This window comes from Zea mays, chromosome 7 (genome assembly GCF_902167145.1).
Source record: "Zea mays cultivar B73 chromosome 7, Zm-B73-REFERENCE-NAM-5.0, whole genome shotgun sequence".
NCBI lineage: Eukaryota > Viridiplantae > Streptophyta > Magnoliopsida > Poales > Poaceae > Zea > Zea mays.
The window spans coordinates 17,729,560-17,873,738 of NC_050102.1; the positions used below are offsets into that span (position 1 = coordinate 17,729,560).

General features: G+C 49.6%; 2 protein-coding genes across 3 annotated transcripts; one reads left to right on the plus strand and one right to left on the minus strand.

Annotated features, from left to right (window-relative positions):
- Positions 1-28,215: 28,215 nt before the first annotated feature.
- On the plus strand, positions 28,216-29,000 carry LOC100277810 (uncharacterized). The gene is made up of 2 exons (NM_001328087.1): positions 28,216-28,408; positions 28,550-29,000. The coding sequence occupies exons 1-2, from the start codon at positions 28,327-28,329 to the stop codon at positions 28,681-28,683; spliced, it is 216 nt and encodes a 71-aa protein (NP_001315016.1). The 5' UTR covers positions 28,216-28,326; the 3' UTR covers positions 28,684-29,000.
- A 36,073-nt stretch (positions 29,001-65,073) lies between these two features.
- On the minus strand, positions 65,074-76,835 carry LOC103632103 (5'-nucleotidase SurE). Of its 2 annotated transcripts, XM_020540889.2 has the most exons (12): positions 76,466-76,789; positions 71,345-71,439; positions 71,157-71,224; positions 70,968-71,011; positions 69,310-69,339; positions 69,144-69,165; positions 68,713-68,796; positions 67,902-67,979; positions 66,408-66,561; positions 65,970-66,137; positions 65,488-65,556; positions 65,074-65,407 (listed from the first exon to the last, which is right to left on the minus strand). In XM_020540889.2, the coding sequence occupies exons 3-12, from the start codon at positions 71,174-71,176 to the stop codon at positions 65,276-65,278; spliced, it is 801 nt and encodes a 266-aa protein (XP_020396478.1). In that variant the 5' UTR covers positions 71,177-71,224; positions 71,345-71,439; positions 76,466-76,789; the 3' UTR covers positions 65,074-65,275. The 2 variants fall into 2 exon arrangements, with proteins under 2 accessions (XP_020396478.1, XP_020396477.1); XM_020540888.2 differs by lacking the exons at positions 68,713-68,796; positions 69,144-69,165; positions 69,310-69,339 and having other exon boundaries at positions 76,466-76,835.
- Between the last annotated feature and the right edge of the window lie 67,344 nt (positions 76,836-144,179).

A 144,179-nucleotide genomic window follows, 5' to 3' on the forward strand; every position in this document is an offset into this window, starting at 1 on the left:
GCGAAATATATTTGTGTACAATTATTAGTAATATGCGAAAGATATTTATGTGCTACATTTTTATAGATTAATGAGCCGAAGAACGTCTTATACGTTGCAGAGTGAAAACATATTCCGTTGATATATAAAAATCATTTTCCATACTGCATCCCATAATTTTTTTCTCGAATACGCAGGAGGGCTAGGTATCATTATATTAAAGGAGATGGAAAAAGGCCCGAGGCCTGGAACAAACAGAACACAACACATAAAAACACGCACCAGACTCACACAAACAAACACACACCAAACACACACACACAAACACATACATACCAGCCACACGACACACCACCACTCCAGCCTACAAAGAGGCTATAAGACTTTCCTTTCTCTAACCAGGGTCAAAAAAAGGGAGCGCATGTTCTTGGCTCCTGCAGAGAACCACAACCGCATCTCATCTTTGAAACCATCCTCTAAGGTAGAAAGACAGGGCCGAGCTCCATAAAAAACACACCTATTTCTCTGTTTCCAAAGACTCCAAGCCCCAAGGATGACCACAATATTAAAGCCCTTTCTTTTGCTTTTAGGGATCCTAGCTGAAGCCTTCCTACACCATTAAACAAAACCGGATTCTCTTCTCTTAAGAGCCACAGAAGAGAGACCAATTGGAGTTAATATATTATGCCAAAACTATCTTGTGAAGACGCAATTGGATAGAATATGCTGTACAGTTTCATCTTCTTGATCGCGTAGCACACAGTTTTCAGGATAATCAAGCCCCTTTTTTGAGTCTACCATCTGTCCAACATTTATTGTTTATAACAAGTCAAACAAAGACCATGCACTTAGGGGCAGCCCAGCTCTTCCAAATTCTTTTGTAGGGCTCAAAGGATTCCGCCCCAATGATGATAGGCTTATTTGAGATAGACTTATATCTGAACTTTATAAAGTGGTGAAATGTTAAATTCCAAGCCAAATATACTATTTTATTAACTGAATTCCAATTTCTCCAGAATGAATAGATCGAAACGGCCGGTTAGTCTATTTCATGTGTCTCATCAGATTTTCATTTATTTAATTAGACATCCTAGAATCCAGTTAGTTAATTACATTTAAAAGTTATGGCCAAGCTCATGTTCAGGCCAATGAAGGAACTCTATTACTTTCTTAGATTCTGACATTTAAAATGAACATGTTTATGATAACCGTGAATCATCTTTATGATGTTTGCACGTGAACAGAGGACTTGTTTTAGTATTAGACGCAGTGAAACAAAACATATATCTATTAAAGCTCAAATCTGGCCGCTTTCCTTGCAGAATTTGCACTTCTTCACAGGGGATGATGATACTACATCTGTTAATCTCAGATCTCTTCAGTTATTGACTTACTGTTGATGTAGATTTTTGCATGCTATATCGCTATTATTGCAAGGGTCTTGGACTATGCTGTAATTTTGGCAACAGCCAAAGCTGAGGTTGAAAGGTATATCGGTTTAACCAAATAACGTATGAGTGCAAACCAACCCACCTTGCAAACAAACCACAAGGATGGGAGACCTTTTTTTTAAAAAAAATATTCAGGGAGGCACCTCCATCCTTGTTTGCACGGTTTGTACTAATAGATTGCTTTGCACCTGATATATTCCCGTTTAACCACGCATCTACCTTAACCAAAGTGCCAGATTTTCATCTCTCTTACTATGATTCGGCATACCTAGTTCTTATCTAGCTTTATTTGTTGTATTGATTTACAAAACTGAGACCTGTGTAGTAAGAAACGATGGTGCTACATGTGTATCCATTTTTATGTATAATTTAACCACAATCAATGTTGAGTTTGCGATCCAAATTCTGAAGAAGGCGGCCAAGTTGGCGAGCGAAGCGGAGGCCCGGCCTTCCTGCGGCCAGGGACGCCTGGGGTGCGGGGGGGGGGGGGGGGGGGGGGGGGGGCGGAGCCCCCGTGGTACGGATCGTTTTAGGGTTTCACCTCTATAAATATCTTTGTAAGCCGCAGGAGATAATTATCTCAATTGTAAATCTCCTGCGATCTGTAACCACTCGAAAATAGTGAGAAGTTGCTGGTCGGCGCCCGTGGTTTTTTTTCCTTCGCTTTATAGGGGTTTTCCACGTTAAATCCGTGTCTTCTCTGTGATTGATCCTCTTTGTGTCGTATTTATTTATAACAATCAATTACTCACTCATCCTCCAAAAGAGACATGGAACAGAACTATGTGCTACGGATTGTTTGTGCATAGTCGTCCCATTCATCCTATTATAAATAAATTGTTTTCTAAGACTGTCTCCAGTAATGTCCTCTATATTCATCCTCTATATCCGTCCTTTATAGTCTCCTCTAAAAGATTCTATCCTCTATATCTCCTTCATCTCCAACAACGTCCTCTAAATTACCTTCTCTATACTCAAATACCTATATTAGAGACATTTTTTATTTTTATTTTTTGTACACACGTATTTGTTATACTCTAAAATGTATTGTACATATTTTAGTTTTGTTAAACCGATTATTTAAAGTATTCAAATGGATAGAGGACCGTTTAGAGAAACTCTATATATAGAGAATCCAGCAGGGTTCTCTAAATTTAGAGAACCGTTTAGAGGACGCTGCTGTAGAGTGTAGAGGATCATTTGATCCTCTATATTTAGAGTAGAGGACTCTTTTTAGGGTTCCTTGCTTGAGCCAGCCTAAACTGACATGGTTTGCTCCGAGCACAAGGACTTCTTCAACAGTATTTTTTGAACGGAAAGCTTATTACATCCTAAAATTGCTAACCTTTTGTTTTTGAAAGAAAAGCTTATCCTGTTCGTTGCATCTTGCCACATGTTGAGAAAAATAACTAGTATTCAAAATAACAAATGGGATTTCTCGACCTTGCTCCATGCACGCCCCCCCCCAACTTGTTTGATTTTCAACAATTACAATGGCCTTTTCTTTCCCTTGTTTCGCTGTCGCTAGTTATGATGTCGCATCACTTCACTTCTGCGAGCCACACACAAACTGGTGTTGGTGAAGTTGTTTCGTGTGCCGGGACAGTGATGGATCACAGAAAACTTTGAACTTTCTTACACTAGTCTGGACCAGACCGATGGTGAACTGATGGTGCTGCTAGCTAGGGGCCTGTCAATGCTAAGCATCATCACCAGCATTTAATTACCTGACCAGTGATTATAGTGAGTGAATCATGTGTGGATTGCATTTTTTTTTTTTGCTTGCATGCTAAGCCGAGTAGTTTGTGTTTCCTTGCTATTACACGGCGTTCTAGAATCATATCAAAGAATAAAGACCTTCGCTGGTTCACATCTGGACCTTTCACTTTTTTTTATGGATGAATCTGTTTGAACCTTTTTACTCTTCTCTGTTTTTGTTCTGTCGCTGCCCTGTTGAAAGAATATAAAAAATCTCACAACCTTAGTCCTTACACGTAAATGGTAACTTAGAAGTAACTATATTTTCTCTATTCCTTGATAGATCAACTCCTAGAGTTTCCTCAAGTCGAACTTCTTTGTATCTGACAAAAATCTATAAAAAAAGAGCACAGATATATAAAAAAACTTATTCCAAAAATATATTTTATTCTGAGTCTAATAGTACTGGTTTGATGTCATAAATCTTTGCTTTTTTCTATCAATTTAATCAAACTTATTGTTTTTTTAAAAGAAAAATAATTTATTCAGATAGAGAGAGTATGTACAACAAGGGACGGCTATTCACTTGTCTGCATCTCATCAGCAGGACAACATTTACGTTTTCTTTGCTATTACACAACATCCTTCTTTTCTGAACGAACTATCACACAATATTCTAGAAGAACAATCCAAGAAAGGACAGAGACCCTAGCTAGCTTGCTGGTCGAGAAGAATCGATCAACGTGATCGAACCTTTTCGATTGCCCCCCTCGGTTTCTGTTTGGTAGCCGTATGTTTTTTGATTTTTTCTGATCAGCTTTTTTAAGAATTTGGTTGTGGAGTGAATATAGATGTAGAAATAATCTGAGTATACATGCGAAAAAAGATAAAGTGATCCAAATGATTCAAGATCTAGAAAACGATGGATTCCTACTGTCTAGAAATATACTATTGCAGCTTATTAGAAGTTAGAACTTAGAAGTGCTTAGAAGCACATTGAACTTTATTACCAGCCCAAGACCTCGTGTGTTCCTGCGATAATATAACTCATCTTATCGACGACAGATTATTTTATACAAGCCGGGACGGCCGTTCAGTTGTTTGTACTTGTACCTCTTGAAGAAGCATCAAGAGCACCACGTCACGCATTCTTTTCTGCCTCTCGAAGAAGAAGCCGATGCGTCTTGGTCAAGGGCTGTACGCATGTGTGTACACAACACACCGACAACAAAACAAGAGCAGCAGCTAGCATACCGACAGCACAAGTAGGCAACATCGAAAAGGTATGGGCTAGCTACTAGCCTGAGTGCAATATCTATTCAAAAAGGTTAATGATTACTAGAAGCAAATTAGCGACTATTGGTATGTCTGTCCTTGTTTGGAAGAGTATCACTTACAAGAATTATGTCTTCGGTTTGCTTCACCATAAAACAACTTCAACAAATTGTTGAGGTGAGTTCAAGAAATGTTTGTCTTGCACACGGATTCTAGCTTCTATAATACAATTGATTTATGTGAACTTCCTTGATTACATTTGATAATTAGTGGGCTGTCACAGGAGAACCGAAGTATGTTGTGTAACCGGTGCATGGTGGGTAATTTTCGCGAGGTATGAAAACAGTGTTTGTGAAACTCCCCTTAAGGAGCCTCATAAATTTTATGAAGCTTGCCTCTAGTTTATTTATTTTCCAAAACTAAAGTTTATGGAGCTAGACCTGTTTAGATGGAGGAAGCCGGAAGAAACCCTAAAGCCCTCCCAAACAGGCCTTAATAATTTCGCTATCACCCCGTTTGGATCTCAGTATTGGAGCGTAGAATTCAGAATCGGTACTGTCTCAATGAATATTAGTGTTTGGTTAGCAATGGAATTCAAAGATGGAAATGTACGTCAATTCCACAAGCTATTTACACCATACGCGCGTGCCCCCCACTAGTACACAGAAGCTCTATAGTGGCGGTTCTAAACATATTTACACTGGCGTTTTTCAGTACCGCCAGTGCTAGGGGTCAGTGGAAATCAGCATTTCCACTGGCGGTTATTTTGGAACCGCCAGTGAAAAGTGCATTTTCACTGGCGGTTTTCTTAAGGAACCGCCAGTGAAAAGTGCATTTCCACTGGCGGCTGAATAAAGAAAACCGCCAGTGAAAATGCATTTCCACTGGCGGTTTTATAAAGCAAACCGCCAGTGGAAATGCACTTTTCACTGGCGGTTTTCTTTATTCAGCCGCCAGTGGAAGTTTTCCCGCCTTTTTTCAAAATTTCAAACAATACTGAATTATATATATATTTATTTACACACACACAAACATATATATATATATATAGATCTATATTGATATTGAAAGCAACATGAAATTAAATTCTATCATACATTTATATACATCAAAGTATTCTGTTTACAACCATATATCCTTCATGCATTCTATACATCATAAGTTTTCACCTAAGCTCTAATAACTATCTCGGCTAAGAGATAATCTACTAATTTCTGTTAGTATTCTAAACTCTGGCAAAGCTAATGTTCCGGAAGCATCGTGATATTTTCCTTCTGCGGGAATGACCTCTTTCAATATGAATGTGCAGAGGTCCTCGACTATGCCATACAATGCAGCTTCGGTCAAGTTCTCCGGGTTTCCTCGTTGAAATTGCTGTAAAGGAATTTTATAAACATCATCTATTTATACTCAATAATAACACATTTGCATCTTTAATGACATAAATACATACTTAACTATTACTAATAATACCTTGTCAGGGTTCGTGATGTATCGTCCGTTCACTCTCATGAACTCGCACGCATAGAATCCACATAGGACCGATCCTTGTGGTTGCTTGTGGCACTACATAACGGGAGATTGGTTATTTAGTTGCAACATTGTGTATGATATGTATTCATAAAATCACATACTTACCGGCCAGTGATGATGGATGTCTAGTGGCACGAGTTTTTTCGACAGGTCGTACTTTCCACCTCTCATCTTATAGAATCTATAAGCACTGTGATCTCAAATAGAATCACCATGTTATTCTCAAATTTTAATCGATAAAAGTATGCATGCATAGAAAAGGCTTACAGCTCTAAGATGCTGAGGAATGTTGCATATGTCGAAGGGTCGAAGTTCAAGGAGTCGAGCACCAGCACCTTTCCAACCTTAGGATAAATGAGGAAGCATATCCAGTGGTCCCTGTACGAATCAAATTTGTGATGCATGTGTATTGAAATTATTAATTTTATTTATGCAAAATCACACTTACTTAAAGTTGTACGGGGCCATTATGGCTTCCCTGTCTTGAAATTGAAGCATTGCATGTCCTATGTATGTGGCGTATCGAGCTTCAAAATCCTTCTTCATATCCTTTATACGCTTCTCAACTTCTTCGTCCGTCTTTCCCCGTATTTCATCGTTGTCTTTCCCGATTCTAAAAGTGTGGCTTTCCTCGGATATAAGTATTGGGTTGAGATACCCAACCCTTTTACTGGCACTAGCATTGGGCTTGGTACCGTAAAGAATCTCCTGCTGATCATGTTGCATTCTGCAAGTCACACGTGCATGTCAGATATTGAAATTTTATACAGCTCACTAATAATAACACACATATGTGGAAGTATGAGCGACACTTACAATGCAAACATCGTTACAAGTTGCACGTCGAGTCTCTGAAGGTTCATCATTAACCACATGTCCTCGAATGTAACAACGACCTTTTGGTTCGAACCAATAAAAGCATGGTCTGGTATATGCACACTGATGGTGTCGATGCCAACCGATGATGCCCGCATGTACCAGTCATGCAACCTTTTAACACCAGCCGGGACCTTTCTTAGTTTGTCAAGAGGTAGCAGAGGTCTGCCCGGCACATATTTTTTAGGCACGTTTTTGTAATCTGCCTTAGTTGGCTTCTTTATCTTTGCGGCCGTTGCCTCAGCCTTTTTTTAGGTACTAATCCTTGGTCCTTGATCGGAGAACTCATTGAGCTATATATATACAAATACATAAGCAATAATTAAATACATATTAACACATATTAACGTAAGCAATAATTAAATTCATATTAACAAATAGTATAATTAAATACATCCTCGCGGGCACTAAACCCTTAACCCTAACCCTAACCCAAAACCCTAACCCTAACCCTAACCCTTAACCCTAACCCTAACCCAAAACCCGAACCCTTAACCCAAAACCCGAACCCTTAACCCTAACCCTAACCCTAACCCTAACCCAAAACCCTAACCCTAACCCTAACCCTAACCCAAAACCCGAACCCTTAACCCAAAACCCGAACCCTTAACCCTAACCCTAACCCTAACCCTAAACCCTAACCCTTAACCCTAACCCTAACTATAACCCTTAACCCTAACCCAAAACCCGAACCCTTAACCCAAAACCCGAACCCTTAACCCTAACCCTAACCCTAAACCCTAACCCTTAACCCTAACCCTAACTATAACCCTTAACCCTAACCTTAACCCTAACCATAACCCTAAACCCTAACCATATAGTATCGTATAGTCGTATAGTATCGTGTAGGACGGGGAGAGAGTCGCATAGGACGTATAAAGAGGGAGAGACGGAGAATCGTATGGATATTATCGAGTTACGTATAGAGAGGGAGAGAGGGAGAGTCGTATAGGACGAGGAGAGGGAGAGAGGGAGAGTCGCATAGGACGTATAGAGAGGGAGAGAGGGAGAGTCGTACGGAAATTATCGAGTTCAGATCGAATTCGGATCGGATCGGATACGTATATTATCGAGTCGCATAGGACGTATATATTGAACACATACATTTGAACACATATGAACACACATATATATTGAACACATACATTTGAACACATATGAACACATATATATATTGAACACATACATTTGAACACATATATAACACACATATGAATAAAAATAAGTATTGTATGAGCCCTTCTTTTGTATGAGCCCTCTATCTCTCTCCCTCTCTCTCTATCTCTCTCCCTCTCTCTACATTTGAATACATTTGAACACATTTGAATACATTTGTATGAGCCCTCTATCTCTCTCCCTCTCTCTCTATCTCTCTCCCTCTCTCTACATTTGAATACATTTGAACACATTTGAATACATTTGTATGAGCCCTCTATCTCTCTCCCTCTCTCTCTATCTCTCTCCCTCTCTCTACATTTGAATACATTTGAACACATTTGAATACATTTGTATGAGCCCTCTATCTCTCTCCTCTCCCTCTATCTCTCTCCCTCTCTCTATCTCTCTCCTCTCCCTCCTCTCTCTCTCACCCTCCTCTCCCTCCCTCTATCTCTCTCCCTCTCCTTCCTCTCTCTTCCTCTCGGCGGCGGGCGGCGCGTGCGCCCTCCTCTCTCCTCCCTCTCCCTCTCCCTCCTCTCTCTTCCCTCTCCCTCTCCTTCATCTCTCTTCCTCCCTCTCGGCGGCGGCGCGTGCCCTAGGGTTTACTAAAACGCGGCGGCGGCGGCGGCGGCCCGGCGCGGTAGACGGCGGCGGTACAGATTAGGGGAAAGAGAAAAAACCTGGAGACGGCGGTGCGGGGGCGCGAATGGTGGCGTGGGGACGGGCGCGGGGACGATCACCGGCGAAAACCCTCGGGGTCGAAATCCAGCAGCCTGACGGCGTCGTCTTCAAGTGAACTGGCGCCAGGGACTTGTAAAATTTTCGGCTCCCGCGCGCCACCCTTTATATAGGCGCCATTTCTACTGGCGGTTGACAACGAGAACCGCCAGTAGAAATGGCTTCCACAGACTGTAGAAGCCATTTCTACTGGCGGTTGACAACGAGAACCGCCAGTAGAAACAATTTCTACTGGCGGTTGTCATAGAGAACCGCCAGTAGAAATGGCTTCTAAAGTCTGTGGAAGCCATTTCTACTGGCGGTTCTCTATGAAAACCGCCAGTAGAAATTGTTTTTTATTATTGTTTAACATAGTTTTTTATATATTGTTTTACTTCACTTTTTATATATTATATTAAGTATACTTTTATATATTGTTTAGTATACTTTTACCTCTCTCCATCCCCTCTCTCTCCCCTCTCCCTCTCTCTCTCCTCTCCCTCTCCTCTCTCCCCTCTCCCTCTCCATCCTCTCTCTCCATCCCCTCTCTCTCCCCTCTCCCTCTCCATCCTCTCCTCTCTTTCCATCCTCTCTCTCTCCTCTCTCTCCATCCTCTCCTCTCTTTCCATCCTCTCTCTCCTCTCCACTCTCTCTTCCCTCTCCCTCTCCATCCTCTATCTCCTCTCCACTCTCTCTCCCCTCTCCCTCTCCATCCTCTCTCTCCATCCCCTCTCTCTCCCTCTCTCTCCATCCTCTCTCTCTCCTCTCTCTCCATCCTCTCTCTCCTCTCCCTCTCCTCTCTCTCCTCTCCCTCTCCTCTCTCTCCTCTCTCTCTCCCTCTCCTCTCTCTCTATACAGTCAATAGAAAGTCATGTAAAATTGTAAATGGTAGCCACGAAAATTGAATGAAGACAATTACATGCTTCGGTTTGTCGCTAACAATAATCAATTACATGACAAGTTCCTAACAATAATCAATTACATGACAAGTATATAATCTAGGAAGCTATTGTTCTGCCTTGTCCATCGTGGCGTACCCAGGGCAACGAATTGCGTGGGATGCTTCGCTCAACGTTCCTTATCTTGGTTGGATGGTCTATGAAAAGAGACATGTCGTTGAACTGGTTAAAATTCTCTAAATCAGATACACCATCAACTCCTATAGCTTGTTGTTTTCCAGGAAAAACTACATGCTTCGGTTTGTCGGTGCTTTTCTTCTCATTGTTAGAAATGATCTGTTCAGCATAGAAGACCTGTGCAGCACGATTAGCAAGGATCCATGGGTCATCTTTGTAACCTACCTTACTTAGATCAAGAACTCTGACCCCATAGTTGTCTACCGTGACATGTTTGTCTTCAACCCATTGACATCGGAAAACCGAGATCTGAAATGTACCATAGTCTAGTTCCCATATGTCCTCAATAAAGCCAAAATATGTAATAATCTCACCAGTTTCATCATCTATGGCCTCGCATCGAACACCACTGTTTTGTGACATGCTCTTTTTGTCCTTAGACTTGGTACAAAATGTGAATCCACTAATGTCATAGGTTTGCCATGTTGTGACCTGGCGTGATGGTCCAGATGCCAAGCCCTTGATGGTTTGTTCTTCTATTGTTTCTCCACGTGGAATGTCCTTCACCATTAGCCATGTGTTGAACCGCTGCTTATGTTGCTTCATTACCCAATCATCCGTATGCCCAGGATTTTGCTCGCGAAGCTCATTGATGTGTTGTTGGATAAATGGCTCCATTATCGTTAGCTGATGTAGGATGCTCTGATGTGCCTCAAGTACTATATCGTAATCCGGTGGGATGAAAGATTTCCGTCCCATCCTCCCGCTTCCATACAGTCTACCCTCGTGTCGTGACGGAGGCAGACCTATTGCAACCTGGTCTTTTAGGATACTATTGCAGAATGGACCTCCGGACTCAATGGCCTCTTCGGTACAGTACCCCTCTATCATGGATGCCTCAGGACGAGCACGGGTTGATACATAGCCATTCAGTATTGACATGAAACGCTCATACGTCCACATTTCATGCAAGTACATAGGACCCAATGCCTCTATTTGTGGCACCAAGTGCACCACAAGGTGCACCATAATATCAAAGAACGATGGAGGGAAACACATCTCAAACTGTGATATTGTCTCCACTGCGAATTCCTGAAGAGATGCCAACTCATCACGGCCAATTACCTTTTGTGAAATCCTGTTGAAAAAGTAGCACAACCGTGTGATTGCCATCTTTAAAAACAAAGGATTTATAGCCCTGATGGCAATAGGTAGGAATGTAGTCAGCATGACATGGCAATCATGTGAGTTGTAGTTGGTGATTGTCAGGTCTTTCATTGACACAATACTCCGTATGCTAGAGCAGAATCCGGATGGGACTTTCAAATTCTTAAGCCAAACACACATCGCATGTTTCTCATCTACATTGAGATTGTAGCTTGCTGCTGGGAGATGGTACTTCCCATTTTCTTGAAGAACGGGATGTAGTTCCTTTTTTATGCCTAAATCTACCAAGTCCATGCGTGAATTGAGCCCTTCTTTTGTTTTGCCCTTTATGTCTAGCAAGGTGCCCATTATGCTTTCAAACACGTTCTTCTGAACGTGCATACCATCGATCGCATGTCGCACATCTAACTCTTTCCAGTAAGGCAAGTACTCGAAGAAAATAGACTTCTTCTTGAATATAGCCCCCGAAGCTGGTTTGACATCCTTCCTTGTTTTTCCGTCTTTTGTCTTCTTCCCGAAAACAAACTTGATATTCCTGACTATTTCAAAAACTCTATGACCTCTATTGTTACCCGATGGAGCAGTAGAATGTAGTTCACCATTATTGTCGAAGTACTTATCCATCTTTCGCATGCGGTACCTGTGTCCTTCCAATAAAAAGCGTCTGTGCCTCATGTAAACTATCTTCCTAGATGCAGCAAGGGATACATAAGCAGTTCCATCAATGCATACTGTGCAACCAACCTTTCCCTTAAACTGGCCTGATAATGTGAAGAGAGCAGGGTAATCGTTGATCGTAACAAAAAGAATTTCTCTCAGCGTGAATGAACCTTTACGATACTCATCCAACATTTGAACACCTGTTTCCCACAATATTTTCATATCCTCCATTAAGGGCTCCAAAAATACATCCATGTCAACTCCAGGTTGTGTAGGTCCAGAAATAAGGATGGTTAGCAAAATGTACTTCCGTTTCTGCATCAACCATGGAGGAAGGTTGTATATGGTGAGGATCACCGGCCATGTGCTATGCTTGCTGCTCCTCTCAGCAAATGGGTTCATTCCATCAGTACTCAGTGCGAACCTAACATTTCTCGGTTCATCGGCAAAGTCTCGGTGGTTGTCATTGAAATCTTGCCACTGCTTCCCATCGGCTGGATGTCGAAGCTTCCCATCGTTTTTGTGCTCATCAGAAGCATGCCAGCTCATAAGTCTGGCATCCTCAGGATTAGCGAACAAACACCTCAATCGATCGACGACGGGGAGGTACCACATCACCAAAGCAGGAATCTTTTTGAGCGCATAATAGTCTACTTCTTTTTCTTTGCTCGTGGATTTTGAAGTCTTTTTTGGGCTTTCTTTCGCTTCTTCCCTTTAGACACGGATGCAACACACTCTTCGTCCTCTCGATAGTCTTTATTCGTCTTGTACCTACTTGCACCGCACTTTGGGCAGCTCTCCAAGTCTTTATAATCATCACCTCGATAAAGGATACAGTGATTTCTACACGCGTGGATCTTCTCCACACCCATAGTGAGTGGACTGATTAGTTTCTTTGCATAGTACGTGTTAGCAGGCACATTGTTCTCCTTTGGAAGCATGTCTGCGATAATACTCAAGAACGCATCGAAGCCAGCATCAGACACACCATATTTAGCTTTTAACATCAACAGCTTTAGCACAGACCGGAGCGTCGTGAACTCTTTGGTACAACCCTTAGACTCGTCGTACAAAGGCTCTTCTGCTGCCTTCTTCAGGGACTCCATACCTTTCATTAAGAACATCGATTGATCTGTATGACGACGCAACATTGCCTCTAGCAACTCTGCATCTTCCTCATCCATAACACTTGGCAGAACATGAGGTCTATCATGTTCATTTCCTCGAGCGTAACCATGATCAGTAACATTTTGCACTACATGTTCGCTCTGTGGAAGAGGTTGGTGTGTCTCGTGAACGAACTGAAATCTGTCGTCGATGTTCTCAGGGTTTCCAGTCGTATAAGGCGAAGAGCTACCCTCTCCATGCTTTGTCCAAATTGTGTAATCCTTCATAAATCCTCGGCATACCAGATGAGATATGATTTGTTCTGTGTCATTAAATACAGCAGCATTTTTGCAGTCCATGCATGGACAATATATGTGTTTTGTCTTTGTTCTCCAAGCATGGTTCGTAGCGACATCAATAAACCTATGGACCTCGGATATGTATGATGGATCCAGCCTTGATAAGTTATACATCCAGGATGTCCTCTCCATCACCACCTGTCGGGAAGGATGAAGGGGTGAAACCCTATATCCAAAATGTGGCTAAATTTAAGGAAAATGAACAAAAATTGGCAAGAGGAACATAAAGCTAAACTTTCCTAGTGAAAGCATCTAGGCCCCTGGTTGGTTTTAGTGATTAATGACAACGTATTATTATATGTGACTAACGTGTGTTTTGCAGAGACAAATGGTAAGTTAGGTCGCATGACAGGTAGAAGTACTACAAAGGTGAAAACAATCCCGGAGATAAAAACTCGAAGCGACGGCTAAAACGACGGAACAAAAGGTGAAGGTCTAAAGAGTCCGAGTGTCAGGAGATGTGGACACTCGCGATTTAGTTAGGTCTTTTATTCTCTTTTAGCCGTACTATAAAGAGGGGTTGTCGATGAGTAGTTTGACCAAGAGAGTTCTAGTGTAGTGTTGGTGCACAATCACACTCATATACAGTGCTAGGTGTCACTCTAGAACTCACACAAAAGTTAGAACGAAAACCGATTTGAAAATCAGCTGAAAAACAAGAGATAGGGTTTCTGGCTTTGGAGCACCGGACTGTCCGGTGTGCACTGGACTGTCCGGTGCACCCTCTGCCAGGTGGGCCAGGCTGGTCCATGGCAGGGACTCTCCCAGTCGCAGCAACCCGAGAGCGCAGCCTTCGGAAATGAATTTTAGTGGCACACCGGACACCGCACCGGACTGTCCGGTGTGCACCGGACAGTGAACTGTTCACTGTCCGGTGCGCCATAAGTCCAACGGCTAGCTGTCAGAACTAGCCGTTGGAAGTGACCGTTGGCGCACCGTTGGCGCACCGGTGGCGCACCGGACTGTCCGGTGCGCCATCGCACAGCACATTGCCTGTAACGGCTAGTTGGTGGGTGAGGGCTATTTATACCCCCTCCACCCACCATATTCAATGTCTTGCACTCCACATTTATTCCAGCACCTTGGTAGAGTATTGCAAGCACCAAAAGCCTTGTGAGGAGATTAGAGAATCATAATCCACGCTTGTTCCTCATTAGCGCTAGTGAGAGCCACCTAGAGCACACACCACTTGCATTAGGCTTCTCTTGGTCAAGCGAAAGTCTATGGCTTGTTACTCTTGGTGATCGGCATCACCTAGACGGCTTGGTGGCGTTGGGAGCTCGGTGATCACCGTGAAGATCTTGTTGGTGACCCGACTCAAGTTTGTAAGCGGTCTCGAGGGATCCACCGCGCCGGAGTGGCAAAGGATCATCTCGTAGTGAGCACTTGGTTCTTGCGAGGACCAAGGGGGAGCGATACCCTTGCGCGGGTGCTCCAACGAGGACTAGTGGAGAGTGCCGACTCTTCGATACCTCGGAAAAAATTGGAGGAGTCTTCTAAACTTTGCTTTACATTCCGCACTTAATTTAAGCTATTTACTTTGTGTATTTGTTTAGCAAGTATTTGAAGCATTGTCTTAGGTTTGTTACATTTCTAGTATTATTTTCTTAGTGCTAATTGTTGGGGTGAAGTTGGGCTCTTGGTTAGCTCTTGCTTAGGTTTTAATTAGTGTTGATTATTAGAAAAGCCCAATTCACCCCCCCCCCTCTTGGGCATCGTGATCCTTTCAATTGGTATCAGAGCCTAGTTGCTCATAGATTAGCTTAACCGCTAGAGTTACGATGTCCGGTGGGGATGGACCTCCTCCCGTTTTTGATGGTGACGATTTTCCTTATTGGAAAATTCGTATGGAAGCATACTTAGAGGCTATAGACATTGGTGTCTATAAAGCCGCCACACAAGGGTTTCCCCAACCTAGAGATCCCACAAATCTTGTAGGTGATGAGTTCAATTATGAGAAATGGAATGCAAAGGCCAAAAACACCCTTTTTAGAGGCCTTTGTAAAGATGTGTTCAATAGAGTTCGGAATCATAAAAATGCTCATGATTTGTGGGTGGACATTTGTGCTCTACACGAAGGAACTAGAAGTGAACGTGAGGAGAGATATCACATAGCTATGCGAAAGTTAAATTCTTTTGAAATGCTTACTAATGAAAATGCAAACGCTATGTACTCACGACTTAATATTCTTGTAGAGGAAGTCAATGGATTGGGGCTTACTCAAATCTCACAACCGGATGTTGTGAGGAAGATTCTCAGTGTCCTCCCAATAGACAAATATGGACACATTGTCACTGTGCTACATCAAATGGATCTTTCAGTTACCACACCTACACAAATTTTGGGAAAGATCAATGCCCATGAAATGTACATGCACATCAACAAAGAAGAATCATCTTCCAAAAGAAAGGATTTGGCTCTCAAAGCAAATCTTGAAAGAAAAGGAAAAGCAAAAATACAAGTTGAGGAAGAATCCTCAAGTGATGATGACCTTGATGCAAACATTGCCTTGATGGTAAGGAAGACCACCAAGATGTTGAAGAAGCTAAATAGAGAAGGCATCAAATTTGATTCAAGAAAGAAGAAGTTCTTTTCCAACAAAAGAAAACCCATTTCTGAGATGGACTGCTACAACTGTGGTGAGCTTGGTCATCTTGCTCATCAATGCAACAAGCCCAAGAAGAACAAGTTCAAGGGCAAGAAAGAAGATGACAGCGATGATGAAAAGAAAGAAAAGAAATTCTTCAAAAGAAGGGATGGGAAGCAAAAGAGGTTCCACAAAAAGAAGAATGGAAAGGCTTATATTGTTGGCGACTGGCTCACCGACGTCGAATCATCAAGTGGATCTTCTTCAAGTGAAGAAGAGGATGATGAAAAAGTTGCGGCCATCGCCGGGGACTTCTCTTCACCACCACCATCGCCATCATCCACTTCTCACCTGTGCCTTATGGCTAGGGGTGAACGAAAGGTACAAAATGATATTAATATTGATGATGCTAGTGATAGTGATAGTGATGAAGAATTTGCTTCACCTTCATATGATGAGTTAGCTGACTTACTTAAAGAATATACTCAAATCATTAGAAAGTCAAAAGCTAAATGTGATAGGTTGAAAAATGAAAATGAATCTTTAAATGCCAAGTATGACATAGTTATGAAGGCTAGTGATGAAATAAAAGAAGAAAATAAAACTATGTCATCAACTGTAAATGAGCTCACAAACTCCCTAAAAGATGCTAAGGAGAAATATGACAAATTAAATGAAACTAATAGGGAGTTGCAAAATAGACTAGTTAAGATCAAGGAAGACTATACTCAAATTAAATTTGATCATGACAATCTTCTTGTTGAAAATGAACTTTTATCTTGCAAAACACATGAGGCTATTAACCCTGTTGTTAAGCTTAATGTAGCAACCTCATGTGATGATTTGATTCAAGAAGAGCAAACTAGTCTACATGCTGAATTGACTGAAAAAGTTGAAGTCCTGACTTTAGACAACCAAAAATTGAAGAATTATTTGACTGATGCAACCACTAGAGGAAAAGTTGCTATTGAGAACAATGATTTCAACAATGAGTTGGCAGTGGATAATCAAAGGCTTAAGAATGAGGTCAAGAAACTAAAAAGTGAAAATGAACATCTTGCAACAAGTGTGCAAAAGTTCAACAAGGGTCAATACCTCCAAAATGAGCTGCTTATGAACACTGTTATGAAAAATAACAAGAGTGGTATTGGATACAATGCTTTTGTGCAAAAGAAAGCTATCACTCAATACAAGCCAATGCAGACTCACAAGCCTATCAAATGCTTTGAGTGTGGAAATGAAGGTCATTTTGCCCACAACTGCAAAGCTAAACCACCAACTCCCTTGCCTAAGCACTCAAGACCATTTGCTTTCAATGCTCACTATGTTCTAAGAAAGGTTGCAAATGGAAAGATTAAGGTTACATTCCTAGGTCCACCAAATAAGAGTAGACCTAGACAAATCTGGGTGGCAAAGTCCTTAATTGAGAAAGTCACTGGTCCTATGCAATATAGGGCTCTCAAAACTCAAGCTTGAATTGTCTGTGAATGTAGGTGAACTACAAGACCGGTGGGAGCCATTGGGTTATTGACAGTGGATGCACACAACATATGACAGGCAACCCACGGATGTTCACCTCATTAGATGAGAATGTTGATGGTCAAGATAAAATCACATTTGGAGACAACTCAAAAGGAAAAGTACAAGGACTTGGCAAGGTGGCAATCTCAAATGATTTATCAATATCAAATGTTCTCTTAGTTGCACCTTTGAGCTTCAATTTATTATCAGTGGGACAACTCTGTGATCTTGGACTTCAATGCTTATTCACTCCATCAGAGGTTATTGTAACAAAAATGGATGATGAATCAATGGTATTCAAGGGTTTTAGATACAACAACCTCTACTTAGTGGATTTCACTTCAGAAGATGCAGACTTAAGAACTTGCCTCTTCACCAAAGCTTCTCTTGGATGGCTTTGGCATAGGAGGCTTGCACATGTTGGAATGAGCACACTCAAGAAGGTATTAAAGAAAGATATGGTTAGAGGATTAAAGGATGTGGTGTTTGAAAAAGACAAGCCATGCAGTGCATGTCAAGCTGGGAAGCAAGTTGCTAATACACATCCCACTAAAGCTTTCATGTCAACATCAAGGCCACTGGAACTACTTCATATGGATTTATTTGGACCTACAAATTATGTCAGTGCCGGTGGCAACCTCTACTGTCTAGTGATTGTTGATGACTTCTCAAGATACACTTGGGTGTTCTTTCTCCATGACAAATCTGAAGTTGCATCTATATTCAAGAAGTTTGCCAAGAAAGCACAAAATGAATTTGATTGCAAGATTAAGAAGATCAGAAGTGACAATGGCAAAGAATTTGACAACACCAACATTCATGAGTACTGTGATGAAATTGGGATCAAGCATGAAGTATCTGCCACATATACACCTCAACAAAATGGAGTTGTTGAAAGGAAAAATAGGACCTTGATCACTCTTGCAAGAACAATGATTGATGAGTATAACACACCGGAGAGGTTTTGGGCTGAAGCTGTCAACACTGCTTGCTATGCATCAAACAGGCTATTTCCTCACCGGCTACTTGCGAAGACTCCTTATGAACTGCTAAATGGGAAAAAGCCAGACGTCTCCTTCTTCCGGGTGTTTGGGTGCAAATGCTACATCTACAAAAAACGCCATCATCTAGGGAAGTTTCAAAGACGTTGTGATATTGGTTTTCTTTTGGGTTATTCATTAAAGTCCAAAGCATATCGAGTATTCAACCATGCCACTGGCGTGGTAGAAGAAACATATGATGTGGAATTTGATGAGACTAATGGCTCCCAAGGAGCACTTGAAAATCTTGATGATGTAGGTGATGAGCCACTCAGGGAAGCAATGAAGAACATGCCTATTGGAGCTATCAAACCAAAAGAAGATGAAGAAGAGGTGCAAATCATTGACAGGCCTTCTTCATCAAATGTACCACAAGATGATGAAAAAGATGAGAGGCATGCAAATGAAGATACATTTGTCTCTCATGAACAAGCAAGGGTACAAGCCGAAGATGTTGATGCTCCAGGATCTTCTCCCCAAGTGGTTGACAGGAGAAACTCATCACTACTTCAAGCTCATCCTCAAAACCAAATCATCGGGAGTCCTTCACAAGGGGTTATCACTCGATCACATAGACATGCTAATTTTATTGAACATCACTCTTTTGTTTCTTGTGTTGAGCCTACTTGTATAGATGAGGCGCTACAGGATCCGGACTGGGTGAATGCCATGCATGAAGAACTTAACAACTTCACCCGTAACGAAGTTTGGACCCTGGAGAAGCCCCCACAAGATGCAAGAATCATTGGAACAAAGTGGGTGTTCAGAAACAAACAAGATGATCAAGGTGTGATTGTAAGAAACAAGGCAAGACTTGTCGCAAAGGGATTCTCTCAAGTTGAAGGCTTAGATTTTGGAGAGACCTTTGCACCGGTTGCTCGACTGGAAGCCATCCGTATCCTACTTGCATATGCATCATGTTATGATATAAAACTTTATCAAATGGATGTAAAAAGTGCATTTTTAAATGGCTTCATAAATGAACTTGTATATGTTGAGCAACCGCCTGGATTTGAAGACCCTAGATATCCTAACCATGCTTACAGGTTGTCCAAGGCGCTTTATGGGCTAAAGCAAGCTCCAAGGGCTTGGTACGAGCGTCTTCGCGACTTCCTCATCGAAAAGGGCTTCAAAATCGGGACCGTCGACACAACTCTCTTCACAAAGAAACATAACGGTGATATTTTCATTTGTCAAGTATATGTTGATGATATAATCTTTGGCTCGACAAATGACTGTCATTGCAAGGAATTTGGTGAGTTGATGTCGAAGGAGTTCGAGATGTCAATGATTGGTGAGCTAACATACTTCCTCGGCTTTCAAGTCAAGCAAATGAAAGATGGTAACTTTCTCTCTGAAGAGAAGTATACCAAAGACTTGTTGAAAAGATTCAACATGGAGAAGTGCAAACCAATCAAGACCCCCATGCCTACAAATGGACATCTCGACTTAGATGAGGGAGGTAACCCGGTTAATCAAACTCTCTACCGTTCTATGATTGGTAGTTTATTATACCTTACCGCATCTAGGCCCGATATTATGTTTAGTGTTTGCATGTGTGCTAGATTTCAATCTAATCCTAAGAAAGCTCATCTTCGCGCTGTTAAGAGAATTCTTAGGTATCTCAAGCACACCACAAGCGTTGGTCTGTGGTATCCCAAAGGAGCTACTTTTGATTTAATTGGCTATTCCGATTCGGATTATGCCGGTTGCAAGATTGATAGGAAAAGTACTTCTGGGGGATGCCATCTGCTTGGTAGATCACTAGTTTCATGGACATCCAAAAAGCAAAATAGTGTTGCCTTGTCAACTGCCGAAGCGGAATACATTGCCGCAGGTGCTTGTTGCACACAGATTTTATATATGAAACAAACTCTTCTAGACTATGGCGTAGTTCTAGAAAAAGTACCTTTGTTGTGTGATAATGAAAGTGCTGTTAAAATTGCTAATAATCCTGTACAACACTCTCGCACCAAGCACATTGATATCCGTCATCACTTCCTTAGAGATCATGTTGCTAAAGGAGATATTGTTTTAGAAGGAGTGAGGTCGGAAGATCAATTAGCGGATATTTTCACTAAGCCTCTTGATAAGACCCGCTTTTGCATGTTGAGGAATGAACTAAATATTCTTGATCTCAGAAATTTTATGTGAAATGTCAAATGGTGTTGTCACTTGCATTGCATATTTAAATTCCTTGTATTGCATCTAGGGCTTGTCTAACCTAGTTGAGATAACCGCCAATAAAGCGAGTGAAAAAGCTTAACTCGGGTCAAACTTGACAAGTCTTAGTTTTTAAGCTTTTAGCACTTAAATTCTTACTTTCATGCAATTATTGGTTCTTGAAAAATGCATGAGGTACTGCACTTAGGGGGAGTATTCAAAACTCAAATCAATCATGAAAACCCCTAGTGCAAACCCAAATGCAAATTTCACCATTTGCCTATTTTCTCTAAAAATTATCTAGCCTATGGCAAAATATTTTGAAAAGTATATGAGGGTGCCAATACCTGTCCCAACAAGTGTTCTTTTGTGTGATTATAAGTTGGGATTTGGTTTGGTTAGGAGTTAGATAGGAAAATTCAAATTTTTCCAAACTTTCCTCTGTCTGGGCTCACCGGACAGTCCGGTGTGCACCGGACACTGCACTGTGCAATGTCCGGTGCACCGGCAGCCGCGCGTAAAATCCCATTTCTCTGTGCGCTGTCCGGTGGTTCACCGGACAGCTACTGTGCGCTGTCCGGTGTGCACCGGACAGCCACTGTAGACTGTCCGGTGTGCCCATCTCGCGTTTTAAAAAACAGCCTCCAGCCCGAGCCAGGCCAGAGGCCCCTTTCTTTCTCCCAGCACCCGCGCTCTCTGTCCAAGGGCGATTTCCCCCCCGCCGGCGAGCTTCACCGGCGGCGACCGTCCCTGCTGGACTCCGGCGACCTCGACCGCACTCTTCCCCTCCGTGAGCAGCTCTCCCCTTTCCCCTTTCTCCCTGCTCTAGCTTCGATTCTTCAGACTCTCACTCAGCAGCAGGCTCAGCTGGCAGCCGAGCAGGCCCGTATGTCCGAGAGGATGCTCTCAATGTTTCAGACTATGCAGGACAGGCAGGATTCACTTCAGCAGCAGCTTATTCAGGATAGGGCAGAGAATAGGGCATTCATGGCCCTCATGCTTCAGCATTCGGGTATCTCAGCACCTCCAGTTCAGTCTGCTCCGCCTTCTTCGCTTTACGCTCCAGTGGTGCCTTCGATCTTGTCTGCACCCCCTGCTGTTACCTCTCCGCTCCGGCCGGTCACCTTGGCGTTCACTTCTCCAGTTCTCAGCTCTGTCTGCCCGCAGCCGCCAGTGCCACCAGCATCTGCTGTTACCACTACCGCTGTGGCAGTATCTGTGACTGCTTCTGTTTCGGTAGCTCCTGCAGCGCTGCCTGCGTCAGAGTCAGTACCAGCTCCAGCCTCTACCGCAGATCCTGGATCCGAGACTGACTCTGACCCTCCGTCGGCGTTCGCTCTGCTACCTCGACCTCGACCGGATGCGCCCCCGCCGCCTCCTCCTGCTTCAGATGTTTAGTTTCCGGTCCCTTTTGGTGTTTGACGCCAAAGGGGGAGAGATATGAGTTGTGAGAGCTAGGGGGAGTTAGAGAGTTAGTAGAGAGTCATTGTCCTTTTGATGTAATATTTGTGCCTGCTACTCTCTGTACTAGCTTTATGTTTTTGGCTCACAAACTCGTCATATACTCTCGTTGCTTTTGGTTGACTGTGTGTATTACGTTTTCACCTTATATCATATCACCAGTCTTCTAGCTCTTGTTTCATTAATTTACTTTCTCTTTATATGAACAAGAATCTTATGATGTGTATGCGCTCTCTCTTATTATTATGGTACACATTCTTTCTGTCAAAGATTACTGAGTATAACTAACCATTCTTTCTATTGACAGAATTTTCAAAACAAACTACTCTCACAAAACTTGTAGGGTTGTCATCAATCACCAAAAAGGGGGAGATTGAAAGCATCTAGGCCCCTGGATGGTTTTAGTGATTAATGACAACGTATTATTATATGTGACTAACGTGTGTTTTGCAGAGACAAATGGTAAGTTAGGTCGCATGACAGGTAGAAGTACTACAAAGGTGAAAACAATCCTGGAGATAAAAACTCGAAGCGACGGCTAAAACGACGGAACAAAAGGTGAAGGTCTAAAGAGTCCGAGTGTCAGGAGATGTGGACACTCGCGATTTAGTTAGGTCTTTTATTCTCTTTTAGCCGTACTATAAAGAGGGGTTGTCGATGAGTAGTTTGACCAAGAGAGTTCTAGTGTAGTGTTGGTGCACAATCACACTCATATACAGTGCTAGGTGTCACTCTAGAACTCACACAAAAGTTAGAACGAAAACCGATTTGAAAATCAGCTGAAAAACAAGAGATAGGGTTTCTGGCTTTGGAGCACCGGACTGTCCGGTGTGCACCGGACTGTCCGGTGCACCCTCTGCCAGGTGGGCCAGGCTGGTCCACGGCAGGGACTCTCCCAGTCGCAGCAACCCGAGAGCGCAGCCTTCGGAAATGAATTTTAGTGGCACACCGGACACCGCACCGGACTGTCCGGTGTGCACCGGACAGTGAACTGTTCACTGTCCGGTGCGCCATAAGTCCAACGGCTAGCTGTCAGAACTAGCCGTTGGAAGTGACCGTTGGCGCACCGTTGGCGCACCGGTGGCGCACCGGACTGTCCGGTGCGCCATCGCACAGCACATTGCCTGTAACGGCTAGTTGGTGGGTGAGGGCTATTTATACCCCCTCCACCCACCATATTCAATGTCTTGCACTCCACATTTATTCCAGCACCTTGGTAGAGTATTGCAAGCACCAAAAGCCTTGTGAGGAGATTAGAGAATCATAATCCACGCTTGTTCCTCATTAGCGCTAGTGAGAGCCACCTAGAGCACACACCACTTGCATTAGGCTTCTCTTGGTCAAGCGAAAGTCTATGGCTTGTTACTCTTGGTGATCGGCATCACCTAGACGGCTTGGTGGCGTTGGGAGCTCGGTGATCACCGTGAAGATCTTGTTGGTGACCCGACTCAAGTTTGTAAGCGGTCTCGAGGGATCCACCGCGCCGGAGTGGCAAAGGATCATCTCGTAGTGAGCACTTGGTTCTTGCGAGGACCAAGGGGGAGCGATACCCTTGCGCGGGTGCTCCAACGAGGACTAGTGGAGAGTGCCGACTCTTCGATACCTCGGAAAAAATTGGAGGAGTCTTCTAAACTTTGCTTTACATTCCGCACTTAATTTAAGCTATTTACTTTGTGTATTTGTTTAGCAAGTAATTGAAGCATTGTCTTAGGTTTGTTACATTTCTAGTATTATTTTCTTAGTGCTAATTGTTGGGGTGAAGTTGGGCTCTTGGTTAGCTCTTGCTTAGGTTTTAATTAGTGTTGATTATTAGAAAAGCCCAATTCACCCCCCTCTTGGGCATCGTGATCCTTTCACCTAGCCATACTCTTCTCTTTAACACATGGTGAAGGCCTAGTTCCAAAATTGAGCAAAGATGAACAATAATTGGCAATTAAAACATAATTAAACCAACTTTCATAGCAACTAATAAAAACAATCTTAATTACCAAACCTATCTTCTTCTCTCTCCACACAACACATGAACCATTCATTAAACAACTTAATATGTCATGGATAAACTGATTTGAGAACTAAACATGAAAAAGGAGTGAGGATAGACAAAATCTAACCATATTAAACAACTTTATTTGAGCGAATAGAGCAAAAATGTGGCTAAAATTGAGAGAGGATACACTCTCTCTCCAATGGTGAAACCCTAGATCCAAAATGTGGCTAAAATTGAGCAAAAATGAATAAAAATTGACATTAGCAACATAAACCAACCTTTCTTAGCAATCTTCTTCCAAAAAATGAAGATCAAAACCTCTCCCCATGTATTTTGTGAATTCTGGACCTCCAAAATCGCCTCCAATGGAAGTTGGCTGCGAGCATACAGTTCACTGTCGGGAGAAGAGGGGTATTTATAACAGACACTTCACTGGCGCTTGTCTTTAAAGACCGCCAGTGAAAATTGATTTCCACTGGCGGTTGTCTTTAAAAACCGCCAGTGGAAATAGGATGTTTCCACTGGCGGTTAAGTTAAGATAACCGCCAGTGAAAATCAATTTTCACTGGCGGTTTGTGTAACACAACCGCCAGTGGAAACATCCTATTTCCACTGGCGGTTGTGTTAAGATAACCGCCAGTGGAAATAGGTTTCCACTGGCGGTTTTTAAAGCCGGGCCCACCTGTTTCTTTCACTGACGTTTGATAACGGAAACCGCCAGTGAAAAGTTGAACGTGCCGCAGGCTTTGAGCTTATTTGTACTAGTGCCCCTTGCTTCCAATACCGAGCACTGACCCTCAGGTCTGGGTAGAAACGAATTACTTTATCAATTCCTTTGTGCATGTAGTTTTATGTGCCATCCAAACATTGGTATTGGATCGAGGGCCATTTCAATTACCACTCGGACTTGGTATTAGATTGAATCCAATTGCATGGCTCTCAATATATCGACATCCAAACGAAGTATATACCCTTTTTTTTTGTGTGTACGTAATAGCTTAAATGCATATGATATGTTGAAGGGGGAGACCCATGATACGGCAAAGGGCATGTTTATTAGAGTCCATGACACGGCTCTCCAAGTGAAAGTGAGAGTGTCTCTAAAAATAAGTATTTAATAAATAAATTTCATTAGGTGTATCGGATGTCTCTTAGAAAAAAAACATAACTAGAACGAGAGCCAGTCCCGTCTCTTCTAATTAATTTGGGCTGTATATGTGCGGAAACACAAGGATGCATGGCGGCAAAAAGAAAAAGAAAAAGAAAGCTGGTCAAATAACACTTGGCTTCATCGGAGTACAGGATTATAAAAGATGACAAGCCTGCAGAAGTTACGCTAAACAAGAAAAAAGAGATGCGCCACACACATACGTACATATATACTAGTCGTCCGTGCCGAATTTTTTGTATTTTAGCTATTTTTTGGAAAAAAAAAATCACGTTTAGACCTTAAAAAAATTTAATGTCATTTTTGGACCCTTTGCTCGGCGCCATAGCCTATGGCGCCGAGGTAACACAGCTCGGCGCCATAGGCTATGGCGCCGAGGTACGTGCTGCGTTGGCACAACCCGAACGCGTGGCGTCGACGTGGCACCGAGCTCGGCGCCACAGATCTTGGCGCCGAGCTCGGTTGTGTTATTAACGTTTTTGTTGCAGACATAAGCACAAAGGCCATCTAGCTCAGTTGGTAGAGCACAAGGCTTCCAACCTTCTGGTCGTGGGTTTCAAGCCCCACAGGTTGCATTCTGATTTTTTTTGTTTATGTCGCTTGCATTCTGATTTTTTTTTGTTTATGTCGCTGGTGTGTCCGTCCAAATTTATTTCTCACCCAGATTTTTTATCTTTATCGCTACCCATTTTTTTAAATAACTCGAAATATTTTAAACTTATCAAATTCATAATGTACAGAGATAAGTACTCATGTATAAAAGTTGGATACAATACTAAAAAAACACATTTCCACCTCCCCAACAGGGTTTTTAAATTCAAAATTTTAGCTATATATATATATATATATATATATATATAAAAGCTAGTGTACAGTATGCTTCGAAACCGGTTGAGAGGATCAAAATTGATTTGTATGTGTGTGTGTCTGATGAGACGACAACATCATTGGACTCAACCACTGATGACTTTCTCCATCCCCACATTGTTTCAACTTAAGGCTACGGAAGAAACTAGTTCACACTAATTCAAAGAGTTTGGGTTCCTGCAGAACTGTAAATTCATAAACATTCATGGCAGCAACTCCTAATGCTACACCTTTGAAGCTAAAAAAATGTCCAGGTCACTCTTAACAAAAATCAGAAACTTAAATATTGCAGATATGGTTCCGTTAACATGGCATCAGTTCATGCAGAAACTAAAAAAATCAGAAACAAACACAGTTCACGCTAATATGCAGAAAATTTAGATGGTGGATAGGTAACAGGATAACAATTTTTTTCTCTATAAAGCTAACCGCATGGCAGCAATAGACAACCATATAGCTAGATCAACATCAGATAGACCTGCACAAGAAGCAATCCAGTTAGAAAAATAATAATTTCATGGCTCAAAAAGCTGAAAGACCTTAGTATTTTACAGTTTTATTTGAGGAGGCTATGGAGAAAATGAGTAGTGACAAAGATAAAAAAATCTAGGTGAGAAATAAATTTAGACGGACATACGCGCTATAAACAAAAAAAACAAAACAAAATGCAAACGGTGGGGCTTGAGAACCCACGACCAGAAGGTTGGAAGCCTTGTGCTCTACCAACTGAACTAGATGGTCTTTGTGCTTATGTCTGCAACAAAAACGTTGATAACACAACCGAGCTCGGCGCCAAGATCTGTGGTGCCGAGCTCGGTGCCACGTCGACGCCACGCGTTCGGGTTGTGCCAACGCAGCACGTACCTCGGCGCTATAGCCTATGGCGCCGAGCTGTGTTACCTCGGCGCCATAGGCTATGGCGCCGAGCAAAGGGTCCAAAAATGATATTAAAATTTTTTAAGGTCTAAACGTGATTTTTTCCAAAAAATGACTAAAATACAAAAAATTCGGGTTGTCCGTGCGTTGCGACGGCTTACAACAATACCCACGTAAATTATTCATCAAAAAAAATTTAAGATTTTTTATTGATTGTCTCCGTTCTCTGTATAATATTTTTTTGATTTGGCTAACTGATGTTATTGTTTACTCCATGCAATATGTCTTGGTACAACAGGCCAATGAAGTGAGCGATTAGATGAGAGTTAACAACGACTGACTGAACGAATAGAGATTATAAAATGACATAATTCCACCATGTAGAGACCAAATAAAAGAAAGTTTCTGAGCTCAAGTTTCTAAAATAAGTCACATGAAGTCAAACTTATAAAAAGATGTTCAAAATATGGAGTGATTACTAAAGTCAGGCATCAATAAAAATTGGATGCGCTGCATATAAATTATGCTACTTCGTAGCAATTACTAACGTTCAAAACCAACAAATAATCTTTCATTTTACTGTTAGTGTGACAATCATTGTTGCTCCATCCAATTCAGCAAACTCAAACACCATGGAGTCCATTGCGTCAATATGGTCTCCGAAACGACCTAATGCTTGCAAGAGCCAAGAACGTCGTGCCGTGCTTGGATTGTAGCCTCGGTCCGTAGTGCTGGCCCGGCCCGGCCCGACACGATTATATTTTTTTATTTTACAAAAAAAACTTATATACATATATATAATTTATATTTAATATTAAAAACATCTGAGTATGATGTTTTATTGGTTAGACAGCTTCACTTAGTGTCTCCCGTCCTTCTTTCATCAGGGCATGGGTTCGATCCCACCTCCTGCACTGTTTTTTTAATATTTTACGGGCTGGCCCAGCATAGTTAGGCCGACATGACGTGCGTAGGCCAGAGTTGTGGCTCGCGGGCGTCTGGTCCATGCCGGACCGCCATTTGGTCATCTATATGCGTGCAACGAATTAATTTGAAATAGCTGTGAGGAGTTATTTGTAAAAAGATGACGCGTGACGACCGTTGAAATGTTTTAAGTATAGTATAGATATATATATATATAGCTTGCATCATTAGTATTTTATTGTATTTTATTTAAGGGAGGGGGGTAGGTTAAAGGGTGCGAAATCGCGGTTCAAATGGTGAGGAAAGCGAGAAGGAGAGGAGGTAGGAAGAAGAGGGAGGAGGGAGGGAAAGGGACAAGATACCAGAATAAATTGACGAGGACACAAGGAACGAACGGAGCGCGCATCGTGTGGCCGCCTGAGGGACGGTACAGTACGTGCAATAGACTTCACCCCTGCCTGCTGCCCCGTGCCAAAAGCAACGCAGCCCCTGATAGTGATGGCTACCCGCTCTGCTCTGCTCTCGGCTGCCGCCTATTTCCCTTCCCTCTCCGGGCGCTTTGCATAGGAGTCGGAGCCGCCGCCCGTCCTCCATCCTCCTGCACGGCAGGGGCAGCCACACTTGTTGGTTCCTCTCCCTCTACCCTCTCCCGTGTGGCGGCGGGGGATATCATCTATGATGGGGTGGCTGCGGCTCCACTCCCTCTTCTCCCCTCTCCGGAGGATGTGGGTGAGGGCGCATTCCGAGCGCCGGAACCGTAAGCCATCGACCTCTCTCGCCCCGCCCGCCCGCCCGCCTCCGATCATTCTCGGTCGCTTTTGCTAGCTAGCTGCATTGCACTTGCACTTGCCCTGAAACACATCGCGTTCTTTTCTTTTTGCCTGCGCTGCGCTGCCAGGGAGGGGGATGCGCATCCTGTACAAGGACGTGCAGTCCTGCCAGGACGAGGACGTGCGCGTGCTCTGGTCCATCCTCATCGACTCCCACCGCCACCACCACCACCACCCGGCCGTCCTCGACCTCGAGCTCTGAAGAAGAATCTCATCAGCGCGATGGCGTGCACGTACGTATTTATGCACGTGGGATCGATATGTGATCAAGAGAGCACAGCACTGGCCTTCCATTATTCCTTCAGAAAAAGAAAAAAAGGACTCGAGGTTGAAGAAGAAGAAGAAGAAGAAGAAGATAGACTGAGAGAGAGGTGTTTAATTCTATGCTTTTGTGTGCTGCTGTTTTCCTTTTCTTTTCTTTTTTTTTTGCACCTTTGTTCTGGGCTTGAAAAAACTGAGTGTGAGGTTGAGCTCTCTGTACATAGACACACACTTGCTCAAGTGCCTTACCTTCAATTCTACCGTGCGTACTGTACACTTGTGTTCTTTGTGTATTTGCATTGCGTGTATCTCGGATGGAAGCCTGCTCTGGTTGTTAGGCTAGTGTATCTGCCTCTGCTTTTCTTTCTTCTTCTTTACATCATCTTTTTGTTTTAGATTGCCTGTCCATTTCTGCTTGATGGGTGCCCTGACGACGACGCGTCCCTGGCCGGCCGCCGGCGGCCCTCGTTTTCTCGCGCACGGATGGCCGTGTGCTCATGTACACATATCGATCGATGCTTCTATGTAATCCAAGACACACAAATCTGGCTTGTGTTGTGTTCCTATCCATTTTATCGCAAATTGCCGGGACAGAAACAAGTATCTTTCAGCGGAAGCAGCCGGCCGGCTTGCTTGCCGACACTCTACCTTATTATCGAATATTTGTCGGTCGTTAGTATATTTTTTAACTAAAACACGATAAATAAAAAAGAACAGAGAAAATATTATTTTTGTGCACGAGTTTGTTGAGCGAGATTCTTTTTTATATATGTATCTTTTGATGCAAACATTTATGTATTCGATCACATAGATTATATATCTTATCTTCAAAGGCTTCAGATTTAACTATACTTACTACCTAACAAGCTTTTTTTTATATTTTTTTACATGTTTCTTTTATACTGCTACAGATGGTCCATCATTCTCGGTAACTAACAATTCGTGAAAAAGGTGAGGCCCACACTTGGACACCATATACACGTGGCGCTTTGCGTGACGAGTTTGCCCTCCCAGCAACCACGAAAAGCAGCGTTTATATTATACCATCTCCATCTCAAAACGAATGCTTCGAAATTAGGTTTCAGTCACACTATTATAGATTTGAGTAAGTGTAAAGAAAACATATTATCGGTAGTTCTGCCTCTAAATATGTAAATAACATTTATTTGATCTCGTTAGTATTATTGTACTTCTTCCATCCTAAATAAAAATTTGTTTTACCTTTTTACTGAATTTATACAATAATTAATGCATACATTCTATACATATGACTAGTTTCATAATCATCCATATGAACGTTAACATAAAAATATAGAGCTAAAACGACTACTATTTTATGACGAGGGAGTTTTTTTTTACAAACTTTAGTCCAACCGAAGAAGATGTTGCTTAAACACAATTGCATTCTTTCTAGGATAAAAGAGAATATGCCGTAGGACAGTCCTTGAAAATGCCTACTCCTTCTTTTTTTTTATCGAGTTTTAGTTTAAAAAATAATTAGCAGACGACAAATATTATAGAATGGAGGTAGTAGAATATTTTGGGCAGAATGTCTTATGTAAATTTATCTTTTGGCCACAGATACTGTTGAGCGAGAGAGATATCTTTGGTCAACCATGATAAATATTCGTGCAATGCCTCGAAAGCTTTCTCAAACGAATGCTCTTGGAAGTTGGCTCCATACTAATTCACTGGACTTTCGAGCAGCTGTTGATAGGGTTTACGGAGCCGATCGGCTAATCCGACCGACTTACTGAGTGGTTTATTAGTAATCGGCACCGGATGGTAAGGTCATACGCCTGTTTACCAATTTGAATTTAGAATATTTTATATTTTTTAAAAAAAATTATGGAAATTTTTATATAAATACTATGAATCATTTTAAGACTTTCCACTGAAACCAAATTTTAAAATGCGCAACCAAATTCAAACTAAAAAAATAAGAAAATCAGAATGAGGAATCGACTAGATGAGTGGCTAGCCGATGGAGAATGTCGATTAATCGGAGTGAGGCGCTGATAATTCGTCGACCAAATAATAGCTAGAGTTAGGGGGGTTCCCCACCTTTCAACTTAAAATCTTTTTAAATAACCATTGCTACTTGTAATATAGGCTTCTAATACATGTAATAATAGTTCAATGTGCTTTATTTGCCAAAAAACAAGAGGTACGTTTCTACAACCCCCATGTCGATTTATCAAATCTAGAACCAATTAATCGGTCATATCGACCGATAAATCAATGACAAACCGTTTTAATTCAAAAACTGGTTTGGATTTGAATTTGGCAAGTTTCTATCGATTTATCGAGATTAATCGGATATTGGTCCCAGCCGATTTTTGCCAAGCAATCGGTTTGGTGAACCTTGGCTGTCGGTACCGAGCAAGCATTCGGTGGATCAAAGCCTTTCTCTTTGGCCCTGCCTGTTTTCGCTTAAATCCTGCGATCTGATGAAAAAACGTGATTAAAAATAATCCCATCAAACAACTTACGGTGCCCGATTCTCGCCATCGTGGTTTCGACTTGACTGCGGGATTTCAACACAACCATGAGACATCCTTGCAAGGGGCCCCGATAAAAACTAACGGAAAGCTTACACACTTATTGTCAGCGTTTCGAGACCGGGGGGTCCCTAAGCCGACGAGTGAAATGTCGCCGCGTGCCCCAACCCAGATGGGTCGGCGCCAGGCCGAGCGCGAAGGGGGGAAGTGAGGTGGCCGGAGATGGGCGACAAAGATGTGGAAATCCCGCGGCCTTCGTGTTCGTCCCGCGCCCAGGTCGGGTGCGCTTGCAGTAGGGGGTTACAAGCGTCCACACGGGAGAGGGAGCGAGCGGCCTTACGCGAGCGCCTGTCTCGTCCTCGTCCCCGTGCGGCCAACCCTCTCTAAGAGGGCCCTGGTCATTCCTTTTATAGGCGTAAGGAGAGGATCCAGGTGTACAATGGGGGTGTAGCATAGTGCTACGTGTCTAGCGGGGGAGAGCTAGCGCCCTAAGTACACGCCATCGTGGCGGCCGGAGAGATTTTGGCGCCCGGTTTGTGTGATGTCGTGGCCGTCGGAGGAGCGCTGGAGCCTAGCGGAGGGACAGCTGTCGGGGCTGTCGAGTCCTTGCTGACGTCCTCTTGCTTCCGTAAGGGGGCCGAGAGCTGCCATCGTCAGGGAGCGTGCGGGGCGCCATCATTGCCTATCTGGCGGAGCGAGCCAGATGGGACGCCGGTCTTGTTCCCCGTAGCCTGAGTCAGCTTGGAGTAGGGTAATGATGGCGCCTCCCGTTGACGTGGCCGGCCCGCGCCCTAGGTTGGGCGATGCGAAGGCTCCTCCGAGGTCGAGGTCGAGTCCGTCTTCCGTGGCCGAGGTCGAGTCCGAGCCCCTAGGTCGGGCGAGGCGGAGGCCGTTGGCTGAGGCCAGGGCGGAGTTCGAGTCCTGGGGTCGGGCGAAGCAGAGTTCGTCGTCTTCTGGGGCTGAGCCCAAGTCCGAGCCCTGGGTCGGGCGGAACGGAGTTCGCCGTCTTCCGGGGCTTAGCCCGAGTCCGAGCCCTGGGTCGGGCGGAGCGGAGTTCGCCGTCTTCCGGGGCTTAGCCCGAGTCCGAGCCCTGGGTCTAGCGGAGCGGAGTTCGCCGTCTTTCGGGGCTTAGCCCGAGTCCGAGCCCTGGGTCGGGCGGAGCGGAGTTCGCCGTCTTCGGGGCTTAGCCCGAGTCCGAGCCCTGGGTCTAGCGGAGCGGAGTTCGCCGTCTTTCGGGGCTTAGCCCGAGTCCGAGCCCTGGGTCGGGCGGAGCGGAGTTCGCCGTCTTCGGGGCTTAGCCCGAGTCCGAGCCCTGGGTCGGGCGAAGCGGAGCTTCCTATGGTACCTGCGGTCGGGCCTGACTGCCTGTCAGCCTCACTCTGTCAAGTGGCACCGCAGTCGAAGCGGCGCAGGCGGCGCTGTCTTTCTGTCAGACCGGTCAGTGGAGCGGCGAAGTGACGACGGTCACTTCGGCTCTGTCGGCTGAGGGGCGCTCGTCAGGATAAAGGTGTCAGGCCACCTTTGCATTAAATGCTCCTGCGATTTGGTCGGTCGGTCCGGCGATTTGGTCAGGGTTGCTTCTTGGCGAAGACAGGGCCTCGGGCGAGCCGGAAATATGTTCGCCGCTGGAGGGGGGCCTCGGGGGAGGCGGAGATCCCCCGGGGTCGGCTGCCCTTGTCCGAGGCTAGGCTCGGGCGAGGCGTGATCGAGTCCCTCGAATGGGCTGATCCCTGACTTAATCGCACCCATCAGGCCTTTGCAGCTTTATGCTGATGGGGGTTACCAGCTGAGAATTAGGAGCCTTGAGGGTACCCCTAATTATGGTCCCCGACAGTAGCCCCCGAGCCTCGAAGGGAGTGTTAGCACTTGCTTGGAGGCTTTCGTCGCACTTTTTTGCAAGGGGACCAGCCTTTCTCGGTTGCGTTTTGTTCCGGTGGGTGCGCGCGAGCGCACCCGCCGGGTGTAGCCCCCGAGACCTCGGAGGAGTGGTTTGACTCCTCCGAGGTCTTAATGCCTCGCACAATGCTTCGGCTGGTCTGGTCGTTCCCTCATGCGAGCTGGCCGTAGCCCGGGTGTACGGTCGGGTCCCAATTTCTCGGGCTGGTATGTTGACGCTGTCAACGGTTTGGCCGGAGCCGGGTTTGCGAGAGCAGCCCCCGAGCCTCTGCACAGGGCGAGAGGGCGATCAGGGACAGACTCGACTTTTTATATACGCCCCTGCGTCGCCTTTCCGCAAGGAGGAGGGGGGAGAGCGCCATGTTGCCCTCGGTGGGCGCCGAACATGGTGTCTCCGGTGAGCTGCAGGCGGGTGATCCGAGCGGACGTCCGTGCCCCATTCGTTAGGGGTCGGCTAGAGGCCCAGAGGCACGTCCAAAAGTACCTGCGGGTGATCTGCCGGACCCGGTCCCCTGGCGACGGGGTTCGAGGGCTCGATGCCTCCCTCCGATGGGATTCCGTTACAAGATCGTTCCCGCTGGTCTCGGAAATGTCCTAGGGTACCTCGGGAGTGCAGCCCGAGCCTTGGTTATGTATCGAACGTACCCATGGTCATCCCTCGCTCTGTGTCTGAGGCGGCTGTGAACCCTTCGGGGGCCAGCCTTCGAACCCCTGATCAGTAGTGGGCGCGGAGCCCGAGTAGCCTGAGGCGGCCGTTGAACCCTTCCGAGGGGCCGGCCTTCGAACCTCTGACCAGTAGTGGGTGTGGAGCCCACGTGCTCTGAGGCAGCTGTTGAACCCTTCCGAGGGGCCAGCCTTCGAACCTCTGATCATTAGGGAGGCTCGGAGCCTGGTTCCTTCACGGGGAAGGATCCTTTTCGGGGTATCCCCCTTTCCCGGTCCCTGTTGCAAGAGAGAGAAAGGAAAAAAGGAAAAGGATACGAAATCGAACGACGCGGCGTACCTTTTTTTTTGACGTGGTCATTGTGGCGAAGGCGAAGCGTCGCTCGCTTCTCCTGCCAGAGGCGCCACCTGTCCCGCCGCGGAGTTAATGCGACGGGGCGAGCGGTTCGCGGGGCGGCCATTGCGCGTGCGTGAGCCGTTCGAGGAACGGAACACGGGCGCGTTGTCTTCACGCCGTGAGAGAGGGTTCTCTCGCTGCCCCCGGATGAGACGTAAGCTTGGCTGACGACGTGACCGCTGCTCCTGCCCGCCTGCCACCGCCATTACTGTCGGCTCGTTTTTGGCCGTATTGACCGTCGCGCCAGGCTGGCGCGGCTGGGTCGTGCGCTGGGTCGCCTCGAGTCGCGATATTGGTTCCGTAGTCGAGGAGGCGCGGTGGTGGCGCAAGTGGCTGTGCAGTTGCATGCACGAAGCATTCGGCGCGCCGGTTGCATGACGCGTGGGCCTGGGCCTCCATGCTGGGCGTGTTGGGAGCCGGAGAAGTGCGCCCACTTGGCGCGGTTGCATGCCGCCTGCATGGCTGCCCGCCCTTTCGCCTGTTGGTCTGAGCAAAAGTGGAGAGCTGCTTGTAACCGCTGGGCGGTTGCATGCACCGCGCACGGCGGTTTGGCTTCTTCTGCTCTGGGCCGGCTTGCATGACGTGTGGGACCCAGCCCCCGCGCCGTAGGGGAGGACCTTGGAGTGTGTTGGAGAAGACTCAGCCCACGACGACTGGGGACGCAAGTAAGGAGAGTCGCCTTTAAAAGGAGGGTGACCCTCTTGGAAGGCGACCATGTCTTCGCGCTCCCTTATGCATCGTGTCTTTCCACCTTCCAAGCCCCCGGATGGGGGATACCCACCGTCTTTCCGCCTCGTCGTTGGAGGAACGCAACTCCGCGGGAGTTGGTACCTTTCAGCCATCGTTCGGCTTCAAGGATTTTCATCAGCCAGCCCGGCTGCACCCCTCCACCGGCGGTCACCCGAGACGGTCACCACCAGCCCCTGGGTGGGGTGAAGCAAGCCGGGCTGCGATCTTGGTCCCACCCTCAGCTTCAAGGATGTTCATCATCCTCGCTGGGGTGGAGGCTGGGCTGAGCCGGAGCTCTACCTCCCACGCGGGTTCGTGGGTCGGCCTCTCCTTCGGCGTTCGAGGGAGAGGGCGCTCACTGGCCCTGCGGGCGGGTCGGACTTCGACAACGCGGGGCTGGTCGACGGCGGGCGTCATCAGCCTCAGCGCGTCGGGCTCGTCGGCTTGGCTCCCGGTGCCCCCTCCTGCCGGAAGGCGGCTGCCGCGCCGTGTGCGCGGGAGGACCGCCCAAGATATCGCGCGCTGCCAGGGCGGCGTTCGTGTTCTGGGGCGGTCCTGCCTTTGCACCGGTACGGCGCCTCCACGCGGAGGTCGGTGCCCCACTCGTCCGGGAGGATCTGAGTGGGGATCCGCCGGAGGGCTGACGGCCCCTGTCGTCGGTGCCGAGGTGGAGGCAGCTCGAGAAGTCCCCGTTGCCGACGGGATCACCGCCACCATCCACGCTTCGGGCCTCCGGCTCTTTGTACCTGTCCTCGCCCCTCGAGCGTCGGCGTGGGCGAGGGCAAGATTGCAGCAGCATCCGCCCTGAGGCCCTCGCTGCTGCAGTTCGGCCACCCGGAGCGGGGGTCGTTGTCGTTGCTGCCGGAGCGGGCGACGGCGAGCCGCCTGTCCGTCTTCTGTTGCTCCGCTGGCCCCCCCATCGAGTGGGGTTGTTCGTACCCGCGGAGGTGGAACCGGAGTTCCGTTTGTAATGGCACTTCGAATGCCGGTGTTTTTGTTCATTGTGGCTGTCGAGGCCTGAACATGTATGTAATTTTGGCGCGGAGCCGTGTTGTTTCCTCACTTTCGAGCACTAAGACTCGCCTGTTGGTTGTCTGAACCGCTTCACCAAGCGTGAGTCGCCCCGTGTAAAGGTGACGAGTGAGGTATCCGTATCCCGGAGGCGTAGGAGTCCTCGGCTCGGTCAGCCTTGTTGTCCGAGGCTTCCCTTGCTTAGTTAGAGGAACCCCTCGACCGCTCTTCGATGAGCCGAGGCCAGGGGTAGCGGTGTCAGCGCGAACAGAGGCAGAGTTGGCTCAAAAAGAAGACCTGGTCGGCCGGAGCCTACCCGGGTCGTCCGTTGGCGGGACCGACGCCGGAATTGATCTGCCGAGGCCTCGGGCCGGGCTGATGTCCTTGGGGGACAGCTGGCCGAGGCCCCGGGGTGATCGGCCAAGCCGCCTGCTCGGGTCGAATTCTCGGAGAAGACCCTGGCGGCGATGGCCCGGGCTTGGTGATGACGTTGTCCTTCAGAGCGGAGACCCTTGGACCGCATCGCCGTCCGAGGCTAGGTCGGACCTCACCGAAGGTGTTGTCGACGCCGAGGGTGCTGCTGCTCCCTTTAGCCGTCAAGATCCGAGCCTGCATGATCGGATTATCTTGTAGCGTGTGTTTTCTGCGGCCGCCGAGGCCAAAACACACCCTTGCCGTGTTGTAAAGCAGCGCCTCCTTTCCTCTTGTTTCGAGTATCTGGACTTTTTTGTCGGTAACAGAATTGTTTGTGCGAGCGAGAGTTGCTTCTCACGGAAGGTGATGAGTGAGGTATCCGTATCTCGGAGGCGTAGGAGTCCCTCGGCTCGGTCAGCCTTGCCGCTTACGCGCACTCTTACCCGTTCATGGGGTTCCGTCCCCGACGCAGTCGAGAAGGCTCGAAGAATCGCTCCGGCAGAAGGGCTTCCGAACGTGAAGACTTGTTCGGTCCGCAGAATCACTTATCCGAACGTGAGTTACTTATCGCAAAAGGTGATGAGTGAGGTATCCGTATCCCGGAGGCGTAGGAGTCCCTTGGCTCGGTCAGCCTTGGCTGCTTACGTGTACTCCGTCGTTTTCAGGATCCACTTTCGAAGTAGTCGAAAAGCACGAAAGACATTCTGGCAGAAAAGATCTTTTTTCGAGGAAAATTTCGACGCAGAGGGGGTTCCCCCCTTTTAGCCCCCGAGGGAGGGTCGGGCTTTGCCGAGGCAAGGCTGACCCTTCCTTGATGACTAAACTTTGCGTGGGAGCAAGGTATATGAACAACTTGAAAACATCTTAAGGGTAGAAGCGACGTAGCTGTTGGATGTTCCAAGCGTTGCTGTAGACCTCGCCTTGACTGTTGGCCAGCTTGTACGTTCCGGGTTTCAGAACTTGGGCGATGACGAACGGCCCCTCCCAGGGGGGCGTGAGCTTGTGTCGACCTCGGGCGTCTTGTCGCAGCCGAAGCACCAGGTCGCCCACCTGGAGGTCTCGGGACCGGACCCCTCGGGCGTGGTAGCGTCGCATGGGCTGCTGGTACCGCGCCGAGTGTAGTAAGGCCTTGTCCCGAGCCTCTTCCAGCTGGTCCAGCGAGTCTTCTCGACTAGCTTGGTTGCTTTGGTCGGCATAGGCCCTCATCCTCGGGGAACCGTATTCCAGGTCTGTGGGCAAGATGGCCTCGGCCCCATAGACTAGAAAGAACGGCGTGAAGCCTGTGGCTCGGCTCGGTGTTGTCCTCAGGCTCCAAACCACCAAGGGGAGTTCCTTCATCCATCGCTTGCCGAACTTGTTGAGGTCGTTGTAAATCCGAGGCTTGAGTCCTTGTAGAATCATGCCGTTGGCACACTCTACTTGCCCATTCGTCATGGGATGAGCCACGGCGGCCCAGTCCACCCGGATGTGGTGATCCTCGCAGAAGTCTAGGAACTTTCTGCCGGTGAACTGGGTGCCGTTGTCGGTGATGATGGAGTTCGGGACTCCGAAACGATGGATGATGTTGGTGAAGAACGTCACCGCCTGCTCGGACTTGATGCTGTTTAGGGGTCGGACCTCGATGCACTTGGAGAATTTGTCGATGGCGACCAACAGGTGCGTGTAGCCCCCGGGTGCCTTCTGCAAGGGGCCAACGAGGTCCAGACCCCACACGGCAAAAGGCCAGGTGATGGGTATCGTCTGCAGAGCCTGAGTGGGCAGGTGGGTCTGCCTTGCGTAGAACTGACACCCTTCGCAGGCGCGGACAATTCTAGTGGTGTCGGCCACCGCCGTTGGCCAGTAGAAACCTTGTCGGAAAGCATTTCCGACAAGGGCTCGAGGTGCTGCGTGGTGGCCGCAAGCCCCCGAGTGTATTTCTCGGAGGAGTTCCTGACCTTCGGTGGTGGAGATGCATCGCTGGAGGATGCCTGAAGGCCTGTGGTGGTAGAGCTCCTTCCCTTCTCCCAGCAAGACGAACGACTTGGCGCGCCGCGCCAACCGCCGAGCTTCGGCTCGATCGAGGGGTAGCTCTCCTTGGTGGAGATATCGCAGGTACGGGGTCTGCCAGTTTTGATCAGGCGTGACCCCGCTTTGCTCCCCCTCGACGTGCAGCGTCTCGCCCTCGGGGGCCGAGGGTACCTCGGGCTGATCCGAGGGTGCCTCGGGCCGAGCCGAGGGTGCCTTGGACTGTGCCGAGGGTACCTTGGGCTGGGCCGAGGGTGCCTCAGGCTCGGGCGTGTCGTCGATCTTGACGGAGGATTGATGCAGGTCTCGGGAGAAGACGTCCGGGGGAACCGTTGTTCGCCCCGAGGCTATTTTAGCCAGCTCGTCTGCAGTCTCGTTGTAGCGCCGAGCGATGTGGTTGAGCTCGAGCCCGTAGAACTTGTCTTCCAGGCGCCGAACCTCATCGCAGTAGGCCTCCATCTTCGGGTCGCGGCAGTGGGAGTTCTTCATGACTTGGTCGATGACGAGCTGTGAGTCACCGCGAGCGTCGAGGCGTCGGACCCCTAGCTCGACGGCAATCCACAACCCGTTGACCAGAGCCTCATACTCAGCTACATTGTTGGACGCTGGGAAATGGAGGCGTAGCACGTAGCGTAGGTGCTTCCCGAGGGGCGAGATGAAGAGTAGGCCTGCGCCGGTTCCTGTCTTCATCAGCGACCCATCGAAGAACATGGTCCAGAGCTTCGGTTGGATCGGAGCTGTTGGTAGCTGGGTGTCGACCCATTCAGCCACGAAGTCCGCCAAGACCTGGGATTTGATGGCCTTCCGAGGGGCGAACGAGATTGTTTCGCCCATGATTTCCACCGCCCACTTTGCAATCCTACCCGAGGCCTCTCGGCAATGGATGATCTCCCCCAGGGGGAAGGATGACACCACAGTTACCGGATGAGACTCGAAGTAGTGTCGCAACTTCCGCCGTGTCAGGATCACCGCGTACAGCAGCTTCTGAACTTGTGGGTAGCGGATCTTGGTTTCGGACAGTACCTCGCTGACGAAGTAGACTGGCCTCTGAACGGGCAATGCATGCCCCTCTTCTTGCCTCTCGACCACAATCGCGGCGCTAACCACCTGAGTGGTCGCGGTGACGTAGATCAAGAGGGCTTCTCTGGCAGCTGGGGGCACCAAGATAGGCGCCTTCATGAGGAGCGCCTTCAGGTTCCCGAAGGCTTCCTCGGCCTCAGGGGTCCAAGTGAAACACTCGGCCTTCCTTAAGAGGCGGTACAGAGGTAGACCTCTTTCACCGAGGCGTGAGATGAAGCGGCTCAGAGCCGCGAGACATCCCATGACCCTCTGTACGCCTTTCAAGTCCTTGATGGGCCCCATGCTGGTGATGGCTGTGATCTTCTCCGGGTTGGCTTCGATGCCTCGCTCGGAGACGATGAACCCCAAGAGCATGCCTCGGGGCACCCCGAAGACACACTTTTCGGGATTGAGCTTGACGCCTTTTGCCTTGAGACATCGGAATGTCACTTCAAGGTCGGAAAGGAGGTCGGAGGCTTTCCTCGTCTTGACTACGATGTCATCGACATAGGCCTCGACCGTGCGGCCAATGTGTTCGCCGAACACATGGTTCATGCACCGCTGGTACGTCGCGCCCGCATTCCTCAAGCCGAACGGCATGGTGACATAGCAGTACATGCCGAAGGGTGTGATGAAAGAAGTCGCGAGCTAGTCGGACTCTTTCATCCTGATTTGGTGATACCCTGAGTAGGCATCGAGGAAAGACAGGGTTTCGCACCCAGCAGTGGAATCCACGATTTGATCGATGCGAGGCAGAGGGTAGGGAACCTTCGGACATGCTTTGTTCAGACCAGTGTAGTCTACACACATCCGCCATTTCCCCCTTTCTTTCTCACAAGCACAGGGTTGGCAAGCCATTCGGGATGGAATACCTCTTTGATGAACCCTGCCGCCATTAGCTTGTGGATCTCCTCGCCTATGGCTCTGCGCTTCTCCTCGTCGAATCGGCGCAGAGGCTGCTTGACGGGTCGGGCTCCGGCTCGGATGTCCAGCGAGTGCTCGGCGACATCCCTCGGTATGCCGGGCATGTCCGAGGGACTCCACGCGAAGACGTCAGCGTTCGCGCGGAGGAAGTCGACAAGCACTGCTTCCTATTTGGGATCGAGCCCGGAACCGATCCAGATCTGCTTGGAGGCGTCGCTGCTCGGGTCGAGGGGGACGGACTTAACCGTCTCTGCTGGCTCGAAGTTGCCGGCATGACGCTTCACGTCTGGCACCTCCTTAGAGAGGCTCTCTAGGTCGGCGATGAGGGCCTCGGACTCGGCGAGGGCCTCGGCGTACTCCACGCACTCCACGTCGCATTCGAACGCGTGTTTGTACGTGAGGCCGACGGTGATGACCCCGTTGGGGCCCGACATCTTGAGCTTGAGGTAGGTGTAGTTGGGGACGGCCATGAACTTCTCGTAGCATGGCCTCCCCAGTACCGCGTGGTAGGTTCCTCGGAACCCGACCACCTCGAACGTCAGGGTCTCCCTTCGGAAGTTGGAGGGTGTTCCGAAGCAGACGGGAAGATCGAGTTGTCCGAGGGGCTGGACGCGCTTCCCGGGGATGATCCCATGGAAAGGCGCAGCGCCCGCCCGGACCGAGGACAGATCGATGCGCAGAAGCCCGAGGGTCTCGGCGTAGATGATGTTGAGGCTGCTGCCTCCGTCCATGAGGACCTTGGTGAGCTTGACATCGCCGATGACGGGGTCGACGACGAGCGGGTATTTCCCCGGGCTCGGCACATGGTCGGGGTGGTCGGCTTGGTTGAAGGTGATGGGCTTGTCGGACCAGTCTAAGTAGACTGGCGCCGCCACCTTCACCGAACAGACCTCCCGGCGCTCTTGCTTGCGGTGCCGAGCCGAGGCGTTCGCAGCTTGCCCACCGTAGATCATGAAGCAGTCGCGGACCTCGGGGAACTCTCCTGCCTGGTGATCTTCCTTCTTGTCATTGTCGCGGGCCCTGCCACCCTCCGCGGGTGGCCCGGCCCTATGGAAGTGGCACCGAAGCATGACGCACTCCTCAAGGGTGTGCTTGACGGGCCCCTGGTGGTAGGGGCACGACTCCTTGAGCATCTTGTCGAAGAGGTTGGCACCTCCGGGGGGTTTCCGAGGGTTCTTGTACTCGGCGGCGGCGACAAGGTCCGCGTCGGCGGCGTCGCGTTTCGCTTGCGACTTCTTCTTGCCCTTCTTCTTGGCGCCGCGCTGAGTTGACGCCTCGGGGGCATCTTCCGATGGGCGGCCTTGGGGCTGCTTGTCCTTCCGGAAGATAGCCTCGACCGCCTCCTGGCCGGAGGCGAACTTGGTGGCGATGTCCATCAGCTCGCTCGCCCTGGTGGGGGTCTTGTGACCCAGCTTGCTCACCAGGTCGCGGCAGGTGGTGCCGGCGAGGAACGCGCCGATGACATCCGAGTCGGTGATGTTGGGCAGCTCGGTGCGCTGCTTCGAGAATCGCCGAATGTAGTCCCGGAGAGACTCTCCCGGCTGCTGTCGGCAGCTTCGGAGGTCCCAGGAATTCTCGGGGCGCACGTACGTGCCCTGGAAATTGCCGACGAAAGCTTGGACTAGGTCGTCCCAGTTGGAGATCTGCCCCGGAGGCAGGTGCTCCAACCAGGCGCGAGCGGTGTCGGAGAGGAACAGGGGGAGGTTGCGGATGATGAGGTTGTCATCATCTGTTCCACCCAGTTGGCAGGCCAGACGGTAGTCCGTGAGCCACAGTTCCGGTCTCGTCTCCCCCGAGTACTTCGTGATAGTAGTCGGGGGTCGGAACCGGGTCGGGAACGGCGCCCGTCGTATGGCCCGGCTGAAGGCCTGCGGACCGGGTGGTTCGGGCGAGGGACTCCGATCCTCCCCGCTGTCGTAGCGTCCCCCACGCCTGGGGTGGTAGCCTCGGTGCACCCTCTCGTCGAGGTGGGCCCGATGGTCGCGGTGATGGTGCTCGTTGCCGAGGCGTCCCGGGGCCGCAGGCGCTGTGTTGCGCGTGCGCCCGGTGTAGACCGAGGCTTCCCGCATGAATCGGGAAGTCGCGGCATGATGTTCCGAGGGGTGCCCCTGCCTTCGGGAGGCGGAGCTCTCGGCCCATCGGACCGCGGCGCCTTCCAGGAGATTCTTGAGCTCTCCCTGTATTCGCCGCCCCTCGGTGGTTGATGGCTCCGGCATCGCGCGGAGGAGCATTGCTGCTGCAGCCAGGTTCTGGCCGACCCCACTGGATGCGGGTGGCGGCCTGACCCTGACATCGTCGGTGATGCGGTGCTGGAAGCCCTGGGGTAGATGACGTATTTCTCCGGCCGGAGGTTGGCCCGCCCATGCCTACCCGACGTCCCGGCGGATTGGCTCAAGCGCTCCTGCTCCCTCGTCGAGCCTGGCCTGCACCCCGCGGATTTGCTCGAGCTGTGGGTCGTGACCCCCCGCCGGAACGGGGACCACAGCTAGCTCCCATGGGATGTCAACGCGAGGCACCGACCTAGGGAGATCACCGTCCTCCGGCATGCCGAGATGGTTGCCTTCGGAGGGACCCCCTAGATCGACGTGGAAACATTCGCGGCTTGGGCCGCAGTCCTCGTCGCCGAGGCTGCGGCTACCGTCGGAACAGTCGGAAAGGCAGTAGTCGCATGCGGTCATAAAGTCCCGCATGGCACTGGGGTTGCCAAGTCCAGAGAAATCCCAGCAGAAGTCGGGCGCGTCGTCTTCCTCGGACCCAGAGGGCCCGTAGGTCGAGACGTCCGTCAGCCGGTTCCAGGGTGACCGCACACGATACCCCAGAGGGTTTGGACTCGCCTCTACGAGGGCGTCCGCCAAAGCGAGGTCGCTTGGCGGTTCGAGGCTGAATCTGAAAGGCGTGAGATGGGAATCGGTCAGTACCTCTTGGTCGACGGGCGGCGATGAAGTCATGTCGGGGACTGACCGCACCGTCGTCTCAGGTACGAGGGTGACGTCCAGCAAGCCTTTCGCGAGCGCGCTGGCGTCGTCCGTTTGCCCGGAATCGGCGCGTTGCGGGGAGACGGCGCTCGTCCTCGTCTCAAACGCGAGGTCGACGCCCGACGCGCCCCCCGTTAGGGCGCTGGCGCCGTCGACTCGCTCGACAGCCGACGAGGCGCTGCCTCCTGCTTGGCCTTGGTTGCCCCGCCTCCTCCTCCGTCGGTGGGGGAGAGGACGGGGTGAGCTCGAATGTTGTTCTTCCACCACGCGGGGAAGACGTCGTCGATTCCGCCGTCGGCGGGCGGGCTTTCGGCCGCCATTGTCGCTGTCGCACGGTGGTGGAAGGAGTATCATGTCGTAGCTGCCGTCGAGGGACACGAACTCAAGACTCCCAAAACGGAGCACCGTCCCGGGTTGGAGAGGTTGCTGGAGACTGCCCATCTGGAGCTTGACGGGAAGCTGTTCGTCAACACGCAGCATGCCCCTACCTGGCGCGCCAACTGTCGGCGTTTCGAGACCGGGAGGTCCCTAAGCCGACGAGTGAAATGTCGCCGCGTGCCCCAGCCCAGATGGGTCTGCGCCAGGCCGAGCACGAAGGGGGGAAGTGAGGTGGCCGGAGATGGGCGAGAGAGAGGTGGAAATCCCGCGGCCTTAGTGTTCGTCCCGCGCCTAGGTCGGGTGCGCTTGAAGTAGGGGGTTACAAGCGTCCACACGGGAGAGGGAGCGAGCGGCCTTACGCGAGCGCCTGTCTCGTCCTCGTCCCCGTGCGGCCAACCCTCTCTAAGAGGGCCCTGGTCCTTCCTTTTATAGGCGTAAGGAGAGGATCCAGGTGTACAATGGGGGTGTAGCAGAGTGCTACGTGTCTAGCGGGGGAGAGGTAGCGCCCTAAGTACACGCCATCGTGGCGGCCGGAGAGATTTTGGCGCCCGGTTTGTGTGATGTCGTGGCCGTCGGAGGAGCGCTGGAGCCTGGCGGAGGGACAGCTGTCGGGGCTGTCGAGTCCTTGCTGACGTCCTCTTGCTTCCGTAAGGGGGCCGAGAGCTGCCATCGTCAGGGAGCGTGCGGGGCGCCATCATTGCCTATCTGGCGGAGCGAGCCAGATGGGACGCCGGTCTTGTTCCCCGTAGCCTGAGTCAGCTTGGAGTAGGGTAATGATGGCGCCTCCCGTTGATGTGGCCGGCTCGCGCCCTAGGTTGGGCGATGCGAAGGCTCCTCCGAGGTCGAGGTCGAGTCCGTCTTCCGTGGCCGAGGTCGAGTCCGAGCCCCTAGGTCGGGCGAGGCGGAGGCCGTTGGCTGAGGCCAGGGCGGAGTTCGAGTCCTGGGGTCGGGCGAAGCGGAGTTCGTCGTCTTCTGGGGCTGAGCCCAAGTCCGAGCCCTGGGTCAGGCGGAACGGAGTTCGTCGTCTTCCGGGGCTTAGCCCGAGTCTGAGCCCTGGGTCGGGCGGAGCGGAGTTCGCCGTCTTCCGAGGCTTAGCCCGAGTCCGAGCCCTGGGTCGGGTGGAGCGGAGTTCACCGTCTTCCGGGGCTAAGCCTGAGTTCGAGCCCTGGGTCGGGCGGAGCGGAGTTCGCCGTCTTCCGGGGCTTAGCCCGAGTCCGAGCCCTGGGTCGGGCGGAGCGGAGTTTGCCGTCTTCCAGGGCTTAGCCCGAGTCTGAGCCCTGGGTCGGGCGAAGCGGAGCTTCCTATGGTGCCTGCGGCCGGGCCTGACTGCCTGTCAGCCTCACTCTATCAAGTAGCACCGCAGTCGGAGCGGCGCAGGCGACGCTGTCTTTCTGTCAGACCGGTCAGTGGAGCGGCGAAGTGACGACGGTCACTTCGGCTCTGTCGGCTGAGGGGCGCTCGTCAGGATAAAGGTGTCAGGCCACCTTTGCATTAAATGCTCCTGCGATTTGGTCGGTCGGTGCGGCGATTTGGTCAGGGTTGCTTCTTGGCGAAGACAGGGCCTCGGGCGAGCCGGAAATATGTTCGCCGCTGGAGGGGGGCCTCGGGCGAGGCGGAGATCCCCCGGGGTCGGCTGCCCTTGTCCGAGGCTAGGCTCGGGCGAGGCGTGATCGAGTCCCTCGAATGGGCTGATCCCTGACTTAATCGCACCCATCAGGCCTTTGCAGCTTTATGCTGATGGGGGTTACCAGCTGAGAATTAGGAGCCTTGAGGGTACCCCTAATTATGGTCCCCGACACTTATAAATACCTCAATAAAAATATTGGAGTCATCGATGGAAGTTTGTATTTCTACCACCTTTTATCTTACACATTTATATTGTGTACCTTCGTTATGAGCTTTACCTTCCTAGTTTAGTTAATAGACTAGTTGATAGGCTGAGCATAGGTTGCGTAACTCTTTGCGATAGAGATAACAATACACTTAGCCAAGGTTTATTTATTACATGAGTTTTGACTAGAAGTTTTTAGAGGCCTTAGTTTGTAAAACAGGTTGTCTAATTCACCTCCCTCTCTGATGTCGAGTGTCCCAAGTAGACCTTTCGGGCATCCTTCAAGATGACCCAAGGGTAAAATAGCATTGGAAGTTAAAGCTCCTAGGGCAAGACAGCCTTGTGAAATATAATCTCAGTGCCATATGTGCCCTGTGTAGGATTATCATTCGGTACCAGGCAATCAGGATAATACTCATGTCAACATATTTAATGTGATGGACTACCATTGCGATCAATGATGAGCACTATAGCAACGACAACAACATATGTATCTACAGTACGTGTCATCATTCCTATATCCATACTTAAATGTTCTTGTATATCTACAACCATGTACAAGCAACTACACCGCTTACCAACTATGTAATATCAGACAATGTGATCTCTAATACCTGCCACTAGTACAACCAATATTTACCACTTCAACATGATTAACTCAACAATGTAACACCTCCAAGGTGTGTAACATGTACGACTCCATGCTTCAGACAAGATAGAAATACTTAAGCCTCTGTCCAGTTGGGCCTGCTATCCGATAGGTATGTAACTCTCTCATCACTTGTTCTATAAAAAGGATAGGTAGAGCAACATAGAAAGGGCTCTCGATTTAGAGGTTGGCTATATGTGATCTAGCGACCACTTAGTCTAGAATTCTCACCAAGACCAAAAAGGAAAGGGAGATCTGGTCAGTCATCTAGCTTGATGAATATCTTAGCATGTAATCTTCTTTGCCTCAACACTCACCAATCTTCTCACACAACGAGGACATAGAGTATTACACATATGTGGCATAAATCTCTATTAAATTTCTCATTTACTGGTAGCTAGGCAGAACCTAGGATGCAGTGCGACTCCAATCTATGTCCCTCATTTGATCCTTTACTCATCAAGCTTCTCGTGTACCTATGTGAGCTAAAGAATGATGAGATACAAACTCATGTTCATCGATGATTGTATTTTTACGAGGTATATAGAAGCGTGTATGCTTCCCCTAGTCTTTGTTGGAGCTCCTTTCAAGGATGCTCTCGCCATGGCCAAGCTCTTGACTAGGTAACTGTCGGGGACCATAATTAGGGGTACCCTCAAGGCCCCTAAAATCTCAGCTGGTAACCCCCATCAGCACAAAGCTGCAAAGGCATGATGGGTGCGATTAAGTCAAGGATCGGTCCATTCAAGGGACACGATCGTGCCTCGCCCGAGCGTAGCCTCGGGCAAGGGAAGCCGACCCTGGAGAACCTACGTCTCGCCTGAGGACCCCCCTCCAGCACCGGGCACACTATCGGCTCGCCCGAGGCCCAGTCTTCACCGAGAAGCAACCTTGGCCACATCGCCACACCGACCGACCAAATCGCAGGGGCATTTAATGCAAAGGTGGCCTGACACCTTTATCCTGACGCACGCCCACCAGTCGACAGAGCCGAAGTGACCGCGGTCACTTTGCCGCTCTACTGACCGGTCTGACATGAGGACAGCGCCGCCTGCGCCGCTCCGACTGCTGAGCCACCCGACAGAGTGAGGCTGACAACAGCCAAGGCCGGCCTCGAGCGTCATAGGAAACTCCGCCTCGCCCGACCAAGGGCTCGGACTCGGGCTCAGCCCCGGAAGACGGCGAACTCCGCTCCGCCCGACCCAGGGCTCGGACTCGGGCTCAGCCCCGGAAGACGGCGAACTCCGCTCCGCCCGACCCAGGGCTCGGACTCGGGCTCAGCCCCAGAAGACGGCGAACTCCGCTCCGCCCGACCCAGGGCTCGGACTCGGGCTCAGCCCCGGAAGACGGCAAACTCCGCTCCACCCGACACCAGGGCTCAGACTCGGGCTTAGCCCCGGAAGACGACGAACTCCGCTCCGCCCGACCCAGGGCTCGGACTCGGGCTCAGCCCCAGAAGACGACGAACTCCGCCCCGCCCGACCCAGGGCTCGGACTCGGGCTCAGCCCCAGAAGACGACGAACTCCACTCCGCCCGACCCAGGGCTCGGACTTGGGCTCGGCCCCAGGAGACGACGGACTCCGCTTCGCCCGACCCTAGGGCTCAGACTGGCCACGTCGACAGGAGGCGCCATCATTACCCTACCCCGAGCTGACTCAGGCTACGGGGAACAAGACCGGCGTCCCATCTGGCTCGCTCCGCCAGATAGGCAATGATGGCGTCCCACACGCACTGTGACGACGGCGGCTCTCGGCCCCCTTACGGAAGCAAGAGGACGTCAGCAAGGACTCGACAGCCCCGACAGCTGTCCCTCTCGCCGGGCTCCAGCACTCCTCCGACGGCCACGACATCACACGAACCGGGTGCCAAAACCTCTCCGGCTGCCACAACGGCATGTACTTAGGGCGCTAGCTCTCCTCCGCTAGACACGTAGCACTCTGCTACACCCCCATTGTACACCTGGATCCTCTCCTTACGCCTATAAAAGGAAGGACCAGGGCCCTCTTACAGAAGGTTGGCCCACGCGGGGAAGGACGGGACGGCGCTCGCGCAAGGCCGCTCGCTCTCACTCCAGCGTGGACGCTTGTATCCCCGTACTGCAAGCGCACCCGACTCAGGCGCGGGGCTAACACGAAGGCCGCGGGATCCGCTCTCTCACATCTGCCACCCTCCGGCTGCCTCCTTTCCCCCCTTCGCGTTCCGCCTTGCGTCGACCCATCTGGGCTGGGGCACGCGGCGACAATTCACTCGTCGGTCCAGGGACCCCCGGGTTTCGAAACACCGACAGTTGGCGCGCCAGGTAGGGGCCTGCTGCGTGTTGACGAACAGCTTCCCGTCAAGCTCCAGATGGGCAGTCTCTAGCGACCTTTCCAGCCCGGGACGGTGCTCCGTTTCGGGAATCTTGAGTTCATGTCCCTCGACGGCAGCTACTACATGATACTCCTTCCCCCGCCGCGCGACAGCGACAATGGCGGTCGACAACCCGCTCGCCGGCGGGGAAATCGACGACGCCTTCCCCATGTGGTGGAAGGGCGACATTCGGGCTTGTCCCGTCCCCTCCCCCGTCGACGGAGGAGGAGGCGGGGCAACCAAGGCCAAGCGGGAAGCGGCACCTCGTTGGCTGTCGAGCGAGTCGACGGCGCCGGCACCCCAACGAAGGGCGCGTCGGGCATCGATCTCGCGTCTGAGACGAAGGCGAGCGCCGCCTCCCCGCAACACGCCAATCTCAAGCAAATGCACGACGCCAGCACGCTTGCGAAGGACTTGCTGGGCGTCACCCTCGTACCTGAGATAACAGTGCAGTCAGTCCCAGACGCGACCTCGTCACCGACCGTCGACCGAAAGGTACCGACCGATTCCCATCTCGCATCTTTTGGATTCGGCCTCGACCCACCAAGCGACTCCGCTTCGGTGAGCACACTCTTAGAGGCGAGTCCAAACCCTCTGGGGTATCGTGTACAGTCACCCTGGGACCGACTGACGGCCGACTCGAACTACGAGTCCTCGGGGTCCGAGGAAGATGGTGAGCCCGACCTCTGTTGGGATTTCTCCAGACTTGGTAACCCCAGTGCCGTGCGGGACTTCATGACCGCATATGACTACTGCCTTTCCGACTGTTCCAACGGCAGCCGCGGCCTCGACAGCGAGGACCGCGGCCCAAGTCGTGAATGTTTCCACGTCGATCTAGGGGGTCCCGGCGAAGGCAACCATCTTGGTATGCCGGAAAACGGTGATCCCCCTAGGCCCGTGCCTCGCGTTGACATCCTTCGGGAGCTAGCTGTGGTCCCCGTCCCAGCGGGGAGTCCTGACCCACAGCTCGAGCAAATCCGCGAGAGGCAGGCCAGGCTCGACGAGGGAGCAGGAACGCTTGTGCCGATCCGTCGGGACATCGGGCAGGAATGGGCGGTCCAACCTCCGGCCGGAGAAGCACGTCATCTCCCCCAGGACATCCAGCACTGCATCGCCGACGACGTCAGGGTGAGGCTGCCGCTGGATTCCAGTGGAGTCGGCCAGAACCTGGCTGCAGCGGCATTACTCCTTCGCGCGATGCCGGAGCCATCAACCACCGAGGGGCGGCGTATCCAGGGAGAGCTCAAGAATCTCCTGGAGGACGCCGCGGTCCGACGGGCCGAAAGCTCTGCCTCCCGAAGGCAGGAGTTCCCCTCGGAACATCGCGCCGCGACTTCCCGATTCATGCGGGAAGCCTCGGTCCACTACGGGCGCACGCGCAACATAGCGCCTGCGGCCCCGGGTCGCCTCGGCGATGAGCGCCATCATCACGGCCGTCAGGCCCACCTCGACGACAGGGCACGCCGAGGCTACCACCCTAGGCGTGGGGGACGCTACGACAGCGGGGAGGATCAGAGTCCTTCGCCCGAACCACCCGGTCCGCAGGCTTTCAGCCGCGCCATACGACGGGCACCGTTCCCGACCCGGTTCCGAACCCCGACTACTATCGCAAAGTACTCGGGGGAGACGAGACCGGAACTGTGGCTCGCGGACTATCGGCTGGCCTGCCAACTGGGTGGAACGGACGATGACAACCTCATCATCCGCAACCTCCCCCTGTTCCTCTCCAACACCGCTCGAGCCTGGCTGGAGCACCTGCCCTCGGGGCAGATCTCCAACTGGGACGACCTGGTCCAAGCCTTCGCCGGCAACTTTTAGGGCACGTACGTACGCCCTGGGAACTCCTGGGATCTCCGGAGCTGCCGCCAGCAGCCAGGAGAGTCTCTCCGGGACTACATCCAGCGATTCTCGAAGCAGCGCACAGAGTTGCCCAACGTCACCGATTCAGATGTCATCGGCGCATTCCTCGCTGGCACCACCTGCCGCGACCTGGTGAGCAAGCTAGGTCGCAAGACCCCCACCAGGGCGAGCGAGCTGATGGACATCGCCACCAAGTTCGCCTCTGGCCATGAGGCGGTCGAGGCCATTTTCCGGAAGGACAAGCAGCCCCAGGGCCGCCCACCGGAAGATGCTCCCGAGGCGTCAACTCAGCGCGGCGCCAAGAAGAAGGGCAAGAAGAAGTCGCAAGCGAAACGCGACGCCGCCGACACGGACCTTGTCGCTGCCGCTGAGTACAAGAACCCTCGGAAGCCTTTCGGAGGTGCCAACCTCTTCGACAAGATGCTCAAGGAGCCGTGCCCCTATCATCAGGGGCCCGTCAAGCACACCCTCGAGGAGTGTGCCATGCTTCGACGACACTTCCACAAGGCCGGGCCACCCGCGGAGGGTGGCAAGGCCCTCGACGATGCAAAGGAGGAAGATCACAAGGCAGGAGGGTTCCCCGAGGTCCGCGACAGCTTCATGATCTACGGCGGGCAAGTGGCGAACGCCTCGGCTCGGCACCGCAAGCAAGAGCGTCGGGAGGTCTGCTCGGTAAAGGTGGCGGCGCCAGTCTACCTAGACTGGTCCGACAAGCCCATCACCTTCGACCGGGCCGACCATCCAGACTACGTGCCGAGCCCGGGGAGATACCCACTCGTTGTCGACCCCATCATCGGCGACGTCAGGCTCACCAAGGTCCTCATGGACGGAGACAGCGGCCTCAACATCATCTACGCCGAGACCCTTGGACTCCTGCGGATCGATCTGTCCTCGGTCCGGACGGGCGCTGTGCCTTTCCACGGGATCGTCCCCGGGAAGCGCGTTCAACCCCTCGGACAACTCGACCTACCCGTTTGCTTCGGGACGCCCTCCAACTTCCGAAAGGAGACCCTCACGTTCGAGGTGGTCGGGTTCCGAGGAACCTACCACGCAGTGCTGGGGAGGCCATGCTACGCGAAGTTCATGGCCGTCCCCAACTACACCTACCTCAAGCTCAAGATGTCGAGCCCCAACGGGGTCATCACCGTCGGGCCCACGTACCGACACGCATACGAATGCGATGTGGAGTGCGTGGAGTACGCCGAGGCCCTCGCCGAATCCGAGACCCTCATCGCTGACCTGGAGAGCCTCTCTAGGGAGGCGCCCGACGTGAAGCGCCACGCCGGCAACTTCGAACAAGCGGAGACGGTCAAGTCCATCCCTCTCGACCCCTGCAACGACGCCTCCAAGCAGATCCGGATCGGTTCCGATCTCGACCCCAAATAGGAAGCAGTGCTCGTCGACTTTCTCCGCGCAAACGCCGACGTTTTCGCGTGGAGTCCCTCGGACATGCCCGACATACCGAGGGAAGTCGCCGAGCACTCTCTGGATATTCGAGCTGGGGCCCGACCCGTGAAGCAACCTCTGCGCCGATTCGACGAAGAAAAGCGCAGAGCCATAGGCGAGGAGATCCACAAGCTACTGGCAGCAGGGTTCATCAAAGAGGTATTCCATCCTGAATGGCTTGCCAACCCTGTGCTTGTGAGAAAGAAAGGGGGGAAATGGCGGATGTGTGTAGACTACACTGGTCTAAACAAAGCATGTCCGAAGGTTCCCTACCCTCTGCCTCGCATCGATCAGATCGTGGATTCCACTGCTGGGTGCGAAACCGTGTCTTTCCTCGATGCCTACTCAGGGTATCACCAGATCAAGATGAAAGAGTCCGACCAGCTCGCGACTTCATTCATCACACCCTTCGGCATGTACTGCTATGTTACAATGCCGTTTGGTTTGAGGAATGCGGGGGCAACATACTAGCGATGCATGAACCATGTGTTTAGCGAACACATAGGCCGAACGGTCGAGGCCTACGTCGATGACATCATAGTCAAGACGAGGAAGGCCTCCGACCTCCTTTCCGACCTTGAAGCGACATTCCGATGTCTCAAGGCGAAGGGCGTGAAGCTTAATCCCGAAAAGTGTGTCTTCGGGGTCCCCCGAGGCATGCTCTTGGGGTTCATCGTCTCCGAGCGGGGCATCGAAGCCAACCCGGGGAAGATTGCAGCCATCACCAGCATGGGGCCAATCAAGGACTTGAAAGGCGTACAGAGGGTCATGGGATGTCTCGCGGCTCTGAGCCACTTCATCTCGCGCCTCGGCGAAAGAGGTCTGCCTCTGTACCGCCTCTTAAGGAAGGCCGAGTGCTTCACTTGGACTCCCGAGGCCGAGGAAGCCCTCGGGAACCTGAAGGCGCTCCTCACGAACGCGCCCATCTTGGTGCCCCCCGCTGCCGGAGAAGCCCTCTTGATCTACGTCGCCGCAACCACCCAGGTGGTTAGCGCCGCGATCGTGGTTGAGAGACGAGAAGAAGGGCATGCATTGCCCGTCCAGAGGCCAGTCAACTTCATCAGTGAGGTACTGTCCGAGACCAAGATCCGCTACCCGCAAATCCAGAAGCTACTGTACGCGGTGATCCTGACACGACGGAAGTTGCGACACTACTTCGAGTCTCATCCGGTGACTGTGGTGTCATCCTTCCCCCTGGGAGAGATCATCCAGTCCCGAGAGGCCTCGGGTAGGATTGCGAAGTGGGCGGTGGAGATCATGGGCGAGACGATCTCGTTCGCCCCTCGGAAGGCCATCAAGTCCCAGGTCTTGGCGGACTTCGTGGCTGAATGGGCCGACACCCAGCTCCCGATGGCTCCGATCCAACCGGAGCTCTGGACCATGTTTTTCGACGGGTCGTTGATGAAGACGGGGGCCGGCGCAGGTCTCCTCTTCGTCTCGCCCCTCGGAAAGCACCTATGCTACGTGCTATGCCTCCACTTCCCGGCGTCCAACAACGTGGTTGAGTACGAGGCTCTGGTAAACGGGTTGCGAATCGCCATCGAGCTAGGGGTCTGACGCCTCGACGCTCGCGGTGACTCGCAGCTCGTCATCGACCAAGTCATGAAGAACTCCCACTGCCGCGACCCGAAGATGGAAGCCTATTGCGATGAGGTTCGGCGCCTGGAAGATAAGTTCTACGGGCTCGAGCTCAACCACATCGCCCGACGCTACAACGAGACTGCGGACGAGCTGGCTAAAATAGCCTCGGGACGGACAACAGTTCCCCCGGACGTATTCTCCCGAGACCTGCATCAACCCTCCGTCAAGACCGAAGACACACCCGAGCCCGAGGCACCTTCGGCTCCGCCCGAGGCACCCTCGGCCCAGTCCGAGGTGCCCTCGGCCCGGTCCGAGGTACCCTCGGCACGGTCCAAGGTACCCTCGGCTCCCGAGGGTGAGGCACTGCGCGTCGAAGGGGAACCGAGCGAGGTCACGCCTAATCAAAGCTGGCAGACCCCGTACCTGCAATATCTCCACCGAGGGGAGCTGCCCCTCGACCAAGCCGAAGCCTGGCGGTTGGCGCGGCGCGCCAAGTCTTTCGTCTTGCTGGGAGATGGGAAGGAGCTCTATCACCGCAGCCCCTCAGGCATCCTCCAGCGATGCATTTCCATCGCCGAAGGCCAGCAGCTCTTGCAAGAGATACACTCGGGGGCTTGTGGCCATCACGCAGCACCTCGAACCCTCGTTGGAAACGCCTTCCGACATGGATTCTACTGGCCAACGGCGGTGGCTGACGCTACTAGAATTGTCCGCACCTGCGAAGGGTGTCAGTTCTACGTGAGGCAGACCCACCTGCCCGCTCAGGCTCTGCAGACCATACCCATCACCTGGCCGTTTGCTGTGTGGGGTCTGGACCTCGTTGGCCCCTTGCAGAAGGCACCCAAGGGCTACACGCACCTGTTGGTCGCCATCGACAAATTCTCCAAGTGGATCGAGGTCCGACCCCTAAACAACATCAGGTCCGAACAGGCGGTGGCGTTCTTCACCAACATCATCCATCGCTTTGGGGTCCCAAACTCCATCATCACCGACAACGGCACCCAATTCACCGGCAGAAAGTTCCTGGACTTCTGCGAGGATCACCACATACGGGTGGACTGGGCCGCCGTGGCTCACCCCATGACGAATGGGCAAGCGGAGCGGGCTAACGGCATGATCCTGCAAGGACTCAAGCCTCGGATCTACAACGACCTCAACAAGTTCGGCAAGCAGTGGATGAAGGAACTCCCCTCGGTGGTCTGGAGTCTGAGGACAACGCCGAGCCGAGCCACGGGCTTCACACCGTTCTTTCTAGTCTATGGGGCCGAGGCCATCTTGCCCACGGACTTGGAATACGGTTCCCCGAGGGCGAGGGCCTACACCGACCAAAGCAACCGAGCCAACCGAGAAGACTCACTGGACCAGCTGGAGGAGGCTCGGGACGTGGCCTTACTACACTCGGCGCGGTACCAGCAGTCCCTGTGACGCTACCATGCCCGAGGGGTTAGGTCCCGAGACCTCCAGGTGGGCGACCTAGTGCTTCGGCTGCGACAAGACGCTCGAGGGCGGCACAAACTCACGCCTCCCTAGGAAGGGCCGTTCGTCATCGCCAAGGTCCTGAAGCCCGGGACGTACAAGCTGGCCAACAGCCAAGGCGAGGTCTACAGCAACACTTGGAACATCCAACAGCTACGTCGCCTCTACCCTTAAGATGCCTCTGAGTTGTTCATATACCTCGCTCCCACGCAAGGTTTAGTCATCAAAGGAGGGTCAGCCTCGCCTCGACAGAGCCCGACCCTCCCTCGGGGGCTAAACGGGGGGAACCCCCTCTGCGTCAAAATTTTCAATCAAAAAGGCTTTTGCGTTCCCCTGGCTATGTCGGAAGCAGGACCCCAAGGAGCGAACGCGGGTGCATGTAAGTGGCAAGGTTGACTGAGCCAAGGGACTCCTACGCCTCTGGGTTACGGATACCTCACTCGTCACCCACCACGAAAAGTGACTCCTACTTGGGGAAGTCACCCTGCTACTGACGGACGGGACCGGACACGCAAAATGAAAGGAAAAGAGGCACGACTTTATGCAACGATAATAAAGTGTTCAGGCCTCAGCGGCCATAAAAAGACACGTGCATCCAACAGAAACTGCTCCGACAGAGTTAGGCATCGCCCGGGGAAGGAGCCGCGCCTTCGGCTTCGTCCCCACCCTCGGCAAAGTCCACCCCGGCTTCGGACGACGGCGCAGGCGGGAGGATCTCTGCCTCGAAGGTGGTCGCCAGCATTGTGCTCGGACCCGCGACGGCCATGTCGAGCCTCTGGACTTCTGCCAGGGCGGCTTCATCTTCGTCAGGAAGGCAATACCCCTCGCTGACCCGCTCCAGGTCCACGACGTAGTGGGAAGCGAGCACGGCGAAGGCCCGCCTGACGCCATGGTGTAGCGCCTCGCGGAGCCTGCCGCGCACATGATTGCCCAAGGCCTGTAGGCAACTTTGAGGGGAGCTTCCTGAGGGGACGTCGCCGAAGCCAAAGACCCGGCAGAAGTCTGAGATGGCCTCGGACATGGCCACGTGGTCGGCCTCCCTCTGTTCGGCCGCCCCGACAAGCGCCCTGGTGGACTCATCAAGGGCGGACTCAAGCTCTACGAACAGCCAGAACGCAAGGCCTCAAACACAAGCAGAGGAAACAAGCTGAAACGAAAACCGGAGATGGCCAGGACGTACCTCCGGCTCGGGCACGCTGCTCCGAAGCTGCGGCCTGGGCTACGGCTAGGTCCGCTGCAAGGGCTCTAGCCCGGCTTTCGGCCTCGGCAGCCCGGCCCTGGGATTGGTCTCGCTCATCGACGACCTGGTCGAACTCCGACTGCCGTCGCTGCATCTCTGCGCGGGCCGCTGCCGCCTCTGCTCTCAGATCGGCGCAGAGCAACCGAAGGTCCGCCACTTCGGCGCCCTGCTGGGAGAGGCGCGCAGTAGCCCTGGCAAGCGAGGTCCTCAGGGATCGCAGCGAGCCCCAGATATGGACCTCGTGGCGGATGAACGACGACTTGGCGGCGCTCAGATCCGTCAGATCCTAAGGGAAGGAAGCGGGGCGTCACAAGAGACGCCTTGGTCACAAAAAGGTACGCCTAAGACCATTACCTGGAGGATTTCGAGGATGTCCCTGCAGAAGACCTCTAGTGATGACCGGAGCGACCCCACCGTTGCTTCGGCGCACTTGCGGAGCTTGTCCCAAGACTGCACCTCCCGCTTGTCGTCGAGAACGAAGAAGGGATCTGAAGCCCCACGAGTCCGGAACCAGAGCAACTGGGGCCGCTCCTCGGAGCTCCGCCGCGCAGCGACAAGGCCGCCGCTCGGTGGGACGGATCGCGCTTCCACGCCCCCTCCTCCGAGGCACCGAGCGCCGACGCCTCGGCCATCTCAGCGTCGGCAGCAACGGGTCGCTCCCCGACTGGGACGGCAGCGGCTTCAGCAGCAGTAGGCGCCGGCACCGGCGGCATGTCCGGTGGGACTGGGGCCACGTCTACGCCAGTCGCCTCCTCCAGCACGATGGCCGCCTCGGCAGAAGAACCAGCCTCGGGAACTCGCTCCACGGCGGCTGGTGCCGCCAGAGCCCCCCGCTGTGGAGCGCCTTGCGAAAAGGCCAGCTGAACAGCGAGGCCCGGCGCGACACTGGCTGCGGAAGCCGACGCCGTCTTAAGGGCCTTCCGGGGAGCTAGATCGGTCAGGCCGTGGCTTCGCTTGCTGAGGAGGAAAGGAAAGTCGCGGTCGGGACATACGAACGAGAAGCCAAGACGAAGACGCTCCAAGATACTTACCCGCTCCGGGCCACGACCAACCGCGCTTGAGGGGAGGTCTCTCGGATCTCGACCCCCGAAGACACCGCCGAGGTCCGCCTCGCCGCCAGCTTCGGCATCACCCTCGCCTTGGGCACCTTGGACACCCGGGAGATGGACTGCCCGAGCGTTGCCACGGTGACCTGAGGGCCACCCTCCTGCGCTGACAGCGTGGCCGACGGCTCCCGAGAAACAGACGCCTCGGCCTGACTCCCCGGGGTCACCTCGACTTCCCCGGCCGAGGGGTCAAGTACCCCCTCGGTCTGCCCCCGCTCGTCGGGCCGGGACCTCGGCGTCCCGACTTCAGGAACTGACGGCGCCAGCCCACTCGGGGGCTGGCTTGACGACTCCTGGCCTAGCCTCAAACCCGGGCTGAGGCCGAGGCGGGTAGCCATGTCGTCGTCCTCGTCATCATCTTCATCGTCGTCGTCGTCAGGCGTCTCCGGCGACGGCTCCCTCGGGAGCCCCTCCCTCTCCTGCCGACGACGAAGCTTCTCCAAGGCGTCTCGGGCCCGCGTCCGCTCGCGGGCCCGGGCTTTCTCCGCGTCCTTCTTCTTCTTCTTCTCCTCCGCGGCAACCCGCCGCGCTGCTCGGTCCACCGCGTCCTCCGGGACCCGTGGCCGGGATGGCTTGTGCCACCCTACCTCCTGGAGGCGAACGGAAGTCCCGATCGTAAGGACCAGAGGCAACCTGACGCAAGGAGAAGGAAGGAGCGGATACTCACCAGGGTCACACACCCGTGGTCGGGGCGCATCAAGGGCTGAGAGAAGGCACTGGCGTCCAGTTTTCCCAACGCGACGGCCACCCGCCCGTGGAGAACGTCGATGGGAAGAGGATCCGAGGACATCCGCGAGCCCTCCAAGTCAGCCTCCGGTGTCATCTCCCAAAGCGGCAACCGTCGCTCCGCCAAGGGAAGCACCCTACGGCGGTGAATGGCGGCAATCACTCCCGCGGCAGTAAGTCCTCCTTTCCGTAACACCTCCAGGGCCTTGAGAAGGGGCTCGAGGTTTTGCTGCCTGTCGTGCGGGGTCCCATAGCACCAGGTATCGGCAGCGGCGGTGATCACCCGTTGAGAAAACGGTGGAAGCATCTCGCCGTCATTCCGGAGGTAGAACCACCGGCGCTGCCACCCTTTGTTCGAGGACGCGAGGATGGCGGGGATGTACAGCGACGCCCGCGACTGCCTCAGCTGGAGAATGCAACCGCCGGCCCGCACTGCCGCGCGGACCCTTCTCTCTCCCGTCGGCGAAGCAAAAAGCTCTGCGGAGAAGAGATGAGTCCACAAGTCCCAGTGGGGGGCGATCCCCAAGAATCCTTCGCACACCGCTACAAAGATGGTGGCTTGCAAGATGGAGTTGGGGCTGAGGTTGTGCAACTCCACCCCGTAGTGGTGCAGGATCGCCCGCATGAAGCGGCTTGCCGGCACACCGAATCCCCGCTCATGGAAGGAGACGAAGCTTACGATGTACCCCGGCGGCGGGGACGGGGCAGTTCCGCTCACGGGAGGAATCCACTCCGGCTGCCTCTCATCAGAGAGAGGGCGAAGTAAACCCTCGGCAACAAGATCCTCCAGGTCCTCCGCTGTGACTATGGAGAAGGGCCATGGGTCGCGCGGCGAGATGACGGTCACCCGGTCGGCCATCGCCGAGCAAAAGGGGTGGCGGCGGAAAGGACTGGGTGGGCGGTTTCCTTTTCTCAGGCTAAGCCTCTCAGGTTGCGAAAACCTAAGAAGGAGGCAAGAAGCGGAGCAAAGAACCGTCGCCAGACCCTCCCCCGAGTATATAAAGTCCAAGGCGAGACCCGTTCAACGTTTTGCCCGGACCCGCCGCAGGATTCAAAAAAAACCCAAGACGAAATGGCCGTTCCTCGAACGGCTCGCGCACGCGCAACGGCCGCCCCACAAACCACTCGCCCCGTCGCATTTACTCTGCGACGGGATAGGCGGCGTCTCTGGCAGGGGAAGCGAGCGACGCTTCGCCTTCACCATAATGACCGCGTCAAAAAAGGTACGCCGCGTCATTCGATTTCGTGTCCTTTTCCTTTTCCTCTTTCTCTCTCTTACAACAGGGACCGGGAAAGGGGGATACCCCGAAAAGGACCCTTCTCCATGAAGGAAACAGGCTCCGTGCCTCCCTACTGATCAGAGGTTCGAAGGCCGGCCCCTCGGAGGGGTTCAACGGCTGCCTTAGATCGATTGGGTTCTGCGCCCACTACTAGTCAGAGGTTCGATGGCCGGCCCCTCAAAGGGTTCAACGGCCGCCTCAGGCCACTCGGGCTCCGCGCCCACTACTGATCAGGGGTTCGTAGGCTGGCCCTCGAAGGGTTCACAGTCGCCTCAGACACAGAGCGAGGGATGACCATGGGTACGTTTGATACATAACCAAGGCTCGGGCTGCGCTCCCGAGGTACCCTAGGATATTTCTGAGACCAGCGGGAACGATCTTGTAACGGAATCCCATCAGAGGGAGGCATCGAGCCCTCGGACCCCGTCGACAGGGGACCGGGTCCAGCAGATCACCCGCAGGTACTTTTGGGCGCGCCTCTGGGCCTCTAGCCGACCCCTAACAAATGGGGCACAGACGTCCGCTCAGATTACCCGCCAGCAACTCACTGGAAACACCATGTTCGGCGCCCTCCGAGGGCAACATGGCGCTTCCCCCCCTCCTCCTTGCGGAAAGGCGACGCACGGGCGTATGTAAAAAAGACGAGTCTGTCCTTGACCGTCCTCTCGCCCTGTGCAGAGGCTCGGGGGCTGCTCTCGCAAACCCGGCTCCAGCCAAACCGTTGACAGCGTCAACATACCAGCCCGAGAACTTGGGACCCAACCGTGCACTCGGGCTACGGCCAGCTCGCATGAGGGGACAACTAGACCAGCCGAAGTGTTGCGAAACGAACTCAGACCTCGAAGGAGTAAAAATACTCCTCCGAGGCCTCGGGGGCTACACCCGGCGGGTGCGCTCGCGTGCACCCACCGGAACAGAATGCAACCGAAAAAGGCTGGTCCCCTTGCAAAAAAGTGCGGCAAAAGCCTCCAAGCGAGTATTAGTACTCCCTTGGAGGCTCGGGGGCTACTGTCGGGGACCATAATTAGGGGTACCCTCAAGGCCCCTAAAATCTCAGCTGGTAACCCCCATCAGCACAAAGCTGCAAAGGCCTGATGGGTGCGATTAAGTCAAGGATCGGTCCATTCAAGGGACACGATCGTGCCTCGCCTGAGCCTAGCCTCGGGCAAGGGAAGCCGACCCTGGAGAACCTACGTCTCGCCCGAGGACCCCCCTCCAGCACCGGGCACACTATCGGCTCGCCCGAGGCCCAGTCTTCACCGAGAAGCAACCTTGGCCACATCGCCATGCCGACCGACCAAATCGCAGGGGCATTTAATGCAAAGGTGGCCTGACACCTTTATCCTGACGCACGCCCACCAGTCGACAGAGCCGAAGTGACCGCGGTCACTTCGCCGCTCTACTGACCGGTCTGACATGAGGACAGCGCCGTCTGCGCCGCTCCGACTGCTGAGCCACCCGACAGAGTGAGGCTGACAACAGCCAAGGCCGGCCACGAGCGTCATAGGAAACTCCGCCTCGCCCGACCCAGGGCTCGGACTCGGGCTCAGCCCCGGAAGACGGCGAACTCTGCTCCGCCCGACCCAGGGCTCGGACTCGGGCTCAGCCCCGGAAGACGGCGAACTCCGCTCCGCCCGACCCAGGGCTCGGACTCGGGCTCAGCCCCGGAAGACGGCGAACTCCGCTTCGCCCGACCCAGGGCTCGGACTCGGGCTCAGCCCCGGAAGACGGCGAACTCCGCTCCGCCCGACCCCAGGGCTCGGACTCGGGCTCAGCCCCGGAAGACGATGAACTCCGCTCCGCCCGACCCAGGGCTCGGACTCGGGCTCAGCCCCAGAAGACGACAAACTCCGCTCCGCCCGACCCAGGGCTCGGACTTGGGCTCGGCCCCAGGAGACGACGGACTCCGCTTCGCCCGACCCCAGGGCTCAGACTGGCCACGTCGATAGGAGGCGCCATCATTACCCTACCCCGAGCTGACTCAGGCTACGGGGAACAAGACCGGCGTCCCATCTGGCTCGCTCCGCCAGATAGGCAATGATGGTGTCCCGCACGCACTGTGACGACGGCAGCTCTCGGCCCCCTTACGGAAGCAAGAGGACGTCAGCAAGGACTCGACAGCCCCGACAGTTGTCCCTCTCGCCGGGCTCCAGCACTCCTCCGACGGCCACGACATCACACGAACCGGGTGCCAAAACCTCTCCGGCTGCCACAACGGCATGTACTTAGGGCGCTAGCTCTCCTCCACTAGACACGTAGCACTCTGCTACACCCCCCATTGTACACCTGGATCCTCTCCTTACGCCTATAAAAGGAAGGACCAGGGCCCTCTTACAGAAGGTTGGCCCGCGCGGGGAAGGACGGGACGGCGCTCGCGCAAGGCCGCTCGCTCCCACTCCCGCGTGGACGCTTGTATCCCCCTACTGCAAGCGCACCCGACTCAGGCGCGGGGCTAACACGAAGGCCGCGGGATCTGCTCTCTCACGTCTGCCACCCTTCGGCTGCCTCCTTTCCCCCCTTCGCGTTCCGCCTTTTGTCGACCCATCTGGGCTGGGGCACGCGGTGACAATTCACTCGTCGGTCCAGGGACCCCCCGGGTTTCGAAACACCGACAGTAACTTTGTGGATAGCATGGACCTTTCACGCGTGCAAAGTGGGTCTCTGAAATAGCATCTTTCGGATCGCTCCTTGTTGTCTTCACTATCGAGCTTCCGTTTGAAACGTCATGCCTCTGATTCAAGTGTCACACTTTTGGTCAAAACACGATGAACCTTGTTTCCTCTAATACACTACAAGCCATTTGAGTACAATAATGGTACACAAGCACCATGTGGTAAGATGTACTTAAATCTCACTAAACATAGCCCTAATCCTAGAGCAAGCACTAAGGCAATGGTCTAATGTAATGACTTCATAAAGCACCTTCGCTAATTGTTGAGTAATTCTTTAAACACTTTGGTATTTAGAGCTAATAGATAAGACCCTCTCAACTCCTTTAATATATGTCTCAGCTCCCACACATCTCAACTAGTCGCTTGGGGTCATATTTATAGCCCCTAAAGTGAGACAAAGTCGTTAGAACTTCAACAGACATATTTGTGCAACATCAGACCGTCTGGTGCTTGGTTGTCGGATCATCGTGTTGAAGTCTAATAACTCTCAATGGCTACTATGTCAGTCTAGCAGTTGCTAACCATTGGGGCACACCTTCATAGCATATAGTCTGACACCCATTTTTTTATCTCTAGAACCTCTTTGTCTAACGCCAAACTCTACATCTGATGGTTCGACATATTTCTTAACATAAATAGTGTTGTCATTTGGTCTGGCGCTCTTCTTCTCTCTCAGTTCGACAGCCAGCCTGAAGCTCCTGTGATCACCATTTTTTGTCTGGCACCCTACTTCTCTCTAGTTCTGACGACCAATCCAACACTCTTGTGATCACCCCTCTAGGGTTTGCTTAGACATATGGTCTAGCACCCCACAGGCTTGGTCCGGTGCCTTGAAATTTTTCTTGTGATTTCCGTGTTTGTCCACCCTAGTTCTATCTTGTGTCTCGAACTTTTGTTTTTGCTTATACTTGTAGGCATTCATTATGGGTCTTCAATATGTTTTTAATGTATTTCTTGATATGTTTGATTGTTAGATGACTATGCATGTCTCCTTGTTGTATTCAATCCCATATAGTCCTTTTGTATATGGTCTCTATTCTATATTGGTATATATATATATATATAGAAAGGGAAATGGCATCAACATTTTCTATAATCGATTTTGGTGTTTGACGACCATCACAAACCTTATGGACTAACTAGTTTGCCTAGTTGATCATTTCTCAGGTACATAAGTTCATCTACAACTATTCTACGTCAATTGTCCGGAATACTGTAGATTATTCTAGATATGAGAAGCTTTTTGGAAAAAAACACCTATGTACGGACCGTCTGAGCCTTTGCGGCGGACCGTCTGCGACACCAGGGTGAGCCTGAGACAGGAACACTGCAAAAAAAATATCGTTTACACTATGGACTGTCCGAAGGAGAAGCGAGCATCATCCGATACCAAGCGCGGACCGTTCGGTCGTTGAAAAACCAGAAAAACCTAAAGGTGATGTGTTCGGTAAAATGCATTTTTAGCGTCCTCGCGGACCGTCCGGGGTGCACGGCCGGACCGTCCGTGGCTGCTTTATCTGACATCTGACGACGCATTAAATGCACTATAGCCGTTTATATAGCCGTTACTGCTGACCGTTGCGATTTCAGTCGTTGATGTGCAGGGACGGACCATCCGGACCAGGGGCGCGGACCGTCCGCGGTCGGCGGAATTGGAGTAACGACTAGGGTGTGGTTGGAGGATATAAATACAACCCCAACCACCTCCATTCACATTATCCAAGCCTCTCATTCACTCTTATTCAATACAAGAGCATTCACTTCAACCAAAGACACATTCAAGCTTCCAAATCTCCCCAAGTTCCATAATTGTGACTAGTGATTATTAGTGATTAGTGACTTGAGAGAGTGTGATTTTGTGTCTTATTGCTCTTTTTTGCTTGGCTTTTAATCATGTTTTCTTCATCTCTCTAAACTTTCTAAGTGATTTGTAAAGCAAGCAAGAGACACCTAATTGTGTGGTGATCTTTGCGGGGTCTTAGTGACCCACAAGATTGAGAAGAAGCACTCGATCGGTCTAAGTGACCGATTGAGAGAGAGAAATGGTTGAAATTGACCCAGCCTTTGTGGCCTCCTCAACAGGGAGTAGGTTCTTTAGAACCGAACATCGAAAAACAAATCATCGTGTCCACTTGTGTTGATCTTCACCATTCGATTTGTTTCTCCCCTCTCCTCTCTCTCTAAAGTTCTCTTGCTCACATTGTTTTAAGTTTGCTCCCAAAGTTATCCGCATTGATTGAGCAACTCATAGCAAGAGGAACTATCTTCCGCAATCCGAATTCACTATTATTTATTTATAACCCTAACCCCGAGTGAGTGCGTGTTTAAAGTATATAATTTTCAGGTTTTGCCTATTCACCCCTCTCTAGGCGACTTTCAATATTTGAACCTAATATCCTCATATTGAACATAGTGCAATTCATAACATGATATACAGAACCAATTTTAAGGATAAAGGTTCTTCTCTTCTCTACTTTTTTTTCTTTTTCACATGTTGCATTTGTACATGTTATGATTTGTTCTTCGTTCTTAAGCTGGATCTCCTCTACCTTCTACTACAACACTGCTCGAAAGCCACGCAAGGAGACGTGGTGCTTACAAGCCATGCAGGGTAGACGTCGCCAATCGAATCGGCCAATAGTCGAGAGACATCCAATTGCTTGCTCGCTTCTTTGCATCAACGATGAACCAAAAAAACGCTCACGCAAGGACGCCCAATGCTATACTCCATAACATTGATCATCTGAATCACTCATTTGTCTAAGACTCTTTACTTATACTAGTATATAACTCGTGCTAACACTATGATCTATAGAGGGGAGAAGTCAACGAGCACCAGAGGGGTCGACAGTGGCGACGTAAGTGGGAGGAGGGGGAGGCTAGGAGCGGATGGGTCACGAGAGAGGGAGAGAGTGATCCAAATAACATTGGCCATTGATTTTTAGTAAGAGAGATAATTATCTAACGATCTGAACCGTTGATTTTGAAGGTATGTTATATGTATTACAATTCATTTGGTGGACTTAGTGTATTATATAGTGGTATATATATCCTTTAAACTATAAGCAAGAATACTAACAAATGATGTTAGTTCAAATGCTCTTGTTGAATATTAAACACCAAAATAAATTTGTAAATGAACCTATTTTTCTTACAAGATGCATGGTAAAGAAGCGGGCAACCATTTGTGAATGCATAATTCTGACATAGGCTATGAAGCAGAATACACATGCTGATTGCAGTAATAACATTCAGGTAGCATGAATGGCAATATTGCCCATGTATGGTAACCATGTATGGGTTAGGAAAAAGCAATATGGAACTTGATCATGGCCATAAATAAACAGCTTTAGAAATTTCATGGCTCATCCTCTGCTTCTAGAAAAAGAAGAGCCAGGAGAAGAGAAATTATCAACCAGACGTGAGACACAAGCTTTGAAATACGGTATGGCGTCTGGTTCTGTGCGGGAAAGAGCACCCAAAGGAGTAACAGTGATCTGGAACAAACAAGATATATGTATTAGAAGATATGTTCTATAAGAAAATGGAAATCGTATGGTAGTTAGGTCATTCTTACATATCCATCAACTAGGGAATTGTGGTCCGTTTCCTCTCCTTCCACTCCATTGGAACTTCTCCCTACAATCTGTATGGAATTCCAGCAACAATTATTACCATGCATTAATTAATTCATCTATTTTAATTAGTAACGTGAGATGTTTTAGCAAGCTAGCATAAAAGAGGGACAACAAAATGTCCAGAGATCCACCACGACATGGACAAACAGCTACCATTTATGTACATAGGTACTCCACTACTCATTTATAGAAGTGTGTAATATCAATAATGCAACACCCATTCTAATGTTAATAGCTTAAATTCAGGCTACATCAGACCATTATGTTGAACATCAGAAAAGTGAAGAATGATCAATTTAACTCTAGTTCTGGGGCACAATTTTTTTTTATCTTAACAAACTACTTTTCTTAAAGGCTGTCTATCAGATGTAGTTCAAATGTGATTGGAAGATTAGCATGAAGTTTGGAAATGCTAACTTACCACTCTCTTAAACAGTAGGTCATTTTCTGAAGTAACTAGTTCGCTATCCTTTTCACCATCAACATCCATGTTTGCTGTCTGGTAACTTTCTACTGCAGGCTTCTTGTAAACCGTCTGCTCCCAACTAATTCTGGCCATATATGTTCCTTGTTTTGTAATTTTGTAGCCCTATTGACGACAAATTAAAAAAATATTTAGATGGCCAATCTGTTCATAAACAAAAAAAAACAGGCATATGTATTTTAAAGATTTTCTAGAGGCAGAATGCATTAACATTGAACAAAATGAGTGCAACTCAGCAGAAATATCAAAATCTTGGACTTCGACAGGTACTGGACCATGTTCCATAGTTCCTGAATGTGCTTAGATTTGCTTCCACTATACAAGTTTTAAATTTGTAGTCCCAAAGTATAATTCAGATCACTGTAGGAGATTTACCTTGGGGTGTGCAGCATCTGTAGGTACATCTACATTCAAGAATGATCCTTGAGGGTAAGTCCCATTCTTGATCTCAGTCACGATAGCATTTATCAGAGGCATGCAGACCTCTGCAGACACCTTGAGGTCATTAACACTGCTCCGACCCGCAACCCTGTACAATTGGGAGACCAAACAGAGTTCACTTTTTGACTGACTGGCATAGATTCAGCAATTGAAAGGACATGTATGAGAGTTGGTGTATCCAAATATTGAGCATATGTCTACATAAAAATTGACTTTTAGGGTTTTCTTTTTTTTTCTCGGACTCGCAAGAGGATTACGTGTTATACTAATAAGAAAAAGGAAAGAGTACAAAACAGGGGGGTGGGGGGCAACCCCAGCACAACCCCCAGCAAGAACTAGACCACTATACCTTTAAACACCTAAGGACAACCATGGAGCCCTCTGGCTCCTGCAGCACTCCACTCATTGAACTCCAAGGAGATGAGCTGCATAATACTACTAATAGCGGGTTTTCATAAATGAATACTAGAAGTTATATGAATCGCAAAAAACCTGACATATTCGTATAATCAGAACATAGGATTATTAAAGTTTATATAAAACTGGAATTAGTTCAATTTCCTGAGAAGAATAAACATGGTTATTCCACATATACTCACAAACAAAAGTTATAGTCATTGGTCAATCCATATTCAAGATCAACCATTGGCACAAACAACTGGCTTCACAAAGTTCTGACCCTGCGGAGGCTCCCACATAAGTGGAATCTGGAGAAGGGATAAACTGAGAGAAGTCTTCCCAAAAAAATGCAGAGAGACTAATTTGATCTCATGACCTAGTGATTCAGTGAGACAGCTCTGCATCTGACTTGCCCTTCAAACAACTGGCTTCCCCAAAACAAAACAAAAAAAATAGGCAGCTTGTATCACCAAATATCAAAGATTAGTCATTGGCCAACCCATTTTCTAGATCAACCACTGGTCAAACAACTGGCTTCCCGAAAGGAAAAGATAATTAAGCAGTTTGTAACACCAGATATCAATCAACTACTATGATAGAAGTAGCTCTATATTTTATATTTTAGATTGTATCACACCATTTGCCAAACACTTCAGAGGATTCAACAGAAAATGAAAGCACACAAAAGAGTATGTAATGACTGTTAAACATCTTCTTAAACTTTATGGTTCATTTTGGTTAAGAGGACTTTGGTCCCAACATGATATACAACAGTAAATAGCATATATTCAAGTATAGATGTAACAAACAATGAAGCCAGTATTCCTATGGTTTAATCAGCACTAAAACTGAAGAGCTGATCTTCATATAGATGATTCTTCATTCACATGAGATGCACGGCTCTATAAGAAAGAATAACATTTTATATAAATAAAGAGATATTTTGCCACCAAATAGCAAGCAGCTGCTGAGTCTGAAGAAAGCGGTTTTAACACTGCAGATGAAAACAATGAGAAAAACTTTGCATACCAATCATATGACATAGCTATTGCAGGAATCCCATATAAGAATGCCTCCCTAGCACCAGCAACTGTTCCAGAATAAATGCTGCAGATTAATAGCACAAAAACACTCATGAGTCGTTGCTATATATATATATTTTTTCTGAACCTAAAACCAAAACTTCAGATCGAGCGAGATTCCTGATGAGTGAAGTATATTGGTGCCGATCTACAAGAAAAAGAGAGATATTCAAAGTTGTAGTAATTACCAGGGAATTAAGTTGATGAGCCCTATTATGAAGCTATAGGAGAGAGATATAGAGCATCGTCTAGGAGGAACAACAAGGATCTCTATGAACTAATTTGGTTTCATAACTAAAAGGTCAACCATGAAAGACATTTTTTATTAAGACAAGTGATGGAGCAATACAAAAAGCAAAAGGAGAAGGACCCTTAGTAACAAGGTTCCCGGATCGATGAGGAACGGGAAAGTGATACGTGGTACACTACTAAAAACAAGGTTTTAACACTATGGGGATGAGATTGTTCCCGGAACGAAACGAACGTTCCCGAAACGAGAAACATAGCCATGCTCCCTGTTCCCGGTTTCTAAGGAAGGACTTACACATGGTTTTCATTGACTTGGAGAAGGTTTATGCAAAATATCAATGGATGTTATGTGGTGGGGTTTAAACAAATGTGAAGTTCCAATGAAGTACATTGGACTCATTAAGGACATGTACAACAATGTTGTGACTAGTGTTCAAACAAATGATGGAGATGCGGATGACTTCCCGATTAGAATAGGACTAAATCATAGGTCAACTTTGACCCCTTACCTTTTTGCCTTGGTGGTGAATGAGGTCACTAGAGACATACAACAGGATATCCATTCGTGCATGCTTTTCGCGAACGATGCAGTACTAGTCGATGAAGGTCGGACATGAGTAAATAGAAAACTAGAATTATAATGAGAGGCTAGAGTCCAAAGGTTCTAGTCTTTTAGACTCAGTAGAACTAAAACCAAATATATGAGATATGGCTTCAACCAGTGTTCTTAAGGCGCCTAGGCGAGCAAGTGGATCAGACAGGCGCCTTAGCGCCTAGGCGGGAATGGCGAGCAAGGCGACCAGTTTTGCCCGGGCGCCTGGACGCCTAGGCGTCGCCTAGGCGACGCCTAGGCGACGCCATAAGAACACTGGCTTCAACACCACTACACATGAAAAAGGAGACGTTAGTTTGGAAAATCAAGTACTGCCAGAAAAGATACCTTTTGGTATTTAAGATCAATCCTACAGAGACAGAGATATTGATGAAGATATTAGCCATAGAATCAAAGCAAGGTGGATAAAGTAACGTCAAGCATCTGGCGTTCTATGTGACAAGAGGATGCCACGAAAGCTAAAAAGGCAAGTTTTATATGATGACAATTAGACCTGATATGTTGCATGATGCAGAATGTTGGCCTACAAAAAAACAGACATGTTAACATATAAGTGTTGCAGAAATACGTATGTTGTGTTGGATCTGTGTCCATATAAGAAGGGATAGAGTTTGGAACGATGATATACGTGATAGGTTAGGGATAGCACCAATTGAAAAAAAGCTCGTCCAACACCGGTTGAGATGGTTTGGACATGTTCAACGGAGACCTCTAGAGGCACCGGTGCATAGTGGGATCCTAAGACGTGATAGCAATGGGCAATGGAAAGAGAGACATGAGAAGGCCAAAGTCGACATGAGAAGATGCAGTAAAAAGAGACTTGAAACAATGGAATATACCCAAAGATTTAGTCTTGACTAATAGTGTATGAACTATGAAAACAGTTATCCATGTGCCTGAATCTTGACTTATGGTTTATGTTGGGTTTCAACTTTTTGCTTGAGACTAAAAGGCTTCGTTGTTGTTGTTGTTGTCGCAACTTCCAGCATACAATTTTGAGGACATCCACACCACTGATACATCCATGCCAATACAAGTACCAATTTCTGGTCCCATTACTTGCGCTCGTGTTCATCAACTCAACCATCAGGTGAGTACACTCTTGAGTTCATGTCCATCATATTTAGACCATGGAGACCCGTGCACTCTTGTTTTGCTTAGGAACCAGGGAGAAGACCGAAAGGGAAAAGGATTTGAGCAAACTGGATTCGGACTGTAGAAGAACACCAACTTGTGACGGTCACCACAGTCGCATGTAGGCTCCGATTTGGGTGATCAAGTACTACATGGAAAGCTTATCAAGTCACTTTCATATGGATCTGGAATTATAGTCATATCTTCTCTAAGGACGCCGCAATCATTGTTTCCTTACTGAGACCTTTCCTGCCTTTTCTGTCCATGGTGCTGTGTCACCCTATTTTGGCCTAATGGGTTGTGTATCAAGTTGGATTCATTAGAGACGCATCCTCGGGTTGCAGCACGACCCCAACACCCTTGTGGTCGTCCTCTCATGTTTATAAATCCCCTAGCCGCCACCAAGAACAACGGGTTTTGTTTAGATCAAGTTTAGCTCTCGCTACTTGCTTATAAGCGTGCGTGCTGGTTTAGATGTCCGTCTTCTTGTCTTCGGAACCCCACTTTATTGGAGATTGAGTTTGAAACCTACATTTATATCTGGTAATTCAGTACTTGTTCTACTTGTTCTTGTTAGTTCTTCGATTGCTTGCAGAACGAGAACCCTAGTGGCCAGGGTGTCGCGCTCCACAAGATCATGACAGCCATAGGAGATGGTGTATCGGTTGCTAAGGCGCAGCGTCTTTGGAAGGCTGTAGTCGGACCGTGAACGTCGTCTCCTCCACCAATCGAGTTGTTCCACACCCTCTCATCGAAAGATCGGGTGCACATCAGAATATACCCAAAGATTTAGTCTTGACTAAGAGTGTATGAAAAATAGCTATCCATGTGCCTGAATCTTGACTTATGGTTTATGTTGGGTTTCAACTCTAACCTATCCTAACTTGCTTGAGACTAAAAGGCTTCATTGTTGTTTTTGTTGTTGTCACAACTTCCAACATACAATTTTGAGGAATGAGGACTTCTCAACTCTAGTAATATGTTCAAGATCATGTTTGTAGCAACAAAGATACTTACACATGGTACCCACAATTATTTCCAATGTTGATTCCACTAAGTACCTGCAAGGATCATACATAATAGAATGGGGCTCAAGTGTTAGTCATGAGAGACTAGAGTTAAACAAGGAAACCATTAGTAAACAGAGTTTAAATATAAATACCGAATGAATTTCTGGTGCATCTATGAAGAAACTTCAAAACTCACCAGATCAGGAACCAAACCATCAAATAGTTTTCCAGAGATGCCTAAAGAAGCACAGTCAGCAGGAGTTCCTAACATTGTCAGGAGAAAGCATCGGCATCAAGTAATGTCTTTGAAATTAATATGATTCCAGATATTTTATATAGGAAAGATCATATGCAATAGGTTAATGGAATCAATGACAAACGGACCTGAAACTCCAAATGCTGTAGCACCTATTATATCAACACGTTTACAGCGGAGTGCAGGGCGCCATGTGATGCAGTGGCTCACACCCGATTTGTCTCTGCATTTTTTATGAAGAGAAGACAAGAATAAGACCTCGGAGGAGGATCGGTGCCATAGGATGAGCATGACCCTTGTCCAACTACAATTAATTAAAGACTAAAGACAGTTTTTCCTTTTTGACATCAATAAATAACAGCACTCTTTTTTTCAGATTCCTTCTGAGCAACCATGTTTACAATAAGGTTAAATGACAAATCACCATTTTCTGAAGAAAAATACTAACTAAATGAATCGTAATTGCATCTCTTTTTCCCTTTGATTTAGGCACACCCATATCATTGCTTCTGCACCACAGTAGTCCCACAAAGACACTTCGTTGAAAACAATTTGGCAACTTGAATGATACAATTGCAGCAAATGGGTGCAATACATTCTACAACATGATCGATTCCATGTTGTGCATAAGCATCTTGCAAAGCTGATGCTCCCAGACTCAATGCTTAAAGCTTAAAAAAGTTGTTTCTTCCAAACTGCTTTTTAGATTAATCATATATATGAAGGAATGTTCACTGTTTCATCTCTACTCCTAGAAAGACTAAACTGGAATCATCACCACCGCCGCTTCAGCGAGTCTCAGATTTCAGCAATGTCCCAACTCGTCCATGGTTTCAAATAAACCCCCCTAGGTCCCTACGCTTCAAAGCTGCCTTGGCCCATGTTAGATGCCTATGCATATGTCCTTGTTGTATTTGGTTTTATATAGGGAATAATTGGATCTATACCATTAAAAGATTGCAACTTTAGCTATATACTATTGGCTCCACATGTCATTGACTCATGTGAACACCACATATAAGTGAGATAGCAACGGTATATATCTAAAGTTGTAATCTTTTAATGATACAAATCCAAATTTCCCTTTATATAGAGTCCTTGTTGTAAATAGTCTTCATCCTGTATCAACATATTGAATATGAATGATATTCATCGTTAGAGTGGACACACTAACCGGTTCAACACAAAAGCTTAAGATGTTAGGAGATGGTAGGAAATCCACTTAAACACTTCAACACACCTACTCACGTGCAGCTAGAGAGGAAGGCACAGACGTAGAAATAAAGGGGCAGGGACACAAATGAAGCCTCTACTAGAATTTGAACTCAAGACCTCTGTCTCTGATACCATGTAGACGCACTAACCAGTTCAACCCAAAAACTTAAGTTGTTGGGAGAAGATGGGCAATGCACTTATACGCTTCAATGTCCCCATTCACGTGTAGCCGGAGAGGAAGGAAAATGTGAAAATAAAGAAGCGGATGCACAAATAAAGCCTCTATCAGGATTTAAACTCGAGACCTATGGCTTTGATACCATGTTAGAGTGGACACACTAGCCAGTTTAACCCAAAAGCTTAAGTTGTTAGAAGAAGGTAGGCAATCCACTTATACACTATAACATTCATAACATGGTATACAGAGCCAAAATATAGGATTAGAGTTATTCCCCTCTTTCCCTAATCTTTCCTCCCTCACATCGCTTGGTGGCTCTGTCCTGTCGCTTTGCGTCGCTTTGCGGCTCTACACATCTTCCCAGTTGGCTCCTTCAGCATGACAACGCTCATCTTCACGACCACTTGCCAGATTTTGCCCATCGGCTGCGACGAGCCGATGACCCGTCTGTCAGCGCTCACTCCTATATGCTTGCCTGCCTATCGCCTATGCGCTCGTCCGTCGGCTCACATCACAACCGTCGCCATCGCTCACTCATGTTGGCTGGCTAATTTGCCCGCCTCCCACCCTAGGCTGCCACCTAGACCACTCGACTGCATCTACTTGGTCAAGTGTCGTGTGCAGCCTCCCACGCTGCTCCTCCATCTGTGAAGTCGTCACGTTCACGATTCCGTGACTCTTTAAGTCCTTAAAAATTCATTGCCTACTTGTCTGAGATGTCATCATCTTCCTCCAACGGTGGTGTTCTCGTCCTTTGCTCTTCGCTGGTATTTGATGGGACCAACTATCATACTTGGGAAAAGAGGATATCTAGACGTATTGTAATTGGGTCAATCAAACATATTGATTAAGAATTGGATTGTTGAGTCAGTGGATAAGTAGAAGAGCTAGAGACATGCCTATTCTCTATGTTGATTGACACCTATGTTGCTGGAGCCTAAACTCCTAGCCTAAGAACATCGCAAGTCTACTGAAATAAGGTTATGCTTACAATTGAATAGGCTTAGCTATCTAAAGTTTCATACTTACCTGCCAGATACATAGTATTGAGATATTCCTTCTTCTGAAAAAGCAATAAATAAATCTTCAATTGAAAGGATCACTAGCTGAGTTGGGTGGGTGGTTTGAGTAGCACTCCTCAGGTCTGAGTTCGACTCTACGGGAGCGAATTTCAGACTAGGGTGAAAATAATCCCCTCGTCTGTCCCACGCCAAAACACTGGTCTATGGCCCGATCCCAATCGTGGTCCTTCTCACATGGTCTACAGTGTCGTCGCGTATGGGTGGGGTAGGGGTTCGGAGGTTTTCTCGGCTTGTGTGAGAAGATCTTCTTAATACAATACCCGGGGTTGTCTTGCACCCCATAGGCCGAGTTTTTTATAAATAAATCTTCAATACATTATTTTTTGTTTATTAATTTGCGTGCCAGGCCTGAAAAGTTTGAAATAGTGGAGAATTCCATTAAAATTAATTCTAACCTAGGGCTTCCACACAACAGTTGTGCATTCACATTTAACATGTTTATATAGTTTTTCTATACGCCCGAGATTTCATATGTTATACATAATAGTTTTACAATTCTGCAGTATTTTCATATATTACCAGATGGTTGTGCTTGGAACATTCCTTTTCTCAAATATGGAAAAGCAATAATTCGTTGAGAACTGATACAAAGGGCACACGTTTCTGCCGATGGTTCATTATTTATGGTCTTTCTTGGCAGTTCTACTTACATAATCTTAAAGTTTGTCTCTGCATGCAAGAAGTCAGATGGCATGCTCTAGACATGAGTTTATCTGCAATCTAAAATATTCCCCTGCTGGCCAAATTGCTTGCGATTTGGTTGACTGAGATGATTTGCAAATGACCCATGTTCATTCCTAACAAACCACCTGTCCCTATCTCAAAATAATCATTGTTTTGCAGTAATACTTTCTTCAAGCTGGTTTAGTAAGTGATGGCTTTGTTATCAAGCACCGTGTTGAGGACAACCACCCTTTCAATAAGCATCAATCGTCACTATGAGTAACTAAACTTGCTCGTTTAGATTCTTCTTCAGAGTTCAGAGTAATTCCTGTTGTCATGTACCTGTATGTGGCTTCATTTCTGTGATAAGCCCATGGTTTTTAAAGCGGTAAGGCGGTCCAAGGCGTTGGAGCACCGCCTGGACGCCTAGGCGAGGTAGGCGGGCAAGGCGCCTAGGCGTTAGATCACCGCCCGGACGCCTAGGCGTCGCCTAGGCGATGCCTTAAGAACAGAGGATAAGCCACCAGGACTTGAAGTTGGATAATATTGTACTGAAGAGCAGCCTGATGTTGTGCCTAAATTTTGAAGATATAAAGAGGCCTTTATTGTTTAACAAGGCTTGCTGAAAAGGCAAAATATGACATTAAATTGTGTTATCTTTTCTCACACCCACACTGCTTTATTGCCTTAAAGAGACATAAAACAATGCTTAAAATACTTTTCTTCAATTCCATTTTTTTGTCTAATCTGTTCGTAGTTTCACCATATTTATTTTATACTAATGCAGGAGTTACCAGAAACGTATACAAATACATAGAGCTCAAATTTTAATGCCTCACATATTGCTTTTCAATAGTTAGTAAAAAAGGGGGGCAGACCCAATACCGGAGGCTCCTACACGAGTGGAGTTTAGGAAAGGAAAAAACCGAGGCAAGCCTTTCTCCTATAAATACGGAGATGATGCTTCGAAGTCGTGACCTAATGACTCAGTGAGATAGCTCTCACTACTGTACCAGGACTGCCCTTCACTTTTCAAGAGTAAGCTCATATTTTTTGGACTGGCAAGCATAAATCCTGAATACATGAAGTCTTACCATGGCAATTCTTATCCAAGTTTGTGTGAGTCTGTATAGTTCTCTTGCGTTTTTTCGAAAATACTGACAATATTAGTTCTCCTGCGTTTTTTCGAGAAAAAAAAAGTCTGTATAGATTACTTGCTCTGCATATACAAATGCATGGTTTTATTTTTCTGATATGAAGTTATGAACAACATAACTTTCTGAAATCCCCTTGTGCATACTTTTGGGAGGTACAAGAGATAACCAATCAATGATAGGAGTAGCAAAAATACTGAGGTTCTGTGCTAGTATCTATTCAGTGATTTGATGCGTTTGAGGTATAGTGATACCATGTGGCTCATAATATTATGTTGTTAAGCAGAGTTAAAATTTATTTGCCTGTTGATTTTGACCCACTGTTTATTTCAAACTTTTATTGCGTTGAAAATTGTGAGGCTTTGGATCCACTATTTTTTCATGCTCTTGTTGCGTTGAGAATTTTGGGACTTCCGTAGCAATGCACAGGCATCTGCCTTCTATTAAAACAAAAACTTGTCATACCGAAAACACCTGTAAACATTGCATGGAAACATTAATTGATAAATTTTGCTTCTCAAGGCCAAACTTGTATTTCCTATTTCTTAAATTCTTTACCGCAAATTTAGCACCCACAATTTTCATACCAATGCAATGATCAAGAGGGAAAACATCAACTAAGCGGTCATCTGCTGCAGACACATCCAGAAATTTACGAAAGCAAAAGGAAATATTGTAACTCATTTAGAGAATAAGTGAAACCGATAGAAACATGTTATTCCAAATTCCTCTGATTCGTCTTCTGGGCGAGAATGCCAGAAAGAGAAAAGGATAAAAAAATCCCAGCACAATTCTAGTTCTTTTTCCTAGCCTACTACGTCCTCTCGGGGTAAATCCCGTGATCCTTCCGCAGAATCTACGCAAGGCACCGACCAATCAACCAAACAAGCAGGAAACCGCAAGGGAGCGAGTAGCAGATAAGGGAGGGATCGCGAGACGAAGGAGGAAAGCATTTACGTGTCGGGCGCGCAGACGAGTACGCGGTATCGCCCTGCGGCGACGAGACGGTCGACAAGGAAGCGGAGCCCCGGCGCGTCGATTCCGTCGTCGTTCGTCACCAGCAGCACCGGCGCCGGCGCCGCAGCCGCGGCCGCGGTAGCAGCAGCAGTGGTGGAGTCCATGCGAGACTGCGAGCGCAGCATGGGGCGTTTCCGTTCGTGCGTAGGGATGTGAATGAGGAATTCCCGTTGGGGAAGAGTCGGAAGACTCCCCGTCTCCGCAGCGACAAAAAGTACCAGTCGCCGTCCCCGCGAACAAAAAGTACCAGTCGCCGTCCATAATGGGATTTTTTTTCCGTAGCGAATATGTCCCTGGAATAAAATATGTAAAGTTATTAGGGTGTTTGGTTGCACTTTCTATATCTTACCAATTAGTGCTAGTTTGAGAGAAAAAGAAAAACGGACTAAATTGAGAGGCTAGAATCACATTCTTATTTAATTTTAAATAAAAAAAGTTTTAGTCTCTCTAATCTGTTTCGGTTTGTAGACTTCCAAACTAATCCTTAGGTTATCCGAAATATTCGGTTTGGGTAATTCAGGTGAATGAAAATTCAGGTATTAAAAAATGTTATCTGATTTTTGTTTTAAAAAAGTATTACCCACGATTTTGGTTACATGATATTTCGGGTTCAGATTCATGTTTTACTTGATATACCCAAAATTGACAAATTCAACCATTTTTAAAAATTCTAGTAGCATTTAAAGCAACAAACAAATGTTTTTAAATCATATCATGTCTTCATATTAATTAACAACAAAACAATTATTAAGTTAGCATAAATCTATATTGATTTGTTCCAGTAATATATTTATATTGCATCAAACCACTTCTTGTTCGGTTATTTCCGTTCCATATGGATTGGAGGGGATTGGTATGGATTATAAGGGATTTTGACTTACTAGGGATTAAAACCGACTCAATCCCCTTCAATCCATATGGATTTGGGTTAAACCGAACAAGCCCTTATGTTTTTGTATTTTTGGTAATTCAGGTAGTTTGGGTGGTAACCGAACTACTGAAAGGGAATTAGGCTTACACCTATTTCCTAAACTAATTTTGGTGGTTGAATTGCCCAACACAAATAATTGGACTAACTAGTTTGCCCAAGTCTATAAGATCTACAGGTACCAAAGGTTCACAATAAGCCAATAAAAAGATCAAGAGAAAGGGTTCAAACAAAGGAGCAAAGGGACAACCGAAGGCACCCTGGTCGGGCGCACCGGACTGTCCGGTGTGCCACCGGACAGTGTCCGGTGCACCACCGGACAGTGTCCGGTGTACCAAGGAACTCCAAGCTGAACTCCGCACCTTCGGGAATTCGCAGAGTCGTCGCGCTATAATTCACCGGACTGTCCGGTGTACACCGGACAGTGTCCGGTGCTCCAAGGATGAAGAGACTCTGAACTCGTCGGCTTCGGGAATTCACAACGGCTAGTCCGCTATAATTCACCGGACATGTCCGGTGTACACCGGACTGTCCGGTGTGACGCCAGCGCGCACAGAAGTCAGGCACGCCCATGCTGGCGCACCGGACACTCCACAGTGCATGTCCGGTGCGCCACCGGACATCGAGACGGGCCTAGCAGTCAGAGCTCCAACGGTCGGAACCCTAACGGCCTGGTGACGTGGCTGTCGCACCGGACATGTCCGGTGTGCACCGGACTGTCCGGTGCACCATACGACAGACAGCCTCCACCAAACGGCTAGTTTGGTGGTTGGGGCTATAAATACCCCCAACCACCCCACATTCAAGTCATCCAAGTTTTCCACTTCTCAACCACTTACAAGAGCTAGGCATTCAATTCTAGACACACTCAAGTGATCAAATCCTCTCCAATTCCACACAAGGCTTTAGTGATTAGCGAGAGAGATTTGCCGTGTTCTTTTGAGCTCTTGCGCTTGGATTGCTTCTTTTCTTTCTCACTTGTTCTTGTGATCAAAACTCACTTGTAATCGAGGCAAGAGACACCAATTGTGTGGTGGTCCTTGCGGGGAAGTTTTGTTCCCGGTTTGATTTGAGAAGAGAAGCTCACTCGGTCCGCGGGACCGTTTGAGAGAGGGTAAGGGTTGAAAGAGACCCGGCCTTTGTGGCCTCCTCAACGGGGAGTAGGTTTGCGAGAACCGAACCTCGGTAAAACAAATCCGCGTGTCACACTCTTCATTCGCTTGCGATTTGTTTTGCGCCCTCTCTCTCGGACTCATTATTATTTCTAACGCTAACCCGGCTTGTAGTTGTGATTAATTTTGTAAATTTCAGTTTCGCCCTATTCACCCCCCCCTCTAGGCGACTTTCAATTGGTATCAGAGCCCGGTGCTTCATTAGAGCCTAACCGCTCGAAGTGATGTCGGGAGATCACACCAAGAGGGAGATGGAGACCGGCGACAAGCCCACTACGAGTCACGGGAGCACTTCATCGGAAGAGTCCCGCACCAAGAGGAAGGAGAAGAAGAACTCCTCCAACAAAGGGAAGGGGAAGGAGAAGAAATCCTCTTCCCACAAGTCACATCGGAGGGGCGACAAGCACAAGAGGATGAGAGAAAGTGGTCTACTACGAGACCGACTCTTCATCACCATCGACCTCCGACTCCGATGCGCCGTCCATAACTTCTAAGCGCCAAGAGCGCAAGAAGTATAGTAAGATCCCCCTACGCTGTCCCCACATTTCAAAGCGTACTCCTCTACTCTCCGTTCCATTAGGCAAACCACCGGTTTTTGACGGTGAAGATTATAATATGTGGAGTGACAAAATGAGGCACCATCTAACCTCACTCCACACAAGCATATGGAATGTTGTTGAGTTTGGTGTACAGGTACCATCCGTAGGGGATAAAGACTACGACTCGGACGAGGTGGCCCAAATTCACCACTTTAACTCCCAAGCCACCACTATACTCCTCGCCTCTCTAAGTCGAGAGGAGTATAATAAGGTGCAAGGGTTAAAAAGTGCGAAGGAAATTTGGGACGTACTCAAGACCGCGCACGAGGGAGACGATCGAGGGGGAGCTCGGTCGCTTCATGCTTCACCAAGGGGAGGATCCACAAGCTATGTACAACCGCTTGAAGACCTTGGTGAACCAAGTGCGCAACCTCGGGAGCGAAAAATGGGATGACCATGAGATGGTCAAGGTTGTTCTTAGATCCCTCGTATTTCTTAACCCTACACAAGTTCAATTAATTCGAGGTGATCCTAGATATAAACTAATGTCTCCCAAGGAGGTTATAGGAAAATTTGTGAGCTTTGAGCTAATGATTAAAGGCTCAAAGAAAATCATCGAGCAAGGCACCTCCTCCACGCCCGAGGCACAACCCGTCGCATTCAAGGCGACGGAAGAAAAGAAGGAGGAGACTACTCTAAGTCGAACACCCATCGACGCCTCCAAGCTCGACAACGAGGACGAAATGGCGCTCATCATCAAAAGCTTTCGCCAAATCCTCAAGCAACGGAAGGGGAAGGATTACAAATCCCGTTCCAAAAAGGTTTGCTACAAGTGTGGTAAGCCCGGTCACTTTATTGCTAAATGTCCATTATCAAGTGATAGTGACAGGGACAACTACAAAAAGGGGAGAAGAAAGGAGAAGAAGAGATATCACAAGAGGAAGGGTGGCGATGCCCATGTGTGCCAGGAATGGGACTCCGACGAGAGCTCCACCGACTCCTCCTCCGACGAGGACGCCGCCAACATCGCCGTTACCAAGGGTCTTCTCTTCCCCAACGTCGGCCACAAATGCCTCATGGCCAAGGACGGCAAAAGGAAGAAGGTTAAATCCAAATCCTCCACTAAATATGAGTCCTCGAGTGATGATAATGCTAGTGATGAGGAAGATAATTTGCGTACCCTTTTTGCCGACCTAAACATGCAACAAAAGGAAAAATTAAATGAATTGATTAGTGCTATTCATGAGAAGGATGATCTCTTGGACTCTCAAGAGGACTTCCTTATTAAGGAAAACAAAAAGCATGTTAAGGTTAAAAATGCTTATGCTCTACAAGTTGAAAAATGTGAAAAATTATCTAGTGAGCTAAGCACTTGCCATGAGACTATTGACAACCTTAGAAATGAAAATGCTAGATTAATTGCTAAGGTTGATTCTCATGTTTGTGATGTTTCAATTCCCAATCTTAGAAATGATAATGATGATTTGCTTGCTAAGATTGAAGAATTAAACACCTCTCTTACTAGCCTTAGGATTGAAAATGAACAATTAATTGCTAAGGCTAAAGATTTTGATGTTTGCAATGTTACAATTTCCGATCTTAGAGATAAAAATGACATATTACGTGCTAAGATTGTTGAACTTAATTCTTGCAAACCCTCTACATCTACCGTTGAGCATGTTTCCATTTGCACTAGATGTAGAGATGTTGATATTAATGCTATTCATGATCACATGGTCTTAATTAAACAACAAAATGATTATATAGCAAAATTAGATGCTAAAATTGTCGAGCATAACTTAGAAAATGAAAAGTTTAAATTTGCTAGAAGTATGCTCTATAATGGGAGACGCCCTGGCATCAAGGATGGCATTGGCTTCCAAAGGGGAGACAATGTCAAACTTAGTGCCCCTCCTAAAAGATTGTCTAATTTTGTTAAGGGCAAGGCTCCCATGCCTCAGGATAACGAGGGTTACATTTTGTACCCTGCCGGTTATCCCGAGAGCAAAATTAGGAGAATTCATTCTAGGAAGTCTCACTCTGGCCCTAATTATGCTTTTATGTATAAGGGTGAGACATCTAGTTCTAAGCAACCAACCCATGCTAAGTTGCCTAAGAAGAAAACTCCTAGTGCATCAAATGATCATGACATTTCATTCAAAACTTTTGATGCATCATATGTGCTTACTAACAAATCCGGCAAGGTAGTTGCCAAGTTTGTTGGGGGCAAACACAAGGGCTCCAAGACTTGTGTTTGGGTACCCAAAGTTCTTGTTTCTAATGCCAAAGAACCCAAAACCGTTTGGGTACCTAAAGTCAAGAACTAAACTTGTTTTGTAGGTTTATGCATCCGGTGGCTCAAGTTGGATCATCGACAGCGGGTGCACAAACCACATGACAGGGGAGAAGAAGATGTTCTCCTCCTACGAGAAAAACCAAGATCCCCAACGAGCCATCACATTCGGGGATGGAAACCAAGGTTTGGTCAAAGGTTTGGGTAAAATAGCTATATCTCCTGACCATTCCATTTCCAATGTTTTTCTTGTAGATTCTTTAGATTACAATTTGCTTTCTGTTTCGCAATTATGTCAAATGGGCTACAACTGTCTATTTACTGATGTAGGTGTCACTTTCTTTAGAAGAAGTGATGATTCAATAGCATTTAAGGGAGTGTTAGAGGGTCAACTATACTTGGTAGATTTTGATAGAGCTAAACTCGACACTTGCTTAATTGCTAAGACTAACATGGGTTGGCTCTGGCACCGCCGACTAGCTCATGTTGGAATGAAGAATCTTCATAAGCTTCTAAAGGGAGAGCACATTTTAGGTCTAACAAATGTTCATTTTGAGAAAGACAGGATTTGTAGCGCATGCCAAGCCAGGAAGCAAGTTGGCACTCATCATCCACACAAAAACATCATGACAAGTGACAGGCCACTGGAGCTCCTACACATGGACCTATTCGGCCCGATCGCTTACATAAGCATCGGCGGGAGTAAGTACTGTCTAGTTATTGTGGATGATTATTCTCGCTTCACTTGGGTGTTCTTTTTGCAGGAAAAATCCCATACCCAAGAGACCTTAAAGGGATTCTTGAGACGGGCTCAAAACGAGTTCGGCTTAAGGATCAAGAAAATTAGAAGCGACAACGGGACGGAGTTCAAGAACTCTCAAATTGAAGGCTTCCTTGAGGAGGAGGGCATCAAGCATGAGTTCTCTTCTCCCTACACCCCACAACAAAATGGTGTAGTGGAGAGGAAGAATCGAACTCTATTGGACATGGCAAGAACCATGCTTGATGAGTACAAGACACCGGATCGGTTTTGGGCCGAGGCAGTCAACACCGCTTGCTACGCCATCAACCGGTTATATCTACACCGAATCCTCAAGAAGACATCCTATGAACTCCTAACCGGTAAAAAGCCCAATATTTCATATTTTAGAGTTTTTGGTAGCAAATGCTTTATTCTTGTTAAGAGAGGTAGAAAATCTAAATTTGCTCCTAAAACTATAGAAGGCTTTTTACTAGGATATGACTCAAACACAAGGGCATATAGAGTCTTTAACAAGTCCTCAGGACTTGTTGAAGTTTCTTGTGACGTTGTGTTTGATGAAACTAACGGCTCTCAAGTAGAGCAAGTTGATCTTGATGAGATAGGTGAAGAACAGGCTCCGTGCATAGCGCTAAGGAACATGTCCATTGGGGATGTGTGCCCTAAGGAATCCGAAGAGCCTCCACATGCACAAGATCAACCATCCTCCTCCACACAAGCATCTCCACCAACCCAAAATGAGGATGATGCTCAAGTTGATGAAGGAGAAGATCAAAGAGATGAGCCACCTCAAGATGACGGCAATGATCAAGGGGGAGATGCAAACGATCAAGACAAGGAGGATGAAGAACCAAGGCCGCCACACCCAAGAGTCCACCAAGCAATCCAACGAGATCACCCCGTCGACACCATCCTCGGCGACATTCATAAGGGGGTAACCACTCGATCTCGTGTTGCACATTTTTGTGAGCATTACTCTTTTGTTTCCTCTATTGAGCCACACAGGGTAGAGGAAGCACTTCAAGATTCGGATTGGGTGATGGCGATGCAAGAGGAGCTCAACAACTTCACTAGGAATGAGGTATGGCATTTAGTTCCACGTCCTAATCAAAATGTTGTAGGAACCAAGTGGGTCTTCCGCAACAAGCAAGACGAGCATGGTGTGGTGACAAGGAACAAAGCTCGACTTGTGGCCAAGGGATACTCCCAAGTCGAAGGTTTGGATTTCGGTGAAACCTATGCACCCGTAGCTAGGCTTGAGTCAATTCGTATATTATTAGCCTATGCTACTTACCATGGCTTCAAGCTTTATCAAATGGACGTGAAGAGTGCCTTCCTCAATGGACCAATCAAGGAAGAGGTCTATGTTGAGCAACCTCCCGGCTTTGAAGATAGTGAGTACCCTAACCATGTCTATAGGCTCTCTAAGGCGCTTTATGGGCTCAAGCAAGCCCCAAGAACATGGTATGAATGCCTAAGAGATTTCCTTATTGCTAATGACTTCAAAGTCGGAAAAGCGGATCCTACTTTATTCACTAAAACTCTTGACAATGATTTGTTTGTATGTCAAATTTATGTTGATGATATTATATTTGGGTCTACTAACGAATCTACATGTGAAGAATTTAGTAGGATCATGACATAGAAATTCGAGATGTCTATGATGGGGGAGTTGAAGTATTTTCTAGGATTCCAAGTCAAGCAACTCCAAGAGGGCACCTTCATTAGCCAAACAAAGTACACTCAAGACATTCTAACCAAGTTTGTAATGAAGGATGCCAAGCCCATCAAGACACCCATGGGAACCAATGGGCATCTCGACCTCGACACGGGAGGTAAATCCGTCGATCAAAAGATATACCGGTCGATGATTGGTTCATTACTTTATTTATGTGCATCTCGACCGGATATTATGCTTTCCGTTTGCATGTGTGCAAGATTCCGAGCCGACCCTAAGGAATCTCACCTTACGGCCGTAAAACGAATCTTGAGATATTTGGCTTATACTCCTAAGTTTGGGCTTTGGTACCCTCGGGGATCCACATTTGATTTGATTGGTTATTCGGATGCCGATTGGGCGGGGTGTAAGATTAATAGAAAGAGCACATCGGGGACTTGCCAGTTCTTGGGAAGATCCTTGGTGTCTTGGGCTTCAAAGAAGCAAAATTCGGTCGCTCTTTCTACCGCCGAAGCCGAGTACATTGCTGCAGGCCATTGTTGCGCACAATTGCTTTGGATGAGGCAAACCCTGCGGGACTATGGTTACAAATTAACCAAAGTTCCTCTTCTATGTGATAATGAGAGTGCAATCCGCATGGCGGATAATCCCGTTGAGCATAGCCGCACTAAACACATAGCCATTCGATATCATTTTCTTAGGGATCACCAACAAAAGGGGGATATCGAGATTGCATATATTAATACTAAAGATCAATTAGCCGATATTTTTACCAAGCCGCTAGATGAACAAACTTTTACCAAACTTAGGCATGAGCTCAATATTCTTGATTCTAGGAATTTCTTTTGCTAATTTGCACACATAGCTTATAAGTATACCTTTGATCATGTCTCTTTTATATATGCTATGACTAATGTGTTTTCAAGTATATTTCAAACCAAGTCATAGGTATATTGAAAGGGAATTGGAGTCTTCGGCGAAGAAAAAGGCTTCCACTCCACTCTACTACTCATCCTTCGCCATCGCTCCGCACCACTCTCCGTCTTTGGTATAATCTTCACTCATATGTTTTATTTGCCAAAGGGGAGATAGTAGTTAGACAAGGGCTTATATCTCACTCAAAGTATCCATTTTTGGCGATTCATGCCAAAGGGGGAGAAAGTATGAGCCCAAAGCAAAAGGACCGCACAATTAATGATTTTTCAATTGAAAATTTCAAATTAGTATCTTATTGTGTTCTAAAAGGGGAGAAAGTAGTATTTTCAAAAATGATATCTTAAAACCCTCTTGAACACTAAGAGGAAAATTTATTGAGGGGGAGTTTTGTTTAGTCAAAGGAAAAGCATTTGAAACAAGGGGACAAAATTTCAAATCTTAAAAATGCTTCGCAAAATCTTATTCAATTGCTGTCGGCGTTCCGAGACCAGGGGGTCCCTGAGCCGACGAGTGAATGTCGCCGCGTGCCCCAGCCCAGATGGGTTGAGCGCGAGGGCGAGCGCGAAGGGGGGAGAGCGAGGCGGCCGGAGACCGGCGTGAGAGAGGTGGGAATCCCGTGGCCTTCGTGTTCGTCCCACGCCCAGGTCGGGTGCGCTTGCAGTAGGGGGTTACAAGCGTCCACGCGGGAGAGGGAGCGAGCGGCTCCGGGCGAGCGCGTGTCTCGTCCTCGTCCCCGCGCGGCCAACCTTCTCTAAGAGGGCCCTAGTCCTCCCTTTTATAGGCGCAAGGAGAGGATCCAGGTGTACAATGGGGTGTGTAGCAGAGTGCTACGTGTCTAGCGGAGGAGAGCTAGCGCCCTAGGTACATGCCGTTGTGGCAGCCGGAGAGATCTTGGCACCCAGCTGGTGTGATGTCGTGGCGGTCGGAGGAGCGATGGAGCTTGGCGGAGGGACAGCTGTCGGAGCAGTTGAGTCCTTGCTGACGTCCTCTTGCTTCCGTAAGGGGGCTGAGAGCCGCCGTCGTCACAGAGCATGCGGGGCGCCATCATTGCCTATCTGGCGGAGCGAGCCAGATGGGACGCCGGTCTTGTTCCCTGCGGCCCGAGTCAGCTCGGGGTAGGGTGATGATGGCGCCTCCTGTTGACGTGGCTGGTCTGCGCCCTAGGTTGGGCGATGTGGAAGCTCCTCCGAAGCCGAGGTCAAGTCCGAGCCCCCGGGTCGGGCGAGGCGGAGATTGCCAGCTGGTGCCGGGGCGGAGTCCGAGCCCTGGGGTCGGGCGAAGCGGAGTTCGTCGTCTTCTGGGGCCGAGCCCAAGTCCGAGCCCTGGGTCGGGCGAGGCGGAGATCGTCGTCTTCTGGGGTCGAGCCCAAGTTCGAGCCCTGGGTCGGGCGAGGCGGAGATCGTCGTCTTCTGGTACTTAGCCCGAGTCCGAGCCCTGGGTCGGGCGGAGTTCGCCGTCTTCCGGGACTTAGCCCGAGTCCGAGCCCTGGGTCGGGCGGAGTTCGTCGTCTTCCGGGACTTAGCCCGAGTCCGAGCCCTGGGTCGGGCGGAGCGGAGTTCGCCGTCTTCCGGGACTTAGCCCGAGTCCGAGCCCTAGGTCGGGCGGAGTTCGTCGTCTTCCGGGACTTAGCCCGAGTCCGAGCCCTAGGTCGGGCGGAGCGGAGTTCGTCGTCTTCCGGGACTTAACCCGAGTCCGAGCCCTGGGGTCGGGCGAAGCGGAGCTTCCTATGGAGCCTTAGGCCGGGCCTGACTGCCCGTCAGTCTCACTCTGTCAAGTGGCACCGCAGTTGGAGTGGCGCAGGCGGCGCTGTCCTTCTGTCAGGCCGGTCAGTGGAGCGGCGAAGTGACGGCGGTCACTTCGGCTCTGCCGGCTGGGGGGCGCGCGTCAGGATAAAGGTGTCAGGCCACCTTTGCATTAAATGCTCCTGCGATTTGGTCGGTCGGTGCGGCGATTTGGTCAGGGTTGCTTCTTAGCGAAGGCAGGGCCTCGAGCGAGCCGGGAATATGTTCGTCGCTGAAGGGGGGCCTCGGGCGAGGCAGAAATCCTCCGGGGTCGGCCGCCCTTGTCCGAGGCTAGGCTCGGGCGAGGCGTGATCGAGTCCCTCGAATGGACTGATCCCTGACTTAATCGCACCCATCAGGCCTTTGCAGCTTTGTGCTGATGGGGGTTACCAGCTGAGAATTAGGAGCCTTGAGGGTACCCCTAATTATGGTCCCCGACAGTAGCCCCCGAGCCTCGAAGGGAGTGTTTGCACTCGCTTGGAGGCTTTCGTCGCACTTTTTTGCAAGGGGACCAGCCTTTCTCGGTTGCGTTTTGTTCCGGTGGGTGCGCGCGAGTGCACCCGCCGGGTGTAGCCCCCGAGGCCTCGGAGGAGTGGTTTCACTCCTTCGAGGTCTTAATGCCTCGCGTAATGCTTCGGCTGGTCTGGTCGTTCCCTCATGCGAGCTGGCCGTAGCCCAGGTGTACGGTCGGGTCCCAAGTTCTCGAGCTGGTATGTTGACGCTGTCAACGGTTCGGCCGGAGCCGGGTTTGCGAGAGCAGCCCCCGAGCCTCTGCACAGGGCGAGAGGGCGATCAGGGACAGACTCGGCTTTTTTACATACGCCCCTGCGTCGCCTTTCCGCAAGGAGGAGGGGGGGAAAGCGCCATGTTGCCCTCGATGGGCGCCAAACATGGTGTCTCCTTGAGCTGCAAGCGGGTGATCCGAGTGGACGTCCGTGCCCCGTTCGTTAGGGGTCGGCTAGGGGCCCAGAGGCACGCCCAAAAGTACCTGCGGGTGATCTGCCGGACCCGGTCCCCTGGCGACGGGGTCCGAGGGCTCGATGCCTCCCTCTGATGGGATTCCGTTACAAGATCGTTCCCGCCGGTCTCAGAAATGTCCTAGGGTACCTCGGGAGCGCAGCCCGAGCCTTGGTTATGTATCGAACGTACCCATGGTCAACCCTCGCTCGGCGTTTGAGGCGGCTGTGAACCCTTCGGGGGCCAGCCTTCGAACCCCTGATCAGTATTGGGCGCGGAGACCGAGTAGCCTGAGGCAGTCGTTGAACCCTTCCGAGGGGCCAGCCTTCGAACCTCTGACCAGTAGTGGGTGTAGGGCCCACGTGATCTGAGGCGGCTGTCGAACCCTTCCGAGGGGCCAGCCTTCGAACCTCTGATCAGTAGGGAGGCTCGGAGCCTGGTTCCTTCACGAGGAAGGATCCTTTTCGGGGTATCCCCCTTTCCCGGTCCCTGTTGCAAGAGAGAGAAAGAGGAAAAAAGGAAAAGGATACGAAATCGAACGACGCGGCGTACCTTTTTGGACGCGGTCATTATGGCGAAGGCGAAGAGTCGCCCGCTTCTCCTGCTAGAGGCGCCGCGTGTCCCGCCGCGGAGTTAATGCGACGGGGCGAGTGGTTGGAGGAGCGACCGTTGCGCGTGCGCGAGCCGTTCGAGGAACGGATCACGGGCGCGTTGTCTTCACGCCGTGAGAGAGGGTTCTCTCGCTGCCCCCGGACGGGACGTGAGCTTGGCTGACGACGTGGCCGCTGCTCCTGCCCGCCTGCCACCGCCATTACTGCCGGCCCACTTTTGGCCGCATTGACCGTCGCGCCAGGCTGGTGCTGCTGGGTCGCGCGCTGGGTCGCTGTCGGTGTTTTGGGTCCGACCGCACACCCGGGGTTGCCCCTCAAGGTGCTTTTAGGAGTAGGACGGTGTCGACGACTGTAGCAAAATGGTTCGTGCCGATCGCACGAGGGACAATGGACAAGGTTTGCAGGTTCGGGCCGCTTAGAAGTGCGTAACACCCTACGTCCTGGTGAGTATATGAGCGTGGTTACAAGAGGATTCTCTGGATGGAGGGCGCAGAGAGTTTTTGTGGATGGCTAAGTAGAATAGGGTCGATCGATCTGAAGGGGTGCCCCCTAGGCCTTATATACTCGGCCGTGGAGCATTACATATGATATGATAGCAACGAGTAGCTAAAAGATAGTGAACCTCTTGAGTTTATCCCTACGTAACCTTCGCCGACTTATCCTCGCATGGCTCTGTTGCATGAGGGCTTCAGCGCGGGAAAGTCGGGTCTCTGTTGTAATCCATTCGTTCGACGTTGTGGGCCGCCTGTGTTTGCACTAATCAGTCCCGCGTCCTCTTTATTGGTGGTCTTTCCCTAGGCCCACGAAAGAATGACCTTACGAATTATTGGGCCCTTGGGCTTTTCGTGAGGCCTTTTACTTCTTTAGTGGACCCAGGGGATATCTATCCCCCACAAGCCCCCGATCTTTGAGTTAATTTAGAGGTAATCAACTCAAAGATCCAAGGTCCAGAAAATGACTTCCTGCTGCCTCCTCTGGCTCTGATCACTCGTTCGACCAAAGTTTGGTTTTGTGCTTGTGCCTTAGAAATCGGCATTTTGGATTATAAGATTCTGGACTTCCTTGGGTGCACCGAAGGTGCACCCAATGGGTGTAGCCCCCGACCTTTGAGTAGATTTTAGAAGATAATCTACTCGAAGGTCTTCTCCGAAGATTTTCTCCATTCGCGCTCCTGCATCTCAGTTGAGGATTGATCTTTCCAATCTTGTTCTACGCCTTAGAGGTCGGCACTATATTGATTTAGAATGATAATCCATGGGGTGCACCGAAGGTGCACCCAATGGGTGTAGCCCCCGACCTTCAAGTGGATTTTTGAGGATAATCCACTCGAAGGTCTTCCTTCTGTGTCCTTTTGCTGAGAATTATCCTTTCTGCTTGTAAAAAATTGGCATGATGTCATCCGCGCTATGTCATCAGTTTTTATGCTTCAGAGGTCAGCATGTTTTTTGTCTTTTGCAGCCGAGTTCGCAATCCATCCATATCTCGCTAGGTAGTGTAATTTATTTGCTCTGTGACTGATTGGACATTTGATGGACGTTCTCTGTCTAGTCTTCAAGTCATTTCTGTCGACCATATTTTGCACTCCACTGGCTATATTTGGCTTCCCTCTAACTCTTGTTGATATCTCATTTTTGTCTTGAGGTATTCACTGCATGCCCTGCACGGATGTGACCGTTTGAAAAATATACTGATAATTCCTGGGCGTCCCCCCCCAATGGGTGTGGGCAAGGGACGGCTTGGTACGCTGAGTGTTTTAGCCTGGTTGCCTCTGAGTAGTAATGCGATGGGACGGCTAGTGTAATCATATCCTTTGCGCTGTTGACTGGAGTCCCAATGGGTGTAGTGTTGCATGAAACGGCGTCCGCCGCCTGACGTGTCTTCGGGTGGGTGGAAGTGCTTATTGAATGCCTTGCGACTGTTCAGTGACCGCGGTTAGAAGTGAGCGGTTGCCTTTCCCTTCTATAAATAACCCCTTTGCTTCTCTGGTTTCTTCGCATCTCTTCGTTGCTCCTTACTGCCTCTTCCCTTTCTTCTCTCCCAAAGCTCTCAACCATGGGCAAGAACAACAAGCGTAAGCGTGAGCCGACTCCTCCATCAGAGGAGTTTGGCGACTCGGAGTACTCGGAGGAGGAGTTCTCCTCCGAGCCCGAGGGGTCTCCGGCTCCCGTCTCTCCCCCGGTGTCGTCCGATGACTCGGACGACTCCCAGGGGATAGCCGCGGAGGTCTGGACATACATCCGGGCCGTCGAGCGCGCCGGGCTCGAAGGCTCGGATGAGTCGGAGTACTCCTCGGATGAGGAGGACTCGGACGGCGGCGAGGAGGGTGAAGACGACGACGACGACGATGACGACGATGACGGCGACGGCGGCAGCAGTGGCAGGGGCGGCGGCGACGGCAGGGGCAGCACCAAGGGCGGCAACGGCGGCAGCGGGCAGGGACAGTGGCTAGACGCCACTGGTCTTCTTAGATATTAGTATAGTTTAGTATAGCTAGAATAATGTAGTAGTAATTAGTGTAGTTTAGTAGTAGTAGTAATGTAAAGTAGAATTAGGGAAGTATCAACTCATAAAGAGTTGGTTTGTAACTTGTTAACTTCCCTTCAATGAAAGTTGTCGTTTATCTCCTCTTTTTGATGACTCGTCACTGGTTTTGCTAAATGTTGAATCGATTCTTTTGATGTAGTAGAAACAGCGCCGAGCGGTTGTGAAGATTGACATCAGCGTTTTAGAAGTAACACTGAGCAATCGAACACAAGACCAGCATTTTAGAAATAACACCGAGTGATAGAATATCGGCATCAGCATTTTAGAAGTAATGCTGGGCGTGTGAACACGTGGTCGGCGTTTTAGAGGCAGCGCCGAGTGATTGAAGGTCGGCGTCGGCAATTTAGAAGTAATGCCGAGCGATTGAACACGTGGTCGGCGTTTTAGAGGCAGCGCCGAGTGATTGAAGGTCGGCGTCGGCATTTTAGAAGTAATGCCGAGCGATTGAACATGTGGTCGGCGTTTTAGAGGCAGCGCCGAGTGATTGAAGGTCGGCGTCGGCATTTTAGAAGTAATGCCGAGCGATTGAACACGTGGTCGGCGTTTTAGAGGCAGCGCCGAGTGATTGAAGGTCGGCGTCGGCATTTTAGAAGTAATGCCGAGCGATTGAACACGTGGCCGGCGTTTTAGAGGCAGCGCCGAGTGATTGAAGGTCGGCGTCGGCATTTTAGAAGTAATGCCGAGCGATTGAACACGTGGCCGGCGTTTTAGAGGCAGCGCCGAGTGATTGAAGGTCGGCGTCGGCATTTTAGAAGTAATGCCGAGCGATTGAACACGTGGTCGGCGTTTTAGAGGCAGCGCCGAGTAATAGCCAGCTTCTTCAAGTTTCTTTGAGGAAAATGGCCGAGTGATGAGGTGGCACATCGGCTTTCTTGGAAATAACTGTTAGATATCCACGTGGCGTGCTGAGATTTCGGAGATGACCGCCGGGTGATGACCGGGCACTTTTTGAAAAGGTATCTGGCTCAAGAATATCCCTTAAGTGTCGCGCTTTCAGCCGCCTTTGCTTTCCGTGCCCTAGTTCTTGCATTTCCGCATCTGAGTCTTCTCTGCCACTCGCCTCCTACTCTGTTTCGCTAGCGAGAAGCAAGAATGGCGCCCAAGAGGAAAACCGCGAACTCGTCTGCTGCAGTGATCCCCGCCATCGATCCCAACAGTCAGTTACCCTTCGCAGGTAACCATATGTCTGTGATTTCTGAAGTTGAGCTTCTCCGCCTTGTTTCCGTCGGGGTTCTCCCTCCACGGGAACTCTGTTCTTGGCGTTCTTGCCATGGGACTACTGTCCCAACCGAAGATACCCACGAATCAGTGGTCTATACTCCTTTCCTTCTTCGCGGCCTCGGCCTTCCCATATCTCCTTTTTTCCGTGGCATCCTTGATTTTTATCATATCAACCTGACTCACCTGAACCCTAACTCCATTCTCCAAATCTCTATTTTCGTTCACCTTTGCGAAGCTTATCTTGGCGTGCTGCCGCATTTTGGCTTATGGAAGTATCTGTATCACTGCCGTCCTGGGATGGCCGGGGGGCAACATCAATTGGTCGGAGGTGCCAGTTTAGAGATGCGCCGGGGGCGGAAGACCGAGTATCTCGAGATACCTCTCAAGGATAGCATTAAAGGCTGGCGTCTGGAGTGGTTTATAGTGGACAATTATGGAAACTCTCTTCCTCCTCGCTCAGGGAGACAGGCAGACGTTCGCACTCCGAGTTGGACTGAATCTCCCACGGACCAAGAAGTAGCCGAGGCGGGCGTGTTGCTTACTGAGGTTGGATTACTGAAAGAGAGAGGTCTGACTGCCGAAGCTGTGGTCACAGATTTTGTTTTCAAAAACATTCAGCCGCTGAAGGACAGGGCCTATCCGGCATATCTTTACCGAGGGCTAGCCGACCCAACTCGAGTTACTAATAGGAGAATTCCTTCTGTTGATTTGGTGAGCCGACTCGAGATGATCCTCAGGGGTAAGGTTTCAAACGTTGGAGCTCCAGTGGCATACTCGGCTTGGAACCTGCCTTCTCCCAAAGATTTCACTCTTTTTGTGTCCAATCCGCCCGTGACAGATAGCAATTTGGGTCTTAGAGTTCGACCTTCTGCTGAAGATGTTCGTTCCTTAGTTGCTTCGCTCGGGGAGATACCTGATGATGAACGACAGATTTATTTTGAAGTGCCCCTGAACCCTAGTGACGCAGACATAAATGACATGCTCGATCTGCTAGCTGAGGATTCGTCTGATACTGTTCCTGATGGTACACTGGCAGTGGTGCCGCCTCCAGAGGTTGATGCGACCTTGGATGTCTCGAAACCTGCCAATATTCGCCCGAGGCGTCCTAGCCGAACCAGTCAGCCCGAGCCTTCTGCTGATGAGCAGAAAAGGAAAAGAAGACGCCTCCGGCGAGTGTCTAGCTTTGATGAGGACGCCAGCACCTTAGCTCCTACTGCTGAAGAAATGACTGCGACTGGTCTAGCTGACGTTGATCCCAATGGGTGTGCTCCGCCTGCTGCTGACCCTAATGAGGATGCTGTTTGCGCTGCTGCTGTGGAAGATGAGGAGGAAGAGAATGAAACTCCATTAACTCGGAAGAACAGTCGGCAGCTCGTCGCTAGCGGTGGTAGTAGTGGGGTTCCTTCTCCTGCCTTGTCTGCTCTTATTGGTCTGCAAGAACTGTCCATGACCAATTTTGATCAAGCTCTAGAGGATATGGTCCCTGAGAACTTGCTGTTGGAACCTGCAGACGTTGATGCAACAGAAATTTGCGCAGCCGTGCCAGATGCTGGGTTGAGGTCGTCCCGTGCCTCGTCGACCTTAGAGCACGATCTTGAGGGCCGGGATAATGACTTGGTCCGTCCTGATCCTGTGGAAACAGCTGAAGGCCCGTCGACCTTAGAGGTGGTCACGGCAGAGAGCTTGGATCCTTTGAATAGTGCTGACATGTGCCCAGCCCCCGAGGGTGTCGCCGGGGAGGACTCAACTCAGGTGAGGAGTGTAGGCCACTACCCAGCCCCCGAGGGTGTTGCCGGGGGTGACCCGGCTCAAGTGGGCAGTGCCAACCTTGACCCAGCCCCCGAGGGTGTCCGAGCGGGGTCTCCCTCCTGCACTTCTATGGATGTTCATGTGGGTTCACCTCCACATTCTGGCGGCATGACGGTGGCTCGGACTCCGGATCAGGGGGTCGCTTTGGAGGGCAGCATCCCCACTGGTCTGGAGTTGAACTCTGCTGAATGTACTGAGCTTGTTCCTGCTGGTCTATTGCGAGCTGCTTCAGGTGGTGGTCTGATACCTGATTATCAGCTGATTTCTCCTGACCTGGGGATCCCTTCGTTCTTTTCCAACCTCCAGGTGCTGTGCCGTGCTTTAATTTGATCTCTATGTTGCATGAATTGCTGTCATTATGCTCATCTGTTCTTCTCGTCAGGCTTTGGTGAATGGATTGGCCAGTCAACTGAAATCACAGGGTGCTTCTACCCCAGAAGTGGCATCATCTCTCGAGTGTTGGAATCCAGTGTTGCTTCGTCGTCGTGTATCTGAGTTGGAGGCCATCAATGCTGGTCAGTGTCCTTTCTTCTTCTTCTTTATTCTTGCCCGTAGGTTGTTTTACCTTCTGACTTCATTTTGTTTGAATACTTCTTGATAGGGATGACTCGGCAGATCACAGTTCTTGAAGAAAAACATTCTCAAGATCAAGCTGAAATGACTCGACGATGCGCTGACTTCGAGGAGAAGTATTCTCAAAGTCAGATCGAGTTGAGTCAGGTCTCTGCGGCTTTGGATGATGCTAACGCTCTGAGTTCTTCTCTTCATGTCCAGCTTAACTCTGAGAAGGTAGCTTACGAACCTGTGCTTCGCCTTATCACGCTCTTGGATTCTGAATGAGCTTGATTTGTGCTTGTAGGAGGAAAAGCGTATCCTTGCTGCTTCTCGCGACAATTTGGACAGACTGTACCGGGATTCCAGTAACTCGCTGACCATCTTGGAGAGGAGCCACCGCTTTACGATGGAGGAACTTGACAGTCAGCGCCGTCAACTTCAAGAATCTTCGGACGAAGTGGCCCGCCTTACACAGTTGCTATCAGCAAAGGATGCCACCATCAAGGAACTCCGAGCTTCCAAGAAAACCATTGCCCGGGAGTTAGAAACTGCTCAGCAGGCTGTTAAAGTTGCTGAAGAGGCTGCTGCCACTTTCAAAACTCAGCGCGATAAGGCCCTGGACAAGGCCATTCGGGCGGGACGAATCTTGATGAGAAGACCTGGCGTGGTTGTCCCCGAGGATATAAGAGCCGATGTGGTTGCTGCCCCTGATTCCTCGAATCGCCCTTCTTCGTCAGTCGTTCCTGAGAGAGACATTGGAAAATAAAGAAACAGTTCGCGTGCTCTGAGCGCGCAGTTAGCATGAGCAAGTATTTATTTAGAGGACATCAGCTTATCATTCGAATGTTATGATTTCTTTCTTATCGCATCAGAATTTATTAATTTGCAAATTTGTGGTATGCTACATGATAATTATGAAGTTTGTTTGCGGGATATGGAGATCATCCCTTGAACTGCATAAGCGTGAGTATGCTATACTGGTTCAAACCATCAATTACTTTTAGCCGGTAACTTCCGTTAGTAGGGCATAGTGGTCGCCCCTGAGTTAAGTAAGCGTGAGCATGTTGCACCGTCTTAAGTCGTTGCCGACTTAAGCCGATTGCTCCGTTTGTAGGGCATAGTGGTCACCCCGAGTTAGGTAAGCGTGAGCATGTTGCACCGCCTTAAGTCGTTGCCGACTTAAGCCGATTGCTCCGTTTGTAGGGCATAGTGGTCACCCCGAGTTAAGTAAGCGTGAGCATGTTGCACCGTCTTAAGTCGTTGCCGACTTAAGCCGATTGCTCCGTTTGTAGGGCATAGTGGTCACCCCGAGCTAGGTAAGCGTGAGCATGTTGCACCGCCTTAAGTCGTTGCCGACTTAAGCCGATTGCTCCGTTTGTAGGGCATAGTGGTCACCCCGAGTTAAGTAAGCGTGAGCATGTTGCACCGCCTTAAGTCGTTGCCGACTTAAGCCGATTGCTCCGTTTGTAGGGCATAGTGGTCACCCCGAGTTAGGTAAGCGTGAGCATGTTGCACCGCCTTAAGTCGTTGCCGACTTAAGCCGATTGCTCCGTTTGTAGGGCATAGTGGTCACCCCGAGTTAAGTAAGCGTGAGCATGTTGCACCGTCTTAAGTCGTTGCCGACTTAAGCCGATTGCTCCGTTTGTAGGGCATAGTGGTCACCCCGAGCTAGGTAAGCGTGAGCATGTTGCACCGCCTTAAGTCGTTGCCGACTTAAGCCGATTGCTCCGTTTGTAGGGCATAGTGGTCACCCCGAGTTAAGTAAGCGTGAGCATGTTGCACCGCCTTAAGTCGTTGCCGACTTAAGCCGATTGCTCCGTTTGTAGGGCATAGTGGTCACCCCGAGTTAAGTAAGAATGCAAGTCAATCATAAATGAATCAAGTATCTTTGAAATTTCTCTTTATTGATGACATATTTTCACTTTACAGAGTACATGGCCGCCCCGGCTGTTTTGAAGTACAGCTAGGGGTAAAACTTTCTGAGATGCTCTATGTTCCAAGAGTTCCCGACTTCTGTACCATCCATCTGGGTGAGGCGATACGATCCGGGCCGAGTGACCTCTGCCACTATGAAGGGTCCTTCCCATAAGGGTGATAGCTTGTGTCGTCCCTCCCCCGTTAGAATTCGGCGGAGGACGAGGTCCCCTACTGAAAAGAACCTTTGCCGCACAGCCTTATCGTGATAGCGCCTTAGAGTCTGCTGGTATCGCGCTGATTGTATTACTGCATTCAGTCGTTCTTCCTCAAGTATATCAATATCCTCCAGCCTGGTGGCCTCAGCTTCCGCTATGCTTTCGAAAATCAATCTTGGCGCCCCAAACTTGAGATCAGCGGGTAGCACTGCTTCCGACCCATAGACCATGAAAAAAGGAGTGTTTCCATGCAGGGCCCGGCTAGGTTGAGTTCTCAAGCTCCAAACAACATAAGGCAATTCTCTTATCCATTTTCCTGCGAGTTTTTCATTTTTATCAAAGACCCTTTTTCTGAGTGCCTCCAATATCATTCCGTTGGCTCGCTCAACCTGCCCGTTGGCTCTCGGATGAGCTACAGATGCATACTTGATCTGAATGCTTTTTTGCTCGCAGAAGTCAAAGAATTCTGAACTGGTAAAGTTGGATCCCAAGTCAGTGATGATACTGTTTGGTATCCCAAATCTGAATATTATGCTTTGTATGAACTCCACGGCTTTAGCAGAGGTTAAAGAGGCAATGGGCTGGAACTCTATCCATTTAGTGAACTTGTCAATTGCCACCAATACATGGGTGTATCCTCCTTGAGCTTTCTTGAAAGGTCCAATCATATCCAATCCCCAGCATGCAAAAGGCCAAGTTACTGGTATGGTTTGTAGCTGCTGTGCTGGCAGGTGCTGTTGTTTTGACAGGTACTGGCAAGCTTCGCATTTCTGAACTAGCTCGGCTGCATCATTTTTTGCTGTCGGCCAATAGAATCCTGACCTGAAAACCTTCCCGACTAATGTTCTGGATGCTGCATGTATTCCGCACTGCCCTGCATGGACTTCCTCCAGAAGTTGCTTCCCGGTGGATGGGAGAACGCACTTCATGAGGACGCCTGACGCGCCCCTCCGATATAATACCTTCCCAATGAGTGTGTAGTGAGCTGATTGTTTGGCAATGCGCTCTGCTGAGTTCTTGTCATCTGGCTCTTCTTCATTCTTTATATACTTAATAATCGGTTGCCTCCAGTCATCAGAGTCTGACTCGGGTTGGCCTATGATGTTGCACTCTTCTATTTGATCCATCGAGATGCTCGGCTGAAGGATTTCTTGCACGAAGACCCCGGGCGGGACTTGAGTTCGACCGGATCCGAGCTTGGACAGTATATCAGCCGCCGTGTTCCGATCTCTTTCTATATGATGAAACTCCAGACCTTCGAATTTATCTTCTAGCTTTCGGACGGCGGCGCAGTATCTCCCCATTGAATCATTTGAACAATCCCATTCCTTGTTTATCTGACTGATGACTACCAGAGAATCCCCATATACCATCAGTCTCTTGACACCCAGTGATATGGCGATGTTTAATCCGTGTATCAAAGCTTCATACTCGGCTGCGTTGTTAGAGGCCGGGAATAGCAATTGGAGAGCGTACTTGAGGTGTTCGCCTCCAGGTGCAGTGAAGAGAATTCCTGCTCCTGCTCCCTGCAGCTTCAGCGAGCCATCAAAATACATTCGCCATACTTCTGCGGTTTCTGGATTATCCGGCACTTGCTGTTCTGTCCATTCTGATACGAAGTCGACCAGTGCTTGAGTTTTGATGGCAGTGCGAGGTCGGAACTCGATATCATGGGACCCCAACTCGCAAGCCCACTTGGCTATTCGGCCAATGGCTTCCTTGTTGTGAAGAATGTCCCCTATTGGAAAACCAGTAACTACTATGACTTTGTGGTCGTCAAAGTAGTGACGCAACTTGCGGGCAGTTAGAAGTACTGCATATAATAGCTTCTGAACTTGAGGATACTTTTTCTTCGATGGGCCTAGAACCTCACTGATGAAATAGACGGGGTGTTGAACCGGGTAGGCATGCCCTTCTTCCACTCGCTCGACTACCAACGCAGTGCTTACCACGTGAGTCGTGCAAGAGATATATAACAGCAGATCTTCAGCCGGCTGAGTCGGCATAGCTCGCCGGGGCGGTTTCAATACTGGCGGTGTTGTCAGGAATTTCTTCAGTGCGTCTAGAGCTTCTTGTGCCTCTGAAGTCCATTGAAACTTATCCACCTTCTTCAGTAGTTTATAAAATGGTAGACCTTTTTCTTCCAGTCTGGATATGAATCTGCTCAGGGCTGCCATACATCCAGTGAGTCGCTGAACCTTCTTCTGTGATCGAGGAGCTTCCATCTTCATGATAGCTTCAATCTTATCTGGATTAGCTTCAATTCCCCGGTGGCTGACAATAAATCCGAGTAACTTTCCTGCTGGTACCCCGAAGACGCATTTTTCAGGATTGAGCTTCCATCTATATCTTCTCAAGCTGTTGAAGACCAGCTGTAAGTCTTCGATGAAGTTTTCTGGATTCTCCGTTTTGATCACCACATCGTCCACGTAAGCTTCCACACGCTTGCCCCAGTGATCGGCTAAGCATGTTTGTATAGCTCTCTGATAAGTCGCTCCAGCGTTTTTGAGGCCAAACGGCATGGAGGTATAACAGAAAGCACCAAATGGGGTGATGAACGCCGTTTTTTCCTCGTCTTCTTTTGCCAAACTAATCTGATGATACCCGGAATAGCAATCTAAGAAAGACAGCATCGAACATCCAGCGGTGGAATCCACCACTTGATCTATCCTTGGGAGCCCGAAGGGATCCTTCGGACAGTGTTTGTTGAGATCAGTATAGTCGACGCACATGCGCCAATCCACTTTATTCTTTTTGAGTACAAGAACAGGGTTGGCTAACCACTCGGGGTGTAATACTTCTCTAATAAATCCGGCCGTGACCAAGCGAGCTAACTCGGCACGAATGGCCTCTCTCTTGTCGGGCGTGAAACGACGCAGCTTTTGCCGGATTGGCCTCGCCTGGGGATAGACCTTTAATTTGTGCTCGGCCAGTTCTCTTGGGACTCCCGGCATATCCGCAGGTTGCCATGCGAATACGTCTCGGTTGTCTTGCAGGAACTGGACGAGCGCGCTTTCCTATTTGTCACTCAAACTGGAGCTGATGATGGCCGTCTTGCGCTCATCAGCGAAGCCCAGGTTGATCCGCTTGGTGTCTTCAGTCGGCCGCATAGAGGTCGCGGCCTGAGCTTCGTTTGCCGGTACGGCGAGGTCTTCATCAGGCTTAGAGTTCGCCGGTGTAGAAGAAATCGCTGATGGCTTGGTGGTGAGGGCTGCCTGGATGGCCACTCGGAAGCATTCTGCGGCGCCTTGGAAGTCGGCGCGTACAGTTATGATTCCTTGTGGTCCTGGCATCTTCAGTATCATGTACGTGTAGTGTGGAATGGCCATGAACTTGGCCAGCCCTGGCCTCCCGATGATGGCGTTGTACCCGCAGTCGAAGTTCGCCACCTCGAACCTCAGGAACTCGGTTCTATAATTATCCGGAGTCCCGAAGGTGACCGGCATGTAGATGTGGCCCAGCGGATACTCCCCTTCCGTCGGCACGATGCCGAAGAAAGGAGCGTCTGACTCGTGGAGCTCTTTGAGGTGAACTCCCAAGCCTTGAAGCGTACGGGGGAAGGTGACGTTGATGCTGCTCCCCCCGTCCACTAGTACCTTCTTCACCCGGCTCTCTCGGATCACCGGATCGACGAGGAGCGGGTATTTGCCTGGGTGGTCGAAGTTGAGCCATTGATCCTCCCGGGTGAACGTGATTGGGTGCTCCGACCACCGGTACGGGGCGGGAGGGCCGGTGGTCGCCACCAGTATCTGGCGGTCGTTGAGCTTTTGTTGTCTCTTGTTCTCCTGCGACCCATGCCCGCCGAAGATGACGTTGACCTCCCTGTCAACGCGCGGGAAAGCTCCACCTCCCCCTTCCTCCGGCTGATGGGGTTGTCGTGGTTCATCTGGTCCTCCCCTCGGAGGAGGAGGTGGTAGAGGTTGGAAGGGTCGGCCATGCCCGACGGAGTGCTTGAAGTCCCGGCAGTTGCGGAGAGTGTGGCGCATATCCTTGTGGTACGGGCACTGGGCGTCGAGGATGTCGTCCAGCGTGCGTTCGCCTCCACGAGGTCCTCCTCGGGCGCGAGAGGCGGGTGGTCCGGCGGCGTGTACCTCTTCGCGAGGCCTCTTCTCCCAGCGCTTGTCGGACGGCTGGTTCGCGTCGCGTCGTGGTGCCGCTGGTACAGGTTTTGTTCCTCCGATGAGGTCCTGGGCCCGCTCGTCAGCGGTGATGTAGAGGTCGGCTTCCCGGAACAGCTCCTCGGAGGTGGTTGGCGCCTTTTGTAGTATGGTTCGGACGAAAGCCGAGTCATTAGATCCTCTGTAGAAGTCCTCGATCACGGCCGCCTCCGTGACCTCGGGGATGCGGTTTCTCATGGTCTGGAACCTTTTAAGGTATGACCGGAGAGTCTCATCTCCCCGGCGCTTGATGGATTTGAGGTCCCATGGTTGCGCTGGCTTGTCGGAGAGAGACTGGAAGTTGGCGGTGAAACGTCGGCTGAAGTCTCCCCAGTCGTCGATGCAGTGTCGGGGTAGATGCCGTAGCCACTGCAGTGCGTCTTGCCCGAGGACGATGGGCAGATACGCAGTCATGACGTCCTCAGATGCCCCGGCAGCCCGAGCGGCGGTGGTGTAGACGGCTAACCAGCCCCCTGGGTCCTGCTTAGGTTCATATTTGTCGACGTTGGATACCTTGAAGTTTGGAGGCCATTGGATGGCCCTAAGGCGCGGAGTAAGAGCAGATACTCCGCACGTGTCCTCCTGTCGTCGAGGATGTCGCCTGTCCCGGGGAGGGGAGTGGCGGTGGTGGTTCCTCGACCGTTCCCGGGAGGTTCCACCAGTTGAAGCCGTTGCTGACTCAGTTCGGGTGGCCTGGCTTTGAGTCGGGAAGCCATGATCTCGGTCATACTCCTCCCGACGGCGAATTTCGTTCTCGTGCCGCCGTTCGCGCGAAGCATTGATAGAGCTTCGCGCGTCTCGGCGACTGTTGATGGCGTGTCGCAGATCGTTCGGTGGATGGGCGAGCGGTAGAAGATGATTGGCTGCCTGAGTGAACAGGCGCCGGTATCCCTCGGTGTCGGGGGTCCGAGGAAGTCCGTCGGCTATCCGGGCCAGAACGCCTCCGACTTCGCTCGGCGTATTCATAGCTCGGGCGAAGTCGGGGTTCAGGTTGCGCCCGAAGAGCGGATTCTCGCGTCGTTGCCTTGCATCTTGCTCGGCTTGCTCCTGAGTCCGACGGCGATCTCGTCGTCGAGAGTTCCTTCGTTCCCTGAAGACGCGTTCTTCCGGAGTTTCTCCTATCTCTGAGACCTCGTCTCGCGAGACAGGCTGCTCCGGATCCCGTTCTCCAGCTGCGTGATGTCGTCGGATGTTCCTGCGCCGGTTCCTTCGTCGGCGGGACTCTCGCTGAGGCGGTTCTTCTCCGGGCGCAGTTGGTTCATCGTCGGAGACGGCGGGCGATTCTGCCCTCCCAATGAAGAGGACGTCGGGGTAGAACGGCATTGCTGCCGCGGCGAATTTCTTTCCGTTCTCCTTTGAGGCCGGAGGAACGGGAAGAATGACTGGCCTCTCTCTGATTTCCTTCCTTCTCATGACCTGTGTCCATTCTTTCGTCGGGGAAGTAGACAGCGGAGTCTTCCGGGTCAGCGAGCGTCTAGCTCCAGCCTCCCCGGAGGCGATCTTGTTCCGAAGAGCCGGAGGTAGCGTTTTTCCAGCATTCTCGGAGTTTGTTGGAGGAGACTTCTGTTCCGGTAGATCCGCGAGGCGGTGTAGAATTCCCTCTTCGTCCGCCACGGATGAGATTGTTCCGAAGCAGAATGTGGATCCGGAACGCATGGTAACCTTGCTGTGGAAGGTGACGGCCATTGAGCTAGCTTGGATCGTCGACACACCCCCTACCTGGCGCGCCAGCTGTCGGTGTTTTGGGTCCGACCGCACACCCGGGGTTGCCCCTCAAGGTGCTTTTAGGAGTAGGACGGTGTCGACGACTGTAGCAAAATGGTTCGTGCCGATCGCACGAGGGACAATGGACAAGGTTTGCAGGTTCGGGCCGCTTAGAAGTGCGTAACACCCTACGTCCTGGTGAGTATATGAGCGTGGTTACAAGAGGATTCTCTGGATGGAGGGCGCAGAGAGTTTTTGTGGATGGCTAAGTAGAATAGGGTCGATCGATCTGAAGGGGTGCCCCCTAGGCCTTATATACTCGGCCGTGGAGCATTACATATGATATGATAGCAACGAGTAGCTAAAAGATAGTGAACCTCTTGAGTTTATCCCTACGTAACCTTCGCCGACTTATCCTCGCATGGCTCTGTTGCATGAGGGCTTCAGCGCGGGAAAGTCGGGTCTCTGTTGTAATCCATTCGTTCGACGTTGTGGGCCGCCTGTGTTTGCACTAATCAGTCCCGCGTCCTCTTTATTGGTGGTCTTTCCCTAGGCCCACGAAAGAATGACCTTACGAATTATTGGGCCCTTGGGCTTTTCGTGAGGCCTTTTACTTCTTTAGTGGACCCAGGGGATATCTATCCCCCACAGTCGCCTCGAGTCGCGGTATTGGTTCCACAGTCGAGGAGACGCGGTGGTGGCGCAAGTGGCGGTGCAGTTGCATGCACGAAGCATTCGGCGCACCGGTTGCTTGACGCGTGGGCCTGGGCCTCCATGTCGGGCGTGTTGGGAGTCGGAGAAGCGCGCCCACTTGGCGCGGTTGCATGCCGCCTGCATGGCTGCCCACCCTTTCGCCCGCTGGTCTGGGCAAAAGTGGAGGGTCGCTTGTAACCGCTGGGCGGTTGTACACACCGCGCGCGGCGGTTTGGCTTCTTCTGCTCTGAGTCGGCTTGCATGACGTGTGGGACCCAGCCCCCGCGCCGCAGGGGAGGACCTTGGAGTGTGTTGGAGAAGACTCAGCCCATGATGGCTGGGGACGCAAGTAGGGAGAGCCGCCTTTAAAAGGAGGGCGATCCCCTTGGGAGGCGACCATGTCTTCGCGCTCCCTTATGCATCGCGTCTTTCCGCCTTCCAAGCCCCCGGACGGGGGATATCCGCCGTCTTTCCGCCTCGTCGTTGGAGGAAACACAACTCCGCGGGAGTTGGTACCTTTCAGCCATCGTTCGGCTTCAAGGATTTTCATCAGCCAGCCCGGCTGCTCCCCCTCGCCGGGGTCACCCAAGACGGTGATCACCAGCCCCTGGATGGGGAGGAGCAAGCTGGGCTGTGATCTTTGCCCCGCCCCCAGCTGGTCTTCATCATCCCCGCTGGGGCGGGGCCCGGGCTGAGCCGGTGTTCTGCCCCCCGCGCGGGTCGGCCGACCGCCTCCTCTTCCAGCTTCTGGTGGTGGAGACCATCCTCCAGTTCTGCGGAGGAGACGTCCTCCAGCCATGCTGGGGGAGGCGGGCTATTGCTGTCCAGCTAGGATGCAACATTCCGTCCTCTTCCTCGCTTGCGTGGCGAGGACAGGAGTGAGGACCTGCCGATGCGCTTTGGGGCGACCCGCGTTTGTTGGTGATTCGCCCAGAGCTTGTCGCTCCACGGGCTTCCCCGGCGTGGAGGTTGTCCATACCCGCGGGGATGGAACCGGAGTTCCGTTTGTAATGGCACTTTGAATGCCAGTGTTTATTGTGGCTGTCGAGGCCTGAACATGTATATAATTTTGGCACGGAGCCGTGTTTTTTCCTCCTTTTCGAGCACTAAGACTCGCCTGTTGGTTGTCTGAACCGCTTCACCAAGCGTGAGTCGCCCCATGTACAGGTGACGAGTGAGGTATCCGTATCCCGGAGGCGTAGGAGTCCCTCGGCTCGGTCGGCCTTGTTGTCCGAGGCTTCTCTAGCTTAATTAAAGGAACCCCTCGACCGCTCTTCGATGAGCCGAGGCCAGGGGTAGCGGCGTCAACATGAACAGAGGCAGAGTTGGCTCGAAAAGAAAACCTAGTTGGCCTGAGCCTGGCCGGGTCGTCCGTTAGCGGGACCGACGCCGGAGTTGACCAGCCGAGGCCTCGGGTCGGGCTGACGTCCTTGGAGGGCAGCTGGCCGAGGCCCCGGGGTGATCGGCCGAGCCGCCTGCTCGGGCCGGATTCCCGAGAAGACCCTGGTAGCGATAGCCCAGGCGTGGCGATGACGTCGTCCTTCAGAGTGGAGATCCTCGGACCAGTCCGAGGCTAGGTCGACCCTCGCCGAAGGTGTTGTCGATGCCGAGGGTGCTGCTGCTCCCTTCAACTGTCAAGATCCGAGCTTGCAGGATCGGATTGTCTTGTAGCGTGTGTTTTCTGCGGCCGCCGAGGCCGAAACACACCCTCGTCGTGTTGTAAAGCTGCGTCTCTTTTCCTCTTGTTTCGGGTATCTGGACTTTTTTGTCGGTAACAGAAAGGTTTGTGCGAGCAAGAGTTGCTTCTCGCGGAAGGTGATGAGTGAGGTATCCGTATCCCGGAGGCGTAGGAGTCCCTCGGCTCGGTCGGCCTTGCCGCTTACGCGCACTCTTACCCATCCATGGGGCTCTATCACCGACGCAGTCGAGAAGGCTCAAAGGATCGCTTCGGCAGAAGAGCTTTCGAACGTGAAGACTTGTTCGGTCCGCAGAATCACTTATCCGAACGTGAGTTACTTATCGCAGAAGGTGATGAGTGAGGTATCCGTATCCTGGAGGCGTAGGAGTCCCTCGGCTCGGTCAGCCTTGGCTGCTTACGTGTACTCCGTCGTTTTCAGGATCCACTTTCGAAGTAGCCAAAAAGCGCGAAAGACATTCTGGCAGAAAAGATCTTTTTTTCGAGGAAAATTTCGACGCAGAGAGGGTTCCCCCCCTTTTAGCCCCCGAGGGAGGGTCGGGCTTTGCCAAGGCGAGGCCGACCCTTCCTTGATGACTAAACTTTGCGTGGGTGCGAGGTATATGATCAACTTGAAAACATCTTAAGGGTAGAAGCGACATAGCTGTTGGATGTTCCAGGCGTTGCCGTAGACCTCGCCTTGACTGTTGGCCAGCTTGTACGTTCCAGGCTTCAGAACTTTGGCGATGACGAATGGCTCCTCCCAGGGGGGCGTGAGCTTGTGCCGCCCTCGGGCGTCTTGTCGCAGCCGAAGCACCAGGTCGCCCACCTGGAGGTCTCGGGACCGAACCCCTCGGGCGTGGTAGCGTCGCAGGGACTGCTGGTACCGCGCCGAGTGTAGCAAGGCCTTGTCCCGAGCCTCCTCCAGCTGGTCCAGCGAGTCTTCTCGGCCGACTTGGTTGCTTTGGTCGGTGTAGGCCCTCGTCCTCGGGGAACCGTACTCTAAGTCTGTGGGCAAGATGGCTTCGGCCCCATAGACTAGAAAGAACGGCGTGAAGCCCGTGGCTCGGCTCGGCGTTGTCCTCAGACTCCAGACCACCGAGGGGAGTTCCTTCATCCACCGCTTGCCGAACTTGTTGAGGTCGTTGTAGATCCGAGGCTTGAGCCCTTGTAGAATCATGCCATTGGCACGCTCCACCTGCCCATTCGTCATGGGATGAGCCACGGCGGCCCAGTCCACCCGGATGTGGTGATCCTCGCAGAAGTCCAGGAACTTTCTACCGGTGAACTGGGTGCCGTTGTCGGTGATGATGGAGTTCGGGACCCTGAAGCGATGGATGATGTTGGTGAAGAACGCCACCGCCTGCTCGGACCTGATGCTGTTCAGGGGTCGGACCTCGACCCACTTGGAGAATTTGTCGATGGCGACCAGCAGGTGCGTGTAACCCCCGGGTGCCTTCTGCAAGGGGCCGACGAGATCCAGACCCCACACAGCAAAAGGCCGGGTGATGGGTATCGTCTGTAGAGCCTGAGCGGGCAGGTGGGTCTGCCTCGCGTAGAATTGACACCCTTCGCAGGTGCGGACGATTCTGGTAGCGTCGGCCACCGTCGTCGGCCAGTAGAAGCCTTGCCGGAAAGCATTCCCGACAAGGGCTCGAGGCGCTGTGTGATGGCCGCAAGCCCCCGAGTGTATCTCTCGCAGGAGTTCCTGACCTTCGGCGATGGAGATGCATCGCTGGAGGATGCCTGAGGGGCTGCGGTGGTAGAGCTCCTTCTCATCTCCCAGCAAGACGAACGACTTGGCGCGCCGCGCCACCCGCCGAGCCTCGGCCCGGTCGAGGGGTAGCTCTCCTCGGTGGAGATATTGCAGGTACGGGGTCTGCCAGCTTCGATTAGGGGTGACCCCACTTCGTTCCTCCTCGACGCGCAGTGCCTCACCCTCGGGGGTCGAGGGTACCTTGGGCTGAACCGAGGGTGCCTCGGGCCGAGCTGAGGGTGCCTCGGGATGAGCCGAGGGTGCCTCGGACTGAGCCGAGGGCACCTCGGGTTGAGCCGAGGGTGCCTCGGACTGAGCCGAGGGTACCTCGGGCTCGGACGTGTCGTCGATCTTGACGGAGGGTTGATGCAGGTCTCGGGAGAAGACGTCCGGGGGAACCGTTGTTCGCGCTGAGGCTATTTTAGCCAGCTCGTCCGCAGTCTCGTTGTAGCGCTGGGCAATGTGGTTGAGCTCGAGCCCGTAGAACTTGTCTTCCAGGCGCCGAACCTCATCGCAGTAGGCCTCCATCTTCGGGTCGCGGCAATGGGAGTTCTTCATGACTTGGTCGATGACGAGCTGCGAGTCACCGCGAGCGTCGAGGCGTCGGACCCCTAGCTCGATGGCGATCCACAACCCGTTGACCAGAGCCTCATACTCGGCCACATTGTTGGACGCCGGGAAGTGGAGGCGTAGCACGTAGCGTAGATGCTTTCCGAGGGGTGAGATGAAGAGTAGGCCTGCGCCGGCTCCTGTGTTCATCAGCGACCCGTCGAAGAACATGGTCCAGAGCTCCGGTTGGATCGGAGCCGTCGGTAGCTGGGTGTCGACCCATTCAGCCACGAAGTCCGCCAAGACCTGGGACTTGATGGCCTTCTGGGAGCGAACGAGATTGTCTCGCCCATGATTTCCACCGCCCACTTTGCAATCCTACCCGAGGCCTCTCGGCACTGGATGATCTCTCCCAGGGGGAAGGATGACACCACAGTTACCGGATGAGACTCGAAGTAGTGTCGCAGCTTCCGCCGCGTTAGGATCACCGCGTACAGCAGCTTCTGAACTTGTGGGTAGCGGATCTTGGTTTCGGACAGTACCTCGCTGATGAAGTAGACTGGCCTCTGAACGGGCAATGCATGTCCCTCTTCTTGCCTCTCGACCACAATCGTGGCGCTAACCACCTGAGTGGTCGCGGCGACGTAGACCAGGAGGGCTTCTCCGGCAGCTGAGGGCACCAAGATAGGCGCCTTTGTGAGGAGCGCCTTCAGGTTCCCGAGGGCTTCCTCGGCTTTAGGGGTCCAAGTGAAGCACTCGGCCTTCCTCAAGAGGCGGTACAGAGATAGACCTCTTTCGCCGAGGCGTGAGATGAAGCGGCTCAGAGCCGCGAGACATCCCATTACTCTCTGTACGCCTTTCAAGTCCTTGATGGGCCCCATGCTGGTGATGGCTGCGATCTTTTCCGGGTTGGCTTCGATGCCCCACTCGGAGACGATGAACCCCAAGAGCATGCCTCGGGGCACCCCGAAGACACACTTTTCGGGATTGAGCTTGACGCCTTTCGCCTTGAGACATCGGAATGTCACTTCAAGGTCGGAAAGGAGGTCGGAGGCTTTCCTTGTCTTGACTACGATGTCATCGACGTAGGCCTCGACCGTGCGGCCGATGTGTTCGCCGAACACATGGTTCATGCACCGCTGGTACGTCGCGCCCGCATTCCTCAAGCCGAACGGCATGGTGACATAGCAGTACATGCCGAAGGGTGTGATGAAAGAAGTCGCGAGCTAGTCAGACTCTTTCATCCTGATTTGATGATACCCTGAGTAGGCATCGAGGAAAGACAGGGTTTCGCACCCAGCAGTGGAATCCACGATTTGGTCGATGCGAGGCAGAGGGTAGGGAACCTTCGGACATGCTTTGTTGAGACCAGTGTAGTCTACACACATCCGCCATTTCCCCCCTTTCTTTCTCACAAGCACAGGGTTGGCAAGCCATTCGGGATGGAATACCTCTTTGATGAACCCTGCCGCCATTAGCTTGTGGATCTCCTCGCCTATGGCTCTGCGCTTCTCTTCGTCGAATCGGCGCAGAGGCTGCTTGACGGGTCGGGCTCTGGCTCGGATGTCCAGCGAGTGCTCGGCGACATCCCTCGGTATGCCGGGCATGTCCGAGGGACTCCACGCGAAGACGTCGGCGTTCGCGCGGAGAAAGTCGACGAGCACTGCTTCCTATTTGGGATCGAGCCCGGAGCCGATCCGGATCTGCTTGGAGGCGTCGCCGCTGGGGTCGAGGGGGACGGACTTAACCGTCTCCGCTGGCTCAAAGTTGCCGGCATGACGCTTCACGCCTGGCACCTCCTTAGAGAGGCTCTCCAGGTCGGCGATGAGGGCCTCGGACTCGGCGAGGGCCTCGGCGTACTCCACGCACTCCACGTCGCATTCGAACGCATGTTTGTACGTGGGGCCGACGGTGATGACCCCGTTGGGGCCTGGCATCTTGAGCTTCAGGTAGGTGTAGTTAGGGACGGTCATGAACTTTGCGTAGCATGGCCTCCCCAGTACCGCGTGGTAGGTTCCTCGGAACCCGACCACCTCGAACGTCAGGGTCCCCCTTCGGAAGTTGGAGGGTGTTCCGAAGCAGACGGGAAGGTCGAGTTGTCCGAGGGGCTGGACGCGCTTCCCGGGAATGATCCTATGGAAGGGCACAGCGCCTGCTCGGACGGAGGACAGATCGATGCGCAGGAGTCCGAGGGTTTCGGCGTAGATGATGTTGAGGCTGCTGCCTCCGTCCATGAGGACCTTGGTGAGCCTGACATCGCCGATGACGGGGTCGACGACGAGTGGGTATTTCCCCGGGCTCGGCACATGGTCGGGGTGATCGTCTCGGTCGAAGGTGATGGGCTTGTCGGACCAGTCTAGATAGACTGGCGCCGCCACCTTCACCGAGCAGACCTCCCGGCGCTCTTGCTTGCGGTGCCGAGCCGAGGCATTCGCCGCTTGCCCACCATAGATCATGAAGCAGTCGCGGACCTCGGGGAACTCTCCTGCCTGGTGATCTTCCTTCTTGTCGTCGTCGCGGGCCTTGCCACCCTCCGTGGGTGGCCCGACCCTGTGGAAGTGGCGCCGAAGCATGACGCACTCCTCAAGGGTGTGCTTGATGGGCCCCTGGTGATAGGGGCACGGCTCCTTGAGCATCTTGTCGAAGAGGTTGGCACCTCCGGGGGGCTTCCGTGGGTTCTTGTACTCGGCGGCAGCGACAAGGTCCGCATCGGCGGCGTCGCGTTTCGCTTGCGACTTCTTCTTGCCCTTCTTCTTGGCGCCGCGCTGAGTTGACGCCTCGGGAGCATCTTCCGATGGGCGGCCCTGGGGTTGCTTATCCTTTCGGAAGATAGCCTCGACCGCCTCCTGGCCGGAGGCGAACTTGGTGGCGATGTCCATCAGCTCGCTCGCCCTGGTGGGGGTCTTGCGACCCAGCTTGCTCACCAGGTCGCGGCAGGTGGTGCCAGCGAGGAACGCGCCGATGACATCCGAGTCGGTGATGTTGGGCAGCTCGGTGCGCTGCTTCGAGAATCGCCGGATGTAGTCTCGGAGAGACTCTCCCGGCTGCTGTCGGCAGCTTCGGAGGTCCCAGGAATTCCCGGGGCGCACGTAAGTGCCCTGGAAATTGCCGGCGAAAGCTTGGACTAGGTCGTCCCAGTTGGAGATCTGCCCCGGAGGCAGGTGCTCCAACCAGGCACGAGCGGTGTCGGAGAGGAACAGGGGGAGGTTGCGGATGATGAGGTTGTCATCGTCCGTTCCACCCAGTTGGCAGGCCAGACGGTAGTCCGCGAGCCACAGTTCCGGTCTCGTCTCCCCCGAGTACTTTGTGACAGTAGTCGGTGGTCGGAACCGGGTCGGGAACGGCGCCCGTCGGATGGCTCGGCTGAAGGCCTGCGGACCGGGTGGTTCGGGCGTGGGACTCCGATCCTCCCCGCTGTCGTAGCGTCCCCCACGCCTGGGGTGGTAGCCTCGGCGCACCCTCTCGTCGAGGTGGGCCCGACGGTCGCGGTGATGGTGCTCGTTGCCGAGGCGACCCGGGGCCGCAGGCGCTGTGTTGCGCGTGCGCCCGGTGTAGACCGAGGCTTCCCGCATGAATCGGGAAGTCGCGGCATGAGGTTCCGAGGGGTACCCCTGCCTTCGGGAGGCAGAGCTCTTGGCCCGTTGGACCGCGGTGCCTTCCAGGAGATTCTTGAGCTCTCCCTGGATTCGCCGTCCCTCGGTGGTTGATGGCTCCGGCATCTCGCGGAGAAGCATCGCTGCTGCAGCCAGGTTCCGCCGACCCCACTAGATGCGGCTGGTGGCCTGACCCTGACGTCGTCGTTGATGCGGTGCTGGAAGCCCCGGGGTAGATGACGTATTTCCCCGGCCGGGCGTTGGCCCGCCCATGCCTGCCCGACGTCCCGACGGATCGGCTCAAGCGCTCCTGCTCCCTCGTCGAGCCTGGCCTGCACCCCGCGGATTTGCTCGAGCTGTGGGTCATGGCCCCCCGCCTGAACGGGGACCACAGCTAGCTCCCGTGGGATGTCAACGCGAGGCACCGGCCTAGGGAGGTCACCGTCCTCCGGCATGCCGAGATGGTTGCCTTCGGAGGGACCCCCTAGATCGACGTGGAAGCATTCGCGACTTGGGCCGTAGTCCTCGTCGCCGAGGCTACGGCTACCATCGGAACAGTCAGAAAGGCAGTGGTCGCATGCGATCATGAAGTCCCGCATGGCACTGGGGTTGCCAAGTCCAGAGAAATCCCAACAGATGCTGGGTTCGCCGTCTCCCTCGGACCCAGAAGGCCCGTAGGTCGAGACGTCCGTCAGCCGGTCCCAAGGTGACCGCGTACGAAACCCTAGAGGGTTTGGACTTGCCTCTACGAGAGCACCCGCCAAAGCGAAGCCGCTAGGCGGGTCGAGGCTGAATCCGAAAGACGTGGGATGGGAATCGGTCGGTACCTTTTGGTCGACGAGCGGCGATGAGGTCACGTCGGGGACTAACTGCACCGTCGTCTCAGGTACGAGGGTGACGTCCAGCAAGCTTTTCGCGAGCGTGCTGGCGTCATCCGCTTGCTCGGGTTTGGCGTGTCACGGGGAGACGACGCTCGCCTTCGTCTCAAACGCGAGGTCGACGCCCTGTGCGCCCCCCGTTGGGGCGCTGGGGCCATCGACTCGCTCGACAGCCGGCGAGGCGCTGTCTCCTGCTTGGCCTTGGTTGCCCCGTCTTCCCCTCCGCCGGCGGGGAAGAGGGCAAGATGAGCTCGAAGGTCGTTCTTCCACCACGCGGGGAAGACGTCGTCGATTCCGCCGCCGGCGGGCGGGTTGTCGGCCACCACTATCGTTGTCGCGCGACGGTGGAAGGAGTATCATGTCGTAGCTGCCGTCGAGGGACATGAACTCAAGACTCCCGAAATGGAGCACCGTCCCGGGTTGGAGAGGTTGCTGGAGACTGCCCATCTGGAGCTTGATAGGAAGCTGTTCGTCAACACGCAGCAGGCCCTTACCTGGCGCGCCAACTGTCGGCGTTCCGAGACCGGGGGGTCCCTGAGCCGACGAGTGAATGTCGCCGCGTGCCCCAGCCCAGATGGGTCGAGCGCGAGGGCGAGCGCGAAGGGGGGAGAGCGAGGCGGCCGGAGACCGGCGTGAGAGAGGTGGGAATCCCGCGGCCTTCGTGTTCGTCCCGCGCCCAGGTCGGGTGCGCTTGCAGTAGGGGGTTACAAGCGTCCACGCGGGAGAGGGAGCGAGCGGCTCCGGGCGAGCGTGTGTCTCGTCCTCGTCCCCGCGCGGCCAACCTTCTCTAAGAGGGCCCTGGTCCTCCCTTTTATAGGCGCAAGGAGAGGATCCAGGTGTACAATAGGGGGTGTAGCAGAGTGCTACGTGTCTAGCGGAGGAGAGCTAGCACCCTAGGTACATGCCGTTGTGGCAGCCGGAGAGATCTTGGCACCCAGCTGGTGTGATGTCGTGGCCGTCGGAGGAGCGATGGAGCTTGGCGGAGGGACAGCTGTCAGAGCGGTTGAGTCCTTGCTGACGTCCTCTTGCTTCCGTAAGGGGGCTGAGAGCCGCCGTCGTCACAGAGCATGCGGGGCGCCATCATTGCCTATCTGGCGGAGCGAGCCAGATGGGACGCCGGTCTTGTTCCCTGCGGCCCGAGTCAGCTCGGGGTAGGGTGATGATGGCGCCTCCTGTTGACGTGGCTGGTCTGTGCCCTAGGTTGGGCGATGTGGAAGCTCCTCCGAAGCCCAGGTCGAGTCCGAGCCCCCGGGTCGGGCGAGGCGGAGATTGCCGGCTGGTGCCGGGGCGGAGTCCGAGCCCTGGGGTCGGGCGAAGCGGAGTTCGTCGTCTTCTGGGGCCGAGCCCAAGTCCGAGCCCTGGGTCGGGCGAGGCGGAGATCGTCGTCTTCTGGGGCCGAGCCCAAGTCCGAGCCCTGGGTCGGGCGTGGCGGAGATCGTCGTCTTCTGGGACTTAGCCCGAGTCCGAGCCCTGGGTCGGGCGGAGTTCGCCGTCTTCCGGGACTTAGCCCGAGTCCGAGCCCTGGGTCGGGCGGAGTTCGTCGTCTTCCGGGACTTAGCCCGAGTCCGAGCCCTAGGTCGGGCGGAGCGGAGTTCGCCGTCTTCCGGGACTTAGCCCGAGTCCGAGCCCTGGGTCGGGCGGAGTTCGTCGTCTTCCGGGACTTAGCCCGAGTCCGAGCCCTGGGTCGGGCGGAGCGGAGTTCGCCGTCTTCCGGGACTTAGCCCGAGTCCGAGCCCTGGGGTCGGGCGAAGCGGAGCTTCCTATGGAGCCTTCGGCCGGGCCTGACTGCCCGTTAGTCTCACTCTGTCAAGTGGCACCGCAGTTGGAGTGGCGCAGGCGGCGCTGTCCTTCTGTCAGGCCGGTCAGTGGAGCGGCGAAGTGACGGCGGTCACTTCGGCTCTGCCGGCTGGGGGGCGCGCGTCAGGATAAAGGTGTCAGGCCACCTTTGCATTAAATGCTCCTGCGATTTGGTCGGTCGGTGCGGCGATTTGGTCAGGGTTGCTTCTTAGCGAAGGCAGGGCCTCGAGCGAGCCGGGAATATGTTCGCCGCTGAAGGGGGGCCTCGGGCGAGGCGGAAATCCTCCAGGGTCGGCCGCCCTTGTCTGAGGCTAGGCTCGGGCGAGGCGTGATCGAGTCCCTCGAATGGACTGATCCCTGACTTAATCGCACCCATCAGGCCTTTGCAGCTTTGTGCTGATGGGGGTTACCAGCTGAGAATTAGGAGCCTTGAGGGTACCCCTAATTATGGTCCCCGACAATTGCCTTTGACTATTTGCAAAAAGACTTTGAAAAGGATTTACAAAAAGAATTTGCAAAAACAAAACTTGTGGTGCAAGCGTGGTCCAAAATGTTAAAAATAAAGAAACAATCCATGCATATCTAGTAGGTAATATTTATTGGCTCAAATTCTAAGTAACCTTTGTACTTACATTTTGCAAACTAGTTCAATTCTGCACTTCTATATTTGCTTTGGTTTGTGTTGGCATCAATCACCAAAAAGGGGGAGATTGAAAGGGAATTAGGCTTACACCTATTTCCTAAACTAATTTTGGTGGTTGAATTGCCCAACACAAATAATTGGACTAACTAGTTTGCCCAAGTCTATAAGATCTACAGGTACCAAAGGTTCACAATAAGCCAATAAAAAAACAAGAGAAAGGGTTCAAACAAAGGAGCAAAGGGACAACCGAAGGCACCCTGGTCGGGCGCACCGGACTGTCCGGTGTGCCACCGGACAGTGTCCGGTGCACCACCGGACAGTGTCCGGTGTACCAGGGAACTCCAAGCTGAACTCCGCACCTTCGGGAATTCGCAGAGTCGTCGCGCTATAATTCACCGGACTGTCCGGTGTACACCGGACAGTGTCCGGTGCTCCAAGGATGAAGAGACTCTAAACTCGTCGGCTTTGGGAATTCACAACGGCTAGTCCGCTATAATTCACCGGACATGTCCGGTGTACACCGGACTGTCCGGTGTGACGCCAGCGCGCACAGAAGTCAGGCACGCCCATGCTGGCGCACCGGACACTCCACAGTGCATGTCCGGTGCGCCACCGGACATCGAGACGGGCCCAGCAGTCAGAGCTCCAACGGTCGGAACCCTAACGGCCTGGTGACGTGGCTGTCGCACCGGACATGTCCGGTGTGCACCGGACTGTCCGGTGCACCATACGACAGACAGCCTCCACCAAACGACTAGTTTGGTGGTTGGGGCTATAAATACCCCCAACCACCCCACATTCAAGTCATCCAAGTTTTCCACTTCTCAACCACTTACAAGAGCTAGGCATTCAATTCTAGACACACTCAAGTGATCAAATCCTCTCCAATTCCACACAAGGCTTTAGTGATTAGCGAGAGAGATTTGCCGTGTTCTTTTGAGCTCTTGCGCTTGGATTGCTTCTTTTCTTTCTCACTTGTTCTTGTGATCAAAACTCACTTGTAATCGAGGCAAGAGACACCAATTGTGTGGTGGTCCTTGCGGGGAAGTTTTGTTCCCGGTTTGATTTGAGAAGAGAAGCTCACTCGGTCCGCGGGACCGTTTGAGAGAGGGTAAGGGTTGAAAGAGACCCGGCCTTTGTGGCCTCCTCAACGGGGAGTAGGTTTGCGAGAACCGAACCTCGGTAAAACAAATCCGCGTGTCACACTCTTCATTCGCTTGCGATTTGTTTTGCGCCCTCTCTCTCGGACTCATTATTATTTCTAACGCTAACCCGGCTTGTAGTTGTGATTAATTTTGTAAATTTCAGTTTCGCCCTATTAACCCCCCCTATAGGCGACTTTCAACTACCAAACTAAATACGGGGTTTTATGGTTGTTATCCGAAATTGTGATTGGGTAATTCGGGTCCGGGTATTTTAGGTCCGAGTTCGGGTAATTCGGGTTCAAGGTTTGGGTATCAGGTATTTTGCCCACCCCTACCACTTTCACATAACATCTAATGTTTAAATATCAATTCAGTGTATTAAATATAGGATTAATTTTGTAATTATTCTTCAGTCTTCATCTATGTAATTAGTTTTATAATTCGACTATATTTAATACATGTAATTATTATTACAATGTTTAATGTAATAGGACTAAATTTTAGTTGGGTGAAAGCAAACTCCCCCTTAAATGCAAGTTAATTATATCAAATCAATATAAATAGAACAAGTAAGATTTAAAATAAAAACATCAACTAGAATTTATTTTGCTAATTATAATAGGTTATGCGTTATGTTTTTATAGAATTTTAATATGTCAAGGACTAATGTCCTATTTGGCATGACTACAACTCCACATATTTATGCTCCACTCCGCAACTCTAGGTGTGCAGACTTCACATGGAGTTGGAGCTATGTTGAAGGATACATGGTTTCAAAGTAAAAGTCTAAACAAGAGCTGACCAGAGCCAGCCAAACACCTCAACTCCAGAGTTGCAAACTCCATGGAGTTTTGAAGGCCATAGTACAATTTTTTGGAGTACCTCTTTTGCTACTAAAAATCCTTAAAACCAACCTAGAAATGGAATTTAAAGGTATTTACCTAGCACTACCACTGGTTATGTGAAAGCAACCTATACTCCGGAGCATAGTTGCTCCATCTAGAGTTTTGGAGTATAGCTTCTCTAGAGTGGAGTAGAGCTATACCAAACATGCCCTAATTTAGAGCTAGAGAAATTCATATAGCAAGTACATGGGGAATGGGAATGAGGGATGTTTTCCTATCTCCATCCCTATGAATCCACTTGAGACTAAAATTTTGTTATTACTATGTGAATTAAACAGTCTTCATTCCTATTCCATGATAAAGAAATTCTTTGTAGGGAATCAAGAATCAGGTCTTTATTGTCATCCCAATTCATGTGCATGTGTCCTTGTCCGTGTAGGGGTTTGTTTCAGGTTTGGGCTAGTTTAGCACGCTCCACATGAAACCTAGCTTGGACTGGTAGGAGTCAGGTCCTTTTGAGCCAAGGCTTGAAAGAAGAAAAAGGGCAAGGCCTCGAGGGACCCCAAGTTTGTGCCACCATAGGGAGTGGCAACAAGCATATCCCCATGAATACAAGCAACCCTGCCTAGTGTCCTAGGGCACCAGGAAAAAATAACTACTACATAATGCATAAGTCATGTACCCACGCCGTGATTGAGGCAAGGTAATCAAAGACTTGGCCGAGGGCCTCCAACAACGCCTCAACCAACGATGTCGTAACCAACAATAAGACCTATAACACTAAAGAAATAAAGATGGTCATAATGCTATAGTGAAGACGTTATACAATGAGATCAAGGCTGACCTCGACTTCTAGGACTCAGGGCCGCACTATGGTCACCATCTATGGGGCCACCGATGAGCTTAGATCTCACCACACTCTCAAGCTTTTTGCATAAATAGGTGCATGTCATAATCATGTAATACCTTTCTACCGACCCCCTCAAATGGTTCGACACTCACATCTCCTTTGATTCCTCCAACTACTCAAGCAACATGGTAGCACAAGGATCTTTCCCCTTTTTATATCCCCCACCATTAGCGACATCAAGCTCGAACATGTTCTTATCAATGGTGGGGAGGGCTTCAACATCCTTATCGATGTATCTTTAACCAGATGTATATTCTATGCACTTAGCTTATATGATTGTGACTATTTGTGAGGGTCTCCCTAGGGATGATCCTCCCTATTGGCTCCATCAAGCTCCTAGTCACCTTTGACACAAAGGAGAATTTCCACACCGACTATGTGGAATTAGCTATGACCAAACTCCATTTGACTTATAATGCCATTGAAAGTCGCCTAGAGGGGGTGAATAGGCGTAATCTGAAATTTACAACTTAAAACACAAACTACAAGCCAGGGATAGCGTTAGAATTAAATCCGAGTCCAGGAGAGATGGAAAACAAATCAACCAAGAAATAAAGCGGATGACACGGTGATTTGTTTTATCGAGGTTCGGTTCTAAAGAACCTAGTCCCCGTTGAGGTGGTCACAAAGACCGGGTCTCTTTCAACCCTTTCCCTCTCTCAAACGGTCACTTAGACCGAGTGAGGCTTCTTCCTTAATCTCACGGGTCACTTAGACCCCGCAAGGACCACCACACAATTGGTGTCTCTTGCCTTGCTTACAAAGCACTTGAGAGTAAGAAGTGAGAAAGAAAAGAAGGCCAACCAAGCAAACAAGAGCAACAAGAAACACAGTGGTCCTCTCACAAGTCCTAATGCACTAGAATTGAGTTGGGGACTTTGAGTGGATCAATCCCTTTGATTTGTGTCTTTGAGTGAAGTCTATTGCTCTTGTATTAAATGCAAAGTTCAGAAAGCTTGGATGGTTAGAGTGGTGGTTGAGGGGTATTTATAGCCCTCAACCACCAAACAACCGTCGGGGGTGGCTGCTGTCGATGGGCACACTAGACAGTCCGGTGCGCCACTGGACACTGTCTGGTGCGCCAACCACATCACCCAACTGTTAGGGTTCTGGAATAGTTGAGCATTGGATGCTTTGTCCTCTAGTGGCACCGGACAGGTACTGTTCACTGTCCGGTGCGTCTCTTGTAACACTCCTGATGTTACTGTCACTAAAACTTGAGCATAACATCATGAGCATCAGCATATCATGTGATTGTTACACTTAGAATGCATTCATTAGGCAAAAATTTCAAACAAGTTGTACTGATGTGACATGTCATGGGTAAAACCCTAGGGTAGGGTACTTAACCCTAAATCGAGCTTAGGGTGTCAATAAGACCCAAATGAGTTAAATTCTTAAAACTTATTAGAAATGGTCATTAGACATCAACTCTAATAGGATTTGATAGCATACAAACCCTAGAAGTGCTAGAAACCCTAAATAGACCTCTGGAAAACCCTGGACTGAAACCCTAGGGGGTTATATGCAAATGTTGCACACTTTTGGACCTAAGTGCAAAAACCATGGAGTTAGGGTACCTTAAGTCATATAGTTCACATATTTGAAGATTTGCAAAAGAAACCATGAGATTTGGGCCAAATTGCAAAAAGGCCACTCTAGTGATCATATGGTTAAGTCTGAAATACAGTTGAACAAGGCTAACTTTGGAGCTTTGTAGGTCTAGAAATACAAAGAATTTGCCTAGGGTCAACATATCAAACTTGTAGAGCTACTATAGGAGAACAACTTAGCTATAGGGATTAAGCCTTGGTGCCATGAAAATGTTTTGAGAAAATTGGATCCAAAGTCGGGCTGTCAGGTAACCTTAAGTCTGAACTTTCAGTGACAGTGAAGTTGGATAAACTTAGGGTTCGATTTTGAGTAAGATCTATTGCTCGATTGCGGGTAGTTGCTATAGTAGAATTATAGCTGGATCATAGGGCTACAAGTTTGCTGCTGATGGATTGGCATGTTCTGGCACAAAAATCCGAGATCTAGGCGTTGCAAGTTGTTCTGTCAAGCGCTTTGTTGAACATTTCCAATGGTACAATGAACGGAGAGGATTAGGTTCAGAGAACCTCACCGCCGGCGACCGTGCGCCTGGATTCGCGCTCGCCGCGGTGATTCGTGCTCGGCTCAGTTAGATAATGCCATGGGGTAAGTAAATATCGCGCTATGGATGAACTACAACCACTATTTTACTCCGGTCGCCGTACTCGAGTATGTCACGACCGCTTTGGATAGGTTCGCCGGAGTTAGCCACCCCGCGGTCTTGCGCCACGTGCCTCGGCATTTACCACGTCGCAGTCGCTCGCTTTATGCATGTCCGGTGATCGCCGGTGAGCCCACCACGGTGAAAGCCACTAATCGCTCGCGTTAGTGCAACTCTCCTTCTCCGGCTGCCACCACGCCATCTCAAATTCACAGGCCACCGCCCCCAGAGCCTATAAATTGAGTGTGTCATCGGGTACGTAAGGTAGTCAAGCACCCAATCCACCAAGCCGTGCCTCCAATTGCTCACCAGAGCTCGTCAATTTCGGATTTCCCCCAATTCGGTCCGAAACACTGCGCCTTGTGACCTCGCCGTGGCCAACGTGTTTCAGGTCCATTCATGTCCTCTGGTTCCTCGTTTCAGTATCCTTGTGTGTCCCTGATGCTCCCTGACCCAGCCGATTAAGCTAGGACCCCTTAGATCGCCAGGAACACTTCGTGATTTCCGTTGTGCCCGCTGTCACCGTAGACAGGGTGATGTAGAGCTCAAATCCAGCAATTAAGCAAGGGGAAATGTTTGTTAGGGGTTCAATTTGGTGTCTGCCACACGAGAGCACCGGTAGTTGAGTAATCCGGTCGGTGTAGGCTCACCGGAGCTTGGTGCTCCGCTGCTCCCCGTCGTGGACCTCGGGATGTAAAGAAATAGAACTTGAAGGGGGTTTTTGTGAATGTCAGTGACACAAGGAATAGTCTGTTGGACGCCTTTCAAGTTATTTAAAGTATCGAGGGCCTTTTTGCAAGACCAGCAGCGTGAGCGCGGGCGCGCGCATGCTTTCCCCCATCTGCAGGCCGGTTGGGCTGAAATCAGCCCAACACTATTCATTGTTTTGCCTTTTTATTTTTCTACCAAGATTAGAGAATTTATAGAAAATTACAGAAAAATGCTAAAAATGCAAGACCAATTTTGCTAGATCCCAAATTTCCTATAGTATTTAATAAAAATAGTGTCATGATTTTTAGTTCAAATAAGGAATTATAGAGTATTTAAATTAGCCAAAATCTATACCCCTGGAATTTTAGAAATTAATTAATATTTCCAAAAATCACCAAACTTTTTAGATAAGCTTTAAATATTATTTAGAAGCCTTGGGTAAAGTTTAACATGATTTGGACCATGTTTTGTACCTAGAACCCAAAACCCTAGTCTCTTGCCCTATGAACTTCACTGTAGACTCCAAAAACCCTAGTTTCCTAGAGATCCATGAAGGAAAATTATATTCAAGACCTAAGATAATATACTTTTATTATCTTTGCATTTTCATGAGCATTACATGAGCATTCATGATTATATATGGCTATATATAGAAAACGAAGAAGAGATAGAAGTTGAAGAAGCAAGGACTACACCACCACCACCACCTGAAGAACCCCAGGCCGGGAACTGCTTTTATTTTGACATCTGTGGAGCAGAGCCTGACTCACCTATAACACAAGGCAAGCCCCGGTGCATTTACCACCTCCTTGCTATTTTAAAATCTTTCTCACTTGTTTGATGCATTAGGTGATAGGAGTTGTGTGCTAAACAAATTGATGCATTCCCTTCCTTGAGAATTTGATTACCTTTCCTTGATCACATGTTTTACAAAAAGGTTTTTCTTATGCTTAGCTTTGCTCTAGAAAAACAAAATGTTTTGTTTTGACAAAAGATGATGCTTCAAAGTGGGTGGAATGTTTTCAAAAATAAAACTTGATGGTGGATCCATCATGGCCATAATGGGTTCAACATTGGAAAAGATGTACCTCTGCCAGGTACCAAACTTTGGGTTTGAAATGATAAAGCTGAGACTGGGCGGGTGACTTGCACGAGAAGAGAGTCTCGGTGTAGTGTCTCCGTCTGAGTCGATTAAGGACCTTGTCGATGTAGGCTTGATGATCGAGGACCCTTTAACTGGTCACATGCCTCGTCATGGGTAAGCTTTGCCTCGGGCAGACTAATACCAGAATAAGATAACACGCAATGGGAGTGGAGAGATAGTGAGAGTAGCGTGTACCCTCCGTGGCAAGAGGCTGGACGGTGGTGTATCTATGGTCTCGGTTGGCGTGAACCTGATCTGGTCTTAAGAACCCTGGTGGCGAGTTGACATATGCAAGGGTTAAGTGCTACATATGTCGTGTGATTGGAGATCCTCAGCTGAGTATTAATCGATTCGGATCGCTGTTACTTCTCGGACATGAAGACTTGGTCACTGACCTACACGTAGCATTCCAGTGAATAAAAAGGGTTGATAAGAAATTGGCTAGTATAGGTCAAGTGCTTGAACTAGGGTAAAAAGAACTCTAGATGCAGGTAACTTCACTTAACCTGACAATTAAAACTGGATTTTTAAGGATCCACTACTAGTAAGCATTTTTGCAAACCGAGTCTTTGATTCTTGACAAGCCATACCTTGATTCCCAAAGGCCAGCATATCCTTGAGAGTCTTTTATTTTGACGGGTAAGACCTGCGAAAGTACACTTCGTACTCAGGGCTTTGTCCCATGTTGTTTTAGGTGAGGAAACAACAAATTTTTGTTGCTTTTGTTCCAAGGTGGTGCCTAAAGAAGAAAGCCAAGACTGAAGCCTCAGGAGGAAGTGTTCTCCCTTAAAAACTTTTACTATTTATCAGGAGGGGTTTTTGTCTCCCAAGTTATGTAATAATATTACTCCAGCACTCTTATATTTGCTCTGGTCTGTAATAATACTACTCTTTCTCTACTTTAATACGAAATAAAGTTGTTGTAACTGCTTCCGCATACTCGTACCTCTGATGTGTTGTAATATCTGCGTGACTAGTGAAACGCTCTTGGGCAAGGTAAAGAATATAGATACCGAACTTGTCAAGTGATCAGGAGCACCTATAGGGTTGTCCGAGGTCCGATGGACAAGGACAACTGTAGGTGGGCCTAATGACTTGGGAGGTTTCGTCACAGCTGGTATCGGAATGAAGCTCATCTCTGCAGATGTTATGAGGCATTTTCAAAAAGGATTTTCAAAGACTTACCTAAGAAAATTTCTTTCCTTCTTATCTAACTACCTTCTGAAATACTTATAATAAGACCAGATAGTAGAGTGCAATGTGTAGAAGGTTGTGAATCAACTAAGGTTGATTCTGCAATTATGCATGCATCATGATAAAAACTATACTAATAAGAATTTCCCCCTTATGGAGATATGCCTCCACGCACAAGGAAAACCGCGCGCAACTCCACCGGACCGATTGGCGTGCCTCGCCATCAGTTGGCTCCAAGGCATGAGGATAGTAGCAGCGGCAGCAATGATCCCATTGGAGATCTAGAAGCTCAGGTGGAGCAGCTTCGAACGGAATTACGTCATAGAAACAGTGTGTGGGTCGAGGATGGTCAGCGCATAAATGAGTTAAGAACTGACATCCGACATCTGCAAGACGAGCTTGCCGAACGAGATTTGACACTCGATTGGGCCATCAACTCGCGTTCCATTGCTTGGGACCGAGGGGCCAAAGCTCGAGCCCGTGTGGAGGAGCTTAGCACGTCCGTTGATAACTTGCAGGTGTACTGCAATACATTGCATGAGGAAGTTCATGAATTGTATTCGCAACTGCACCCTGACATAGCTGCAGACCCTGTTGGAATGGGAGCTGGACCTTCTGGAGCAACAGGTGAAGCATTTTGGCGGGGAACTGGATCTTTTCAAGCCCCCTCCTTCAATGAACCTGGCTGATGAATGGACTCCTACGCCTGACAATGAAGCTGCTAAGGATAATAAGTACTAGTAGTAGTATAGTTTAGAAATAATGTTATTGTAAAATAGGTAATGATGTCATGATGTACATTGAATTTGTAACATTACATCTTAAGTAATGTAAAATGATGGTATGTGTCAGCATGTGATATTTTTCCAAATATTTCTTTGCTTCAGATGCCATCTCGAACTCGTTCACATGACGGCGCGGGAACATCCCGTGACCAAGAAGATACACCAAATCCACCACCGGTTCCACCCACGCTGGCCGAGGCTATCGCTGCCTTGGTCACCACGACCGCTGACAACACCCGCTTCCTTCGTGAAATGGCGGGACAACAACTGCAACAATAAGGCGGGAGGGCTTATCCACAAGGACCTCGCGAAACTTCATATTTGGATTTCTCGGAAACTCGTCCCCCACTATTCGTCAAAGCCGAAGATCCCCTCGAAGATGACGAATGGATTCGGGTCATTGAGCAGAAGTTTGGACTCCTCTGATGCACGGAGACTCAAAAGCCCTTGTTTGCGGCTCAGCAGCTAAGAGGCCCAGCCAGCACCTGGTGGGGGAATTATGTGGCCATTCAGCCTGCCGGCCATCAAGTCACCTGGGACGAATTTAAATTGGCATTTCGGGAGCACTACATTCCAAAAGGAGTTCTCCATATGAAGCAAAAAGAATTCATGAAGCTTAAGCAAGGCGGAGATACTGTTACACAGTATCTCAACAAGTTCAATCATTTGTCCCGGTACGCCATTGACCAGGTCAACACTGATCTGAAAAAAGAAGAATTGTTTTATGAGGGGCCTCAATGACCGGCTACAACAGAAGATGGCCACCTGCCTCGACCTCTCCTACAGCAGGGCTATCAGCAACGCGCTGGCAGTTGAAGCCAAGTATGCAGGCCCTAGGAAGTCAAAGGGCTTTGGAGGTGACAGGCCCAACCAGAGGCCTGAAAAGCGAGAAAGGTTGGTGATCCAACCTTTCAATCAAAACCATTCTTCACCTCGTCCACCCTCCTACCCCTTTAAGCAGCCTATATTCATCCGCCCTGCCACTGCCCCCACTTTAACAACTCAGTCGAGTGCCCCTGGTACTCGTTTCCCTGCACTCCCGAGTTCCTCTACTGGTTGCTTCAATTGTGGGAAGTCTGGACATTTCATCAAAGACTGCCCATATCCGAGATGGAACAACTCCAATAATCAGCAGAACCCAGGAAGTCCAGCCAAGGCAAGGGAAACACGGCAAATAACGCAGCGGGCAAGAATATGAAGAAAACTGGGCGAATCTATTGTATACAAGTGGCCACGAAAACCATAGGGAGAGCCGATCATGATGGGTACGTTTCTCATGGCCAATCACCCTGTAGTTATTCTCTTTGATTCGGGTGCTTCACATACATTCATAAGCAAGAAGTTTGTGGAGAAATATTGCATTCCATGCATTGAATCAAGGGAAGGGTTTATAATTCATTCGCCTGGGGGACAAATATTCACTAAAGAAGTGGCTTTCCATGTGCCCGTAACATTGACTGAACAAAACTTTCCTACAAATATGATTGTTCTAAAAGGCTAAGATATAGATGTAATTCTAGGCATGAATTGGTTAGCCCAGCATAAAGCTATCCACAACACTGATCTGAGAACCATCAGGTTGAGCTATGGCCAGGAAGAGGTTCTCTTGTCCATTCCCGTAGCTACTACAGCTAAACCATTTGGCAGAGTATATGAAGCCATAATACCAGAGATCCAAGATATTCCGGTAGTATGTGAATTCCCGGACGTCTTTCCGGAAAATCTGCCTGGATTGCCTCCAGAAAGAGATGTAGAATTTGTGATTGAATTGAAGCCCGATACGACTCCTATTTCTAGAAGGTCGTACCGAATGCCTCCGAATGAGTTGGCAGAGCTCAAAACACAATTACAAGATCTACTAGAAAAGAGATTCATCCGACCAAGCTCGTCGCCATGGGGTTGTCCAGCCATCTTTGTCAAGAAGAAGGACCAAACGCTTCGGATGTGCGTGGATTATAGACCCCTTAATGAGGTCACAATCAAGAATAAGTACCCTCTTCCCTGGATTGATATCTTATTTGATCAGCTTACCGGAGCTTGGGTATTTTCCAAGATTGACCTCAGGTCGGGTTACCATCAGATCTGTATCCGACCCGAAGATATACCCAAGACCGCATTCACTACGCGGTATGGATTATTTGAATTCCTGGTTATGTCATTAGGATTAACAAATGCCCCTGCCCACTTCACATATCTGATGAACTCGGTATTCATGCCCGAGTTGGATAAATTCATGGTAGTCTTCATTGATGATATTTTGATGTATTCCAAGAATGAAGAGGAGCATGCTCGGCATTTGTGGATCGTGTTAACGCGCTTAAGGGAGCATCAACTGTATGCTAAATTTAGTAAATGCGCGTTTTGGCTGGAGGAAATTCAATTTCTGGGACACGTGTTGTCTGCCAAAGGGATCGCGGTGGATCCCAGCAAAGTCAAGGATATTTTGGAATGGAAACCACCAACCACTGTACATCAAGTCCGAAGTTTCCTTGGACTGGCTGGTTATTACCGCCGATTTATTCTAGATTTTTCTAAGCTTGTGAAACCAATCACAAGTTTATTGAAGAACGATACCAAATTTAATTGGTCTTCAAGATGCAATGAAGCCTTCAAGCAGCTGAAGGTGTTATTGACCACTGCTCCGATTTTAGCTCAACCAGACATTGAAAAGCCTTTTGATGTGTATTGTGACGCATCAGGCAGTGGCTTAGGTTGTGTCTTGATGCAAGAAGGCCGAGTTGTAGCATACACCTTAAGACAATTGCGCCGACATGAGGAACATTATCCAACTCATGACCTAGAATTAGCTGCTGTGGTTCATGCCCTAAAATATGGCGTCATTATCTGCTGGGGAATATCTGTCATATCTATACAGATCATAAAAGCTTCAAGTACATCTTTACCCAGTTAGAGCTGAATATGAAGCAGAGGAGATGGCTTGAGCTGATTAAGGATTATGAATTGGAGATTCACTACCACCCAGGCAAGGCCAATGTAGTGGCAGATGCACTAAGTCGCAAGGCTTCCTGCCATTGTCTTACGATGAAGACTTCTGATATTACCTTATGCCAAGAAATGGAGAAGTTGAACCTGGGGATGATTCAACATGGAACTTCAAATCACTTGAAGCTTGAGTCGATTCTTCTGCAAAGAATAATTGATGCACAAAGAAATAATGAGTGTATGAAACACATTCATGACAAAATGGAGGCCGGTAAAGCCAACTGCTTCAGAAAAGATGATCAAGGCATTGTATGGTTTAACAACCGTATAGTTGTGCCCAAGAATGATGAGATCCGCCAGCAAATTTTAGATGAAGCACATCTTAGTCGCTATTCTATTCATCCCGGAAGCACTAAGATGTATCATGATCTAACGCAGCATTATTGGTGGATGAAGATGAAGATTGAAATTGCACGCTATGTGGCAAGATGTGACACTTGCAGACGTGTCAAGGCCATACATATGAAAACTGCTGGTCCATTGCAATCGTTACCTATCCCAACTTGGAAATGGGAGGATAAAAGCATGGACTTTATTGTGGGTGTTGGGGACTTGTTCTCAAATGCTATGAGTTAAGAACAAGGCAACACAAAAAATGTTAAACGTTAAAGTCCTTCATCTTTCGAAGCATTATTTCCCTTGGGATATAATGATTTTCGGACGAAGGTTATGAAGGACAAACCTTCATCAACACAACATACCATAATGAAGAAGGAATCATATGTAATGCAAGGGATGACATAAGCAATTATGTATAATTATCAACTTATTTCTATATTTTCATTATAGAAAAATAGAAATGATATCAAATTACAAGCGTACCTTCAGCTCGAAAGAAGGTAAAAGTACAAGCGTGACGCAAAAGTAAATGCCAAGTCAGCGTGAACAGTACGGGAGTACTGTTCACCTATTTATAGGCACGGGACGCAGCCCATGTAAAATTACATCCATGCCCTTTACATTTGGTAGTAATTCTATAGTGATCCACCGAGGTCTGAATAGCCTTTTCATCTTTAAGTCGGTTTCATTTTCTGCTACCGCGCCGAAGCTTTCCTGCTCACACCTTCGGCTCTGTATCAACCTTCGTATTACTCTGGTCTACTGTGATGCTGACTTGAATCCGAAGATACCTGTTCACACATTATACTCCAGAAATACTGTTAAATCCTGTTTTTGAGGACCTTCGGATGCCGAAGGTCCCCAACAGTAGCCCCTCGCAATATTAATTTGTTTAAAATAATAAATTTAGATTGCGACATGGACGAAGGCTTTACGCCGAAGGTCCGAAAAAACACCTTCCCTTTGCTAGAATAGCAACATTCACTGACAAGCGGGGTCTTTCAATTTTCAACGCCCTTGGCGTATAAATACGGCCATACCGCAAACTTATTTGATACGCTCTCTGGCCAACTGCTCCCACTCACTGAATTTTTAGCTCTTGTGCACTAAGATTTGTTAAGCTTTTAGTTTTGAAGCTTCGGCTTTGAAAATAGTTTTTTTAGCATCTCCGAAGATGTCCGAAGATAAGAAGACTGCTGCTGAGACGAAGCTGAGCCTCGACGAAGAGAAAAATTTGGGGTTTCTTATAGCGATGTCAAAGACCAACACAGAAAAAATCACCAAGGAGATTCTGGAAGGTTTGTCTGAGGATACTGGTGACAGTGACAGCTATGATGTGGACAGTGGTGGTGAAGACTCCGAAGATCGTCCCTGGCGACCAAGCCATTCAGTTTATGGTAAATCAACTATCAAAGAAAATCATCTTGTCAATATGAGAGGAAGGTATTTCCGGGATTTGTCCATTGTGAGGGCGGACGAAGGGGAAAAAACTTGCCCACATCCCGAAGAGAATGAAGTCGTAGTGTACCGAAGCTTTTTGAAAGCTGGACTGCGATTTCCCTTGAGCAGCTTCGTTGTGGAGGTGCTGAAAATATTCGAAATCTATCTCCATCAACTTACCCCCGAGGCAATTATAAAGCTGAATATCTTCGTGTGGGCCGTGAGAAGCCAAGGTCTGAAGCCTGATGCAAAAATCTTCTGTAATATACACGAATTATCATACGAGACAAAACCTTGGGGTAAGGAACAGTATCACAATAATTTTGGCTGCTACAGTTTCGTTTCTCGGTCCGGGTCAAGCTGCCCCGTGCCAACCTTTCGGAAGAGATGGCCCGGCGACTGGATGACAGAATGGTTTTATGTGAAGAATGATCTGACAATACGAGAAGATATTAAAGGTATAATTATGCGCCCTATTTGGCAAAGCTTCGGCCTTCGGAAGCCGAAGGTTGAAATGAATGAAGCTGCCGAAGAATGCCAGAGGGCCTTCGGCGCAGTCTGCTCTTTCATTGGAACGAGAGACTTAGTACAAGAGCATATTGCCTTCAGGGTATGGCCGCTCGCAGAGAAATGGGAAATGCCACAAGAAACCGTAAAAGAGACCGACGAAGGTGGACTTATCAGGTTGAAGTACACTTTTAAATTTGGAGATAAATTCGTTGAGCCAGATGATGACTGGCTAAAAAGCATTGAAAATTTAAGTGATGAACTGCTTGGGGCTTATTCGAAGGCCGAAGATACTGCAATGTCAGCAGCCTTCGGAGGCCGAAAAAAGAAGAGGCTGAATCGGGTATTTGATGCAATCGGGTTTGTCTACCCTGACTATTGCTATCTCATTCGAAGGCAGAAGAGAAAAAACACAACCTCTGCAAAAGAAGAAGCTGCAATTGCTCCTAGCGAGCCAGAACCGAAAAGAAAAAAGATAAAGGTCCTCACACATCGGCCGCGCTATATTGAACCAGCTTCGGTGCCTGAGTTTACCGGAGAAACTTCTTCGGCCACCGAAGCTGAAAAACCGACCGAGCCAACCTTGCTGCGAGAAGTCGCAGAAACGGCCGAAGTGCCAACAAAGATAGAATTGGAACAATCAAAGATTTTGTTATCAGAAACGAAAGAGAAGGTCAAAGCGCCGTCCACAGAAAAAATGGAAGAGGTAAAAGAAGCAACTGAGGGATCCAAAACATCAGAAGTTTTGAGTCCTGCAGCAAACATTGAGACAGTAAAAAATCAAAAAGTGCTAGCAGTGACTCCGAAAAGAAAGAGAATGGCTAATGTGCTAGATGTACTAGAAACGATCAAATCTTCAAACACACCTCCGAAGAAGGCTGCTGTCATTCCTGAAACAACAACTGAAATTTCTGGTTCTAAAGCTCCAGAGCAAGAGACTGAAGCCGAAGCTGGACCCTCAGAGCCCGCAAAGATAAAATCCTTGGAAAGTGAGGCAGAAAAAATAACAAAGCCAACTTTTGTTGAAGAAACCGGTGTTATTGCCCCCGAAGCATCCCTCAAAGTTTGTGATTATATTGTTCGTCATGCTTCGGGGAAAAAACTATCAGAAAAAGAAGAGCAAGAGGCCCAGCACTATGCCCAAAAACTGAAATATCCAAAGGGGGCGTTAATATTCAATGGCAGTGGAGAAGAAGACTTCTTGTATTGTCTCCCCGACAGCAAGGAGATTTCTGTCTGTCGGGAGATGAGCAAGAGCTTCGGATTCCCAACTTTAGAAGACGGGCTCTCGGTGCTGTCGAAGAACGATCTGGCCGACAGCCTGGCTTACAATAGCTTAAAGGTGCGACAAATGAAATCCTTGTATTTTTTGTTGAGTCCAAAATTTTTCGTTTGTTTAAACCTATTGACGCACACATATTTCTCTTTGCAGGGCCTGATACTTAGCAATGCCCTCAGGGCACAGAAAGATGCTGAAGACGAAGGGTGTTCTATAGCCCTGAGCAACCTTCGTTCCGAAGTTATTGAACTGAGGAATGAAGGTCTCGAAAAAGATAAAATATTACACTCATTGATAAATAAAATAAAGGAAGACGAAGCTGCTTTTAAAGGTCAAGCTGAAGCTCAGAAGCGCGAAATTGAAGATCTTCGGAAACAACTGGCCAGAGCCAAGGAAGAACGCATACTTGAAGAAACAAAGCGAGAACTCAGCGACCAATGGGCAGATCACCTAGAAATAACTGTGGAAGAGCTTCGTTCGTCCAGAAAGAGATGCTATAACAAATCTATAGAGTGTGTTAAGAAGTTAAAAGCTAGCTTCGCCAGGATCGGCGCCTTCTCAAGCGAAGAAAACTTTACGAGAGGCAATCCCGAAGGTCCCATCGAATGGATCGACCACGAAGCTGAGGCCTTCGAAGAAATTTTAAATAGTCGTGGAGATATATGCGCCTTCTCTGGCGCCAGAGGAATTGCCACCATTTTAGAGAAGAAGGGCTGCGAACATGTAAAAATTTTAGCACAATCCGAAGCTGCTTTGTCCTTTGAAGATGCAAGAGACCCTTCGGCCGAAGCTAGTATAATTGGTGGAAAATTTTTTACCGATATCTGGGATAATGGTGGCCGAGAAATGGCCGAAGAAATTATTCGAAGAAGTGAAAAGGGCATTCACGATGCTAGAGAAGTAGCTAAGGCTGCTGAAAAGAGCGTAGAGGCTGAAGGTCAATTAGGTATTAACTAATAGTTTTTATTGTGTTGTAATCTTAGGCTTTTAAGATTTGTTTGCAATTTGTAATAGCAATGTAGCCGTATCCTGTCTTACTTCAGATCCTGCTAAAGCGTCTTCGGGCCCTCAGCCGAAAGGAGACGACGAAATTAAAAAGATGGCTGAAGATATTATGGACGAAGTCGTCAATCGGCTCTTGAACGAGGCTGCAGAAGTCGTACTTAGAGAAGACTGAGTGCTACTATAAAAACTCCTGAATTGTAATATATGTAATATCTTGTAATCCTGAATGTAATATACTTGTTTTTTATGGTTCAATTCTTTACGATGCATGAAATTTACGTACGTACCGCTTTTGAGTCTTTGACGAAAAAACACCTTCCCTTCTTTTCATGCTTCGTGAAGAAGAATTTTCATTTATCACAACGATATCCATAGTGTTCTGATGAAGAATATCCAAACTTCGTGAAAATATTTTCCGAAGCTACACTCCGAAGATCAATATTGTATCTCCTTGTGACTTAGCATGATTTTCCCTTTTTCAAAGCATTCTTCCGAAGATCAATATTGTGTCCCCTTCTTGTGCCATATGCAGAATGATGTATGATGCTTATGCTATGCAAAATGATGTGATGATGTTATGCTATGAGAAAAGGTATTCGTTCCGAAGCTACGCACACATCCCTGCAATAAAATACATAATCTTTTTTTTAATCAGCGTTGACTTTTCGCTGTAAGCTCTGCATTCCCTTAGGAATGTCTTTGGAGCTTCTTCGCCTTTTACTTTCGGCGGAATCAGCGTTGACTTTTCGCTGTAAGCTCTGCATTCCCTTAGGAACGTCTTTGGAGCTTCTTCGCCTTTTACTTTCGGCGGAATCAGCGTTGACTTTTCGCTGTAAGCTCTGCATTCCCTTAGGAACGACTTTGGAGCAAAAAACTTACACTGCGCTCCCTTTGGAACGGCTTTTTGTGACTTCGGCAAACTTACTCTGCGTTCCTTAGAACGACTTTTTGCTGTTTCGAAGAATTTTCGATAATTCGAAGGTCCTCTTTGTTATCACAAATCTTTAAACTTCAACAACTTAAGCCTGTAAAGAAAATATATTTTCTTTGTGGGAATCAACGAAACTATTTACATGAAACCTAAACAATGTCCTTTATTACAGAAAATAAAATTGAAATGAAAAAGACTGCTATTAAGGTAGGATATTTGTCAATAGATGTGCTTTGACTCTGGCACAGTGCTGTTGACTGTGCGAGCTTCGGACTGTTCTCTGAAGTCCCTTTGGTGTGGAGCATATTGGCTCCCTTCTGGCTGCTGGCCTTGTTGCAACGGTGGTGGAGGCGGAGGCTGTTGCCAGGAAGCTTGAGGTTTGCTTGCCGAAGCAACAGAAGCTGCAGGGTGATTGCCTACATACTCTGGGATGTAAGGCGAATGATACGAAGCAGTGTGCATGACCTGCTTCGGCTGAGCCTGTTGTGCTGCAGCTTCGGCTATTTCCTTTTGCTTCTGGATGGTAACATGGCACATCCTGGTGGTATGGCCTTTGTTCTCACCACAGAACAAGCAAAAAATTCTTCTTGGCTGATCGCCAAATCTTCCGCCGAAGCCCCTGGCACCTCTGCCCCTCGGAGCTGGTGGTCGGAAGGAGCCTTGCTGTTGCCCCGAAGCCTGTGAGGAACATTGTGGCCTTTGCTGCTGGCTCCCTCTATCATCATTTTGGGTAGAGTTATGAATTGATCTAACGTGCCTCGGATAGAACCTCCCTCCGAAACCCCTGGTCATTTCAGAAAACCTGAAAGCCTCCTCCCTTCTTTGGCGAAAATCATTGTCGGCACGGATATACTCGTCCATCTTCTGAAGCAGCTTCTCCAAAGTTTGAGGAGGCTTCCTAGCAAAGTACTGAGCTGAAGGTCCAGGCCGAAGTCCCTTGATCATGGCTTCAATAACAATTTCGTTGGGCACCGTTGGCGCCTGTGCCCTCAAACGCAAGAACCTCCGGACATACGCCTGAAGGTATTCTTCGTGATCCTGTGTGCACTGGAACAGGGCCTGAGCAGTGACCGGCTTCGTCTGAAACCCTTGGAAGCTGGTTAACAACATGTCCTTCAGCTTTTGCCATGAGGTAATCGTTCCTGGTCGAAGGGAAGAATACCAGGTTTGAGCAACACTCCTGACGGCCATGACAAAAGATTTGGCCATGACTGCAGCATTGCCACCATACGAAGATACTGTTGCTTCGTAGCTCATCAAAAACTGTTTCGGGTCTGAATGACCATCGAATATGGGAAGTTGAGGCGGCTTGTAGGACGGAGGCCAAGGTGTAGCCTGCAGCTCAGCGGACAGAGGAGAAGCATCATCAAAAACAAAATTTCCATGATGGAAATTGTCATACCAGTCATCTTCGTTGAGAAAACCCTCCTGATGAAAGTCTTGGTGTTGAGGCCTTCGGTGTTGCTCATCCTGAGTAAGATGACGAACTTCTTCAGAGGCTTCGTCTATCTGCCTTTGCAGTTCAGCTAGCCTGGCCATCTTTTCCTTCTTCCTCTGCACCTGTTGATGAAGTATCTCCATGTCTCTGATTTCTTGGTCTATCTCATCCTCTGGCGGTGTCGGGCTAACAGCCTTCCTTTTCTGGCTTCGGGCCTCCCGAAGGGAAACAGTCTCCTGATTGTGGTCCAGCGGTTGCAGAGCTGCAGCCCCAATTGCTGAAGCTTTCTTCGGCGCCATAGCGAAGGTTTATGATCGCCGAAGGTGTTCAAAAACTCAAAAGAGTGGAAGTGAGTCGACCGGAGGTGGGCGCCAATGTTGGGGACTTGTTCTCAAATGCTATGAGTTAAGAACAAGGCAACACAAAAAATGTTAAACGTTAAAGTCCTTCGTCTTTCGAAGCATTATTTCCCTTGGGATATAATGATTTTCGGACGAAGGTTATGAAGGACAAACCTTCATCAACACAACATACCATAATGAAGAAGGAATCATATGTAATGCAAGGGATGACATAAGCAATTATGTATAATTATCAACTTATTTCTATATTTTCATTATAGAAAAATAGAAATGATATCAAATTACAAGCGTACCTTCGGCTCGAAAGAAGGTAAAAGTACAAGCGTGACGCAAAAGTAAATGCCAAGTCAGCGTGAATAGTACGGGAGTACTGTTCACCTATTTATAGGCACGGGACGCAGCCCATGTAAAATTACATCCATGCCCTTTACATTTGGTAGTAATTCTATAGTGATCCACCGAGGTCTGAATAGCCTTTTCATCTTTAAGTCGGTTTCATTTTCTGCTACCGCGCCGAAGCTTTCCTGCTCACACCTTCGGCTCTGTATCAACCTTCGTATTACTCTGGTCTACTGTGATGCTGACTTGAATCCGAAGATACCTGTTCACACATTATACTCCAGAAATACTGTTAAATCCTGTTTTTGAGGACCTTCGGATGCCGAAGGTCCCCAACAGTGGGATTGCCCAAGACAACAAAAGGATATGATTCTATTTGGGTTATAATTGATCGGCTAACAAAAATCGCCCATTTTCTACCAGTCAAGACATATTACCCGGTCATCACTTATGCCCAGATGTATATTGCTCGCATCCTCAGTTTGCATGGTGTTCCAAAGACAATAGTGTTGGATCGTGGACCTCAATTTGTATCCAAATTCTAGGAAGAACTTCACAAATCCTTGGGTACTAAGTTGCTCCACAGTTCGATCTATCATCCTCAAACTAGTGGGCAAAATGAGAGAGTAAATCAAATACTTGAAGATATGTTGCGAGCGTGTGTTCTGGAATTCCCACATAGATGGGATGACTGTTTACCCTTAGCGGAGTTTTCATACAATAACAACTATCAAAAGAGCATCAAAATGGCACCCTTTGAAGCCTTGTATGGACGACGGTGTCGTACTCCGTTAAACTGGTCTGAACCAGGAGAAAGATGGTTTTTCAGGCCTGATATGGTAAAAGAAACGGAAGAGAAGGTTCAACGAATAATACATAATTTGAAAGAAGCCCAAGCTCGCCAAAAGAGTTATGCAGACAAGCGATGCAAACCCTTGTACTTTCAAGTTGAAGATTATGTCTACCTGAAAGTCTCACCAATGAAGGGTGTATCATGTTTCGGGGTAAAAGGGAAGCTTGCACCCCAGTACATTAGTCCTTTCCCTGTTCTTGAATAATGTGGACTAGTAGCATACCGACTCCAGTTACCCGAAACATTGTCTGCGGTGCACAATGTGTTCCACGTATCTCAATTGAAGAAGTGTCTTCGGGTTCTAGATCGAACCGTTGAAGTAACGGATGTTGCCTTAGAACCAGACTTGACATATTTAGAACATCCTATTCGAGTCTTGGATCAAAAGGACATGATTACCCGAAGGAGAACTCTCAAGTTTTATAAGATACAATGGAACCAACATACAAAAGACGAAGGTACTTGGGAAACTCAAGACTTCTTAGAAAGGAATTTCCCAGGCTTTTTAGCTTCATGTAAATTGTAAGATATGTACACTTGTTATAATAGAGGAATGAACCACATACCACCCCTGCCTTGTACCAAAAATAAGGAAATAAAAGTATGACACGTTTCCTTTTCCATTACTTGCCCTAGGACTTTTAATCTCGGGACGAGATTCTTTTATGGGGGGAAGGATGTAACACCCCTGGTGTTACTGTCACTAAAACTTGAGCATAACATCATGTGCCTCAGCATAACATGTGATTGTTACACTTAGAATGCATTCATTAGGCAAAAAGTTCAAACAAGTTGTACTGATGTGACATGTCACGGGTAAAACCCTAGGGTAGGGTACTTAACCCTAAACTGAGCTTAGGGTGTCAATAAGGCCCAAATGAGTTAAATTTTTAAAACTTATTAGAAATGGTCATGAGACATCAACTCTAATAGGATTTGATAGCATACAAACCCTAGAAGTGCTAGAAACCCTAAATAGACCTCTGGAAAACCCTGGACTGAAACCCTAGGGGGTTATATGCAAATGTTGCACACTTTTGGACCTAAGTGTAAAAACCATGGAGTTAGGGTACCTTAAGTCATATATTTCACATATTTGAAGATTTGCAAAACAAACCATGAGATTTGGCCAAATTGCAAAAAAGGCCACTCTAGTGATCATATGGTTTAGTCTGAAATATAGTTGAACAAGGCTAACTTTGGAGCTTTGTAGGTCTAGAAATACAAAGAATTTTCCTAGGGTCAACATATCAAACTTGTAGAGCTACTATAGGAGAACAACTTTGCTATAGGGATTAAGCCTTGGTGCCATGAAAATTTTTGAGAAAATTGGATCCAAAGTCGGACTATCAGGCAACCTTAAGTCTGAACTTTCAGTGACAGTGAAGTTGGATAAACTTAGGGTTTGATTTTGAGTAAGATCTATTACTCGATTGCAGGTAGTTGCTATAGTAGAATTATAGCTGGATCATAGAGCTACAAGTTTGCTGCTGACGGATTGGCATGTTCTGGCACAAAAATCCGAGATCTAGGCGTTGCAAGTTGTTTTGTCAGGCGCTCTGTTGAACGTTTCTAATGGTACAGTGAACGGAGAGGATCAGGTTTAGAGAACCTCGCCGCCGGCGACCGTGCGCCTGGATTCGCGCTCGCCGCGGTAATTCGTGCTCGGCTCAGTTAGATAACACCGTGGGGTAAGTAAATATCGCACTGTGGATGAACTCCGGCCACTATTTTACTCTGGCCGCCGTACCCGAGTATGTCACGGCCGCTTTGGATAGGTTCACGGAAGTTAGCCACCCCGCGGTCTTGCGCCACGTGCCTCGGCATTTACCACGTCGCAGTCGCTCGCGTTATGCATGTCCGGTGATCGCCGGTGAGCCCGCCACGGTGAAAGCCACTAATCGCTCGCGCCAGTGCAACTCTCCTTCTCCGGCCACCACCGCGCCATCTCAAATTCATAGGCCACCGCCCCCGGAGCCTATAAATTGAGTGTGCTGTCGGGTCCGTAAGGTAGTCAAGCACCCAATCCACCAAACCGTGCCTCCAATTGCTCACCAGAGCTCGTCAATTTTGGATTTCCCCCAATTCGGTCTGAAACACTGTGCCTTGTGACCTCGTCATGGCCAACGTGTTTCAGGTCTGTTCATGTCCTCTGGTCCCTCATTTCATTATCCTTGTGTGTCACTGATGCTCCCCGACCCAGCCGATTAAGCTAGGACCGCTTAGATCGCCAGGAACACTTCGTGTTGTCCGTTGTGCCCGCTATCACCGTAGACAGGGTGATGTAGAGCTCAAATCTAGCAATTAAGCGAGGGGAAATGTTTGTTAGGGGTTCAATTTGGTGTCTGCCGCACGAGAGCACCGGTAGTTGAGTAATCCGGTCGGTGTAGGTTCGCCGGAGCTCGGTTCTCCGCCGCTCCCCGTCGTGGACCTCGGGATGTAAAGAAATAGAACTTGAAGGGGGTTTTTGTGAATGTCAGTGACACAGGGAATAGTCCGTAGGACTTCTTTCAAGTTATTTAAAGTATCGAGGGCCTTTTTGCAAGACCAGCAGCGTGGGCGCGCGCAAGATCAGCCCAACACTATTCATTGTTTTGCTTTTTTATTTTTCTGCCAAGATTAGAGAATTTATGGAAAATTACAGAAAAACGCTAAAAATGCAAGACCAATTTTGCTAGATCCCTAATTTTCTAAAGTATTTAATAAAAATAGTTTCATGATTTTTAGTTCAAATAAGGAATTATAGAGTATTTAAATTAGCCAAAACCTATACCCCTGGAATTTTAGAAATTAATTAATAATTCCAAAAATCACCAAACTTTTTAGATAAGCTTTAAATATTATTTAGAAGCCTTGGGTAAAGTTCAGCATGATTTGGACCATGTTTGGTACCTAGAACCCAAAACCCTAGTCTCCTGCCCTATGAACTTCACTATAGACTCCAAAAACCCTAGTTTCCTGGAGATCCGTGAAGGAAAATTATATTCAAGACCTAAGATAATATACCTTTATTATCTTTGCATTTTCATGAGCATTACATGAGCATTTATGATTATATATGGCTATATATAGAAAACAAAGAAGAGATAGAAGTTGAAGAAGCAAGGACTACACCACCACCACCACCTAAATAACCCCAGGCCGAGAACTACTTTTATTTTGACATCTGCGGAGCAGAGCCTGACTCACCTATAACACCCCGGTGCATTTGCCACCTCCTTGCTATTTTAAAATTTTTCTCACTTGTTTGATGCATTAGGTGATAGGAGTTGTGTGCTAAACAAGTTGATGCATTCCCTTCCTTGAGAATTTGATTACCTTTCCTTGATCACCTGTTTTACAAAAAGGTTTTTCTTATGCTTAGCTTTGCTCTAGAAAAATAAAATGTTTTGTTTTGACAAAAGATGATGCTTCAAAGTGGGTGGAATGTTTTCAAAAATAAAACTTAATGGTGGATCCATCATGGCCATGATGGGTTCAACATCGGAAAAGATGTACCTCTGCCAGGTACCAAACTTTGGGTTTGAAATGATAAAGCTAAGACCGGGCGGGTGACTTGCACGAGAAGAGAGTCTCGGTGTAGTGTCTTCGTCTGAGTCGATTAAGGACCTTGTCGATGTAGGCTTGATGATCGAGGACCCTTTAACTAGTCACATGCCTCATCATAGGTAAGCTTTGCCTCGGGCAGACTAATACCAGAATAAGATAACACGCAATGGGAGTGGAGAGATGGCGAGAGTAGCGTGTACCCTCTGTGGCAAGAGGCTAGACGGTGGTGTATCTGTGCTCTCGGTTGGCGTGAACCTGATCTGGTCTTAAGAACCCTGGTGGCGAGTTGACATATGCAAGGGTTAAGTGCTACATATGTCGTGTGATTGGAGATCCTCAGCTGAGTATTAATCGATTCGGATCGCTGTTACTTCTCGGACATGAAGACTTGGTCACTGACCTACACGTAGCATTCCAGTGAATAAAAAGGGTTGATAAGAAATTGGCTAGTATAGGTCAAGTGCTTGAACTAGGGTAAAAAGAACTCTAGATGCAGGTAACTTCACTTAATGTAACACCCCTGGTGTTACTGTAACTAAAACTTGAGCATAACATCATGAACATCAGCATTTCATGTGTTTGACACACTTAGAGTGCATTCACTAGGTAAAAATTTCAAACAAGTTGTATTGTTTTGATGTTTTGCAAATAGAACCCTGGAATAGGAAACTTAACCCTAAATAGGGATTAAGAGGGTAAAAGAAGACCCAAATTGAGAGAACCCTAAAGATTAAGTGAAATAGACATAAAATGTCACCAAGGATGGACTTACCTTACATTTATACCCCTAAGATACCAGAAACCCTAATTGAAACCCTGGAAAACCCTAAGTCCAAACCCTAGGGGCCTATGTGCAAAAATAATGTACTTGTGGACTAAAATGCAAAAACCATGTTAAATAAGTATCCTAAGTCATATGGTTCCCAATCATGAGGGTTTGCAATCCAAAACTTAAGATTTGGACTTAAGTGCAAAAGAGCCACACTTGACTCATTTGATGAAGTCTGAATTTCAATGTGATTGCTTCAACTTTGAGCCCTTGTATCTTTCAAATTAGTGAGAATTTGCCCTAGGCCACCACATAAATTTTGTAAACCTATCATAGGAGAGCAACTTTGATGCAGACATCTCCTGTGGTTGTTATACAAAAATTGGAGAAAAACCAACTCAAAGTCGCTCTGTCAGAACTGAGACAGAAAACTGAAACTGAAACCTAGGTTAAAAATGGTCCCAGTGAGGTAAGGCCAAGTTTGATGCGCCATATCTTTGAATCCACTCGGTTTTAGTCCAAGAATCCTATAGTTAGTTTGTAGACTGATATATGGTGAACAAATCTTAGTAAGGGAGATTGCTCTGTTCTTAACAAGAATTTAGAGATTAAGAAGGGAGAAGATGGTCGGTTCAGGCGACTGAAGAACAATCTCCATGGTACAGTGCTTTGAGTGGATCAGTACGCCAGATTAGCTCGCCATCATTGATCGCCGTCCCGATTCGTGCGCGGTACTGGATGGATAACGCCGGGGAAAGGGTAACTCGTACGTGGCACCATCTCCTGAGCTCAGCCGGAGTTATTCACCGGCGGCCACCGTGACTCAGTGAGCTCTCGTCGTGCTGTCGCACATGCTTTGATTTGCCTCACTGTGCCTCTTCCTTACGTGGTTGCCATGCGTTAACAGCCCACCTCGTGGCCGCGGATCGATCACCGGACCGTCGTGCCTATATATAGGATAGGGAGCCACGGCGAGGTGCTCGCAGTTCTTCAAGTAAGCTTGAGTAAAACCAGGAATTCACACAGTCTCCTTCTCCTCCCCTCAAATTGATTGTGCACGGTGAAACTACAGTCTCTTACGGCCGTATAGCCCCGATCCCATCTTCCAATTTCACCCAGAGCCGCCACGACACCATTTCTCCCCCTTCTCTGTCTCCAGCAAGCACAAGACTCCGTGCTCCGTGGCCAGACCACTCTAGTAAGGCTCTGCCTCTCTCGAGTGTTGTTCTAGCAGTGCTGTATGCACGTGAAACTCACTGTAGTAGCCGTTTAACCAATTCGGGCATAAATGATTGGGAACACGGGATTGACATCACGGTTTCCGCCATACCCGTGAGCAGACCGTTCTCCAAATGTTCAAGCCAAAGTGAAGCATGTTCCTAGGTTGCCTTGGGTAGGTTATGCTTCCCCTGTCGCTCGACTGAGCATCCATCGCTGGCCTAGGCCAGTCCGTGCGTCGTCGGGGGCGAACGGCGAGCGTGCCTTGGCTCAGGGCGTTTTTGGAGAAGAAATAGAAGTCTAGGGTCTTTTCCGCCGTTGTCAGCGACTGTGTTAAATAGTGACTTGGACTCTGTCGGGATATTCAAGAAGACAAGGACCCTTCTGCAAAATCTCCAGCGCGCGCGCAGGCGCTCGTGCGTTTTTGCCTGGACTTGGGCCATCTGAGCTGTTTCTGGCCCAACACTGTTCAGGATTTTCCCTTTTCTTTTTTAGTAGAACTTTGGAAATATGTAAGAAATTGTAGAAAAATCCTAAAAATGTCAAACCAATTTTCCTAGATTCCTTATTTTTCATAGTATTTAATAAAAATAGTTTCATGATTTTTAGGTCAAATAAGGAATTTTGGAGTATTTAAAATAGCTTAAAACATTGTTTCTGGATTTTTAGAAAATCAGTAATAATTCCAAAAATGCCCAAACTTTTTATATGAACTCAAAACATTATTTAGAAGCCTTGGGTAGAGTTTGGTTTGATTTGGACCTTGTTTGATAACTAGAACCCAAAACCCTACCCCCTGCCCTTTGAATTCCTTTACTGACTCCAGAAACCCTAAGTTCTCGGAGTTCTGTGAAGGAAAGTTGTATTCAAGACTTTAGATAATAAATTCTTATTATCTTTGCACTCTCATGAGCATTACATGGCATTCATTCTTATATACACACATATATGGTTCTGTTTAGAAAACGAAGAAGAAGTCGAAGTAACCGAAGAGAAGACACCACCACCTTCGAAATCTCAGGCAGGAAATTGTTTCTACTTTGATATCTGCGGGTCCGAGCCTGACTCACCTATCAACGAAGGCAAGCCCCGGTGCATTTGCCACCTTCCTTGATGTTTTTAAAATCTTTCTCACTTGATTGATGCATTAGGTGATAGGAGTTGAATGTTTAAACAATTCCTGCATTACCTTCCTTGAACTTGATTACCTTCCTTGAAACCCTGTCTTTACAAAAGGTTTCTACTATGCTTAGTATTTCTCTAGCAAAACAAAAGGTTTTGTTTTACAAAAGATGATTGGCAAAGCGGGAGGGATGTTTTTGAAAATAAAACTGGATGGTGGATCCATCAAGGCCATGATGAGTTCAACATCGGAAAAGATGTACCTCTGCCAGGTACCAAGCTTTGGGTTTAAATGATTAAGCTGAGACCGGGCGGTTGACTTGCACGAGAAGAGAGTCTCGGTGTAGTGTCTCCGTCTGAGTCGATTAAGGACCGTCTCGATGTAGGCTTGATGACCGAGGACCCTTTAACTGGTCACATGCCTCGTCATGGGTAAGCCTTGCCTCGGGCAGACTAAGGCCAGAATAAGATAACACGCAATGGGCGTGGAGCGGTGGCGAGAGTAGCGTGTACCCTCCGTGGCAAGAGGCTGGACGGTGGTGTATCTGTGCTCTCGGTTGAAGTGAACCTGATATGGTCTTAAGAACCCCGGTGGCGGGTTGACATATGCAAGGGTTAAGTGCTACATATATCGTGTGATTGGAGATCCTCAGCTGAGTATAATCGATTCGGATCGCCATACCTTCGCGGTCATGAAGACTTGGTCACTGCCCTATACGTAGAACTCCAGTAAAGATGAAAGGGTTGTTAAGAAATTGGCTAGTGCAGGTCAAGTGTTTGAACTAGGGTAGAAAGAACTCTAGATGCAGGTAATTTTACCTAACCTGAAAATAAAACTGGATTTTTAAGGATCCACTTTTAGTAAGCATTTCTGCAAACAGAATCTTTGATCATTGAGAAAGCTTACCTTGACTCCCTTATAACCAGCATACCCTTGAGAGTCTTTTCTTTAGTCGGGTAAGACTTGCTGAGTAATTCCATACTTAGGGTTTTATTCCCTATTGTTTTTAGGTGAGGAAGCAGCAAACTTTTGTTGTTTTTGTACCAAGGTGGTGTCAAATGAAGAAAGGCAAGAATGAAGCTGCGGGAGGACCTAGTCCTCCATAAAAACTTTTATGTAAAAACTTATCGGGAGGAGTTTTTATCTCCCTTGGTACTGTAATAATAAGTACTCTGCACTCGTGTTTATATGCTGGTCTGTAATAACCAACTTTATCTTACTTTCAAATAAATGTAAGTTTATGTAATCGCTTCCGCATTTCTATATCTCTGATGTTCTGTAATGTCTGCGTGACGGGTGAAACGCTCTTGGGAAAGGTAAGAAAAGCAGATACCGAACTTGTCAAGTGATTCAGGGGCACCTACAGGGTTGTCTGAGGTCCGTTGAACAAGGACAACTGTAGGTGAGCCTAATAACTTTGGGAGGTTCCGTCACACTTAACCTGACAATTAAAACTGGATTTTTAAGGATCCACTACTAGTAAGCATTTCTGCAAACCGAGTCTTTGATTCTTGACAAGCCATACCTTGATTCCCAAAGGCCAGCATATCCTTGAGAGTCTTTTATTTTGATGGGTAAGACTTGCGAAAGTACACTTCGTACTTAGGGCTTTGTCCCATGTTGTTTTAGGTGAGGAAACAACAATTTTTTGTTGCTTTTGTTCCAAGGTGGTGCCTAAAGAAGAAAGCCAAGACTGAAGCCTCGGGAGGAAGTGTCCTCCCTTAAAAACTTTTACTATTTATCGGGAGGGGTTTTTGCCTCCCAAGTTATGTAATAATATTACTCCAGCACTCTTATATTTGCTCTGGTCTGTAGTAATACTACTCTTTCTCTACTTTAATACGAAATAAAGTTGTTGTAACTGCTTCCGCATACTCGTACCTCCGATGTGTTGTAATATCTGCGTGACGGGTGAAACGCTCTTGGGTGTAATACCCAAAATTGTAAATCAAATAAAAGGAGGTAGTCATTCCTATAACATTCCTTCCTTATGATATCATATGGGAACGACCTTATTTAAGTGAGTACTTAAAGTAAATGACATCAAAGAAAAAAAATATTTTGTGCATCATGCCGAGGTTTATTTGTTGGTGCATTCACTCATGAAGACAATGATAATAGAAAAAAAACTAAAGTGGAATTGGGCATTAAACCTAATTTGGAAATTAGGATTTTGAGAAAAGAAGAAAGGATACTACAATAATAATAATAATAATAATAATAATAATAATAATAATAATACTAAAGGAAATAATCATATTAAACCTCCTTTCATACTACTAAGTTTATTTTCAATATTTAATTTGAGTGTAAGTTCACATCACTGTTTAAATTCAAATTTGAATTTTTAAATAGTAGGGAGAATAATAAATAATAATGTTGTAACAATAGAAATTTATATTCACATTAGGATGGTATTAGCTATTTGGGAAATCTGAAATTCCAAAACCTAGATTCAAATTGAATTGGAAAGTAGCAAGTTAAAATAGAAAATGGAAACAATAAAAAAAAGAGAAATGGGACACGCCTGGGCTAACTTCATCCCGTCGGCCCATCTCCAAACTCCACGCAGCCGGCCCACATCCACTTATCCGTTCCGCGGCCCAGTTCTCTCCACCGCCCCCTTTCACTGCCTGACGGGGCCCACTCGTCAGACCTGCCCCCTTCCTTCGCCCGCGCGACCTGGGCGACTGGGTGAGCTTGGTCCTAGCGTGATCCTCGGATTCGGATGATACCGCCACGAACCGATCCCCGCGCGGCTATATGGGATCACCCTGGGGGCTCTGCGGTTCCTTTTGCATCGTTGCGGGCCCCGTCTGCTCGCTCAATCCCATTCCAACCAAGCGCCGCCAAATCCATCACCGTGAAGATCGGCCGATGCCGCAGCTCCGCCACAAAATTCGCGGGTGTGGGCTGACCGGGCTAGCCCCCCCCCGGACCGGGTACAAAGAGCGACCCGTGCACTTCTACCTTCTCCTTTCTCCCCTCTCCTCTTACCTTCTTGCGCCACACATAAGCATCTGGGACGCCGCTGCAAGGACCATGGGGGTGGGCGAAGTTCTGCCGTCGTGGGCCGACGTCGAGGCTCCCATACCAGTCCCGAGCGCTTCACCTACTCACCGGATGGATTGTGTGGTCCCTGCGGGCGGG

Excerpts from the sequence above, each read along its gene's own strand:
- LOC100277810 (NM_001328087.1), top strand. The coding sequence starts at position 28,327 with ATGATGGGGTGGCTGCGGCTCCACTCCCTCTTCTCCCCTCTCCGGAGG. Across the intron at positions 28,409-28,549 it reads GCATTCCGAGCGCCGGAACC|GGAGGGGGATGCGCATCCTG; the intron begins GTAAGCCATCGA and ends CTGCGCTGCCAG.
- LOC103632103 (XM_020540888.2), bottom strand. The coding sequence starts at position 76,650 with ATGCTGCGCTCGCAGTCTCGCATGGACTCCACCACTGCTGCTGCTACC. Across the intron at positions 71,440-76,465 it reads CTCGTCTGCGCGCCCGACAC|AGACAAATCGGGTGTGAGCC; the intron begins GTAAATGCTTTC and ends TAAAAAATGCAG. Across the intron at positions 65,557-65,969 it reads ACCTACTGTTTAAGAGAGTG|ATTGTAGGGAGAAGTTCCAA; the intron begins GTAAGTTAGCAT and ends AATTCCATACAG.